The following is a 134,580-nucleotide window of genomic DNA, read 5'->3' on the forward strand; positions in this document are numbered from 1 at the left end:
TATAATAGTTGCAGGTTCATTTTGAAAATGGATGGTTTCACTACACGCACGTTATTCCCAAACGTGAGGCTACCTTACCTCCTCGTCTCAGGAGGGACAGACAGGTGCGGGCTGCTCACAACCTAATGTTTCCACAGAGACAGTCGGCGAGTAGGCCTCCTCCTCCTCCTCCTCCTCCTCCTCCTCCTCACGCGCTCTGCAGATTCATATTAACAAGTGATTTTGCCCAGCCACGCCTCGAGCTACGCTTGACAGAGCAGGTGTAATTACAGTGAGAAAAAAATAAAATAAGTGAGAGAGTGAATGGCTGAAGGGGAAGAGGAATAAAACAGATGAGCACGGGGGAGTTCTCTCTGTTCTCTGAGCACGACGGCGTCTTCTCCCGCTCGCTCGGTGGACCCCTTTGTGCTTGTTAGCACCGGTCTCCAAATGGCCTGGACGTCTAAATCGGCTGCTGTTGACTTATGGTGTCTGCCGCGGTCCACAGAGGATGCAGTGTGCGTCTCTGGCAGCTCCCTGCACTCGCTGTCTGCTAGGGTCGTCGCCTAAAGCTCATTTCTAGACAGGAGCTGGAGCAATGTTTGGTTAGTAAACGGAGGCTTTGTTGAAGATACTGTTGTACATAGTGAGCTGGGGCCTGACTATTTCACGGATTCCCACTTGTTGCCTCCAGCTGAACATCTGCTTTAGAGCAAAATCTATGTATATATGTGTAGACTGATCAGGGATAACATTATCATTATTAACATTGAAAATCTTGAGACAATACAGTGTTCTGCTTTGAAAATTTTAGCAATGACCCTCGTTGATCCAGGATGTAGCCTGACACAGAAACACACGCAAAATCAGTTTAGGAGCAACTAAAAGAAAAATATAAAATTCACTAGATCCCAAACTGATCAGGTATCTGCAGGATGATCCACAAAGGCCCCTCTCCTCAACCCAAAGGCCCCCACCAACAACAATCCGACACCACAGGACGCCCTCAGAAGGCCCATGTCCATTCTCCGATGAGTCACAACTGTTTTGGAGGCACAAGGGACCAGGCAGTTTGGTCATAATGTTTTGCCTGATCTCGTAACAGAGCATTTGCAGTTGATTAATTGTCATTTGCACGTAGGACGACAGCTCAGGGTTACCTCAGTCATATTCTATGCTCATAATTGTCCTGATCTATTGCTCAGCAGTGACAAGATACACAAGTCAGGGTTTTAGTTTTGCGAAGCTGCCTTCAATTTCTGTTCGCAAAAAGGAATTTCCAACCGACCGCCGGCGATCCTCATTTTACTTGACTAACTCCTGCTGAGGCCTCAGCTAAGCTCCAGAAAAACACATACCACAATTCATCTCACCAAGCGAAGTAAAGCTGCAGCCAATTATGTTAGTATCTGTCATGTAATCTGTGGCTTTGCCGCTCACAGGAGACTTTTGTTGCCTGACTTTAACCGTTAAGACAGTGCCTCCTCACAGATAACCGGCACTCCACCTGTGGGAGAAGCGCTGTCTTCAAGATAAACTTGACGAACAAAAGCCTTTGTTGCTCGTCAGCCCGCAAGCTTCACTCGGAGGCAGGTATGCGGTGGACGAGTGTGGTTAAAACACCGGTCACTAGCCAATTATGCATGTGAATTGAACGGACCAAAACACTTAAGAGGCGGTTTCCGCTTAAAGCAATTTCCATATGCTGCGTGGAAACCGTAACCTCCCTCAAAAATTTCTTACTTTGAAATATGTACCGCAAAAGGACTAATTTGAAACAATAACGACGGCCATTAATTATATTTTAAAGTCTGAAACTGGGCAGAGAACAGACAACAATCCCTCAAAACATAATATCAGTCCTCCTATCTCAGCATTTTGCGCACACACAGGTGCTGTTTTCTGTTCACAACCACGTTTATTGAGCCACATTTAATATGCCGGTGCACTTTCCTAGCGTTGAGAGACAGACTGTCAGGTTATCGGATCGCCAGAGTGCCGTAATTACATTCATTGCACAGCACTGGTCTGCTTCTCCACAAACACCTGTCAAGTTGCCCCAGTTACCCAACGTTCTGTAAAAAGAGAAAAGAAAAACTTTCACATGTGGTGTCTGGAGTTTATTATCCTTAGAAACTGAAGTGTGGCAATGGTCCGACTGCACTTGGAAGAGTCTTGCGCGAAACAATGTGGTAGGCAAGAAAGGAAACTGCATTTAAATTACTAGACTAAGTGCCACCATCTGTTTGGATTTGAGAGTCTGGAAAATCGATCTGGAGCAGATAACAACGCGCGGCGTTGAGTCATGGAAGCATGTTGTTCTCAATGTGTTTATACTGGCTCATAATCAGGTCCACTCAGCTCCGAGTTGCCATTGCTGGAGACAGATTACTTATCTTTCATTACTTTTACAATCAGCGAGGAGTTCTGCAGTTGCAGTGCTTCAATCAGCCGCAGTGTTAGGAAAATAAAGTGCGTATTATCAATGCGTCAGTTGTGTAAATGATCAAAGCACATCTGGTGCGCGGCTACGCATGTCTGGTAGGGTTCCAGTGTCGCTGCATTTAAAAATGGAACCCGGCAGCTACTTGAATCGCTCTTTCCTACGGTGTTTTAACTAAATAATGTAAAGTGGGATTTATTTTGACTTTATTCTGCCACTGACCTTTCCCTCAGAAAGAAACCACATAAATAGCGGTCCTGTGGCGCATTGCTCCGTAGATAACTTACAAAGCCACTTCAGCAGAGCTACAGTTGTGCCCGATCCTTACAGGATAAACAGCAGACATGTCAGGCCTTTGTGTGTGTGTGTGTGTGTGTGTGTGTTGGGGCACGAGCGCTTCACCCGCGGCCACTGTAGCCCCCTCCTCACGAGACGCCTCTTCCTTCTCTAATGTGGATTCATGATGCCGTACATGAGCGCGTTGCGGAAGCCCGCCTCCCGTTGGGCCCACGCCGGGCCCTAACGAACGAGCGGCGGCCTCCACAAACGAAGACGGATCTGAGCTGACAGCGCCGAGGCCTCCATCCCTCCACAGCCGCGTAGCATCTGCAGCGCGCGCTCCGGGGACAGGAGGCACGGGGAAAACGGCAGATACGGGTGAGATAAGGGGGCGAACGTAGCTAAGATATGAGCCGGCTTTGCATGCCGCACACGTATTAACACACACACGCAAAAAAAAGAGGGGGGAGAAAGAAAAAAAGGTGGAACTCAACATGATGCATGTAAAATGTCAAAAACCACACTGAGAATGACCTTTATAGGGAGATTTGCCTGCACTGAGGGTCACATGAGGTTTGGGTTTTTTACAGAACGTTGAGTAACCACACGATAGTTGAGCACGTAAAATGTTAATAATATTCTGACCTTTCCTGTGCGACCTTTCAGTCCTGGAACACTTTAGGAAATAGATTTAATAATCAAGATCAGCTTTAGTTTTCAACAAATCTGCCAGATTTCTCAAAGATAAACACAAACCTCTTGAATCCTGGTAGATCACACGCTGCGACGCGTGCCCTGATCATTTATCGTGGCTGCGGAGTTGAATAATAAAGCGCGTGGTAATTCAACTTTGACGCAATTCGAATAAAACGAGCAAACACAAACGGGCGAATGTGCTGTCGATCCAACCGAAAAGGACCTGGTTCAGTCCGAGCTCCATCATTCCTCGTGTCAGTTTAATGAATCCAGATGTCACGCTGCGTTTCGCGGCCCCCGACGTCTTCACTCAACATAATGAGCGCTGCATTTACAGACGGCAATCTGTCAGGCACACGCGGCCGATCCTCGCGTCGATTTCTCAGCGTTTGACGGCGCGGCTGATCAATCGGCCAGTCTCGCAAGGAGTCTGGAAGCTTTCCCTCGATGCATTGTCCGTGAACTCGGAACTTGAAAACGGTCGCGTCCAGCTCCTTGAGACAAGAGGCCGGCTTTCCCGGCTCCTTTTTTAAAACCATTAGAGGCTGATTTATATGCAGTCGTGTACATCGAAAGCCGTTTTCTCGACCATCAAGCGCTCCCCCATGGGCGCTCTCGAACACAAACCGAGATGTTTTTACGCTGATTTGTTTCTTAAATGAGGTGATGTCCTGACAGGCGGGCCGAAACGACGACCCAGTGCTTTCACTTTGCCATCGTTTGTCACAAATAGCCTTATGAGCAGCAGGTATGCAAACGTTCCCATGAGACAAACTACAAATAGAAATAAATAATAATGAGAGTCTCAAATGTGGCAAATATTGTTTATCATCCATAAAAACACAAAAAGGCAATAATCTACATTTGGAACAATGAAGCAGAAAAGGAACAAAACTATATTTAAATTACCAGATAAAGTACCACCATGTTTTTTTGATACGTAATTTTTTTTTCTTTCTTTCTTTTTTTTTTAACAACACTCAAGTCTTTGGAAGCATTTTGCTCTCAGTGTGTTTATACTGGCCCATAATCAAGTCAAGTAAACTTCAGTTAACCATAGTCTCAGCAAATAAAGTGTATTATCAAGGCATTAGCCGTAGAAATGATGAAAGCACAGCATTGTGCTTTGATCGTTGCAGCTATGCATGTGCAGCTATGCATGTCTTCTATTGTATTTAAAGTTGTGATTTGGCAGCTACTTTAATCTTCCCTGTAATATCCTGTTTATTTTGACTTGAAAGTGAAATGTGTAAAGATTAAATCTGATCTGGCACCGACTTTTCTGGACTGATGTGCCATTATTTACCCTTTGAAGTAGTTTTTTTTATTTCTTTTAATCCATGTTAAACATTTGTAATGTGTTTTAGTCGTTTTTATTCATTGTTTCTCCCTCATTACAAAGTCCGTTGAAGCTTTCAGTGCCGTCACTTGGTCTTATTGAGCAGAGTGGGTCATACCTTTTTTTTTATATATATCTTTTCACTTCTCAGCTCTTTTCTGTTCTATAAGTTTCAGTCACAATCATTAGCCATAACATTGTGACCACTTTTAGGTGAAGCCTAGTCTTCAAAGCTGATGTGTTTGTCTGAAGCAGGACCAGATTTTGACAACTGGGTCAGAGCTTCTGCAAAACTTCAACTCTTGTCACTTCTTGTGTTGCATTCCCCGTCTGCAGGGGTCGGTACCTACCAGAAGCGGTCTGAGGAAGGAACCAGCAACAGGATCATAGGCGACCAAGGCTCACTGAGGAATGCAAAGAGCAAAAGGCTGCCCTCGGTGGTCCGATCCAACAGAAGAGTTACTGTAGGTCAAACTGATGAAAAAGTTCATGCTGGTTATGATAGAGAGGTGTTCAGAGCACATTGCAGCGCAATTGCAGTTTACGTGAATGGGCCTGGGTAGGATGCCCACATCCACTGCCAGAAGTATCTACAATGACCCCATCACAACTGGACCACGAAGCAATGGACAAAGGTCTCATGTATCATGTTTTACCATGTACCACATGGCCGCCCGGGTGCTTCGCTCACCTGGAGAACAGATGGCACTCTGGGAAGAAGGCAGTAGGTCGCTTTGGGCAATGTTCTTCGGGACATAATGCACCCTTCCAAGGTGTTGATTTGGTCTCGGGATTCCTCAGATCTCAGTCCACCTATGCTGCATAAAGAAGTTCAATCCATGGAAGCCCTGACCTTGTAACTTGCAGGGGTAAAAGGATTTTTTAGTAACATTTTGATGCAATATATCACACCCTTCTAGAGGAGTCCATGGCTGATAAGTTTTTTTGCCCTTGGAAACAGCAACTGGGAAAAAATAACCCACTTAAATCTCAATGTAGTGCGCTATAGTTCATATCACACCATCAACTTCTAGGCCAGACTAGTCAAGAAGTCTTAGAAAAGCACTCAGAAAACAATATGGACGCCTGCAGTTCCATAATACTGCTACAAACTCAATCTGGCGATGATGGGGTGATATGACTAAAAGGCACTAGAGCAGCTTCTAACTAGATGTTGTTTTCTACAGCATCCTCTTCATTAAGGAGGAAAAGCCTTAGAACAACACTCAACATCAATGAGCACTGAAGTCAATTAAAAAGATCGAATTATTTAAAAATGTAAGGCATTGTGACAAATGTGCAACCACGAAAATGAGAGTGCAGTAAACACCACTTGTGGTGTTTGTGTACATTTCATCTCTACGGTATTTATTAAGAGGGCGCCTCTACCAAGAGCAACTCTTTTAACCCACATGTCAAACAGCTTAGTGCAACATTTTTACCAGCTTGCGAAGCCACTACCACAACAAACTGGTTCCGTGCTACGTAATTTGATGTATGTGGTATCTCAAAGAGAGAAATGAAAAATGGATCAGATTTGTAGAAGAGCAGAGGGACACAGTGGCCTCAAGCTGGGATGGCAAATCCTCCTCCTGTGTCTCTGCGTCTAGTTTCTTCAATTTCACCACGGGAAGTGTAAAGAAAAAAACGCCAGTAGAGGAAAAAAATGTATGATGTGTAACCCAGTAATTAGTTCTGGGGACTTCACATCTCAGGAGGTAACAAACGAAAAGATTTTATTTGCAAAATGTACCCATTTACTCAAAGTATTTCAAACCAGGTGATAAATAACCAATCAAGCAGAATGCCAACGCAAAGCTGAAAAGCGAAAATTAAAGTTTTGCAGAAAAAGCCCAGCAGCGAGAAAGGATTTGCTGAGGAAAGCACTTCACCAATCATGCTGATGCATTTAGCACAGCCTGCCTGGTAGCCCTCTTGGCGGCTGTTCTGCGAGGCCATGCGGTCAGCGGGGAACGATATGAAGCGTTTGGTAATATAATGTAGATCAGGAGTGGGTGTCACGCTGAGTAACGACCTCGGCAACGAAGCAGCGGTAGCGGAGGCGGCCAGGAGGAGCTCGATCAACGCCTGCAACGCTTTTACAAGGTCGTGTGGCGCAAAACCCGTGTTTAAAAACATGTTGTTGTTTTTCTGTATTAAATTACAATGCTCGGCAGGCCTTGAAGAAACGGTGTAACGAGGTCCACACTGAATATGAAAGCTGTGCTCCTGCCATTTATCTGCTGGTTCAACCTATATCTCCCCATTCTTTTTTTAAAGAAACAGACATGTTCTTCTTTTCATGACTGTTAACCCATGCTAAACTTGATATTTCCTGATATTCATACTTTATTATATCGGCCACAAGAAAGGCTATGGGAACTGTACACACAACATGGACTTGAAGGTGTCTGTGCACTTATAGGTGGTATTAGCTAGCCACTAATAAGCCAAGTTACCTTGTCAAAGTCAAGCCCTTAGTTAGATAGGGACACCAAAGCAGCATGCAGTTATGTAGACTGTTGTCACTACCATGTAAGTGTTGGATGCACAGATGCACAACTCAGCCCTGTCCTAGTGGTCACTCGAGGTATTGCAACAACAACAAAGCTAATTCCCTCAAGCCTAAATTCTGAAGTTTTCATCTTTGACCTCAGTTATTAAAAGAAGTGGATAAAACTGCTGACAAGTCACCCCCAGCATCAAATAAGGCCACCTTTTCTGTTTTGATATAATCCATGGATGGTTTATTTCTATGAATTGTTTCCAGAGGCTGAAGATGATATCATCGCGTTGGGGAGAGACCATATGAATATCCCACTGTTGTGGTATACACAACCTTGTGACCACTTTTTGTGATGCGTTTGCTGCCATTTCCAAAAATGGCAGTATGTTTATGTATTATTCTGTAATAATAATGTACATCATATAGTTTTATTCATCCTTTTATTATGCTTGTGCATTTTCTTCACCTCAAGTGCCTGGCACTTAAGGCAGCTTAACCGCTGCGGTATTCTCCCGACACATGCTTGATGTCACCATGAGTTTGTGTATTCAGCTTCCTGTGTTGTAACCACAACCTCACAAGTTTCACTTGAAGGCAGCAACAGACTTGGACACCCTCAGAAAGGGTTTGAGTAGTTGAAAAATGTGTTAGGAACCATAAGGATGGAATAACAACATTGTTTTTTCAGAACGTCACACTTTTGAGCAAGCATTTTTATTTTTGTTTAATTGCATGCGTATGTTTGGAACTGACCATATGTCATTGTTCCCCTGATTCATTTCCTTCACTGTCTTGCAAATACTCAAGTCGCAGCTATTGCTAACACCATTTTACATTTAGGTAACTTTGCAAAAAGTCACATAGTCAATGTGATCGCTCCACTGATGCATGGACAGACCACCACTGCATCCAGGATGTAACTGACATGGCCTTCTCATAATGACAAAAATAAGGTTTTGCAGAACCAATAGGATCAGTTTGTCTCTTTCTACAGATTTAAAATGTGTTTATTTTACTGCTCTCGATTGGTTTCAGCATTCCACGCCTTGTTAAAGTTCTGTACATGTGCGTAACACTCAAGGCCGCTCAAGACCTCGGATGGAGCTCTTTCTCCCCGGAGCCTCGGTGAACGTGGAAATACTTACATTCACATTTCTCCAGTTACAATCTCGGCCCCCCGGTTGTCAAGTGCGCCGTTCCGCCCCTTTGCACTCCATCTTGTCATTTTCTATTCTCCGAAATGAGACGTGTCTCCATGCCAGCGCTGCAGTCTGGCAGCAGCGCTGGAGAATAATGAACCAAGCTTCAGATACAGGCTCAGACAGCCCCCCCTGACAGATGACACGCAGTGCTTTTAAAGTGCCGTGTAACATGAGCTTCATATGTAGATATCAGATAGTACTTGACGATACCACCATTACCATCCACAAGCCAACGCTTTGGGCAATTAGGATCTCTCCGGTTACCCCTCGGCGCACGAGCCAATCCCGGGCGAGGGGGATAAAATCTCAATTAGCCTTTGTAAAGTGCTGGCCAGTACATACCAGCTCATGTATTCCGTACTTCTTTGTAGGTTCAAACACCAGGTTACTGCTCATTGTTACTAGTTGGCTTTTTTGGGGTTGAGAATCCAGCCTCTTCTGATAAAACCAAATTCTTGCAATTCACTGGAGTATACAAAAAGCAGAGCTCACCAAGGATTAATCTATCACGCTCTCCCTCAAATCCCTTCAACAATGTGGGGAGAAACACGAAGACAAAACTTGATCTGACAACCAGTCCTGCGGTTTAGACGTCCATGAGGGGGCAGTAAGAGGAGGTGTCAGTTCAATAACTGCAACCGTCTGCGGTGAAGTCGTTCCTGGGCCTCAGAGAGGATGAAATGAGACTAAATGGGCCATTTCTCCTTCTTTCTGCACATTATCTTTGTCTCAACTTATTATTTCTTTCTCCTAGCGTTTTGTCAGAGATTAAATTATTTAATTACGAATCCTTGTAAATGAGAAACATTATAGCAGCCAAGGTGGCAAAGCTGATCTCTGAAATTTGATTTGACTGTGCTTGAATCATAAGAAACGAAGCGATGTCTGTATTTATGTTCGCTTGTTTCTGCATTTTAATCCATCCAGGATTTTTATTTTTTTCCCAGTTTCAGTTCAGTGGACCCTGCTTGACCCACAGTCATCTGATTAAGATCTCATGACTGCATTAAATCACATTTTGTTTTTTTGGTTTTTAGATTTGGCAGCACATTAAGAGACGTACTTTACGCCACGCCAGAAAAATAATGTCTTCACTTAATCAACAAGCTGAGTGAATTTTTACTTTTGTGCAGTTTAACACACACAATATACAAAACATCTATTGTACCTGCTAGAAAACCAACATTCACTCAATTATATATCCAAAACATTAACTAATGTGTTACATAGGAATATACCTTTAACATTGAATATATAATAAGAACCACTTAACTGGAAAAATTATAATTAATATTATAAATTTCATTATTAGAATTTTATTATGAAAAAATCAGACCAGACCAGGCACCCCCACCCCATAGCAGCGACAATCCTTGATGGCAGCAGCCATCCCCAGCAGGATGCAGCCTGACACAGGCACACACACAAAAATGTACACAAGAACAACACAAAAAACTTGAAGAACAGCACAAGGTGTTGACCTCAGATGTACTGGAACAAGCCTGATCCACAGAGGCCTTTCAGCTCCTCTGGGCTGGGCCCAGGGGGCAACCTGAGAGGATCTGTGGAAGAAAATGAATTTGGGGCAGGAGTTTCATTTGCTTTGTAAATTTATAAATGTGTAATTTATAAATCTGAATATAATCTCCCACCAATGCAAAGCAGTGACATCGTTACACGATCCTCATTTTATAGTCTGGTAATCTGAGATTTTTTTTTTTTACATCTAAACAGATGCAAGATCTGTCGCGTCTTTGGTCTTCTAAGATCCTAAGGCTACCACATGTAATTTGTGTTGTACGTGCTTTGTATAATAAGATCATGATTGCGTTTCAGTACAACTGTACTGAATATGCCTCGCGAACAAACTTTTTGAAAGTCAAGTGCCGCAGCTCGCGAGCTAATTTACCTCCCCAGACATCAATGAAACTCAAACTTTAATTAGTGACGAGAGACTACAAAGGTGTGGATGTGTGTGCGCGTACGTGTGTTGGGGTGTACAAAGTCAAACAGACAGCTGGCGTGCGAAAATGAAACGCTTCCTCGCCGGCGTTCCCATTAAGTGCGTTTTCAAAAACGCTCCTCTCATCAGCAGTGATCTTGAACGAGGCTGGCAGGGTTGCAAGAGGGCCAAGGCCCGAGGCAGCGCCGCCGCGTTACACTGATGTTACAAAGAGGAGTGTAAAATGTTAATGACAACAGATCGGCCGTGCATGCGCACACACTGTAATCACACATGGTCCCCACGGGCCAGTTAGTCACCCTCCTCTAGTAGGAGCTGCGTTTTTCACCACAAGCGTTGATGAAGTGTACGTACTGTGCCTCGTACGCTCTGCAAACCATGTGACACACAACAACAGTAGTGACACCGGCCCGGTCTTCATGGCCTGCTGCTCTCCTCTGCGGTACTGAGCTGTTCAAGTGACAAAGCAGCGGTTGGATAACAAGCTGATATGGTGGAGGATCAGAGGGAAAGGGGCTGCTGTAATAGCATCCTCTGATTGAGACGCTGACAGCCCTGAGAGGCATCATTTAGTCGTATGAAAACAACAGAGAGATGTATGGCCCGCAGACAAAAGCTGCACATTAGGCTCGATTTCAGCCCACTCTCCTGAAATGTTTTGTTGAATTAAACTCCGAAAAAATGGCTCGTTATGGGTTGAACTCAACTTTCCTTCGCAAGGAAAATATTTATGCCATGTGCAGTCGGCAATTAAACGGAGACAAATGCGACCACAAGTGGCAATTACGTGTTGAGTGATGACTGTGAAATGCTCTACAAAGGTTGTCTGTGAAAAGTCTAAGTCACCCGGGGTACAGTGCATCGATCAGCCGCAACATTAAAACCACCGGCAGGAGAAGTGGATGACACTGATCATCTTGCGACGATGGCTACACCGGCTGAATGGGGCTCTCCTCAACTGGCCCTTTAAAGCTGAGAAAGCGTTCGGCCAAAATAATGAAATACGACGAAACAATTGCTGTTTTCTGCTTCTTGTAGGTGGGAAATCACATCCCACCCCCGTCTCTAGAGGTGGTGCGTGGTACTATTTGTTCTGGAATTCTAATTTTATGAATATGTGCATGACACCATTAAAGGTGACAGTCAAAACTGCCGTATGAAAGACATCACCGGTGAAAACGTCTCTGGTAACTCCTGCAGACAATAAAGTGTGCTGCAATAAAAAAAAAATCTCCCTCTTACCTTTAAAAAAAATGCCTGCATATCGTGACCATGATTCATTCTCCACGTACAGCAGAGCACAGTACAACGGTATCCCTGAGCAAATTGAAGTGAATCGTGTCTTAACTTTGTTACAGAGGCTATTTAAGTCTACACGGTGCCTTTCTCCAGATCTGCACCTCGAGGTATGGGGGGGCCCTCTTATACGTAGATGAGAAGCAGTGGAGCCAAACTCCTTAACACCTGAATATCACGGAAATGTTTCCAGACCTTTTTTGAGAAATAACACAAATCTCATAATTGAGGAGTGTCTGGAAGCATATTGAAACTACAAGAACTGATTTTCGTCTGCGATGACTGAAAACTTCCTTTCTCAAGCATTACTGAAGCCTTTCTATGTGTTTATAATGCCCCATTAGCTGCGTTTCCATAATGTTTTTTAGCCAAATAAAAGCGATATTTCTGAGATTTCGATAAAGCACAATTGCGCTTTGTAAGCGTTTCCATTGAAAAGTGTTTTACAAATGAGCTGAGAGTCTCATAAAGTCTTGTGTCGCGATATCCCACAATTCTCTTATGTGATAATTCTCTTCTCATCATGTGAGACAGTTTGAGGACATGGACGTCGGATGAATTGGTCTCAAAAACCACCTCATGAGAGCTTAAAAGTGGGGGTAGGGGGAACGCAGCAAATGAGACCTCCCACCAACTCTAGACGAGTAAAACATGCAAATAATCCAAATAATGAGTTGTAGGAAGATGTTTCAAAAAAGGATGGGACATTTTGGCAAGAAGATGCTCTCAACTCGTCTAAACGTCTTCCCTCTCCACCTGCCGCCTCTGCGGGATAGCGAGGGTCTTTGTTCTGTCACGGCAATAAACTCTCCACTGAACAAAGGTTTCTGGCTCATGTTCGGCTCAGTTGCTCAGTTGTGCATAGAGGGAACCATGATTCGGCAAAAGGTCCAAGAAACGGGGCCCTCGGTACCTCAAAACATCAGTGCCTCAGGGGATTCATAATGTGCACAGTCCTGGAACCATTCAGAAAACGGCAGTCAGCACGCTGAATGCGGTCTAAAGATAGACTCATGGAAATATATTGGAACAGACAAAAGGCCTCTCTTTGGCAAGAGGCAATGGGTAACACACAGACGGGCATCAGTGCACACACGGTAGCTGTGGAGACCGTCCCGGGTTCGCCAGTGGGAATGTGTCTCTGCCTATTACTCGCTTTGGTCCCAGGTTTCCACTTTTCTTGGGTTTATCATGTGAAGGATATGTTGCCGTGGGGTTCCAGAGGTCCGGTCTGCTACACAAACAGAATCAGCTCAAACTCCCAGAGAAAGAGAGGGGGAGGACAGCAGAGAAATGTGCTGAGCGATATTGCAATTTGCGGTGTGCAATATTCTTTTCCTCTCTCTCTCTCTGGCTATAAATTTTTCTTTTGTCCTAGAAATGCTGGGATGGTGAACAAGTCCTTAATGTCTCCTATTTTTTTTTTTAAACAAATAAATTAACCATATGTCACAGTGTGTTTACACATGCTCCAGTACATCTTATATGGCTATACACCGATCAGGCATAACATTATGACCACCATCCAAATATTGTGTCCGTCTCGCTTGTTTCACTAAAACAGCTGTGACTCATCAGAGAATGGACATGGGCCTTCTGAGGGTGTCCTGCGGTATCTGGTAACAGGATGTTGTTAGTGGAGGTCTTTGAGTTCCTATGGGTTGAGGGGAGGGGCCTCTGTGGATCATCCCACAGATACTTGATCAGTTTGGGATCTAGTGAATGTGGAGACCTGGTCAACACCTTGTGCTGTTTTTCATGTTGTTTATGTTTAACCGATTTTTAAGAGATACCCCTATCTAGAGATTTCTGTCCTGAATCTTCCTCACACGTGAACTAATCTTGTTGCACATGCAATGAGAGGATGTGCCGGAATTATTTATTTATTTTTAACCCAGTAGCATTTATCTCAAGACGCCAGTATACAGTCCCATAACCACAGCTGTGGGACCTATTTTCAGGAAGAATGAGACTAAGGGTGAGCTGCCATGCAAATCTGTAGGCTTAAAAATGAAAAATACCAAGAGAATTGAGGCTTGTGGCTGTCTGAAACAGTGAGTTAATCTCTGTAGACCTCCATGTTAAAATGCCCAACCTTACAGCAGAAATAAACACATTCAGAGCCAGGTACAAAAATGTTTTTGTCTCGTCAGCTAATCTTCACATTCATAACCACCACAAATGCTATGCAAAAATAAGGTTGTGTGGTTCAAAACTGCTGTTGACGAATCCATTGGGTTATGTCACAGTGTCAATAGCAAACACACACACACAAGTGCACCTTCATATGTTCAGTGTGTCCGTGTCATGTTGATTTATAACTTGAATTATCACAGTTGTCAATACATTTTCTTTTCTGGGGAGAACTGCAAGCAACAGTTTGGCAAAATTTACATGAATGAGTTTGAACTTTGGTTTGCTTCCCGTTTTGGCTTTAAACTTCTTACAGTATTCCACTGTGAAGCCCTGAAACACAAGGCCTGTGTGTTGTGTGGTATTATCACAAGACCGCATCGGATCCTGTTTCAATAACCCCGTCTTTATATGAAGGTGCAAAACAGCAAGGAGACACCACCACGACTGCAGTAACTACACCCATGAGGGATGCGGAGAAGACTTGAGTCTGCGTAGATTGGACCATTTGTCTTAGCCATGAGTGCTGACAGATCGCCCTGTCGTTAACTTCCCTCCTCTCCATCTCTTCCTGTTCCCAATTCTGTCCATCCCTCATTTAGATCCGCCCTGCAGCGGCGGTACAGCAGTCCATATAGCTGTCAACTCAGTCATGGGAGCGAGCTGCACGATCAATCTTTGATAAATACTTAAAAGATCTAAATTTTGGGACAAACGTCTGTCCTGCCAGATGTGCAATGCTGAATCCACAGCCACTGATTAGTAATATTTCTTGATTTTCATCAAATCGCCACGTTGTTTATTTTGAATCACACATTATAGAACACTACTCATCTTCCCCAGGAGTGTGGATTAGCAGCAACAGGAAGCGTACCTGCTCATTTGTCCTTAACACATCCTAACATAACCCGCTGATAAGCTTTTTGGCCCCCTATCAGTGAGCCAAAAGTTCTTCTGTCTCTAGACCTACAAGCAGCAGCAGCAGCCGATTCATCTTCCCTCGGGCTGGAGGAGATATAAAGCTGCAGCAGCGGCAGAAACAGCTTCCTAACACACCACTTCCAGCAGGGCTTCCATCTCCTCTGTCAGCTGTCAGCTCAAAATGCATCCCGCCTGTCAGACCGGGGCTTTCAACTCAGCCCGTGTCCACCTACCACCACACACTTTCTTTCCAAAGTTAGAAACAAGGTTTTACATCGTGACTAGAAATCAGTAGCTGACGTGTGTCCTGGCACCTAAACAACAGAAATATTGCTGATGCATTTGACAAGTTCACTCTCACTACTGTATTCTTACATTGGATGAGCCACTCGTGACAGTGAGCAGTTTTCCGTCTGTCATTGCACTGACACAAGCATTATAAGTCCCCGAAGTGCTTTGTGGATGCCTGTTTTTTTTATTTTTTGCCTCAGCAGTGTCATTCTTCCCCAGGAGCAAGTTGACTTTGTGGCCTGCGCCTGCTTGAAGGCTCGGAGAGGGTGTGCTCCAAGGTTGCGACTGTGACTTGTTGAGACCAGTGGACAAGCTAATGAGCCCCTGCAGGCTTCATGGATATGCCCAATGGTCTTGTTAGAAAGCCAGGAAGGGGGAGTTGCAGAGGGAGAGGTATGGGTACAGGGCGTCGGGTGGTTGTTAAAGTTGGGAGGAAATGGGGGTGAGCTGCAGGGAAAGACAGAATGTCTTTGGGATTAAGATGAAAGTAGACGACCACGCTAGTGGCTCTTTGAAGTCATTACTCTGGCTCTGCAGCATTTTAAGCTAAATGCTATTACCAGCATAATAGCTGACAGTGACAGATAGCTTTCAGTTGATAAATACCCACTCTTTGCTTGTCACTATGGGTTGTACATATTTCTTTTTAAGTCATGCATAAACGCCATTTAACAAAGGTAATAATAACGCATAATAATTCATCTTCTGTGGACCATGAAAATAAACTGAATACAAAAATCAATGACAACACATCCAATCATTCAACCATGTATTTTTCAAACAAAAAAATACTCTGCATTTGTAAAAGCAATCATTGCAAGGCACTTTGGTTTGTGTGATTCCTGTTGCCACTATAACAGTTGCTAATTAGGGGGTCCCTACTTAATCTCCCCATCAGTTTGGGGGTCGTTAAAAACCCCCGCTGCACATTAAAACCGAAGACCTTGAGACTATGAAGGAACTCATTATGGGATTATGTAGTAAACCAAAAAGTGATAAACCAGATTATTCATTCATTAATTCTCTGCAACTGCTTGTCCCCTGGAGGGTTGCGGGGGCGCTGGAGTCTAAGATTACTCAAAGTAGTCTCCTCTTGCACACGCTTGATTTTCTCTGAATCAGCTTCATGATGTCGGCACATGGTAGGTTTCACAATAGTTTTGAAGGAGTTCCCAGAAGTGCTTAGCATTCTTTGGCTGGCTTTGGCTTAACTCTGCGGTCCAACTCTTCCTGAACCATCTCAGCTTGGTTTATACCAGATGATTGTCATCAGGCCAGGTCATCTGTCTTCTTGGTCATATAGCTCTTACGTAGTTTGGGGGTGTGTGTTTGGGGTTATTGTCCGGTTGAAAAACCAATCACGGTCCCAGATGGGATGGCATGTCGCTGCAGAATGTTGTGGTGGCTATGCTGGTGCAGTGTGTTTTGAATTTGGAATGAATGGATTTCCTCTGGTCCATTCCTTGTGTTTCTTGGCCCAATCAACTCCCTTCTTCTTGGCATTCTTCTCTGCAGCACTTTAACCATGAGAGCAGTTGATGCCACCCGATCTCTATGCAGCATTTATGTGGACTTGAATCTGAGGGGCTGTTAATTTGCTTTAATGAGTTAATCTTCTTCATGTATCTTTTTCCTTCCTTTCCTAGGGTGGTCCTCATGAGAGACAGTTTCATCATAACGTTTGAAGGTTCTCATGACTTAAGGATACATTCAAAGCTCCCCAGACCATCTGACCTTCATGTCTTAAAGTATTAATGTATGGGTGCTTTTTTTACTTTAGGGCTATTAACTGTAGAGAATCGTGTACCGACCGTACCTCTGCATACCAAAACTCATTAAGAAAGGAAGAAGTTCCACAGTTCGCTCTTGACAGGCACACCTGTTAATGGAAGTTCAACTCAGGTCACTACCTATTGCAGCTGACTGGGTGAATGCCAAGAGTGTGCCAAGCTGTGATTAAATCAAAAGGTGACTACTCAGAAGAATCTAAATTATAAAAGATATTCCGTTTACCCTGTAGAAAGAAGTAATTTCATCGTCCGTGTACAATGAACGTCCAAAGAAAATGCCAACCCACCCTATAAAGAGTTTTCAGTTATACATTATCCCAACAAAAGAGCTTTTTGGCTTTTTGGCTTGTACATTTTTGGGAACTCATTCCACTATTGCTGTGTTTATGGGAAGTAGTGAACAGAAATTAAATTTCTCTCTTGGAATTCTCTAATCCATGAACTGACATGCAGTGAACATGACTAACAGTTTATGATCAGTTCTTGGATCAGAAAATTCCAACCCTATGAAAACTATAAACAGAATAAATGTTGACAATATCATTTTTTCTTTATTTTTCTCCCTTTGAAGTAACTCAGGGAAAAAAAGAAGAAAAAAAGAAGGAGCAAATATACCGCCATGCTTCTTCCACAGAACAACTCTCTGATTCTTAGGATAGATGACCCATTAGGTGTGGGTGACTTAAACGGGAACTCAATCTAATGCCTCATTTCCTCTCAGAGATGAAACGGGATTCATGGCTTGACCTCTTCCAAAAGTATCTCTTTCTTTTGGCAGTGGCCACGGTGTAATCTCACACATCGTTGTCTCGCTTAATCCCAAAATAATATCAAGCACATTAGCAAAGGCAAAGGCCTGGAAAATCCAATTTGTGATTCATGCTGTGGCGTTCGTAAGATCATTCCATATGTGTGGTGTCACGGGTGGTTTTAGTAGACATTTGTCTCAGATGGGAGCAAAGTCATAGAGGGATTAGTTCTGGGTGAAGAAATGTACGGAGTTGTATTGTTTAGTACCAGTATAGTTACGGGAGGATAGAACTGCTGCTTTCAAATGCTAGTTAACATATAAAACAGTAACAAATAAGTGGTCTTTCCTTTTAAGAACTTAGAGAAACTGATTACTTCTTGACAACATGTGTCATTTTTCCATGTAAGGCTGTTTGGCTGCAGGGTTCACACTGTCTGACACTGTCCAGATTGAAATGTCTCAACTCCCACTGGATTTCTTCAGATTTCGTAGAGACATTTGTGGTGACAGAGAATACAAGTCTACCTTCTTTCTTCTTTCTCCTGGCATCTCTTCTACTGCCACCAAATGTTAGCTGGCAGTTGCCAACGCATTTAATGCACAGATCTGTTGTTCCCGGAGGATGGATCTCAAATCCTCTGGGGGTTCCCTGACTCATCTAGTGTTGTGCCAACATCAAGTCAAACTTTTTCTTTTTGCCTGTCCGGCAACTATTAACATCTACTAGAAGTGGGGCTGCAAAATTTGGGACATTCATAAATCTGAGAGGAGGAATCAGGCTGGACTTCTTGTCTATCACCACCATGCTGTTGACTTTGAGAGATATACCCTTGTGTGCTGCCTTCCAAGTATTTCTGAGTCTTGCCTTTTTAAGGCCTTAAAAAATAATTCAGCTGAAGTTTAATTTGGATCCTCAGATTGAATTGCTGATACAGGAAGTGACCAAAATTCAATATTTACTTATTTGAGGATCATAACGTTTAGACCCGTTATTGCAATACCAAGATCAGGGATAAGAGCAGGATAGAATGTGCAGAGAAAGGTGTCCGGTGTGTTGTATGAAGGGTGACAGCAAGAAAGAAAGGTTTAAAGAATGGTTCAGAGAAGAGCGGCTTTGGCGAAAAGACAAGAGGAAGGGCTGGACGTAGCTGAGCTAAAGATGATGGGGATTTCTCTGGGCGCGACCAGGATGAAAAGGATCAGGAATGAGTACATTAGAGGGACAGCTCACCTGAGATGCTTCTGAGATAAGGTTAAAGAGGCCAATTTGATACGGTTTGGACATGTTCAGAGGAAGGATAGTGAAAATATTGGTCGAAGGTTAGGGTAAGGATTAGCGTTAGAGTTACTGGGCAGGAGATCTAGAGGAGTATTATGGATGTAGTGAAGGTAGCCGGTATTAGAGAAGAGGGTAAGATGGAAGCAGATGAATCACATTGGCAACCCCTGAAGGGAACCACATAATGACTTAATGAATAACTTACAGTATATCTATGCCATTCATGCTAATCTCCCCTTTTTCACTTAAATCTTTCACACATTGGCACCGCAGGAAAAAATCGAACCAGTAAGTAATTATTTAGGGAGAATACGTAGAAGACCTTTGTTCAGACTGATATTATTTATGAGATAACTGTCTGAAAAGCTTCAGTGTCTACGGACAGCAGTGTCCTGGCCACAAACTTTTAATTTGTCACTTCTATTGTCTGTCATCATCAAGACAGACAGTGTCTGTAACTCCGCAAGGCCTCTGGGCGACCACGTCTGTCGGTGTGTGCAACACTGCTGCAGAAGCCGGTAATGTATTTAGAGCCTACTTCATTTGCACTTGTGGGGAAAGGGCAGAGAGGAAATGAGAACCCCTTGACGGTTCAGCATTGGATGTATTTAATTAGCCAATTCACCCTCTGCTTTGCCGCCTCAGCGGGCACAATACTTCTTTGTATTTTTAAAAGTAATTGTCACTTGCCGCATCAGCATCCAGCAGATCCAGGCATGCAGTCAGGAGCAGAAAATAAATGTCTCCTTGTTCCTACCAACAGCTTGTAAAAATAGACACGCAGACAGACATTATGCTGCACTGCTGGACAGAAATAACATTCGATGTCGCTGTGCTCGTGAGGCATGAATTAGAGGCGTGGACATAATAAACTCCACTGGTAATTTGAAAGACATCACTCTGCTTTACTCAGCTGGCTGGGCTCTGCAGGCAGCTTTGCAGGTAAACTGAAAAATGGTCTCAGCTTAATTTATGTTACGAAACGTTTAATCTTCAAAATCTGCGAATGTGTACACCGATCAGCCACAATATTAAAACCACCAGGAGAAGTAAATAACATTGATCATCTTGTGACGATTCAATGTTCTGCTGGGAAGCTTTTGGATGGGGATGTTACTTAGACATGTACCACCCACCTAGACCAGACCAGGGACCCGCATACCATAAGAATGGCACTCCTTGATGGCAGCAGGATGCAGCCTGACACAGTCACACACAGACAGTGGGTTTAGGAACAACTCAAAAAACATGAATCAGCACAAGGAGAGGGAATCAGGAAGGTGGTCATAATGTTATGTAAGACTAGTGTACGTGTGTAAGTATATAGGTTTACACTGGAGGTCTTAAATCATGCCAGCATCTTAGAGAGGCTACACTGCACTGTACTACTTTGAGTTAAATGTCAGCAGCATGCTAACACGCTCACATTGACATTATAAACATAATGATGTTCATCAGATCAGATGCTAACATGCGAACTTTTGCTAATTAGAATTTAACAAAAAAGGCAACCAAGATGGTAATCTTGGTTGCATGGTAATCCACAAATTTCATGGTAATCCACGAATAAATTTAGTCAAAACCCAAAATATCAACGTCATGAGATGCTACAGAAAAAAAATCAAGGAATCACAAATTCTCCTCTGCAGCAAGAATGTCTGTTGATATATTTCAGTCTTAAATGGTGGACTGACTAAAAGCCAGAACAGTCGAGTATTCCTAATTTAATAAAAATGTGACTTGACAAGTCCATATCATGAAGAACTTAAGCATACATTTGACTTTTGCTGGCACTTCAATACCTTCAAACACTGGCACACATTTAAATAATCTGACAACTATATATATATAAAAAAACAGCTCCACAAGCTGTAATTTCTCTCAAGTGGTGAAGGATGTGCTGCCGCACCCTGGGGCTGAAGTGCCTCTATAATAAGCTTTCATAAAGAGCCAACACAAGAACAATGCTCCACTTATGAACCTGCACTTATCTCCAGGAGACATGAACAAAGAAGAAAGGATTCTTTCAAAAACAGTTTAATTGTTTCTGTTGTTGAACATGGTAAAAAAGTTGTCGGACATAAATTGTACATACACTTTTTTCCCCCCGAAACCTTATGATACATTTTAATTACAGCTTAAATAGATGTGACAAACAGCGACTCAGATGTTCTTCCAGGTTTGCATTTACTGCACATGTGTTAATATGTCTGGGAACGGGCAGGATCCTGTTACAAGACAAATATGCTTGCGGGTGATGACACGCCACCAAACATTTTAACAGATGCAACCAGAAACTACTGCACGACAGACTCAACAAGCTGTTGCACGCCTGCTGGATTTTGCTCTGCAGTGGGAAAACTTACAGAAATACAGAACCTATTCACATGAGTTGGGTCTCTCAGTTGTCCCAGCAGCTTTTGAATTCTCTCCTGAAGTGATGCGAGTCGTCATGACCAACTGGCTTCTTGGTTGTGATCTCATAGTCTTAGGTAGGCCACCTAGGAGCAAAGACAAAAAGTTCATAAAGTGCAAATGTATGCAGAAAACCACAGCATAGTAACAAGTAAAATACAATTAACTTAACTTGAGCATTTAAAAAAAAACAAAAAAAAACCAATTTGCACACTTTGTCCCAAAGCACAGATGCACTTGATCGCTACGGTCTGCTGATCAGAACAGTAACACATTATCTCCAATTACTGTCTTCACATGACAAAAACGCCCACAGGTGGTAGAGATTTAATCAACTTCGAAAACACACATTCAGATAAACAGAGCCCAGAAAGGAAAACTGCCAAGCCCCCGCGTCCCAACTCTCCCTCCCTTCCTCCATCTGCTGTTCCTGGGTGTTTGCCTGCTGCAGACAACGGTTACGCTCCACCGAGGGCTCTATATCGGGATGATGGATGAGGGCATTTGCCTCACTCAAGGCCCTGTCTTCTCCATCCCCATGCCAATGTCTGCGCACCACTCGAGCGCATCAGTGGTAATTCATACAAATGATAAGAAACGTCAACCTGAGGTGGGCTGCTGCGAACACCAAGTCCCAGCACCAGTGCAACGGGAGTCTAGACAGAGCAGGGAGGCGGACTTGGGACTGGGGCCTGAATAAATCCTAAATAGAGACAATAGGGCGATCAATAAGATATTGAAAGGCTCCCTGTTCAATATTCGGTCGGTCTCCCTCGCGCATCCAAAACAGTTGTGACTCATCAGAGGATGGGCCTTCTGAGTGTGTCCTGTGGTGTCTGGCAATAGGATGTTATCAGTGGGGACCTTTGGGTCCTACGGGCTGAGGTGAGGGGCCTCTGTGGATCAGGTTTGTTCCAGCGCATCCCACAGATACTTGATCAGTTTGGGATCTAGTGAATTTGGAGGCCAGGTCAACTTTTATTTTAAGCTAAAGTGTTTTTTTGTGTGTGCCTGTCAGTCTTGAACTTTAAGAAACCATTACCATTTTCCAACAAATTAATAAATGATTAATTGTGAAACTAGTCAACAGACTGACAGATAATCTCACTAGTTGCTGCACTTCTCTCAATGTCAAACTGATGAAAATGGAGGAAAGTCTTGCATTACTCTGTCAGAGGGATCCCAAGTATCATTAGGACCCTGCTTGACATTCTTGAAATGTTCAGTCTGCAGAAAGGAACCAAATCCAGCACAGCTGTCAAAATTCAGTCATGACGAGTCACCTGGTTTTCAGCAGTAATCGCCCACTCGCAGGACCAAAGGTAAGCTGCCAGCATGGTCCAGCTCTGGACTTAATGTGGTCGCTCCTCTGCAACTTGAAATTGGAGCTGCGTACCAGCTTGGAGGTTGAAGGCCCTACTCAAAAGACCAAGACACTAGCGCACATTCTGGACCTGTTCCTGGGGAGAAGATCGACCTCGTCTTTTTACATTATTTATAATCTATGAGAAGATGAACCGAACTGGTTCTCAGATAGTTTGTATTTATCAGAGGTAATATTCTATGAAGGCCTTTGGAGATCCTTGACGATAAAATGCTTATGGGTGTTCTTTGATCTCATTGTAATTCACAGAAAGATAAAATATCACTGCAAAGCCTTAGGAGTAATGCAGTAATGCATCTAGCTGGAGCAACACATTACCTTTACTAGTTCTGCTTTCCTGTTCTACACAGCAGTACTTTTCTTTCTTTTTTTTAAAAAAAAAAACAACTGTGGGTAATGTCTGGGTGTTAAAAAGGTGTTGAGATGGTGACAAGAGGCTGGTATGTGGAAGTCCTTTGAGAAAGCAAACAGTCTTTGGTGCTCGGTGCCAGAGCCTGTTATCATAACACTTCAAACTTGGCAAGCAGCACGGAGAATACTTCTTCACACATGAAGAAACAGACTGGAAGAGGTGCGGATAAGTAGAGCATGATTGAAATTTTTTTTATAAAAAACAAAAAAAACCAAACAACAACATGTGAAGCATCTCAGTTAGAAAGATAACGAGCGACGGCAAAATGAACTGGATAATGACGCAAAGGCATTATCATCTTTGGGTGTGCCTCCGTCCCACCATGAGCGCATGAACAAACAGCGGCTTATTCCAAATTAGGGACACATGGACTGCCTTTAAGACGCTGAGAACTCATTATATCTGCTACTGCTTCACTTTATCTCAGGTGGTTAAGCTATTATTAGCAGCACTTTCTCAGAAGATAAACACCAACGTTTTAATGTGGTTCGTTAGAAGAGGAATTGGGGTTAACTACATTTACTGCCTCATAGTTGTTTGCCTCCATCACATCAACATGTCAAGCTGCAGTGGACGTCTATGTATATGAGACGCTATAAGTAGTGAAAAAAAAAAAAAACTGTTAACTTTGTTAAACTGCGTTGTTCATGTTCTGCTGTGTGTCTGCCATGTAAGATTGTAAGTTCATTAACAGGAACAAAAAAGAAATAAAGAAGCTGCCAAGTTGACCTTTGAAGTTTTGGGTTTTAAATGTCATCATATATATATTTTTTAATCCTATTAGACATTTGCGTGACACTTTGGCAAAGAATTTTTGAACTAAGGCCACAAAAGCATTTTTGTGAGGCCACAGTTTTGATGTTGGACCACCTAATAAGTTCAAGTGAACACTGGAACCTGAAGTAGGCACTTAATAGGTGGTTTAGTGCTCGGTGTTAAAAAAGACGCTAGCACCGTAGCTGACGCACATCTCCCCAGAAATGGGAACCTGAGAGAGTCGGCGTATATTCTATGGCCTCGTGATTGGATTCATATCAATGTGTATTTAAAGAAATTTAAATTTGTGGGGGAAAACGGAAAAAATATATATAAAATGTCTAATCAACCAAAGATTTTGTGATCCCCTGTAGTACCTCTGCAGACTCCTTGTTGAAGACCTATACTATAAAATAATTGATGAATAGTTGAAATAGTTTGATAAAAACAATACACAAATAGTGAAATATTTAGCTGTATATACTGATGTGCAGCTGAACTGATCATCCAAGAGGCATGTATAAACAGCAATGTTATCAGTGAATGGGCACTTGTCAATAAAATGCCGCCAGAGTATTCGTACATTCACGGTCACTGACGATGTAATTCAACAAACTGCACCACTACACCAGAGGTAAACAACGCTGACTTGTCTTATTTTCCTTACGAAGTACAATATCTGCCTCATTTATCTCATCACGTTGAGATAATGGCCCAATCTCCAAATAAACATTGATGCGGCGCAGCATCACCGACCTCCTGCTCTGTTGATAAATTCCTCTCCTCGCGCACTGGCCCATGCGCAATGAATCGAGACGTGCACAATTCGGGGGAAGTAATTTATTTTGACAAAAACGCAGCAGCTCCCGGTGCGACGTTGCGTGGAACTGCACAAAGTCGGAGGCGACGCAGGGTCGATGCGTCTCCCCACGTCTTCGTCGCCAAGCGCAGAATTGGCTTTTGGTCTTTTTTTTTTTTTTTTTGCGAGACTGAGGGGGAGATTAATGAAGTAGTGAGGGGAGAATGGAGGTGTTGTTTGTGTTGAAGAGTGACACTCGAACCTCACTCTGCTTTACACCCCATTACACTGGCGGGCACCGGGGACGGAGGGCGGGGGAACACAGCTGCCCAGACATTCCACACGCCGCATAATAACAGGCTGGGTTATGGTGCAGACTTTGATCTACTCACAGGGACTGAATTAAACAAAGACACACTGTACAGGCAGACAACAAGCTCAGCACAGCTACCTGCAAACAATGTCACAGTGCTGTGACAGACTCTCTGGATTGGCGCTCCTCCTACGTGCTGATAGAAAAAGTGCATTAGGCCACCGTGTGAAATGCACATTTAATGTAGTTCTGTGTATAAGATGAAGTTTGGTTACATACTAAACATAAAGCCACTTATTCCCCAAATGGGAGAATGTCTTCTGAGCTTGTAGCCTGCATTGCTCTTCTTTTTATATGTTTTTCACGGCAGACTTTCTGACATCAAGGTAGATAAACATGAGGTGCAATTAACAACAGTAATGGCTGCATTCCTTTCAGTGAGTCAAGTCCAAATCCCATCTTCAGGCCCTGTTTTTATTTTTTTTAACACAGCAGACGTTCTGACTTGTCATAACAGGAAACGTGATGTTGCTGATCATGTTAAAAACATCTCAGTTCTATTCAAGTGTTCCAGTAAAGTCCTGTCCACATCTGAAGCCGTTAGCTCACCCTTGTAGCCGACATCTGGTCGGAAGCAGACGTTGCATGGTACCAAGGATACCTTTTATTTCCCCGCAGCAAATGTTGAATGTGAATGAAACAAACAGAAAATAAAAATACCGCTACAACCTTAATACCACCACCAGACTCTATTTGAAAAGTAAACACCATCAACGCCAATGATCTCGCTAAAAGCATGGAGACCTAGGTGTTCGAAAGCAAAGGCAAACCAAACCAAACATGCACAATGAGTTAATACTGGGAGCCTAAAACCACAGCAGCTAAATGGAAGTGGGCAATTATTATGTTTACTACTGTGACATGTCAAAGTCTTTTGAGGCCTTCTGCGTGTTAAGAACTGTGGCCTCTCACGGGACCGCAGTCGAGGTTTTGCCAAGAAAATAATTCGTTCTCACAATTTCTGTCAAAATGTCGGCATGAAAAATGGAATTGCACTTGTGGGTTAAACTTGCTGTAGAGGCAGAGTCAGATGCTTTCACATCTGCCAAGAAAGTATTTACATGCAACAGACTCCTTTATAAAGTTGGAACATGCTGCCACTGTATCTGTCCATTCATATCCAGATGTTTCTAAAGAGCTTAGCTTTGTTTTTTACACAACAGTTACATTAGATCCAGTATTTTTTACCTGCGAGTCAGGTCTCTTTATCTGTGGGACAGCTCACTCTAATATATAAACTTCTGCTCTTAGCACAGTGATGTGCAAAGAAGCATTTAAAATTTTTCTGGACTGGAACATTTTAGTGCTATTTTAAAAGGTAACAACAATGCCTTCTATAACATACATTCCCAGTGACCTGGTTCATTTACTGCAGAAAGGGGACTTGCCTCTTATCTTTACAAATAAACCAGAGACTGTCAAATCTCATCCTTTGACACGACTACATTGTAAACAACAATGCAAATGTGTTTCGATGTAACTCATGTACATTTTTACTTTTCAGTAACTTTGCAACAGCTGTGCTGTCTGGTTCGTTTTTGTTTGTTAATGAGAAATCAATATCATACTATTGAAAAAAAAAAAGAAAAATGAAATTGCAACAAGTAACATTAATAAAGGCTCCTTTATAGAGCAAGAACGTACTATCCTGTAATATCCTTATCCTTAGGTTATGAGTGTGCAGCCTGTGCCTGTACAGCTGTCAAAATGTCTGCTGCACAGATCTCACACAATTGTCAGCATGGCCTGAGCAGAGAATAAGTAAAAATACCAGTGTCTGTGTCCAAAGAGGTGATTTAGATTTACTTTTCTTTACTTTGTCTGACCACTTGCTGCTTTCCTTAGCAAAGCTTCAATGTAAATCTATGAAAGATTAATGGCGTCTGCGTTGTGAATTTTTTTTTATCAAAGTCTACAGAATAATGAACCAAATGCATGAAAAATATCTAACATTTCCTTAAGTAAAAGCAAAGTGTTTCAAATTCCATTTGTTCTCCTTGCAAGGCTTTTACTGTCTTGATCTTTCAAAGAGCAACACCAGGGACACAATGGGTGGAGCTCAGAGCAGCGTTCTATTCTGGCTCCTCCTTCAGCAGATGCAACTCTTAAGGCGATCCTAAGCTCTGAGGCTGCTCTCACACCGCATGCTGGTCCTCCCCCCTCCCCAGCGGCGTGTTTTCCAAGCAGTGTTTAAAACAAGGACTCTCAGAGCATCTGCGGTAACTCTAGATGACCCTATGATCACATTACCTTTGCGTCCTTTGCCACCTGGAGCACGACGGGCTTCTGCTATCAGGAAGTGTTGGACTGTGTCAGTTTATCACACTGTTTTTTACTCCACCACCAGACAGATACTGTGTCCCGTGTCTGGGTTGCCCTATCTGTAGCCTTCTCTATTTCAGCATAGCCTTATCGGCAGAACCTCTTCCCAGGAAACAACGATAGAGTTCATTACTGCAGTAACACGTCCCTTTAATTCAAAAACATGAAGCAAACTTTCATAATGGCATAAAAAAAACTGAAAGCAATTCCGTTAACTGGTTTGGATTGAATAAACTAGGGTGCGTAGTCTGGTCAGACGGTGACCGTATACGTGCATAGTTATGGTTACGCAAGGCTGCAATAAAAAGAGCAGCAGAATGGAAAGAGAGCTTCAGAAATCTCATTTTCATGTTTCATGACGTCTGGGGGAGATGACAAAGGAATGGTTATAATGCAAGCAGCAAGGAACTACTTCTACAGCTGACACAGCACTAGTTCAAAATGATAAAAACAGCAGACAGCCCACTCAAGAATTTAAGTAGTATTTTTAACAATTGGTACTTCAGACAAAGGCAAGACACATTTTTCAGCGCTACTATTAATTCTGACGACTATAAGCCGAGATGGCAACGTTCCCCGTCAAGACTTTTATCACCTGTAGCAGGGTATAATTAACAGCAGCAGTGGGGGCAGTGGGGGCATGAAGCTGTTGTTAATTATTGCAGTCACGTCTTTTGCTGCTCTCGAAAGGGATCTTGTGAACTTGTCGTTTACGACACTGAGAAGTTGTGACTTCACGTGTTGATCGACTGTAGGTCGGGAAAAGACCGCTGGCAGGCGACTGCTGCAGCCTCGAAGCCACTCGGACTTCGACCGGGTGACTTAAATGCAGAAAATGCAAAGGCGTGAGAAGACGAGGCCTTTGGGGATATAAGTATAGAATAACCTACAATATGTTAACTCACGATTCACTTTTGCAATAAATACCACTAGCAGAAACCATTTTCATTTGGACTATGGCAACTGGCAAATATAATTATGAATTTAGAGAAGGAACTTTGCAGTATTGTTGTTTACTGGGCTTTTTTAAACTTTATACACTACCGGTCAAAAGTTTCAGAACACTCCAATATTACTTTCTTTTCTTTACTGAATTGTATGCAGTTTAATGTCTCATTTTACTCTGACTTGAAAGCATAGAGCAAATAAACAACTGAAGTTAAAAAAGAAATCTCTATATAACCCAAAATATCTCATCTCATCTCATCTTCCATACCGCTTACTCCTGCACTAGGGTCGAGGGGGTTGCTTGAGCCTATCCCAGCTGGCATCGGGCGAGAGGCGGGGTACACGCTGGACAGGTCGCCAGCCTATCGCAGGGCTAACACATAGACATACAACCATTCACACTCACAATCACACATAGGATCAATTTAGAGTCACCAATCAGCCTAACGAGCACGTCTTTGGAGGTGGGAGGAAGCCAGAGTACCCGGAGGGAACCCACGCGAACACAGGGAGAACAAGCAAACTCCAACCAGAAAGGCTGGAGCTGGACTCGAACTTGGACCTTCTTGCTGGGCTAACCACCGAGCCACTATGCCGCCCAACCCAAAATATATTCTCTATATATTCTAAACTTTTGACTCATCAAAGTAACCATCTTTGGCTGATTTAACACGTGAGCACACTTGTGACATTCTTTCTTTCTAAAATGGAAATCAAATATTTTTCAGACAGATCTTCCCAATTTTGTTGCACTTGTAGGGTACATTGCTTTGCTTTTACTCTTCTGTCCAGTTCATCACAAACCAGTTCCATGGGGTTAAAGTCCAGAGACTGGGCTGTGGTCCACTTCATGTTTTCATGGTTTCCATCTTGTTTTTATCCTGAGGTAGTTCTGGTAGAGCTCGGACTAAAGTTTTGGATCATTATCTTGCTGTAGGATGAAGCCCTGACCAACTATACCAGAGGATACTACGTGCTGTTCTAAAACTTTTGACCGGTAGTGTAATGTGTCCCTGACTACATTTGGCTTAATTAAAAAGAGTGGGGAAATGTAGCTAGTTGTTTACAAGGCTCTTCTTTCAAAACTTTATCAGTAAAGTTAACTCCACAAACATATGTATAGTGGTAATGTAGGTACTGAGCTACCTACATAAGAAACGCAAAACTTTTCTACTGTTTTTGCTGTTGTGTTTTTGTTTTGGGAAAAACCAAAGGTAGGACCACACCAAACCGGCAATCAAGGCTGACTTCAACGTCACCCGTGGACGTGAATGTCTGTTCTCTTTCAGTACTCAGCATTCAATAAGTTATTAATGCATCGTTACGCAAAAACAAATACATACCTGGATATATTATTTATTCGCTGCAAGTGAAGTGTTCCTTTGTCAGTGCCGATAGCAGCTCAAACCCAGCGCTTGTATTTTTTAGCAGATGGAAAACTTTAAATGGAGTCCGTTGCCAAACTTTCTGAGCAGATAGTGAAGGATAATGGCGCTAATTACCCCTGCCACTATGTTTAAAACGGCTGGGAGAATAGAGATGTCAGCAAAGTTAACACCTCCTATTTTCTAGTCAAAGGCAGCTCGGGCTAAATATACACATATTGCACAATTACAGGTGCACAGAAGCAGGAATAAGGCTGACAAAAGTAAAACCCTACATCTGACCCACATAATCCCCTAAGCGAGGCTGTTAACTGAAAGCTCTGAATCATGAAATTCATTAAGGTGGGATAAAAACACTCTCAAGCGCTACTGAATAATGGAAAAACAAGGTGCCGTAAGTAAACAGTGAGTGAAGTGAAGTGACTGCTCTCAGCTAAAACAGGTCACGCTGGACTGCAAATACAGCTTTTTTTTTTTATATACATACAAAAGATGAAGATGAATAAGAAGATCTTCGGCATCTCTTTGCTTCTACTACACAATATCAGCATTTTCTAAACTAATGCGACTGTGCCAAACAGCCACATGTCTGAGTCATCCTGTGCAGGTACAAGCGGCTCACCTCGTAGGACCTCATGCGACGCATCGACGCAGGAAGCGCCGAGTTGCTGTCATCTATCACTTGCAGCAGCTCCTCGCACACCTTCAGCGGCAGCACCACGGGATGTCCAATGACATTGGCCTCCCAACTAGTTACGACCCTGAAAACACACACAGTAGGAGTGATGTATTGTGGCAGCTCCAGCTAAGAACGGGTTCTGTAAATTTCTAGTTGAGGCGTTTGCGCTGCCGTTTTCGTGTCTTAAACTGAAACAGAAAACAAGAGATAAGCGCGAGTGTGTGAAGGGGGAGACAAAAGAAAGAAGAAGGGACCGAAAGGAGAAGAGGAAGAGTAATAGAGTGACAGAAGAAAGATTGATGCACCGTCAGGGGTGCGGCGCTGATCTAGTTTGTTCGGGTGACATTTAGCCATCTGTGCAGTTCCTGAGAGAATAAAGTCTTCTCAAAGTTTTGGGAGTTGTACTTAAGATGTCACAAAGCAACTACTGTTTCATTAATGGTTATGCCCATCCTACAAGAGCATTTCCTAAAAGCCTTTTTAAAGATCAGTGTCCCAGTCAGCTTAATCTGTTTATAGCATATTTAGTTATCAAGTCTGCACTGACCCAAAAAACAGATAGTAGCGTAGCACTTTGTGCTTGGAAATGCTAATGGAATCCACCATCGGATTTGGTTTCTCATGTATCAGAATGAAGTCTATGGAAAAACAACTGCCTCTCCGCCATCCGTAAAAAACAACTCTTCCGCTGTACTTGGCTGTGACAGTTCCCGCGGCTTTCACTCAACTCGTAATCAAGTCACTGCCATTAGTGACAAGCGTAATCCACTTAGGCGCTGGCTCACTGATTCTCCAGCCAATTATTGGCAGTTTTAACACCACACACCAGAACCCCTGGCTGTAGTCGACTGTAACCGACTGTATCCAGAGTGAGAGGGCCGCCGCCCTGAGAATTGTGCTCCCCAGGCGCAACATTTAATTTAAAAATGTCAGAGAAGAGTGATGAAGGATGAATGGCAGATTATGTTGGGGGAAATGGAAGCGTGAGTAACACCGGCGTTCAGTTTGCCAGGCTTGGAAAAAAATGGCGTAAATGGGTGAAATTCCAAAAGGCGGGAGCCTATTTCGTGCCCGATTGTGGGGTTAGAACAGAAAATGAGAACAGCGGCCCTTGTTCAGACTTTGATTTATCATCTGTCTGTTGCAAATGGCACCGAGGACGAATGTGAGTTTTCCGATCTCAGGCCACTTTCGGAGATGGTCTGGAATACATTCCTTTGGAAGAGCCCTGAACTCTGGGTCATCCTGGGTTTAAAAAAAATAAGAAATCATCATCAAAGACTGAACACATCCACATCATGGATAGTTCTCTCTGCTGGACTCTGGCAGGAGGTCCAGCAGCCTGAGTCTAAACACTGCAAAATGGTTGTAATCTGTCATGTGCAATGATCCAAGCAGTGTTCTTATTCCAACGCACTCACCACTTTACCACTGTTTATGTTTATACTTTTTCTACTGCTTTGTTGTTTTTAGACACTTTTATGTAAATCTCTCTAAGTATTTGTGCCTCAAGCGTCGCTATTCGAGCCTTTGCAATGAAAGTTCGCTCATGTGTGCACCTGTGGTGTGTATTTCGAATGACAATGACTATATCTTGAAGACCTCCTACACAGTGGAGTTTCACGTAAGCAACGTTTTGCCTTATACCTTCAAAAATAAAACATAAAACCGATGCCATAAATGATCAACAGAAAAGGAAAAGCACCGTAAGTGAGGTCTGTTCATGAGTAATGAGAACCTTTTATAATATTCTGTCCTTGTGGATGTTAACTAACTAAATAATAAATAAATCTAAACAAGAACAACAAGAACTAAGAAGCAAAACCACTTCGTAACGGTGAGACTACACAGCTTGTTTCAGAATATTTATCATTAATTCTGCCTATCATCAAACATCTGTTTGTGATTCCGATAGAGTGGTAGATAGCAGTACATTAGATGTGACAGCTGTTAGAATATTCTCCTGCGCACCAAATGTTGTCAGTGTTTATTAGCATACAAAGCGTGAAAGTGAGATCCAGTCTCTGGTGCTGGCTGGGGACACACCTGGAGACGCATTTTAAAATCAGGTGTGACCACAGGTACTGCACTTGTGATTGAATTGCCCAGATTGGATGTTAATGCAAGGTCAGAACGTGGCCAGAGAGGAAATTATGAACTGGATCTGATGGAGAGATTAAGTAAGGCCTACTATATATGCCCACCTACTATATGTCTTCTATATTAAACTCAGCCTAGTGCTTATAATATACATCATTATCATTTTGCATTCAATATTAAGCTATTCAGATAATACACAGGTGCAACTAAACATAAACATACCTGACATAAACATACCTATATGTACCGTGGACTGTTAGCTTCTCTTATGCTAATATTGCAGCGTGCTTTTGGGATTTCACATAGGGAGTGAATAGGCTTTCAGTTGATTGCAGAGAACCTGACAGAGTCAGTGTGTGAAATGCGGCCTCGTGATTGGCTCAGCACAAACAGGGGTGGGGCCTACTGTGTACAGGAGGCTTAGATTGACAGGTCTCAGCTAGTGCAGCGCTTTGTGTGAAACAGTGCGCTGTCGAGGCAGCTTCTGTATCGCTGAACGAGTGAAGTGCTGACTGAAAGATAACGTCTTCTGCCACCATTTATTCCTTTACTAAAATAAGTTGAATTCGTGTTAATGTGTAGTTAAAGAAATTTAAATTTGTGGGGGGAAATCTAAAAAAAATCTAAAAACAATGTCTAATCAACCAAAGACTTTGCGACCACCCCCTGCAGTACCTCCCTGGACCCCCTAGGGGTCGCGAACCCCCTGTTGAAGAGCTATAGAGCCTGGCTCCTGTTCAGGAGAGCAGCGGTGAAACACTAGATTAATGATGATGAAAGGATGCAATACAGACCCATTAAAATGTGGCCAGATGTCCACCAATTGTGGAGATAATTTGGGACATGAAAACACTAATATTAACCAATATATCATTAGTGGGATTTTGTTTACGCTCAAATACTCAGCATTCACATCAATCTGAAAACAACTAATATCAGTCCAGCTCTGGTAACGCCGACAGAATTTCATGCAGCAGACGTTATAACTTCATTTCTGGCTCTGCAGTATGAACTCCAATAGCTGGAAAGCTAGAATTCATACAAATACAAAAGCAAAAGTACTCCAGTCATAGTCTGCAGTCGCTGTCATAGCGTGCTCTACTAGGAGATCTGTCCTGGTACACGGCATGAGCCTATCGTGACAGAGTTTAGCTCATCACATCATTCATCTCCACTGTCCCCGCGTTGACTGAAAAGAGTCGCCTTCATTCTGCCTTAGTGCGACTTTTGTCTCTAATTAGCCTCTCTCCGTCAGTCAGCCTGGTGGGCTCGTCAAAATTTTAGAAACAACAAAACCTCTCTGTTCTGCCTTCACTCCTCTCGGCTGCAGGGAAGAGGAGGAGGGGGGGGGGGGGGGGGGTAAAAAAAAAAAAAAAAAAGAAAGAAAAAAAAGCTGAGTGCTGATTCAGTTGAAAATAATGAGGGTGGAAGGCTCTTCCAGTGGGGCGCCGCTGTACTGAACACGGAGAACCACATGCAGCACATCCACCTACACCTCTCTAATGCACCGCAGCAAGGTACACAGACCCTCGCTCCAGTCATAACAACATCCCCTGTACGAGCTACAAAGCTTACGCAACAACTTTGAAGCTTTTGTTGCCGAGCTCACCTGCAAAAAAAAACCACACAATTATGACTCAGCAGTGACCCTCGGTGCAAACTGCTGAAATCTGTTGACCAACAATATAGTCTTTCATCCCTCACTGTGAGCTGAGACAGGAAAAAGTGAAAGAAAAAATATTAAAAGGAGAACAAAGATTGAAGAACGGGATGAGGAAATGATAATAGATGCCCTCTCTTACTCTCTCTGCTGGATGTCTGGGTCGGAGCAAGTGATGTAGAGGAGTTTCAGGGCTCTGGCAGCTCTGGGTGACGGGCTGTGAAGATCAGGGGAATGTGAAGGGCTGACGGACCCCTCACCGCCGACACATGTCTCAGAGACGGATGCTATGATGGAGTCGCTGTTCAGCAGCCAGAGCTGCAAGAGGAGCAGACAGGTCACTTAACACTTGAGGCACACATCGACGAGGAATCCAAGTCCAGCACATGAAGCCTGTGCAGCCACCCACGTGTATATACACACTGACAGTCCTTTGACTGTGGAAGTTTAAATTTCTTTTACCGTGCTTCACGATTTATCCTCATTAATTAGCTTGATTTATATAGTATGCGAATCTTTAATGTGCTGACTGTTGTTTTAAATAACCTGCAACCTGTATTTTCCTTACATTTAGGAAAATAGAAGGAACACATACTGTATATAGCAGAGGTGCATGGTCTTTTCTATTTTCAGTTAGTACCGAGGACTCAATACTTTCCTTCATACTTGGGGTGAAATGAGGTCAGGAGGAAGTAAATACTGGCAGAAAAGAAAAAGTTGATTATTGCAGTCATTATTTTTCCTGAGTCTGGTTCAGTTTGGTCCAATTTCACACAAGATTAATTATACTGTTATTGCTGTCCTGAGTTTCAGCGAAGAGATTTAATGTCTCTCAGTTTAAAGTCTGCCAAAACCACAATCACAACGCTGGAATACTTCTGGGACGTGCGCGCTGTGGAAACGGTCCGACTGAAAATTTAGTTAGTTTTTAATCAAATCAACCTATTAATAACAAACTGTATTTTGGGCAAGATGCTGAATTCCGAAGGGATCTCTAGGGAACTGATTATGCTGCAGCAATGATCTACCGCGACAAATTAATCGTTTGTGAATGACGGACATTAGGACACGTCAGCACGACACCTGGGCTATACATCATCACACAGCTTATTATTACTTAACCTATTATCTAGAAAAGATAGATACTTTATTTATTCCGGAGGAAATCCAGTGACAAGCAGCTCCATCACACAGAAACAGATTTTTTTTCTGTACTCAAATTTCCCACGGAGAGGGCCAACTTGCTGTTTAGCATCTTCCATATTTATTGGCTGATTCTGCTGCCTTCGCTACTGGATCAACTGCCCCTTTTCTGCATGTGTGACAGCAACTCTACTTGGACAAAGTGCCTGAAATGTGTCACCAGAGACGCTCGGAGTCATTCTGTGCTGCAGGTGGATTAATTGCGTTAAAATATTTAATCAGATGAATCACGGCGACGGATTAATCCGCATCAGCGTGCTCATTTTGAAACAGAGACAGCAGCCTGTCACTGAGCGAGCTCCTCTGCCTGGCTGTGGAGGCGCGTACGGGGCATTAGAGATCGACCAGTATGGATTATTTTTTAGCACCGATGGTCGATACGTGCTGCCGATTTCTCTGAGCCGATATTTGGAGCCAATACAGCTTTTTCTTTTTCTCCTTCCATTTACATGATAAAAATGGTAACAAATGTTATAAGTCTCATTTCTTGAACTCAAAGAATTTTAGGGTCAGAAAACTTTTTTTTTTAAACTCTTATTTGTAGTGGTGCTCGACACATTTATGAGTACATGCATTTTCTCTTCTAGTGCTCTGTTAGCAGGGGAGGGGGCAATGTATGGGCTGCAGGGGTCCTCAACGTCTCTAGTGGCACAGGGCTGCCTGTGGATGCGCCTGTCTGTAAATGTTGTGCAGGATACCGGTCATTTTGTTCAAGGTCCTTGCATCTGCCACTAATGTCAGAGACTCCGGCTCTGCCCCTACCCTACGAGCCCTACTTCCGTATCACTCTGTCCAGCTGTGAGGTGTTCTACTTCTTAGTGCTGCCTGCCCAGCACACCACAGCGCAGAAGAGGACCATCGCAGCGAGGAACATGTTCAGCAGCGTCCGGCAAATATTAAACGACCTCAGCCTCCTGAGGAAACGGAGACGGCTCTGACCTTTTTTTTTATATACCGGGTGAATGTTAGTCGACCAGTATCTCAACCTGAGCAATACTGTTTCTTTCACAATGTGCAAGGCACGTTCTTTAAAGTGACTCTTTACGCTTGTATTGTGTATAGAGCTATATTTTCTTCCTTCTTTTGTATTTGAGCACAGCTGCAGGTTGTACATTTGAATTTCACTGTCTCTGAATCTTAGAGAGTAAAAGAAATTTAGCCGCACACGTCATCCGAGCACAGAGGAGCTGAACCTGCGTGCGACTAAAAGGTTCTGGTTATAGTATCAAGTATCCAATAATGTGCATTAGCACTGGTTAAACCCCACCCCATGATGACATCCAAACAAAGTGTCATTCTCATGTTCTGGTAAGAATCGCGTCTGGCTAAACCACGCCACTAAGACTCTGCTCTCCAGCCACAAAACGTAAACACTGAAACCTCTTTCAGTATCAGCGACCTGTTACCACCTATAACAGCCCAACTGATTTCAAAGATGTTCAACAACCCTTAAATTACAGTCAATCAGTCTCATCAGTCTCTCATATGTCTTTAAGAGCCCACCGTTTCAATCATTTTCCATTTCTCAAACATCAGAGTGCTCTATTTTTACCGTGAGGTCATTTATTCCTCTCATCACGCAAGGTGATTCTCACCAGTAAGAACGCTTTTCCATCAGGAGTCTGGACCGTGAAGTGGAAGGAGCTCAGCGAGTTGGACAGGTGCAGCAGCCTGGCCGCTACCGTCCTCTCCAGGAACAGAGATCTGTCCAAAGGAGATTGCAGTCGTTCATTAAGCGTGTCTACTCCCACAGGAGCAGAGCAGAAAAGAGCGTAGGACGTTAATAAACAAAGTCTAATAAAGCAGACGATCATGGGAATATCGGAAGATGGGAAGAGTGCAATTATAGCAGCTTTAAAATGTTTTATGAGATCGTCTGTAAAAATAAAAAAAAAAACAAAAACAATAAAACAGTGAGACATAGACGCTCATGCGCACATTTTTAAATTATTCAGAATTCATACAGAGGGAAATGCGGTTACTACCAAAATTCAGACACACACTTGGTAATTGTTTGCGAGAAAGCGCGACGCCGCTACGCCTCGTTCCCCCAAGCTCCAGCGAAATCGGCGGGGAGTATCAGATATTTGAGACGAACATACAAATGGACCTGAACTGATTTATAGTGTCTGCGCCGATTTTATTGTGACGGTCTAAAAATACACGACGAGAGCGGTGGAGCAATGATTAGAAATGAGCGGAAACACCGTGAAGTGTTTGTTTCTTCCTCCTCGCCACTCGCAAAGTAACAGCCTCTTTTTATTTACTTCCATTTTAAAGAGTGTAATTTCACAGTTTCCTAATTATCAGCGCCTGAAGCTCGGGTTAAAAAAACAAAAAACAAAAAAACCTGCCTGTTAACAGAAGCTTCTGGTTTTCTGTCTCCCACGGCGGGTTCCACCAACACCTGCGTGATGTACAGCTTTATGGTATCTGTAAAATACGAAGGAGAGAGGCTCATGAATCATACATTCTGCTGAAAATTAAAATGCCTAGGTTTATGAAGACGGCGCATACCTGGCGCGACAGCCTCTCCCAGCACTGATGAACAGCTCGCACAAGAGATGACTGCGTGTCTGCGGCAGGGTTTCTGTACACAACACAAGCAAAGACCAGACAGCTCGATGCAGCACCTGTCTGTAACTGTAACTGTTTTAAAACTGAAAACGACAGCTTCCATCACCAGAGGAGGACAGCAGAGGGAGAAACAATGTGAAGCTCAATCCTCATCTGCACAATCTGAAGAGAAGTGTCTGTGTGGGTGAGTATACCGCCCTTCATTTCGTAGGAATTCCACAAACTCTGCCAACCACACCACCACTGTGATTAAAGTTTTTGTACTTCTTTACCTTCGGGTCTTGGCCGTCGTCCGCTCCGACCGGACTCACTTCCTGGGTGAGAGTGTGTTCGCAGCCGCCGTCTCGGGCCACCAGGATGAAGCTGTCGCCCAGCAGACAATCCTCGGCCCGGGGCAGCAGCTTCCTGTTCGCGAAGGGGTCCGGGTGGCAACACCAGTCGTCCACGATGGCGTTCCAGTTGCCGTTGGGCAGGGGAAGGACGCGCTTGAACGTTCTGGAAGAAAAGCGATGGCAGGGTTTCTCTCTGTTAACGTTTAATCACCCGCCTCTCATGCTTGAAACTAACTTTTTGAGTCACTTGCCTCCATTAGGCCAAAAGCCTCACGGCACAAGAACGCTTACTTCCCCATCTTAGACTCAACAACTCCATCACACACACACACGGAGTCTTATTATCCATCTCTACATGTCGCCATTTGTTAAATCAAGTCATTAATTGAGTTAATGTGTTAACACACAATTCCTGATTAATTTGTACAGTTCCTTTTCTATTTGTTCTTTATTTAAATCCATTTTTTTTTGTTATATTTTATATATTCCCTTTTCTCATGTTGCTCTTCCTTCTGACTTAGATTTACACCAATGAGCCAGAACATTAAAACCACTGACAGGCGAAGTAAATAACTCTGACCATCTTGTAACAACTCAATGTTCTGTTGGGAAACTTTCGAACCTCGTGTTCGTGTGAATGTTACCGCAATGTTTTAGGCAGTGAAATTATAATATTTGCTGCGCCTTTGTTTATTTTCACCATCCTCTGAAGGAAATATTCTGTCTCTATAGCAGCTAAAGGCCCTTCTGTGTTCATCACTCACTATAGATGCTTTCTTGGCCTACTACTTGGACAGTTAGAGCCATAACACCACAACACAATGAGCTAAAAGATGCTAAAACGCTGACTGGATGTTGAACGGTAAACGGGGTGCGTGATGATTTTCTGGGTCTTCTGGCTAGTCTCCGCATTTTCACATAAACATAAGAATCTGATCCAGTTATATAATAAAAAAAAAAAAAATTGTGCGTGCAGCTTTAATGCAATACTTGCAGTCATTTTAGCCCAGCAGAGGACTCACTATGCACTATGTGCAAATTAGTCTTTGAGAGGCCACTTTGTGACGCCTGCAGTCAGCACAACCATTAATACCTCAGAGCAGCCGTATAAAATGAGTGCTTTTGTTACAAAGCGTAAAGTTTTTTTGGGGTTTTTTTTTTTTACCGTGCTTTGAGCAATTATCCAGATGTTTCTATTTCTCGTAGACCTCGTTGAAAGCAAAGAAAAATGTTTTTTTTTTTTGTAAACTTTTAGCGGCTGGCAAACATGGCCAGAGGGCAAGGGTCTCCATAATGCAGCTACTGCAATTTTCAGCGTGTCACACTGCTGACCAGAAAAAGCTACAAGGCAATAAGAACAATACCGCTGTCCGCCCGAACCACCTCAGGGCGAGAAACACAATTGTTTTTTAATGGGCAGCGCAGACCTTTACGTCACAGGCTCTATAACTCTAACCCAGTCAGGCCTGATAACCGCGGAACTCCGCTGAGGCTCCATCCATCAATTCTTTTCTTTGGCAGACTATCGCTTCCACAGCTGGGTCACACCATCAGCAAACAGAGGCTCCTCTTTCGGTGAAGGACGTCGTGTTTACAAAAAAAAAAAAAAAAAAAAAAAAAAACTACTGATGCTCTTCCTTGTCTCCTCACCTGTCCTCCAGCAGCCTGGTCTCGCAGCTCTGGCAGTGGAAGCAATAAGTCTCTTCAGCCCGGAGTGTCTCCATCACTCTGTCAGGCGCCTCTGCGGAGGGGGCCAAAAGCAAGGAAACAAACAAATGAGGCAGATTTGGCGAAAGGGCGGCGACTTCCTACTACCGAGCACAAAAATCAATAAAACACGGGTACGGCGAAAGGTGGGAGCGGGCGATCAATCAGCTTTTTATTGGGCTGTCACTGACCGTCCTTGGCTGCAACTTTCTGTTACGTTGGCAGTGTCACGAACATTCTCAGGAAATGCCAGAAGCTGGAGTTAGGGGATGTTACGCAATGACCCCGGGGTACAGTTCAGATGATATCACTTCAACCCACTTAAAGGGAGCTTTCTGGTGAGTGATAACTGGTTACATGTGGCCTGCCGAACACCCGTAGCTGTCTCTGGTGACTAACTGACTCACTCCAGTTAATTCAGAACAGCTCTTAAGACTTTGTTCTCGTCTTTCCACAGAGGAGTGGATTGACGCAGAGGGAGGTTTCACATATCTCGATGCGTTTCCACGCAGCTGCCGTCTCGCACATCCTCCTTACCTTTGCTTCGTGAGACGCCGATTCGCATCCTGAAATGCAGCTCCTCCCCTCCGCAGGAATCTCCGGCCGGCGTCGGGACGCAGGATCCCGGCTCGAAGGCGACTCCTGCAGGTAAAGTCACGCTCAGCTCGCCCCGAGGAGTGCGGACGTGGAGGGAGCGCTCTCCGCCCGTCACGGCCACGTCCGCAGGACTCCTGCCCACGTCCTTCCTGGAGAGCAGATGGAGCAGACACTTTACGCCCACGAGTTTTAAAAAGCAGCGCGTACGAAATGAGCACGCTGGCCGTTACAGGGCGCCACCGTCCCTTCCCACACACAGGCTCAATTAATTTGCACATTTAGCAATGTTTAATTAGACGTGATGAATGTGCGTTTTTCTCCAAGTTACTATGTCAAACAGGACTTTGTGTTTTTTTATTTTTTTCTCCCCTAAACACAGGTGAGTAAATTGGTATCTTAGGGTTTTGGCTATTCGCATGCATTAGTGCCAGCACTGGCCAAATTATTGTGAACATTTTTACACTACTTTCTGACATTTTTGGAACAGTACAGGACATCTTTCCTGCCACAATCCCTCCGTGGATCCGTGTGCGACAGATGACACTCTGGATTGTTTCTGGCACATTTTACACGAGGTTTTCTTTTTGGCCAGTGCAGTTTATCTTAATTTCATCGCAGCTCCGTTTCATTTTAATGAATTCGTCTCTACGGGTTGTTCAAATCGACGACACGTACTTCACTGCAGATCACTCAACACTGCTTATTTCATTTTATCTTGAGATGCCAAAAGGGCAGTGAAAAGTTAAAAGTCTGGTGTTTCGACTTGAGTGAAAGAGTGAAATGATTTGCCGATCATCAAAACGGGAATCTTCTGTGAGCCTTTAGTTCTAATCGTTAAACCGAGCAAAGATGAATTTCTTTTTTTGGGGACCGCACAAAGAACAGCGTATTAACCAATCAGGCAATTTCCCCCAGACTTCAAACCATGCATTTGTTCCAAATTCTTTGTAGATTTAGGAGAATCTTAATCAGTCAGAGCCACATGCAGCACAATGATCAATGAGCCAGCCTTGGTTGCAGAACAAGAATCTGATGTTTTATAAGTCTTGTACTTTGAGTAGAGACGTATAAATATTAAATAATACAGCCAAGCCAAATATTATAGCCTAGAATCTGATGGAGAAACAAACTGGATCCGGACTGAACAGTTCCTCTGGTTTTAGGAATTTCCGTTTACACACGTTGTATTATTTTCTTGCAGTATACTGCTCTGTGCTGAGTGGTCACAGGATCGTACAGTACGATATGTGGCTGGTAACAGGGTACAGAGCCGCCTCTCCACTGACATGTTCTGTGCTCATTTTGCTCATTTTTTTTTCCATCTCATTAACGCCACCTAGTGAAGTTGCATATGTACAACCTGCCCTGTGAGTAGACAAAGCTCTGGTCCCACATTTATCAACTAGTAAAAGTGAACATTTTGGACATTATGGGAACACAGTCGTAAAAATCGCTCATTTTTATTCACTATGTTCTGTGATTTACAGTGCAAAGAAAAAAAAAAGTGAGAATAAATCTGCAACTGATTTCATAAGCAGTGACGAAATGCAGGTTTGCAAGTAACCAGAAGTGCAGTAAGTAGGCTACATGTAGCATTAATAGTATGGTATATAAACGGCGTGGTACAGGCTGTTTTTTTATAGCATATGGACAATATTTACAGATGAAAACCTATGTACAGGTGAGGCCACATGCACAGGTGAGTGACCAACATACACAATGACTGACTGAGGTACTGAACATGGAAGTATATCTGAAGTGAAGTTGAAGTGTATTTTATCCATTGGGGCCCATTGCCGTGTGACCTGTGGTCCTTCTCACACAGTAGTTCAGTATTTCACTGAAACAACGGATAACCTACGATCTGTCCAAGATGTGGAGAATCAATAGCATCACTACATGGGGTTAGCGGCTAAGCTACCACTCGGAGCTACAGGCTAGAACTGCACCGTAAACTAAACAACCAAGACTAAATAAGACACTGCTAATATAGTGGCACTGATGTTATGTGCAGTAGGAATGTAGTGGATATTTACCCGACAATGAGTAGTCCACCCTGAAGCCTTGTTCTCAGCTCTAAGAAGACTCCAACTCCATGCGTCTTCATACCCGGCATCTCATCTGCCATTCGGGAGGCGGAATGTTTATAATAATATAATAATAATAATACCTACAATAACGAAACAGTGTGCAAATCAAACGTGGATATGGCTGGCTTTTGACTGCATTACAGCATCCAAAGTACAATCAACATGAAGTCATGCCTGTCTGAGTTAGCTAGTTGAATCGAGGGGGGTGGCCCTGTCTGCAGCGTGACAACCGTCAGCGTAAAGTGCGTCATAGTAAACACGAAGCATCCGGTTAGATATTTTGAAATAAAGTTTTTTTTTTTACAGGCTGGGGTAAAACATTAGGTTATCACAAATATCTAAGGCATTAGTTAGTATACAAACAAAGAGTGAACTACATCTATATGCGAGGCTGAAAGGATCTTTCAGGTTCACGTATTTTCAGTATCATGAGGAGAAATGTTCGGAAGCATTTATGACATCACAAGTAGACTATTGTGACACCTGGATCAACTCTTAAAGAAGCTTCAGGATCGTCCAACTTCACTGAGATCAATGGAGTTAACAGGATTTCAGATCAATTTATAATGTATACATTTAAAAAAAAAAAACAAACAAAAAAGTGAAATAATTTGTAATCCTGTATAGATATTGCAACGAAGATAAATGTACAGAAGGAATTTGAGTCTCAGTCTTTTAAAACAATACAGAGATGCTGTAGGGATGTTGATGATGGAGGAGATGCATAGTGGCAGGGGCAGGTGTTTTTACAGCAGAAGGCACAAACAATGCAGTAAATTATAATTAAAACCAAAGTACATCAATTCCATTTAAAATTCATTTCATGACAGCTCTGAGAATGTATACACAAGAGTTGGAAATTATGGACAGAGTAGGTAGACTATACAAAATATAATACAATACTATTACATATATTAAAACGTGGCCATTGTGAAACTGGCCATGATTGACTATTTAAAAACGTAGCCAATTTCTATTGTTTTTCTATGCACCTTGTTTTTATTTCTTTTTTATTACTGTATTTTTATGGATTTATTTATTCACTTTTTATATTTGTATTACCCTACTACCTCTGCCATAATATGAAAATATATAATAACAAAAAATTCTGTTTACACTTACACTTTAGTCACTTTAGTTTCGTAAAACATGTTCGCAAAGGGGATTTTGTAAAGCGTCTTGAGACACTTTCAGATTTTATTTTGAAAACGAAAACATCTCTTCCGGCATGCGTAACGGCAAATCACTTCACGTCGCGCATGCGCAGACGCTGAAGTCGTACATGCGGAAGTCCGACAGGACGTTCGCCTCCTGATCTGCAGTGCAGTCTGGGAACTGTCAATCCATTCGCTTTGTATCACTGGCGCTGGGAGGGAGCCACTGATGCGCTGGCCGCTGTTTATTTACTCACAGCGGGACATTACCAATAGATATAAGAATATGTAGAGTATAAGTACCTTGCATCTACCTCCGAAGCCCTCTTGTAAGGGGAACCGATTTGGACGCACTGGTGACATCAGAGCCGGGCCCATCAATTAAACAACATTAGCCAGCCTGCTAGTCACATATTGACGCTCTCAGCCGTTTTGACCCATCGAGTCCAATACATGGTTGAATGACAGCTGCCGTTCTATGACCCACAACGGTAAGCTTTTTCTTTTATTCAAAAACATGTTGATATCCGGTGTTTAAAAGGTGTCGTGTAACCTGCGTTAGCTGAAATATCCTCACCTAGCTAGTGGCAGGATGGCTGCTAGCCGGGACGTTATTGTACCAGTTGTTTCATAAACGGTAATGACAGTAACGAATGAACAGTGTCTCTATTCTGGGGGTGTTTCTCGCACACAGACGAATTTATGTTTGACTTAAGTAGCGAAGCCGTAACATACTGTAAGTGCGCGGCCGTAGTACAGGAGACGGGGGTCGAACCTGCTCCACCTTTTTCTGTATTGTTGACAGTTTTGCTTAAAGTTTGTGTTGCTCCGAGCAAAACTGCCAGACGCGACAAGGCAACACGTTACACTTGTACCTGTACTTCGCCTCAGTCTATTTGGAGCCAGGTCAGCCTGTCAAGTTTTGGATAAACAGAGGCTTCTTTAAGTGTTTGTTTACGGCAGACGTGTTGGCTTGACGGCAGGAGAAGCTCAGGTGTGATCAATGACGTCAGTGGCTGCTCACTGACCCTGCTTCCTGGACCACTGTGGTACTGAGTCACATTATTTAATCATATTAGCGACAGGCAGACAGAAAGTCTGTGGGTGAAACCTACCACTCACACAATCACTTTACAGCCCATTAGTGAAAACAGGTGCATTTCAGTGTAACAGCCCTGCACTAAATCTCCTAATGTTCAGCTAAGGTTAAGAAGGCATGCGAGCGAAAACATCTGTGCTGTGCTGAGTTAGCTGCTGGAGCAAAACAGTGAGGCTGGAACACAGAAGTCTGCCCAGTGGAGGTTGAGTGCAGAGGGCAACATCTACCACCAAACTGCTGAGAGACCTGGGAGTCTCAGAACTGCCATCAAAACTGCATCAGAGGCAGCAGAGAAAGCAGCCAAGCGGCTCTTTATGAAGCGTAAGGATCCCTGCTGGGCCCCCAAGCAGCAGACAAAAAGGTATGCGGTCAGGCTTGACTCATAACAAGAAGGCGACTCGAACATGAACAATTGGGCATGGGATGAAGGCCCAGGAGTGATCATCCTGTAGCCGGCCGCCTCTGATGAGGATGTATAGTGTGAAAGGCCGAAACGTCCCATGAACCGGAGGAGCGCTACTGATGAGGCGTCCCAAAACTCAGCCAAACCCACAAGCTTCTTCACCTATTCACCAATGAACTCTTGTGCATATTTGCAAAAAGGAACTCAACATCTAAGCCTGTGTTTTGGAATCGGATCCAGTTTATTTTGAAGCTGTGTCAGCCTGTACAGCCCAAACCTGGACAGGTAGGCTGCAAGACCATTTAAACATTTAAAAAACAATTAATAAAAGTTTAAACTGTATTCTTAAAAAAAATGTTATTTAGCTTAGCCCACTGACTACAAGGGGGCTGTTAAAATAACATGTGTCAGTGACTCAAGTTAATAGTCCTATGAAACACAGACAAAGCTAGTTTAAACAAATTCTGAACACCATAAACTTTATGAAGCTAAGATTTAGTGCAGGACTGTTTTGCTAGCATACCTAATGACATGTCAGATTAGTGTATATATGTATGTGTATATGTGTAATGTGATTGAGCCCCACTTAAGTTAGATATCAATATAATACAAATGGCTTATAATATGACATTTCATTGATCCAATATCCTAATCTTCCCCTTAAAGCAGCCAATTACAGTATATTCAATAAGCAAGAGAAGGCTGTGTTGGCAAACATAAATGTGATGTCAAGCAGAAGATTTCAATATTTGTATCAGAGCGGAACTGATAAGTGGGCCGGCCTTTTAAATATGTGCCAATATCGACTTTTCGCCTCGTTATTGCCAGTGTTGTATACTGTATATCGATCCGTACATAGCAGGATATTTGGAGTAATTTGGCAACAGAGTGGGTGTTAAGTGTTAAGTGTTCACAGCAAGGATTGTGCAAGTTCATGTCCCTCTACAAAATGTCTGAGCCAGTCCACATCTGGAGTTGTGTCTCCAAAAGAACAAACACAACAGAGTGTAGTTAGCAGAAACTCAATATCCCAGATTTTAATATTGGCCTACAAAAGTCACTTAGAAACTAAAACTTTTAAGTTGAAGTAGCAGTTGATAAGAAATGATAAATATTACCTGGTCTATTAGGTCTAACATTGGCTCATTAAAGGTTATGTTACATGTACGTACATGCGCTTAAACTATATGTAAAATGCCATATAAAAAGAAAGGAAACATAGGCAGTCACACCGTTTTTTTTTTAATGGCCTTTGTCAGCCTGGATCATACTGTTCAGTCACAGGGAGCAGAGGTGACATAGCTCCTTGTCATCTGTGTGGACTGAGCAACGCAGCCACACGTGCCGTCAACAAGGGCCCATTTTATGGCGAGGCTGTAATTTATTTCACTGCCTTGTGATGTGAAGTGCCAGACGACTCGTTCCTCTCCTGCTCACCAGCTGCAGAAATCTGTCTCTTGAAATGCCATTCCTTTAAAAAATAATTTCCTCGAAGATTGCATTGTGGCGGCCGCTGCGTATTGGTCAAGCGGAGGACTCGTCGTCTTCTACGAATTTTGCAGAGGTCATTTTGTGAGTAATTCCCGAACGCAATAAATGTGGCTACTCACTTCAGACTTTGGACTTTTTTTTTTTTTAGAGCTGTTGATTTATGCGTCTCGCGCTGTTAATTCGTCTGAAGGTCCACCAAGTGTTTTATTGATAATTTGAAGCTCTTTGAGTGGTGGACTTGTGTGCAAATGACTTAAGTTTAACTCCAGATATCTTTGTTTTTAGTCTCCTTTGTCTCATCCCAACTTGTTTACTTTGTTGCAGGTGTGATGCACGTATGTGTGGCTGGTGTCGTACATTAGCGTAACAACCACCCAGAAGAATGAATGCAGAGGAAGTGGAGCTGCTCAGTGACTCCAAGTACAGGAACTATGTGGCAGCTGTGGACAAAGCCCTCAAGAACTTTGAGTACTCCAGTGAGTGGGCAGACCTCATCTCTGCACTGGGAAAACTCAACAAGGTAAGAGTGTGACAGGCCTTAGCTTGTATTTTACAATTACAAAAAATCCATCAAGTTTCAATCATAATGCTTCAGTGAATTATAGACATTCTAGCTGTCGCACTCGATGTCTGTAAGTCTCGCCAATCGTTTTCTTTTCAGGTTTTGCAGAACAATGCAAAATACCAAGTGGTGCCCAAGAAGCTGACAATAGGCAAACGGCTGGCCCAGTGCCTCCACCCTGCGCTGCCCAGCGGGGTCCACCGCAAGGCTTTGGAGACCTATGAGATCATCTTCAAGATCATTGGATCCAAGAGGCTGGCCAAAGACCTCTTTCTGTACAGGTAATGCCGCACCACCGAGTGTAAGGGCCAACGAAGTAAGCTGGTATCAGATCTTAACATCAGCCGTGTCTTTTTTATCGCTCCAGCTCTGGGCTCTTCCCTTTACTCTCCAACGCTGCTATGTCTGTGAAGCCTGTGCTGCTGGGGCTCTATGAGACCTACTACCTGCCCCTGGGCAAGACCCTGAAACCGGGCCTGCAGGGGCTTCTGACTGGGGTCCTGCCGGGTCTGGAGGAGGGTTCGGAGTACTATGACCGGTAAGTGGAGTAGAAATGGAAACACTTGGCGTGATGGTGATGTGCGCATCTGACCAAAAGGATGGGCCATTAGGAGAAATGGATAAAGTGGAAAGGAATTAACTGCAGTTTCTATGAATGATACATGAGATACATGAGTCACTGCGAGATGAATATATTTCGAAGTGAAAACACAGTGAGACTTCTGTCTCGGGTTGGTCTACTCAGCCCAGCTCTGTTCTTCCGAGGATCAGTAATGCTTTCCCATTTAATGAAATGGGAGGTTGTTTTTCTGACCTGGGGGTGTTTGTATAGGGTACGACAAGACATTACTGGACTTCTTTATAGTGAACAGCTTCTCTTGTTTTGTCAGAACAGCTCAAGTCTTTCCTTACAATTCAAAAACGCCTTCATTTAACTAAATTGTAGTTAAATAATTATTATATACATAAAATAAATAAGCATATGAAAAGACGAGAAGCACAAACATGAGATAAAAGAAACGGCAGACAGTCCTCACCTTCCGGGTGCCGATTGTGGTTTATAGCCCAGATCCTTCAAAACCTCTCTGATTTGTGATTAAGGCCATGAGTCAACTTCTCGAGAGGAATGAGAGCAGATATCTGTAATATCCACATGTTGACTGTAGGGAGTTGGCCTCCTTGAGATGAATAAGAGCAAATATCTGTGATATCCACATGTTGACTGTAGGGAGTTGACCGCGGCAGCAAGATACATTTTTAAGAATTATTAACAGGTATATATTGGAAAAGAGGCTTCTTCAAACCGTGGTAGCGTGTACCTTTTGCCTTCAGTCACCTTCTCCATGGGATATGCTGCTTAGTCATAAAAGATGCTACTTTAAACTTAATTTTTTACATCTCTTCACTTGCCACTGTGGCTGCAAGTAAATGACAGCGTGTGCTAGATGAGGCTGGTCAACATGTCCTGTGTGTTTGTTTCCCACAGAACCAACACCTTATTGGAGAAGGTAGCAGCAGCCGTGGAGCAGTCGGCCTTCTACAGTGCCTTGTGGGGCAGCATCTTGACCAGCCCCGCTGTGCGTCTCCCCGGGGTTTCCTTCGTACTGCTGCACCTCAACCGCAAGCTGTCCATGGAGGACCAGCTCTATATCATAGGCAGTGACATTGAACTCATGGTACGCGGTAGAAAACACTCGATTGAATCGAAGTCCAGCATCTTGGTTTATGTGGAAAAAAGAAGGAGTTGTGTGCGGTGTGTGTGGAGGTGCAGAGGTGTAGGCCACTGCAAGATGAATCGGTTGTCAAAATAAATGAACCACACACCCACTCCAGAGAAGTATACTGTAAATCTTTTACTGAACAGTGCATTCAGCTCAAAACCTCTTCAGGTGAAGGTTTATTTAGCCAATAAGATGTTTGATACATCTTAAATCCTTAAATCAGATCGACTACCTGCACAGGTTTACTTGGATCGGTCTGAATGTGTTAGTGCAGTGTAATGTTGTATAATGGCTTATAATCCGTTTCTCTTCTCACCAGGTGGAGGCAGTAAGTACCTCAGTCCAGGACTCCAGTGTCTTGGTGCAGCGGAGCACCCTGGACCTGATCCTTTTCTGCTTCCCCTTCCACATGAGCCAGGTAGAGCAAACTGTGTCTTTGAGGACAGTGTGAAACTCCACGGTTGTGTGTTTTTGGCCATGATAAGGATGTACAGTATATATACCAAAATGTCTGCTATAGATATTTCATCATCATTTGTTATTATGGTGATTCAAGTGTCTCTGCGTCTCTGCATTTGCCTGCGTGTGATCGTGACGAGGCCTCTCGGGGCAGCCACTTTAGTGACTCAGACTGGCTGCTCGTTAAATCCTTCCCCTCATAACGTTTCCGGGCCTGTCAGTGCCGGAGCACAGCTCTAATCTGACGTGTGCAGTCCTCACAATCGCTCTGCATCTCTGTGTGTGTTTTTTTTTTTTTTTGTACGTACGTATAGTGTATATATGTGTGAAACGGAGTCACAAATGTTCCGGTCTGTTGTGTTGTGTTCAGGCAACCCGCCCTGACATGATCCGGATCCTGTCAGCAGCTTTGCATGTGGTGTTGAGGAGAGACATGTCCCTGAACCGCAGACTCTACGCCTGGCTGCTGGGTGCGAAAACACACACACACGGACACGATACAGACACTCTGATGTAGTGGAGTTCCTGCTCATCATCGCCATCATTTCAAGAGTATCACAATCAGAGAGGCACTTTCCAAACTTTCTTAGAGGGGATTGAAAGATAATTAGCATGTGGGGAAATGCAAGGCTGTCAGCAATTGGATCTTTTACTCATTTATTAACCTGCTCTCTCTCAACACTCTACTTATAAGTCACAGAATCCTAAGAATCAAACCTTTTTTCTGAGAGACACGTGTGCGCTTTGTTGCTGTTTTGCATTTGTGCTGTTCCATTGAGCAACTCACTGTGAGCTTGTTTCTGCTTTGGTCCTTGTCTTAATTCATTTTTTTTCTTGTTTGCAACTCACTGTGGTCAAACACGCTGGTGAGTATCAGCATGGCTACAATATGGGCTCTGAATGTACTAAGCTTTCACAAAAAGTATCTTACAATCATTGTTATCTAATAATATGTCGATTTTTATTTTATTTTTTTACTGAATGTGATGTAATGTATCACCTTGTGGTTTGAATGGGTGCTGGAGTGCTTGTTTAAATGTTCATCCAATCTAATCTTGCGAGAGATAGAAAGATAACCAAAGATAGACTTCCCTGCACTGTGGCTGAACTCTTATTAATGCTGACAACATCCTTCAAGAGCGTATAAAGTGGAATTCACTGCGAAGGGAATCTCATGCAGCACACAGATAGTTTATCAATCTCAGTCTGTTCCTCTCTAGATAAGTGCTTTGCTTCTCTCCTCGTGCTTGAACGTACTAGATGTTTCACACCGTGTGTGTATATGTTTGTTCTTTGAAGGCTTTGACAACAATGGGGTGATGACAGGCCCCCGCAGCACTCGACAGAGCAACCCGGAGGAGCACGCCAGCCACTACTTCAACACCTTCTCCAAGGACATGCTGGTCCAGGTGAGGTTTCAAGCTAATTTTAATTTCTAGGTCGCCAGTCAAAATGTAGATTTTATGCATGAAATCTACCAGAAACTTTCCCCAAATTACAGGAGCTAGAACTGAATATTAACCTATCGGAGAGTTTTTGGCAAAACTTCACCAGCTCTGAAAGATGGAGGGACTTTGGATGGGAGAATTGAATTTGCTGAAATCCCACCACACATCAAAAGTAAACAAATAGGTGAACAGCAGCACTGCTGGAGACAGTGTTGGCAGATGAGCCAATCACACGCATGTTTTTTGGTCATTGGTAAAATTGCAGGGGTTCTGGGGCGGAAGTGGTTCAGACTCTGTAAGAAATTAGTTCCTATAGGATACCCAGGGACCCCCGAGCAATGTACTTGGGGTTGACCCCAGAAGACACAATTCAAAATAAGGACCTGTATCTTTTCAAAATATCTTGAAATCTTGGCATTTAAAAATGCCATAACCAGAAACTGGCTAAAAAAGTGAACCTCCAGGTCCAGGACAGTGGCTGGATGTGGTTAAGGAGATTTACTCGATGGAAAAACTGACACTTGCGGGGACTGTAGACTAACTGTATGAAAAAAGACAGTCATTTATTATTTTTTATAATTTTATTTTATTTTACATTATCTTTCACCTCCTGAAGTTAAAATTTTGGAAACTTGCGTTGTTGTGCAGTTGATTTTTTTTCCTATTTAAAAAAAAACAAAAAACAACTAATTAAATAAAAAGTTTAAAAGAAAAATTCCCCTCTTATGCCTCTTGGGATTGAGCATTTATACATGTGTCTGTCTGTCTGTGTCTGTGTGGGTGTGCGTTAGTTGAGGTTCGTCCAAAATTTGGCAGATTTTTATCTCTTTTGTGCGCTTTCCCTTTTAAACCTTCTCCCACACCTCCTCTCTGGGGCTTGTGTATCCTGCATGTCCTGCTCTTATTCCCAGCAGCATGCGCTTTGAAGACCGGCCTCAGTTCTCGTGTAATGTGCCCTGTCATGCTCAAAAACAACTCCAGGGGTTGGAACACTGGGCTCAGCGAGCGGCCAGGAGCGGAAGTTCTGCTTTTGAAAGTATTTTTTGTTTGTTTGTTTCTCTTCCTTTTTCTTTTTTTCTTTTTTTTTTTTTTTCGCCATCTGCTCGGAGATAGTCATTGGAGCTCCATCCATGGGGAGAGGGTTTGGTACTACAGGGACCGTCTGTTCCATGCTTCAGTTGTGTGGCAGACGAAGCATGAAACACACACACAAAGAAAGAGAAAGGCATCAGTGCAGATAGAAAAATTGGTCGTGCCAATTATTATAAACACCCAAAACAAGATCAGAACCAAAGGAATGTCCCTTTGCTCTGTGTCAAAAGTGTCTCTGGAGTTAACAAATCTTTTCTGATCTCTACTGTAATAGCGGTGTGTGTGTGTGTGTGTGTCTTTGTGTTGTCAGGCTATGGTGGGGATCTTGCAGGGCAAAGCCCGAGGCGGAGAAGAGGAGAGCATTCTCATGCATGACCTTAAGCCATTCCGCATCCTGATCAGCCTGCTGGACAAACCAGAGCTAGGTAACAAGTTCGTCAACATGTCGGCAGCAGTAGTGTAGACATGTGTTTATTCATCCTTTGTGAATATATATATGTCTTACATCCTCTACTGGTCTGTTCCGCAGGGCCAGCCATCCTAGAGGATGTTCTGATCGAGGTGTTTCGGACTCTTCACACACAGTGCAGAACAGAGTTGGACCTCCAAAACCAGAGTCCATTCAGTAAAGATCATACACAACTCAGCAGGTCAGTCCCGGTGCTAATAAGATAAAAATGACACGAATGTGGCCGTTCATAAGCATTTATGAACGCGCTGTGTTATTCTGCATCTTTAGATACTTTATACATTATAATGAATTAATAGAAATATGGACTTACATACTAACTGAGTAGGATAAACCAATGTCTTCTTGGTAGTTATTTCTCAACTGAGATTTAGCAAATGTTGACAAATGTGTCCAACAATAACTTTTAAAAAAGAAAGTTAATTAAAGATTCAATATTAATCTCTCACTCTGTCAATTTTCTGCCTAAATCATTTATTTCTTATGGAAACGCAGGCATTGGCATACTGCACGTTTGTGGAGGAACATGAATAGCCTGATGCCAGTTTTGTCTTTTCTCTTAGTAAACTACGAGAGAACAAGAAGACAGCCGAGCTGATTAAAACGGCCAATCTGCTCTTCAACTCGTTTGAGCCATACTACATGTGGGACTACATCGCTCGCTGGTTTGAGGAGTGCTGCAGGTGTGTACGCTGACAAAAACAAAATGTGTATATACGAGGTTAAGTCACCGGCTTCTGTCCTAAATATTTGCAGAAAAGTTGCTGCATGGTTTTGAAATGTTTTCAAATGAAATATTTGCTAAGCATATTTTTTGTTGCAGGAGGACGGTGAACGGCAGCACACGTGCAGCACGGCATGCTGGGAGCTCAGATCCCCCTGAGCTCTCTTTGGTGGAGTTCTGTCAGCTGGTTGATTTTCTGCTGGATATTGTTTCCTTGGTGAGTCTTTCTGTCTTCCTTTCAGTCTTTCTATCCTTTTTCTTTCTCTCTTTCTGTTTTTCTCACACATATTTGTATGTGTTCATCGTTAACTCTTTCTTTTGTTCTCTTGCTGTCTTTTCTTTTCCATTATGGCTTTCTTTTTCTCTTACACTCTATCAAACACTTATTTCTAGTGTTCATTTTCTGTTCATGCTGCTCTTTTTTTCTCTTCTCTCTCTCTCTATTTTTTTTTCATTCGTCTATTTTTTTTCTATTTGTGCACTAGGGATGTCACAACTTCATAAATGAGCAGCCTCTTGCTCATGTTATGAGTGGTGGCCTCACAGAATATACATATTTGAACAAAATGATAAAAATCAAAAACGGAGGCATGAATTCTCAGTGCTCCAGTATCTCCAGTGTCTGCTTCACATTTTCAGGATTTTGGCATCAATTTGGTGACAAAGTGTTAGTTATTGTGACATCCCCACTATGTACTCTGTCCTTTCCTCCTATGCGTTCACGTGTTTACGTTTTGTCTGTGTCTTATATCTGTACCAAATGATTTCTCGTCCTTCTCCTGCAGTCCTTCGCCCCCCCCTTCCCCCCGTGCTTTGGCTTTGACTCTCAGTCTCACACCCTCTTGGCTCACACATGTCCTTCTCAGAACCATTTCTTTTTTTCTCATTTGATGTTTCCGACTAGTATCCTTCCCAAACATTCACAATTTGGCATCTGTGTTTTTAAATTTGTCATTCGAGCCCATTTCTGAGTCCAATCTTGGGATGTTACAGCCACCATTAGGGGGTGTGTGTGTGTGTTCTGTGCGTTATACGTGTGCGGTCCCTACACTCTTTCAAAAAAGCCTGTGTGTTCCCTGCCAGAAATATTGTTTGCATCTTAGAAATGTGCTCGTCTAAACTGTATTTCCAATCTGAACAGTTTGGAAATCCCTCTCTTTTATGACCCTGTTTAAATGCTAGTGAGAGTGTGCGTGCGTCTGTGTGTGTTTGTTTTGAGGGGAGCGTGTATCTCTGCAAACAAAGTGCTGTGTGGCCTGTGCTCTGCTTGCTCCTGTCTGTTCAAACTATTTGCTCTTTCTCCTTGAAGCCTACTAGAAGCATGAGGGTAATCTGCCAGGTAAAGTACTGCTCTTTCCTGCTTTTTTCACCTCACTTTGCTTCACTGAGGCTACGATAACATTTCTGCAACGTCCTGCCAACATCCCTCAAGCCGTCTTTGTTCCTTCCCCGCTTTAAGTGCCCATTGCAGAATGACTGACTTGTCGTCATATTCTAATGCCATGAGATCCAAAGGGATTATAACAGTCATTACATGTGGTGAAAACTTACCCTGGCTGCTTGGTGTGGATCTTGTGAAAATGAAATCTCTGCCCAGTGTGTATTTTTTATTTTTTATTGTTGTTAAGCATGCATGCAGTTATATGCTACTGCAGTGCTCACATATGTGTAAGAAATGTGAGTATTTTACTTTACTCCACATTTTTTTTTTTTCTTCCATAAAAATCTGTTTTGCTTGTTGAGTACTTTATAATCCACACAGATCTGCAGATCAGTGGACCCAATAATGTAAACAATCTTTTGGACTTCTCTGAAAAACACTTAAATTTAAAAAAAAAAAAAAAAAAAAACGTGGCGTACACAAACAAAATAGGGAATGTGACCGATGTTTTCGGACGAATGGCGTCACGTAGCACCTCGTGCTTTTTAAATATTGACATTGTTTGTCTTTACTGTTACGGTCGTGGATATACATTTGTGCTGTTAACACTTCCCGGTCAGTTCTGTGGTTACGCTGCCAGAAACTGGTCTAAAAGCGTGACGTGGAAATTCAAATAGATTACGTGTGTAAAATAGGTACTGTATAAAAAGACATTTGACACCCAGAAGAAGATGAGACAAGATGCTAATTCTAGATTTGAATATGTATTTATCCCTATTTGCACAGGATTAGTTTTACCTGGGGTGGTTTAGGAATTACGCCCCCGTGTCTGTGTTTCTTGTGGCACAGTCGCACGGCATGTGCAAACTCTGCGTTCTACTCGAATATTACTATCCATGGTCACTGTCTGCTTCACTCACCTACAGGTCAGAGTTAATACAAAACCTCTACACGTTTTGACGTTTAGCTACTTTGCAAATACGTGTTAATAATAAAAAAAACATTGCTTTAAAATAAAACATTATGTGATGGGAGTATTGATCCCATGAGCACATTATTGCAACGCTAAACGAAATCCAACTCATCGAAATCTGCTGCCACGCTTGTCATACATCTCGTCATACATCCTGTGCGATTTCGTTCGTCTGGCGGTTTTGAGCTTGCTTTTTTTCCTGTGAATGGGTCAGCGACCTCTCCACTTTGCACCCTAACAGCTGTCTATACGTTGACCCTCTTTATTAGGAGATATAGGGTAGGCAATTTGCAGTGTAAAAACATAGTCGATTCGCACCGGATTAAGATCACAAACGACAAACTAGTCCCGTGTGAAGAGGGCTTCTAACACTAAATCAAGCTAATATGTTGAACACAGTATGCTGACCCTTGGCTTCCTGCCTTAATAACATCATATCGAGTCAACTACCCCTTAAATACCCTTTCTAATCCTACTTTCTTCGGCTCACTTCCGTTTTATCCCACCTTTAGGAGACGTACATAGAAATCCAGACAGAGCACCTCCCTCAGCTGCTGTTGCGGATGGTTGCGGCCCTGACCTGTCACCTGCAAGCGCTGGGCCTCGGGGAGCTCACCCACTGCCTTCGCCTGTGCTCCAAGATCCTCAGCAAAGTGCAGCCTCCTCTCGTGTCGCCCCTGGCCCTGCCCCCGGGCCCCCAGGCTCAGGGCCTCTCCAACTCCACCGGAAACTCCTCAAAGTCGGCCAAGGACAAAAGCAGAGACACGGAGGACAAACGGGTGAGGAAAATAGGTTTAGGGTACCATATGAGTATTTGATCAAAGGCTGATATCAATTCTGAAGTGTTGGTATTAATATCACATTTTCCTGCCACTTAAATAACTATACTGCCACCAGGGGTCGCCACATCCTCCTCTGCTATCCCCTGACTCTGAAAAGCATTTCCGTCTGACACTTCTGTCTCTGATCCTTTAAAGTATTCTAGTAAAAAAAACAACACCGGCACTGCTGCTGCCATAGTGCCATCAAATCATAGTACGACCCACTTCCCCGACAAGTCCTTGCCCAAAAACCCATCAGTTTAGGCTCTGATGGTGTGTCCTGGTCCCTGAGCAGGGCCTCTTGGTGCCTCGTGGCCTCTACTGCAGTTGGCTGGGTGGCCCAACCGTCCCACGCTCCCTCGACACAAGGCATTTGAAGACTTGTTCGGAACGGACGCTTCGTCTGGCCGCCCTGGTCCTCCTGGTCCCCGTCCAAAGACCTGGTTGGCCGAGTGAAAGATATCAGTGAGGCGTGATTAAAAGTTCACTCAGTCCAGTGCCCAGAGATGGATGCGGGCAGAATGGGTCGACGCAGACCCGTGAGGGGCAGAAGAAAGAGGGAAGACGGTTAGCCAACAGCTGAGCCTGGATTGCCTTATTTCTCAGAGGAGGCAGGAGAGTAACTGGCCTGAGATGCCTCCGGGGTGTGTCCATCAGAGTGGAAAACGTCCTACGTATATCCGCTGAATACTATGATGCCCCCTCCCCCGCCCCGAGGGACACGTTTCAGCTAACGTGCCATCTGAGTCCAGTCACCAGAATGTGTACGCTGCCCCCCGATCAAAATGTATCGCGGCAATCCTGCAGGGGATGTCTGTGATAAAGGAATATAAGACCGTACATCTGTCAGTGTGTCTGTAGCAGGATGCTACTCTGGTGTACAGTTACATGTTATTAATATTGATGTTTTGTGTTTGTATTACACGTGTTTAGCTCATGTTAGTAAATTATTAATAATATACTCTAGATTAAAGCTTTTACTCTTTTCTCTTTTAACTTTGAGGTACTGACTTAGACTAGAAAAGGTCTTGTTCATACAATAACTAGCAAAAGAATGTCTTATCCAAAGCATCATAGTTGTAAATAAGTCTAATCTTTGTGCTCGCTCGTTGTTTTTTCCCCCCTTTGCCACTGTGCTTGATAGACTCCTGAAGTACCTGGGAATGGGGAAGTATTCGAAGAAGGGGAAAATCCTCCCAGCGGCCGTTCTTCTGAAAGTGGCTTCACAGACTTCGTCCAGTACCAGGAAGACGGCCCCGAGGAGACGGAGCGAGTCCCTCACCCCCACCACGCGCTCAAAACAGGCCGTCGCTCGTCGGGCCCTGGCCAGACCAAGCCTTTGGACAAACCGGTCATGCAGTGCTGCCTGGAGCACTTCCAGCAGTTTCTGTCTCGCCTCATCACCTTGTACATTGTCCCGGGGAATTTAGACAAGGCTCAGGGTCAAAGAGGGGAGGTCGTGCACGCGGGGTTGCTCGTTTCCGAAGGTCCCCAGCACAGTGATCATGCGGAGTCGTGCACAGAATCTGGAATAGTCCAGAGAGAGTGTGTTGCCGCTTTCACTGCGGCCTGCCAGCTCTTCCTGGAATGCTCCAGTTTCCCCGTCTACATCGCGGAGGGCAACCTCAAGTCCTCACCCGCACAGGAAGAGCAGTCTGGTAAGTGGCAAAGACTCTCTTGCATACTAATGCTGTGTTTACCTGGGATAACATAAGAGCATCCGGAGATAAGAGGAGTAGACGTGCATGTACGTGTTTAGACAATAAAGATGTACTTTATTCTGCTAAGAGAATAAAGACTGCTAACCACAGTCTTTATTCTGCATCCTCACAGGCAGCGAGCTGGTCCGGCTGCCAGTGTGGCTGCAGACACTGATGGACGCCTGTTGCCTGGCCTGCGACTTCAGCCTCCAGGGCGTGGCCATCTCCCTGGTCATGGACCTCGTGGGACTCGCCCAGTCCGTTGCCATGGTGACGGCCGAGAGCGTGGCCTCCGGCGGCGGCTCTGAGTCCGCCCAGCCCATGAGCCCCAGCCAGGGTCGAGTGGCTGTAGTCATCAGGCCACCACTTACTCAGGGAATCCTAAAATACATTGCTGACAAGACAGACTTCTTCAAGGTAGAGATCTCAGTTTTTGGCTGCACTGAAATATTACTCGGCTTGTTTTGACAGTTTTGGCCCTGTTTAATCTCTGCTGTTTCGCTCAGAGCGTGGCTTTGATTTTGTGGGACCAGCTGAGTGAAAGAACACCTCAGCACCATCAGCGCAGCGTGGAGCTCTTCTACCAGCTCCACAACCTGGTTCCTTCCTCCAGCATCTGTGAGGATGTCATCAGCCAGCAACTCATGCACAGGGACAAGGTCAGCACAGTGGACACGAGCCAAAAGCACACAGCTTTTTTTTTTTTCTAACACGTACAAATTCTCCGAATACATTCTAATGCTCCTTTTTCTTTCAGAGAATTCATCTGGAGGCCCATGTAAAGTTCTCTGTGCTGTGGCATTTAACACGTGATCTGAACATCACCAAGTCTTCTCCTTTCACTCGCACATTTGATCGGTGGGTTTCTCTGAAGACGTTTGCATCACTTGCCTTTTCTTTGACTCCTTTTAATTCTCCGTCTGCTATATCCCCCTCTCCTCCCTGCTCCTCACCTTGTCCTCCAGATCTCTTTTCATCATGCTGGACAGCCTCAGTTATTGGGACCCGTGTACCAGCGCAGTCGGTCGGGCTTGGCTGAATCAGGTCCTCCAAAGACATGACATCGCGCGTGTCCTCGAGCCTCTCCTCCTCCTTCTGCTTCACCCCAAGACCCACCGAGTATCTATTCAGAGGGTACAAGCGCAGCGCCACTGGGCCCAGGCCTTTCCTGACCCGTCTGAGCAGGAGCCATCAGAACCCATGTACACCAGAGACTCCGGCTTCTCAGACAGTGAGCTGTGGTTTATAGTTTTCAGTTTTGTAGGAACAACACTTAATGGTAAGAACATATTTTTCGACAGTTTGGCACGTTATGTGATCCTCTTCTCTTTTTTTTTTTCGTTAGACTACAGTCTGATCCAAGGTGAAAGGGTTGGACAAGGGGAGCTCCGAGGCCTAGCAGTGGGCGAAATGGAGCCGTTCTGTCTGACTGTCAACCCCTTGAGTGACAGCCTGTCTATTCTGAGCCTGAGCAGCGAGAACTTGCAGCTGGCCGGCGAATATCAGCCTGCTGACGACCAACAGGTTGAGCCCCAGAGCTCAGAGTCCAGTGGTTCCCATTCATCTACAGTGGAAAACGGCAGCTTTGAGGAAACCGAGGGTGTCAACAGCACTGTGAACAGCTCAGACAGACCGCCTGGCTACTCAGACGACACATCTGAGGACTCTGTGGAGGAAGTCGTGTCCTGTGTTATGAAAGAGCTCGTAGACAGAGTTCTGACTTTAGTCGATGAGGCGTCACTTGAAGTCTCATCTCCACCTGAAAATTGGGCGGACACCGACAGCACTTCCTCAGACACGTCCACCGGCCCTCGTCTGGACCCTGACCCTCCTCCCAGCTCTAACCACCAGACCCTGCCAGAGATGTTAGCCGGAGGCACACTGGAGTTCTTCTCTGTCACCCCGGCTGACATGTCGGCCGACGAGCAGCACAAAGACGGCATCACTCGGCACAGTTCGTCGCCTTCCATCGTCACTTTGCCGGACAGCTCCGATCCAGCCACCCCGGACCACAACCTGCAAGTGGACGACTCTCAGGCCCGCAAACGTAGCCATAGCAGCACCCAGCTCAGCCTTAAAGGGAAGATCATGGAGAGGCTGGCGGACAAATCTCCGGGGGCAAAGCCCAAGACCAAGAAGGCGAAAAGGAAACAGGAGGAGAGGCAGAGAAAGGCTGCAATTCAAGCCGACAAACTGCGTCCACCCAGTATTTTCTTTGGGGACAGTCTGGATCTGGAGAACTGGTACAGCTGTGGAGAAGGTGAGGTGTCGGAGATTGAGAGTGACGTTGGCTCGCCCGTCGGGGGCTCCGGCGGGGCCGTCGGGGGTGTCGGCGTTACAGGACGCAGGTTGTCGTCTGCCCCTCCCCGTTTCAACATCCATCCCCTCTACCAGCACGTCCTGCTCTACCTCCAACTGTATGACTCCTCCCGGGCCCTCCACGCCCTGTCAGCCATTGCAGCAATGCTAAGAGCCACTCCCTCAGGGTTTGTAAGTGCTATCTCCACCACCAGCATCAACAACACCTACACTCCACAGCTGTCTCTGCTCCAAAACCTCCTAGCCCGCCACAGGGTCTCCGTCATGGGCAAAGACTTTTACTGCCCGATTCCCCAGGACTCCCACTCGCATTCATTCCGCAGCGCCATGTACCTAGAGATCATCATCTCGCTCTGTCTCTACTTCCTCAGAAGTTATTACTCTTCACACGTGTCGGCGGGCTCTCAAGACTTGGCAGGGAACCGGGCCATGCAGCTCACCAGTGTCGAAGTCCTCACCCTCCTTTTCACTGAGCTGGCCAAAGTCACGGGGGGCTCAGCTAAGGGCTTTGCAAGCTTCATCAGCGACGTTCTGTCTAAGTGCAAAGTTCAGAAGGTGGTTCTCCACTGTCTCCTCTCCTCCATATTCAGCGCCCAGAAATGGCACGAGCAGCGGGTGGCGGGGGTCAACGTGGCCGCGGTGGAGGAAGGACTCTCAGAGGACAGCGTCATCGACCTGTCGGAGGACCAGATAGACAGCTGCAGCGCCGTTCAGTCTCAGCTGCTCAGGCTGCTGCAGAGTCTGGTTGTGCTCGAGCATAGAGTCCTGGTGCCAGCTGAGGAAGGAGTGGAAGGAGGACCCGTGGGAGGAGCGGCAGGGGGCGGAGGGACGGGAGGCGGCACCGGAGCCGGGTTTGAGATCCTGGGTGCAGAAGTGGAGCACGTCAACCCTCAGCAGCCAATGACGTCGCTGCAGTACCTCCACGGGCAGCCCATCACAGCGCAGGGTATGTTCCTGTGTGCAGTGATCAGGGCCCTGCATCAGCACCACGCCTGTAAGATGCATCCCCAGTGGATAGGACTCATCACGAGCACCCTGCCTTACATGGGGAGAGTGCTGAGGAGGGTGGTGGCCTCCGTCACTCTGCAGTTGTGCAGGAACCTGGATAATCTTCTCCAGCAGTACCGCTATGAGATCGGGATGACTGACACCAGGTATTAATACCTAAATGCATCATATCGCCTGCATAACATACCTGAAACACAATGCAATAAAATTACACAGCATGGCCACCAGATGGCACTGTTCACCATTAAATGAAGCAACTTACTTAAGCATTCTTTATTCTGAAGGCACAGGCATGTATACTGTGCAAAATCAGAATTCTTGTGTTGACATTTTGAAAAGTATATGTTCTCCCTCCATCTCCTAGACCCCAGTGGATGGCTCTCTGCATCCCTCCTGACCTGATTTTGACTGTGCTAGAGGGTGTGACAGCCATCATCCATTACTGCCTGCTGGATCCCACTTCCCAGTATCACCAGGTGAGGGCGACATGCACCAAATTATTGAAGCTGAGAGTTCAATTACCACCATTTACATGTCGTTATTTAAATGAGACACTTTTGGAGGTTGGACATTGTGCCTTTATCTGATACATCAGCACATATATGAGTTTTTAAGAAACGTTTAGTTGTTTTCATTTTTACTGCACACTACTTCCTACTATACCGGTACTGAGAGTATATAGTGACGAATATATTCTTCTGTTCAGTTACAAGTCAGTGTTGACCAGAAGCACCTTGCTGAGGCTCGTTCAGGAATCCTCTCCATCCTCCACACCATCATGTCTTCAGTCACCCTGCTGTGGAGCGTCCTCCACCAGGCTGACAACTCTGACCGGCCAGCTGCTGCCTCCGCTGCCTCCACTTCCAACATCAACCTGGGCTCCACTAAGGTACATAAGGCAGTCATGTATTCATGTCAACTTCTGTATCGTTAATCAAAATTAACCAGTCTTTCCGCTTAACAACACCGCTCAAATAATTAATTTTTTTGAAGATTTGTTTGGATTTTCAAGTTAAATTTTAAAATCCAGATCTAGACTAAGAGCCTGTGGAACAGAGTAGATTACTTGCTTGTCTACTGAATCGAATCCTCTATAAAACTATCTGTTGCTCTTATTATTGAGAGAAACGTTGCCTTCCTCTGAACATTGGATTCATTACGGGACCTACATCCCTGGCGAAAGAATAATATAGTTATATAAAGTAAGACCAACTAATTTTGTATTGTCAACTTTATTTCTGTCAGCATACTTGAAACAGGCAGCGTGCCTACAACTTTAGAGCAGTCCAATATTGCTAAAAAGTAGTTTGATAGTTTAATCACTTAATGTGATGGATGTGAAAATGAAATGTCTCCTCAGAAGATTTAGAAAATGAAACAGTTTGATTTGTTTCCTGCACAACACACCCCACTCCAAAGATTAGTGTGGATTAAAGGTTTAAAATGCATGATTATTTATGACTTGTTTATTTACTAATCTGATTTCATGCTTACGTCGGTCCTACAGAACCTCCGTCAGCAGATCCTGGAGCTCCTGGGTCCCATCTCTATGAACCACGGTGCTCATTTTATGGCAGCAATAGCTTACGTTTGGAATGAAAGGAAACAGGTCAAGACTCCAGTCAGAAATAAGGTAAATCTGTTTTACCTGTTATTTATTTATGCCAATACAGGCATCCGGATAATATTCACTTTTGGTTTGTAGTCATAAGTGTAGTAATTTCTTCAAGTATTCTGAAGTGAAATGTTTTAAGAGTACATCACGGTAGCAGTTCAGCATTCATAAAGATTATCTTTCAGGTGATTCCCGTAGCCAGTGAGGAGCAGCTGCTGCTGGTTGAGCTGGTTCGCTCGGTGAGCGCCATGCGCACTGAGACTGTTATACAGACGGTGAAAGAGGTCCTGAAGCAGCCGCCAGCCATCGCGAAAGACAAGGTTGGTGTTTAAGTGTCTGCTGCTGGAGTTCATTAGTTTAAATGGTGTGATCTTTATATTTTCCCTCAGAATAAGGGAATAATAGAACTGAAACAAACTAATGAACATCGTGTTTTTCTGCATTTTTTTTAATTCATCCGTTTGTTCTCCAGAAGCACCTTTCTTTGGAGGTCTGCATGCTCCAGTTCTTCTACGCCTACGTCCAGAGGTGAGGACACTGCTACCCAGCACCAGTATATATTTAGATTTAGAATACATGGCTATTACTATTGGAAGGTCCAATGTGAAGGGTTTCGAGAGATCTATTTGCAGAAATGTAATGTGTCAGCACAGAACAGATAAACCAAACAATGGCAGAGAGCGTCTTGGGTGTTTTTTTTAATGTTTTTATGGGTCACTGCTTAGAAAGGACGGCTGAATGCTATTATTGTTTAGTGTTAAGGTCCCATTTGTGCTATATCTATCAAAACATTTTTATACTCATGATTGTGCTTGATTTTTGTCCTAGGATCCCTGTGTCCAGCTTAGTTGATAGCTGGCCTTCTCTGCTGGCTCTGCTGAAGGACTCTGTACCGTTAGGCCTCCCCGCCCCGGGACAGTTTCTCATACTGGGGTTGGTTCCTCTTCCTTCTCCCCTTCGCATTGTCATACAATAGTCTGTTTATCCCCACGACATCTTGTAAAAATCATTCATTAATTCGTCTATTTGTGGATATTAGTGGGTTTCCATTTCCACTATGTATTCTTTAACTTATTTAAGATTGTTCTGCTTTTGTTGTTCTTTGTTTCTAGAGTTCTGAATGAGTTTATTCTGAAGAACCCGAACCTGGAGAGTAAGAAGGACCAGCGAGAGCTGCAGGTTGTTAATCTAGACACCTTGACACCTTTTAACCTATTTTATTAGATTATTAGATTATATGTGTTTTCCTTTCTGTCAGTCATTGACTAAATTTGTCATCTCAGCTACAAGTAGACATTAAATCCAAACTCTACACTTACACACAATAATAAGATTAAAAGATACACGCGAAATCCAGCTGAATTAGTATTGTCTGTGTATTCAGGATGTGACCCATAAAGTGGTGGAGGCCATCGGGACCATTGCAGGCTCATCATTGGAGCAAACCACATGGCTGAGGAGAAACCTCGAGGTGAAGCCTTCTCCTCAGATAGTGGTGGATGGTACCAACCTGGAAACTGATGTAGAAGGTGTGCTACTTACAAACACTCACTGCTTCAATATATTAATCACTGCTTGAATGTACTAATATAGTAATCACTGCTGAAATATGCTAATCTAATATACTTTTAATTGAATAAAAGTGAGAAAAGCTGCCAGTAAAGGCTATTAGCTGAGTTACTGGACTATGATGATGTATATTTCTGCATCACACATAATATGTGTAATTAATTAAATTAAGGTCTTTCACACTTCTGTTCTCATGTGCAAGCGATTTTAAGAAAACAAACGTGTAATCTGAATTGATTTTGGCGCTTCGTCATCCCTGTGTCATAACCTGCTATGTAGCTGCAGCTAATGTTAATGTTTGTGTGTTTTGTAGATTTGATGCTCACAGTGATGGAAGCCTCCAGCTTCACTCCATCAGTGTACAGCGTTCACGCCCTCACCCTGCTGGCCGAGGTAAAAGACCTGTGGTCTGTCCGTCTTTAGCTCTGCTCCTCATGTCCATCGTTCATCTTTATTATGTCTCAAGCTGCTCTCGCTCGCATGTACCGGCAAGGTTTAGCCTTGCTGCTTTCAGAAACAACCCCGCAGTACACTAACACGCTCCTGCTGAGCTCTTCCGAGCTGATTTACGACCACCTCACCGCCTCTTTAGTCATTATCAGCGAAGCGATAACTCCGTCTGTTAGTGCTGGGCTCTGGAGGAAGTGGACAATTGAAGTCAGGGGCCCCCTTCTTCCATCTTGGCTGTTTTTATCTCACTGTGGAGCTAATTATGCAGATGTTGCCGGTGTTGCACTGAGGTTGCAGCTCTCAGATTAATAGATTAGTTCAAGGCAGTATAGCAGTATATGCTGCAGTGCATTTTATTGATGCTGGAGTGTTGCCCCGTGTATATAGTTTCAGCCAAAGAATCAAAATAGAGTAATATTTAAAGAGACTTTATTAGAGACTGACCTAATGAAAACTGGTTTTATTTGTCAGGTGCTGGCCCATCTCTTGGACATGGTGTTCTACAGTGATGAGAAGGAGAAGGTCATCCCACTGCTGGTTAATATCATGCACTATGTAGTGCCCTACCTCCGCAACCACAGGTGTGAATGAGTCTCTTTGTTCTTACTACGATATATCCAAACTCTGGAAAGGTTTGGATATAAATGATCTAAATGATGCTATGTATCTTCTAAGCTAACCCTCAATATGAACAAAGAATGTGAAGCTGAATAAAATATCAATAAAGAAACCACATCTTTTGAATTTAGAAATGTTGCTAAATGATGTAAATTGCAAAGTATGAAAATGATTTGCAGCTGATCCTATGCTTGTGCACTGTTTCCTGTTTGATCTGGTAGTGCTCATAACGCCCCCAGCTACCGGGCTTGTATTCAACTATTAAGCAGTCTAAGTGGGTACCAGTACACCCGGCGCGCATGGAAGAAGGAGGCCTTTGACCTCTTCATGGACCACACCTTCTTCCAGATGGACTCCTCCTGCGTCAGCCAGTGAGTAGGAGAAGAAACTGGTTGGAAGATCACTTTTCTAGCTGTAGCTGAAATAGAAATGAGATAAAAATGTGACGATAAGAGTCTAGCACTCAGACAGTTTCAGAGCTGAAAATAGAAACATAATCATTTGCAAAAGTTGTTTAAAATGCAGTCATTTTCTTTTCAACAAATTGAACTCCATGACTCTGATGATGATGTTGTGTGACTACGTCCCTGTTCTTCTGTCCATTATCACATGAAGCTCACGCATACAGTTTGACTGGCCCTAGGAGATCTAATCAGTTTCCAATAGGGCGACCCTAGACCTGCTTTCTACTGTAATGATTTTGGGGGTCAGAAAAGGAACTTCATGGACATCAGAGATACATTAAATAGTGAAAATATAAATATAGCACAGTGCACTGTCATCGGTATTTTATTTCTTTATTAGGGACTGTGGGTGCTAATTAGCAGCTTGGCTATAATCCTGTACATTTACAACAGTATTCTGCGATATTTTTTTCATCAGTGCATTCCCGGATAAAGGTGGGCTGTTTGTATTAATTTGTGTCTCTTTATATTTATGGAATAATATTCTTATATCACTTTTCTCACTTTGTAGCTGGAGAGCGATCATTGACCACCTGATGACTCACGATAAGACCACATTCAGAGACCTCATGAGTAAGCTTTATGTTTCATTTAAGACATAAGACATTGTGTATTTATCCCACGTATGGGACATTTCCTTGTCACAGTAGCTGGAATTAGACAAGAATATATACAAAAAATAATATCACATTTGAAATAATATACTAAATATACACATGAGATTATAAAAGGTAGACAGTGAGGTGGTTTGTGAAAGATAAGGCAGTGCAACCAAAAAAAATATGTATCTGTGTAGATATTTTACCAGTGAGTACCATTTTTTTTTCACCCTTTCATATCTAATCTCACCAAGATTTAAACCTGCGTCCAGTATAATCTTTTAACGATTGTGGATTTACAGCCAACACACCCAACTGCAAACTCCTAACGTGATTTGTCTGTTAAAAGGTAAAAGACTGTGACGGACTAATCATGACCCTCCGTGTTTCCCTTTAGCCCGGGTGGCCGTAGCCCAGAGCAGCTCTCTGAGTCTGTTCACCAACAGAGATGCTGAGCTGGAACAGAGAGCCATGCTGCTGAAACGCCTCGCCTTTACCATCTACAGCAGCGAAGTCGACCAGTACCAGAAATACCTGCCAGACATACAAGGTAAACGCTCACATCTGCCAGAATGTTATACACAACAATGCAGCACAAGAGCATCTGTATCCAAAACGACTGAACAAACTCTGTATTCACCACTATAGTAAATTGAATCTCATTTTTAGGTAAGGTTGAGAATAGCTTTTATCAGCACCGTTATAATGCATCATTAAAATAGTACACGTACACACTGATGGCTGAATGATGCAGAAAGCCTGTGCAAACTGCTTCAGCCCAAAGATGAACCCTGGCTTCAGGCTATTCTTTTCTGTCTGGGACACCGGACGAATAATAATCACTGAAATGGTGCTAAAGCCCAGTCTGTAACAAGCTGTTCTTTCTACAAACATCTTGTAGCTAGTAAGTGTGATAATGTGGCACATATAAAACCAGCTCTGCATCAGCCCACAGATGTGAAAACCATGAATTTAGACTTAAGTCAACACCATTAGATTTGGGAGATCATGTAATACAAAGCTACATAATGGAGGCTGTGCTTAGTCGTGTTTTAACCAAGTTAATCCAGCAGGTGCTTATGCTGTGTGTGTTTAGAGCGTCTGGTGGAGAGCCTGCGTCTGCCTCAGGTGCCCATCCTTCATGCTCAGGTGTTCCTGTTCTTCAGAGTGCTGCTGCTGCGCATGTCACCTCAACACCTCACCTCACTGTGGCCCACCATGATCACTGAGTTGGTGAGTTCTAGACACTAGACAAAAAAAAACGTTTCTTTGCCTTCATCTGTTTCTTTTAGCCTGCACTGTAATTGCTACACTGACTCCATGTCTCTTTCCCTGTAGGTTCAAGTGTTTCTACTGATGGAGCAGGAGCTAACAGCAGATGAGGACATATCCAGGTATATCATCTTTGAAATCGCAAACTACGTCGTAGCGGTAAATGAACAGCATATACGGCTCTCGCCCGTTTTTCTTCAGTGATTTAACCTCCCTGCTCATGTCTAGGACGTCGGGGCCATCTGTGGCTGGGTTGGAGACAACCTACTCTGGAGGGAACGGTTTCTCCACCTCCTACAACAGCCAGCGCTGGCTCAACCTCTATCTATCCGCCTGCAAGCTCCTGGATCTGGCCTTGGCCCTGCCTCCTGAGAGTCTGCCTCAGTTCCAGATGTGAGTAGAGGCAAACTTGGTCGGCTTCGCATGTTTTAGGATGGAACCGTGAATCAGCGATTGATGAATATAACTCTTTGATAAAGGCTGATATGTGTGCTGTGTGTCCTTAGTGGGGATGGACTGCTACAAAGTGATTATCTGTTACTATTTTAAAATGAGTTTCTTAATCTCAGTGTGGAGAGTGCGTATAAATAGAAATGTGAATGGTGTATTTGTACAACCTCATTCTTTTAAGCTTTGGTGACTCCTAAAATAAATCAAAGGGGCCGTTTCTGAGTGAGGTCTGGCTCATTGCAGGTACCGCTGGGCCTTCATCCCAGAGGCTTCAGATGATTCAGGGATGGAAGTGAGACGTCAGGGGACTCATCAGAGAGAGTTTAAGCCCTACGTTGTTCGACTGGTCAAACTGCTGAGGAAACGAGCCAAGGTATCTGATCCTCTTACTGTTTACATGAGGTTATTAAATGATTGAAAGAGTAGATTTAGGAAAATGTTCATGAGAGGACCTCTTTCTTTTGTTGGAAATTGTTTAATTTCCTGCCTGTCGGATACATTTTCTGTCTGAGTAAATTATTATTTGTTTACCTCTTCTCATAGAAAAACCCAGAGGAGGACTGCTCCACCCGAACCCTGTCCTGGGAGCCAGGCCACCTCATGCTGACCCTCTACGTTATCCGCAGCATGGAGCAGCTGCTTCCCTTCTTCAACCTGCTCAGCCAGGTGTTCAACAGCAAGGCCAGCAGCCGCTCAGGTCCGGCCTTCAGCCACAACCCCGCCGACGGCTCGTTCCCCAGCCACAAGGAGGGCCACAAGCTGGAGAGCCAAAAGGTCTTTTGGAGTCGAGCACGACAGAACATCGAGGAGATGGTGGAAAAGGACTTTCTAGAGGGTCTTATCAAGACGTGAGAACACAGCTGGGGGGAGGGAACGGGGGATTAACACACGACTGATCAACACTAGTGAAAAACCTCAACCTGTACATTGAAGAACAATACTGGGGAAATAGTTTGTACATTTTGTATTTATAATGATTATTTTACTTTTCACAAGCTACTGTATTTAATTTTAATTATTTGTATATATGGAGCAGCTTTGATGACTTTTAACATTTCATGTGAAGATGCTGTGCCATTCCATATCGATGTGACTTAATAAATAAACATTTTTAATGGGAGACTTACACTGCTTTATTTGCTCTCATGACATTTACTCTGTCTTTGCAGCATTTAATTCTAACAGAGACATCTGTCACTTCTTCGAAACTGCAAGACTTTAAAGGAGGTGTGTGAATTATCACTAGAACTATTCAGTATTGAGTCACAACTTTTTTGGAGACAAAAGGGACACCTAGACAATATTAGGTGGTCATAATGTAACCTTATTAATATATAGCTACTTCAAGAAAAAAAAAATCCACATTCTTGTTATTTAATGTGGAAATAAATTATATTTCGTGTGACGATCTGAACTCAGAAATCTGAAATGTAGCAAAGGTAAAAAATATTACGTTAGCTTACAATGGAAATGGTACATGATGCTGAGGAAGATTGCAGATCAGCACCATGGACAGAGACACGCGCTGATGAAACACTCCCCCGCGTCCTGATTGGCTGTTGTTTTGAGTCTAGTGATGATGGAGATCGGTGTTCCCTGCAGCTGCACGCTTCGTATGACCTTCATAGTATATAGAAGCAGCACGGCGAGCGTCAAGCTTGGCTGTAGAGTAGCGTTGTTCGCCCCTTTACGTCCACACGCGTCGTTTTTTTTCTCGTCCCATTCTGAGCTCTCGCGATGGTAGGCGATGCGTCGGGGTTGGCAAACGCTGCGTCACCTGACTCCGGAGAGGGAGGGGGGCAGGGCGTGTTGAAAAAAATATAAATAATTAATAATTAAATAAACACGCAGGACGTAAATCCGCCGAAAACGCCGCCATCCGACGACCCGGTTCGAAGCGCACATCTCCGGGGCAAAGACGCCGGGGCTCAGCAGAGAGGAATCAGTGGCGGAGGAGGAGAGAGTAACCGCTGCGCTGGATGGTGGGGATGATGATGATGATGATGATGATGCCAGCAAAGGCTTGATGTTCGCCTACACGCCCCGCTGATAACACACGGACTGTCGGAGCTGGTGGCAGTTGTGGTGGTGGTGAGGATTATCCAGGAGGCTGCAGAGAAGGAGGGGGGAGGCAGCAACGAGCATCATCCGGAGAGGACGGTTTTTTAAGGGCGGCTAGGCGACGATAAAACAGTGACAAATTTTTCGGAAATATAAGCAAAAGCCGGTAATATATATACACACACGTAAAAATCTCGACAAGGACTTTCCCGTTGGGGGGCTGCGCTTATTTAGCCTGTAACTATCAAAAGATAGTGGCCTACTGGGAAGAAAGTCAGCTCATGATTGTTCCAGAAACACATGCACGTCCAGCGGTGCTGAATCAGACACTTCCAGCTGTTATGCAACTCCAATCAATTGCCATTCTTTAGGAAGTGTGCCACCGTTTCTCTCCGGCGCTGTGCGGCCGTGGTGGTCTTCGAGGGTTCGGCTGGGATTACTGAGGCTGCTCGCTCATTTCAGTGAGTGTGAGTGTGTGTGTGTGCGTGTTGGGGGGGTAGGACCATATCGGACGCTTGGTAATCGAGCTCGGAGGACAGAAGATGTCGGGGCAGACGCTAACGGACCGCATCGCCGCGGCTCAGTACACCCTGACGGGGTCCGAGGTGTCCCGAGCTGTGTGTAAAGCCACCACACATGAGCAGACAGCTCCAAAGAAAAAGCACCTGGAATGTGAGTACATCTATCTATCTATCTATCTATCTATCTATCTATCTATCTATCTATCTATCTATCTATCTGTGTCTTTGTGACCCTCCATCCATCCTCCTGCTCGTGCATATAGGCCATGCACCACAGCCATGATGCCAGTCCACTCCCCTCTCCATCCTCTCCTCCTGTGTAATGCACTTGGAGGCATCCATCCAGCCACACTATGTGCTCTTGTGTATGCACGCACTCATACATACACTGCTCAAGTCCCCGCCGCCACTTTCATTTTAGCCTTAATTGAACAAACCACACTTATTGCCTATTTACAGCAGGGCTTCTTTCCCCATCGTGGTGGGTAGATGAGCCAGAGGCAAACCACCAAGCCATGTACCAGGTACTTAAATCCCCTTGACTGGAGACCGTCCTATTCCATGCTGCCTTTCATGCTAGTGAATGCATAATTGAAAATGTTAAAAGTGGAGTTGTTGCTGCTAAACAGAATTTCTCAGTGCTGGAGCAAAAAAAAAAAAAAAAAATGTGTGACACACCCAGCTATATCAGTGTTTTTTTTTTGTCTCTCTCTCTGTGCAATTAGTTGATTTATTGCTTTGTCCTTAGGAGGAAGTGGGAGGATGGAGGAGGGGTGCCAATTCAATTTCAAAAGAGAGAGAGAGAAGGGCTATAAACTATTCGGAAAGGGTTTAATAGGCCCCTGTTTACTCATAGGCAGGATGTCTATACATGATGTTGACTAAAATGAATGCACACATTATATAACAGTGAACGTCAGTTCATCGAAGGCTTGAAGGATTTCTTCTGCACATGGAAGCAGCATCACCCAGAACCTCATTGGGGGTTTTCAAAACACCTTCTAGCCTAGGCTACTTTTGTGTCTACCTGAACATATTGGTTATGTCCTCAGGTTTACAGACTGACTCTGTGAAACTCCTCCTATAGATATGTGAAAATGAGTCCAAAAGAAGCTAATACTCGTAAGCTGGTGGTCACGGCATGTGAAGTTGTGAATGTGAAATGGCCTTCAAGTGGTAACAAGATCTGTAAGCCGTGAGAACACAGCTGCTGGGCAACCGCTGACAACTAGAACCCACGGAGGCTAACAGTTTAGCAAGCTCACGAGCAAAATGCAAAGGCATGATGACAAGACGAGGCAGCTGAGGATATAAACATTTCCGTAAAATGTAGGCTATTATAAAAAGAAAAAAAATAGTTACACATAAATGTATTAACACACCATCAACCAGAGAAGAAAGTCACATGCCCTCCGCCATTGCTGAAAATGTCAGCAAGGGGGTCACTCGTGTTGATCTCATGAACGTGGTGACGTGACTCCAGGCGGCAGAGAAGAGGAAAATGATAAAGCAGAATGTCAGTTTACATAACTGCCTCCTCTAGTTCCCTTGCTAAGTGGCACAAAAGGTCTTAAAACAATACTGAACACACAAAAATACATTCACTTGTAATAAAATACAGGCAGAAGCAGGACGTCCACTGACAGCAAACACTTCAATTCGTGCACCAGTGGAATACGGCTAGCAGTTTAGCATATATTCATGGTTGCATTAGCTATTCAAATAATTTTTAGATTTTTTAAAAAAATGTGAACTCATATTTGACAGTGAACTAATATAGCAGAACATTCATAGCAATGAAACTGCGCCCGTGCCCAGCCCTTAGCAACTTAGCAGCAACCCCTTGTTAGCTTAGTTGCTAGAAACAAGGGTGTTTTTAAGCTAGCAGTGCTAAGCTGTTAAAGTAACTTTTAGGCAGTGTAATAAAGAAAAGAAGAAGTAGAAGAAAAGAAAACAAACACAGTAAAACACATTTGTTTTGTTACAAATAGTACAGGGTGACATCTGTGTACTGCAGAGAAACCTCCTTTACTTGAAGCTAGCATCGTTCATGCTCAATGCTAAAACTTTCTATCAACATTGCAATTCCAGGAGCATACTACATGAACTGTGACAAAGCATTAGGATGCATTAGCAACAAAATGAGATAAATCGAATTGTGGCAAGAGCAGAGAAGAAGAAGTGATGAAGGAAGTGAGTCTTTGGACTTCGGAGGTCAGGGTTTGGTCACAGAGGGAAAGGAAGTTTACAAGTTTGTAAAGTCAAACTCAGAAGGAGAAATCAGCCCAGTTGACCCATTTGCTGAACACCTTGTCAGTGTTAATGTTTTAGTGGTAACTGTTACATCTAACTGACACAGTGTTGGATTATCACATTTATGATGCTGTTCATGCTGGAACTGCCTCCATTCTCGCATCAGCGTTGCTTTAATGGACAACGTACAAAGCAAGTAACATGCCCTTCTTTTTATTAAGGAAATTCATGAGAATCACAGAATCCTTGTTGGAATCGTTTAGATTAATTCAGACGAATGATGGTAGGAAAATGATCAATTGCTATATTGCTATCTTGGATTCAAGGCTGCTAATACTAGATAATTGACCAAAAACTGTAAAACTGGTAGGTGTCATTGTCTTTGATTAGCTCTTAAAGTTTATTTTATCCAGTGTAACATTTTATGTCAAAACTAACATCACAGCTAATGTTAAATCTTACTTTCCTGCCTCGCTCATTAGCTTATTGGCTGAAAACCACAAGCATCATGTTGCTGGTTAATTTTGCTTTCATTGTTGGTTAACCGCGGAACTTTTAGAAATTAATTGAAAATATAAGAAAAAGCTAATTATTAAAAATTTGGCAAGGTCTTTCCTGTTCCATGATTCTGTCTGTTTAGCTCATAACTGTCAAAGGATACTGAAACTGTTTTATGCGTTGATTGACAGAAGAGAAGAAGACAGAAATAGCGGCATAGTCATAAATGCTTGCTTGAAACACGACTCATAATCCAATCCAAATAAACCAGACTTAAATTCTGTTAACAGTTTGATGGCCACATTTTATATTATTATTGAGTATAGATCCAACAGGGTGTCTTTATTTGCTAGGCATGGACAGGCTTGTGCAGAGGAGGAGGTGCAGCTACTGTATATTGTGTACACTCTATCAACCACACATACATCTAGTATATTTTGAGTCATTTGCGTATTTCCATGATATTAAGATGCTGGAAAGAGATTCACTTAATTCTCTGGCGTATCAAAGTCTTTAAGGGCTTGTGAGTCTTAATCCAAAGAGCTGCTCTTCAGTTCGCCTGCAACAGACCAATTAAAATAACTGAAAGATATCTCTTATCTTGGTTTTACCTCACTGTCCACCAGTCAGTTAAAAACCTCAATTAGATAATGTAGTCCGTCTGTCTGTTATCAAAGCTCCACCCTGCGCAAAACACTGTATTTGACTTCACTGTGTCAAATAAAGATTTTCTTTTAAAAAAGGCAAACTAGTTGAATTGTGAAAGGGATTCTTGTTGGTAGCTGTGGTCTAAAAATATCTCTCATGGATTGTTCCAGTGATGGACAAATGTGTGTTGGTCTGGTTCAAGAGACATCCAGGCCAGTAACCGCCTCACGCTGCGATCCTAAAGCTCCAGATAGAAACACCACCCTGAGGCTCATATCCCTTATTTCATACCTTAGAAGCAACCTAATAACTGAGACCGAACGGCTTGTGTCTTTACTCCATAAACTGATGACTTTATAGAAGCTAGATAATATAAATAATAGTGTCACAGTTAATGTGTGTCCCTGTAGGTTTAGCAAGAACCTTTAGATGCTAGTGGCGTTTATTTTGAGTGTCTGACAGATGACTGTGATACAGATCGGACATCTTCTAAACTCTTAAAGGATTAGAGCTCAGGCAGCAGCACAGATTGCCCGACACCCCACATGCTCAGTGTTTTTTTATTTATTTATTTTTTTTTTTACAGGAAAATCTTGATATCTTTCACTGGCTGCGTGGATGTTTATGCTTGCGCGTGCACGTTCACAAAAAGGTGCTTGTAAAGCCTCTGGCAGCATCCCAGTAAAAAAGGACTTGAGTGTGGATCCAATGGGGCGTCTTTGTTTGCTGGGCACTGGCAGGGTTCTGCTGAGGAGGAGGTGCAGCTGTGAGTCAAGTGACTCAATGGGCTAAGGTTCTGAAGGCGTTAGATTATTACTGTGAACAATGGAGACCATCTTTAAGAAGATTGGTTGTTCAATTTGTTTGCTACATGAAATCCAAAAGCTTATGTGTAGTATTAACATTATATTTTGTGCCATATGGTAAAGGGAACATCTGCAGTGTAAATTAAAGACACTGAATGAAATGCACATCTAGATATCCAAGTGCAGGCTGGTGTACCAGTGAAGAAGAAGACTCGAAAAACAATGAGTTCTACTCTGCAGTGTCTAGTGTGTAGTATGATTCCAGCAATATTCGCTGTAATTATGTTATAGCATACAAGTAAGAAAAAATAATCACATCAAACACCTTTATATTTGGGTTGTTCGGTGTTCGAGTATCTTCCTTTGAATTATCTTGGTGCGGCATCGTCACCATCTGTCATGCTGGCAGACACACACTCGACTCAGGGGTTCACGGTGGAGTGTGGCATGCCATGTCCACGACACTCGTGTGACACAGTGAGGCGAGAGCCAGACACAACTGTTACTGAAATACTATGATTAGAAATTGGTGATTGAAAGGGGAAATGATACCGTATTTCACTCTGGTGTTTAAGATGCTGTGGCGGTTCTGTCATGCTAGATTGATTGAATATCATTTATTTTTCATGCTTCAATTCTGCTGTGTCTGCAGGCCAATCTTTGTTCGGCTTTCTTCCTAAGCTAAAGCAACAGTTACCGAATGATTACTTCATTTCTTTTTTTCTTCGTCAGTGTTTAGGCTTCGTGAGTAGTCGTCATGTTTCTGGTTTGCCTGGGTAACAAGTGAGGCCTTTCTCAAAGAGCTAGCGCACGGATCAGAGGACTTTCAGGGTATCTGTGGTCCAGAGGGAAACAGCTAAGCGACTAGCGTAACAGGATTTGAATGTCTGCCAAATGAAGATGGCTCTGTTTCCGTAGACAGGCTCCACTACTCCTGCTTCTTCTAATAGCCTCCATTTTTATCTGCTGCTCCTCGTATTGCCCTAACCTCTCAATATCCTCCCACTGAGAGTTCAGCAGAGAGTTTGGACAGCTTTATTGCTTGAAGGTTATGTTTTAGAAAATCTACGGCACCCCTTTACGTCCGCGCATTGTTGAAATGTTGTTGAAAAGCGTCACGGCTCAGTTTCTTGCGTCTGCCGCCGTAATTAACACCAGCTCTGCTGCCACTCTAAATCTAGTCTCTCCAATTAACAGTTTTTTTTTTAACACAGAGATGCGATTATGCTCAGCTCGGAGCGAACCCAGGATAATATAACCTGCTATGTGCGTGTGTGTGCTGACGAGTGTCTGTGTGTGTGTTGACATAGGGGAGAAAGCAGGAGGGTCCGCGGCGAGAAACATAAACAGCGTGCTGAGTCCCCTTTGGCTGCTATGGTGCTGTTACCACAACATGAGTCACCGTCAATGTGTTACCACATTTGAGAATCAGGCGGAAAGGAAGGCGGAATGGGGGTGGGGCTCCGGGGGCCTTCGTGATGGTCTTTTAGACTCACCTGTGTTAATTTACATGCTAAGAATTCAATTTGACTCACCCCAGTGCCAAATAAAATCGCTTTTTTTTTCATTACACACCTTTGAATACAGCCTGGAGGAGCACAATCTGTACTTCAAAGTAGTGAGTGAGGTTGATCTTTTGAAATCTTTTTACAAGATGTACTTGAAAATTATGTAGCTCTGCATGGAAAAAAATAGCAGCCTTATTAATCCTCTTGTTGCATTTCACACTGTTTAAATGAGGACTGTATTATCTGCTCAGTAAACATGATGGTGGGTGCAGCAAGGTTAGCTTAGCAGGTTAGCTTAGTACAGCTAGGTTGCTTAGCATAAAAGCTAGCCTCTGTCACAAGGACAAACATGTCCCCTTCCAGCCCTTCTAAGGCTCATTATCTAAGATGTTATATTTCATGTACACAGTCACATGAGCTAGAATAGTTGCTTCAGCTCACAAACTGAAGCTAAAACTGTTATGTTCTTTAAAGTTGGATCACAAGGGATTAGTTAAGTTTAAACTGCTGGAAAACCACACCTCTGTTAGCATTTGTTAGCATCATTTGTTTTAAGTTTTTGCTTCATGTATTAACTTACCGGATGTGTACAATGGCTCAGAGTTAGGAGTTGAGCCTTTTAATGGGTAGTAACGATGACAGGCTTCCGTTGTCAGAATTCAGTAAATTGAATGTTGATGCTGGTGGGGGCAGATACAGTGTAAATATACTCTAAGAAGGTTATGAACCATGGTAGAATAAAAAGTTCAGTTTGATAATTAGGTTCGTTTTTTTCGTAGCATTATCTTCATGTTTAGCACAGCATTTAAATGGTGTCTTTGTTCCAGTTTTTACAGTTTTCAAAAAGTAAAAATGCAGTTGTCTCAGTAGCAGCAGAGGTACTGCCGTGCTGGTTACATTCATCCCGTCGCTTCCATCTGCAGTGATATCATCCATAAATGCCAGTGTGCCAGCAGCGTACGAGCCTTGATGCCAGTCTGCCGGGACTCATGAGCTGTTGTTCCTTTCAGTTTTTTCACTTCACTTTTGTTCCGTCGTTCTGATATATTGTCATTTTATTCTCTAGAACTTTATTCTACAGCTCCACCGGTGTGTTTTTTTGTGTCTGGTTGTGAATCGTCTGAGGCTGTCTTCGTGAAGTCTTCTTGATCACTGACAACATAAGCATCTAGAGAACATTCTTGAATCGCTCTGCAGTGATACTGAGGCTTATCCTCACCACGCAGATTATTTTCCTCTCATCAAACCTCCATGGTCCACCAGCTTGTTTTTGATTTACCAGTTTTCCTGTTTTAGAAAGAACAACACAAATAGGTTTGCTTTCGCATCAACCGTCATTATTGTCCTCTTCACCCTGATCCTCTTGTGAGCCCTTTTGCGTATTTGTCTTTTGATGTCATCGTCCACATCGCTCTGTCTTTCGCCATTAATCTCTGAATCTTTGACACAGCAGAAAACACATCGTATGCCAAAGAATCAGAGGAGCTCACTTTTCTGGTTAACTCCTTAAACAGTACAGACAGGTATCATACAGCGTCTTTTCCAGAGGTCCTACATCCTTAAAGCTCTACGTAAGTCTGTATTATCATGCGATATGCTACTAACACAAAGTACTCTCTGTTTTGCTGAGTCAACCCATCTTGCTGAAGTCTTACAGGCTTGTTGAGCTGCGTCCGAATGTTTTTTAGGTGGGAGCATGCTTATATGCTTCATCTGAAACACCTCTCTGAGCCTGCTAACCGCTCCCTACCTGCGAGGCCGTGAAGTGGTATTTGTATTGAAGTTGCCTTACAAATGCAACTATGAGAGCATGAGCGTAGTGCCGATACCCGATACTAGTACAGATATCGATTCATACCTGGAAATAACACTGACATACTACAGTGGGGCAAAAAAATTTAGTTGTAAGGTCTCCGGTTACCACTTGTGCTGCGTTAAAAGGTCTGCATCATCCACACAAGTGTTTATAAATTGATGTACTTTTTAGATACTTAGGGTGCATACTTTGTTTAGCCCGTTCTTTATTGCAAGTATATATATATATATATATATATAAAAAAAGATGATAGGGAGGTCGTTGAGAAGACTTGGCATGCACTGCAGTGCTCTCACAGCGGGTGCCTCAGAAAGCCCCAGAATGTTGCTCTGATGTTAAACAGTGTGTGGGAGGTGGACTGTGTGTGCAGATTAATGACCTGGGTCAAGGATCCCCCACACGGCTGCTATCAAACCATTATCTAGTCTAAATCTGAGCAGTTGATTCAAATTGATTCCCTTTTCCTTTCTTAGTACCTCCCACTGCATGAGTGACTAACATGAGTGTCCCCCAGTCCTCTTTCTTACACCCACTGTATGTTTTATGGATGTCACAATGCCCTTGAGCCTGGAGGCCTGAGGATAAATACATTAATATTTCATCCAGTTCTACGCGTGCTGCAATTTATGGTATTTAAACGGGCTGAATGCTCCCAGAGCAGGATGCAGGTAAACAGCCCTTTGTGCTCATATCCAGGTAAACAGCAGAAGCCTTTCCAGCAGCTCAAACGCTAAAGGGGCATGTGTATACTCCGACTGCAAATCAATAATGCAGGGAGGCTAGGGTTTCCTGCTGTTTTATTACTCTCTCTGACTGCTGAGTTTGGCCTCAGGACCCGACTTTGCAATAAAAAAGCAAAGCGTCACAAGAAAGTGTTCCCCCCTCTGAGTGAGTCACCAAATAGAAAAGGGTCCCGTGGGAAGTTTTTGGTATACGCTTTGGATGTTTTATGTCTTACGTTTTATATTTATGTCTTTCCATAAAGTCTCCTGGGCAATCTGCATGAGGTCCCGAACAAATCTACCTCCTTCATTCAGAAGATCATTGATGAATTTAGAGAATTACCCCAGTCTCAGTCAAATCCGTCCTGGCGTGTATTTTATACAGTGACGGTGGCAGATTTACTGAAGAACATTTGTAGGAACATCAGGGTTTTTGGTTTCAGACAGAGGTAGCGTATCCATGTCACTTTTAGATGAATCTTTGTAAATTGTCATCATCATGAACATGGCCCTAGGCAGATTTTGTAATGCTGCTGACACTCAATATAATATAAAGAATGAACAAAACTGGTTGAAGGCAAACTCTCACCAAATAGTCTTCCATTTTGCCCTGGTAATAGATCCCTCCAGCTAAAACTGTGACTAGGCTGATGTAGCTTGAGGACGTATTGCATATTGGTTTTAGCATTTCACTTTTATGTTTCAGAATTGGCCTTCATCTGAATGTCAAGGAACCATGCAGGTTCTTTCTGACAAAACTGAGATACATACTTTTCCCGTTTACTTTTCCCATATGTTAGTCACAAACAGCAGCTGTTGCCCAGCAGAGATTGTTGCAGGTCCTGACCTGAATTTAATTTTCTTGGTTGCTTTTTGGGGGGGGGTTGATAACTCATGCAGTAACTGGAGAGACACTCTTAGGAGTATTCACTTCATGCAGGATAGACATCTATTCTGAATGAAGTGAATACTCCTAAGAGTGTCTCTCCAGCTGTAAAGATGTTATTTAACAACATGCACAATGGAGTGTTAGTCTTAGACTCAATAGAGATTTTGTGGTAGTAAGTAAGGCCATGATTTGCAAACAAACCCACTTGTGGGTCTACACACTGATGGTGGTGAAGAGATGTAGAGAATGTTGGAGGTCTGCATGGGATGAGGAACGCTCTCACAGGTGTAATCTAACAACGCTAACATAATCCATACGCGGATATCTTATCTTAGATACTCAAATCAGTCAAAGCTGATCAGATTTCAATTGGGCAGAGCTGGTCCAGATCAGTCTAAGCTTGTCAAAACACAAGCAGAGCTTTAATCTCACACAGATATGTCAAGAAAATAAATCCAGCAATCCAGTCGAAAAAAAAAAAGAGAGTATTTGATTCAGCCTTGCTCTGTCTGTCCTGTGAATCTCTCTTGGAGCAGAATAATCCACAATACTCAGGCTATGGATTTTCTTTAGGGAAGACTGAGGTGGACAGAATAAGAGAATAAGTATAATGGAAGTTTATGTTTTGTTTTTTAGTCTTTGTATTTTGTTTTTGCTTTTTGTCTTTCTTGCATCGGTAGTTTTTAAGCACATGTTGTGGCCAGACAGACAATTACTAATAGAATTAGAAAGTACAATTAGAGCAGTTAGAAGATGATTAAATCAGTGATAATAGTTCACAAGAGCATCTCAGTGTTTACAAAAAGTCTGTTTGGATGATTATTTGATGAGCCAAGATGAACAGTGTTATGGCAATGGATAAAGCTGTATTTGGTACTGTGGAGTCTGTTAACTACAGACAAAAAACTAAACAAAAACAAAGCTGAAATAGGGCAAGATGAAGCTATTACAAGATATTCTACTACTCACGCAAGAAGTTTCAATTCTAAAAGACGATGTTGCCTTCAGAAACTCACTAAGTATCTGGTCTAAAGAGCAGCACCCACAGGTGTTCCTACTTAAACTCGACTCACCTCTGCTCTCTTAGAATTGATGAAGCCACTTGGATGAGTGGTGAACTGCATTTATGAGACCCTGCAAGTCCAGTTGCCCCTTGTTTCAGCTTCTTTGGACAATGACCGGACACTTATCTATTGGTGGAGGTATCTGTTTTGATTCTGTTTTATTACCCAAATGGGGTAAGATATTGGGAATGGTTGGCTTCAAAAAACCTTGCCTTTGGTTTAAATAATGTTTTTGTGGGCATACCATGACCTGGACACTGAGAACACAGACACATTGCACAGGTTCATTTTCAAACATTTGTCTCATGCCTCCTGATTACATGCCGTGATGTGAACGTCTAGATTACCAGTCAGGTACATGCTAACTCACGCCACATTTTTTCTAAACATGCTAAAGCTTTTCGCCAATTACTTAAACTAGAAACACCAGCCTCCCTCTTCAAACTTTTTTTGCTGCTTTATACGGTGACAGGCGTCAGGATTTTCATTTAAATTACAACTACACCTATGTAGTAGTGTAGCAGTACTTTCAACAGCAGCTATTGTGCTTTCATATCTAGCAGTGCTTGAAGGTGTGTGGCATTATTCACAGTATTAGGTTCACAACTTGACTGCATTGTTCTTGGGTATTTTGTTGCATAAAACCTACCAAATCAAACAACTCTCTCTAACACATTATTGAGGAAGGAAAAAAGTGTTATGGGTAATCAGGAAACAGGGTGATGTTGGGATTTTCTTTCGTTTTTTAACTCACGGGCAGTGTGGAAGCCAACCAGACCAAACCACCACCCACAACCCACGAGTTAAATGTCATCGTATGAATACAACGCAGCGCTGCTATCTGTATCCACCAGCAGTTGTGGCAGCTCCGTGTGGGTCGGCAGTTTCTCCCTCAGATGTCACATCCAGCCTCCACCGTATCTGGATCCCGGTGGCTCACTCTTTGTTTGGCTGCCACACCGCATTGGTGCCGTGCTTACGACGGGGTACAGTGCATTCTGGGTATTTTTTTTTTTCTTCTCCTCTCCCTTCCCCCGTGTGTTGCTCGAGGGGTGAGCGGAGCTATAAATAAGCTGCGTTCTTTCATGGTCCATTCATTTGTAGCTCAACAAGACGCTCTCGTGCAGCATGGCTCGTATCACGCTCTGCACTGTTACACTGACACTGAGATTTTACTGAATCAACCCGTCCTCGTGTTTGTCGTTCAAATATGGATTTCCCGTCCACCAAATATGACAACAGGCGGAAAACACCTTAAAAGCTCGTCATGGAGGTTATATGGTGGATAATGGCGTGTCTTTGTACGAGTCCAGGCTGTGACTCATGACACACATCTGGCTCTGGCTAGATGGCCGCTGTCATGATGATTTCTGATGATTTCCCATCTTCACACAGCAGAATTTTACTCCTCGCTGCCGCTGCAAATATGGTAGCCTGTTGCCTAGGAAACCACCTTGGCCGGTCCCCAAATGGTGCGTGTACATTTGTAAAAATTAATCTATAAAGAGGAAGAGGCGGGTGTTCCGTGTGTGCGCTGTGATGCATGGCGGTTTGCCTTCGGACGTACTGACACACACAATGCGTTTCATGCCACTTATTCGGTATTGATCACCAGACGATATATTTTTGGTGTGGATTTTCAGTGCGTATTTGTGCACCTTGTTCGTGATCTCCTTGTTTTGTCACCACATGCAGAGACTGTGTATGAACGTGAACGTGTGAGACCGGTGGTTCTCTTCCCTTTTGCACCTCAGGTGCTCTGGTTGTGAAAGATATCAGAACAGGCTGTGTCTTTGTGGACGTTGGTTAGAGTGCATGTGTGTCCTACTGTTTGAAATGTGTGGAGTTGTGCAGAGGCTATTGTAAACCTCTCGTCACGATTAACCTTGACTAGCAGCACAATATTCCCCAGGCTTTAAAAGAAGGACACGAGCTTTGTGATGAAATGTTGTGCTGGGGTCACGGTGAAATAGACAATCAGCCTCATCTTTGGCTTTAACAACTTTTTTGGAACTTTGCGACATTCATATCTGATGGAAAAACAGATTTATGCACTCACACGTAACTGGTCAACACTAGTGCTGCAGACCTCTGTAAGTGTAAGTCCAGATGTCACAATTGCTGTAATCACAGCTTATGTAGCTGGATGGACTCACTCTGCAATTACTCTCAGTGGTTCAGCGTCGACACTTTTCCAGTGGCAGCTCATTCTGTTCCGACATTCCCGCCAGGCATTTTGTTGAGGCCCGGCGTCACATGGCTTCTTCAGCTCTGGTTGCTCTGATGTCAGTACTTGCATCTGCTTTGATCTTATCTTATGCTCTGTGAGCGATTTTCCCATTACATACCGTGGACTGGAATGACTTCATTAACAGATCTGCCGTTGCACGTGTAACCACAACCTAGACATACTCGAGTAATACAAATACAATGTGAAAAGCAGTTCGTTTCTATTTTGTTATATTGGGATGTCCACAGATCAGCCACAACATCATGACCACTGACAGGAGAAATAAATAATGTTAACCATCTTGTGACAATATAGTGTTCTACTGGGAAACATTTGGACCTGGCATTTGTGTGGATGTTACTCAGACATGTGCCACCCACTTAGACCAGAACAACCAGTGACACTCCATGATGGCATTAGCCATCCCCAGCAGGATGCAGCCTCCCACAAGGTGTTGACCTGGCCTCCAAATCCATTACATCCCAAACTGATCAAGTATCTGTGGGAAGCCTGATCCGTAGAGGCCCCACAGGACACTCTCAGGAAACCCATATCCATTCTCTGATAAGTCAGAACTGTTTTGGAGGCACGAGGGAGAGATACACAATATTAGAAATGCTATCCCTGATGGGCGTATACCCTGTGGCATGCTGCATAGTTTCACTGGACAGTATCTCAGAATTAAGACACCGATGGTGGCATTGTAAATGCTGACATGATGTAAGCATGCCAGTGGTTAATGGTAGTAATCAGTGCCCGTGGCTCAAATCCCAAATATGGGATCTGTGTCGCAAACCCACAAATAGAAATATTATCTGGGAGTTTGGTATTAGAAAACACACAAACAGTAACTGAAAGCTGCTGAGTTATTTGCTTTCTGGTTTTATAGTCGTTGCTCAACCTAAATAGTGAAAACCAGCTCCAGGGTACTATTTTATAATCTGTCCGTCTTGTCAAGTGCAGCCGTTGCCTGTTTTAACATGCATCAGAAGTACTAGCAACTGTGCAATGGATCGAACCGTGCTAATGACAGTCAGAATGATAGTCAGGTTCTCAGCATGTGCTGGCGTTCGGCTACATCCACGGTAGGTTTCTCTGCGCCTTTCCGTCTTAGTCACACTCACGCATATGAATAATTGAGAAGGAAGGTGGGGGGAGCCGGTGAGTCGAGAGTTCCTGCTGAATTGTTGCCCAGCATCTCAATCAGAACAACGTTTCCCTCTCGCTGCATGATTAGGATTCGCTTCTGCTGCTGCTGCGCACCTGAATATTTCCTAACACATTTTCAAATCAACTTATCTCGGTTCCTCGTTGGAGGCCGTTTGTCAGATCTTGAAAATCATGCCACGGTTATGTCATACAGGAGATATGAGACAGGGGTTTTTTTAATTCGTAGTAGCTTTTTATTACTTTTTACAGTAACACAGACCCTGACAAAAGGAAATGCAGAGAGACAGGCAGAGAAACAGACAGACAGAGTGATGAAGAGCGTAGGATGATGCAGGCTGCTGACTCATCAGACCTGTAGGGGCTGTGTATTTGTGCATCTGTGTGCTCGCTGCTTTACTACTGGAGAGGAGGACATGAACAGCGGAAGGAAGCGAGAGGAGACCAGGAGACCGTCAAAAGGCAAAACGACCTTGAAATTCAAATTTGAATTCAAATTCAAAAATAAATCATTGCCTCGAGCTCAGTTATTAGATGTCTCCACGAGAACAAGACAATTCTTTCATTTCAAAGATGTTCAATAGATCTCAGTAAAGAGACTCTGTGAGCTGAGTTTCCTTTAAACCTGCAACACATAAATCATTCAGAATGGGGATTATTTTGTTGTAAAGTTCTCTTTGCTTCACAAAATCTGCAACAAAGATAAGACAAATAAGCTTTTTTTGTCAGTTAGTCAACCACATACTGTACGTCATATCCTTCTTTGTCAGATTGTCATGTTATTAGCCCGACCCAATTAGAATGAGTCCGGTGTAATACACCATTTAGATTTCATTATGTGGGACGTTTCAACCTTTATAGAGAAAAATATATCTCTGCACACAATTAGATAGAACGACAACCACTCAGAGCTGTTTTGTTGTAAATTTATTCGACTCTGTGGTGCTCAGATGACGTGTCTGACTACCTGACTGTTATTCCATCCCACTTCCCGCATGACGTGACTGCCCCTGCACATCTTTACCGGGGGCATAATCAGGTCCGACAACAGACCAACTTGCCTCCACAAATATTTCGTATGTGATTTCCAGCCTGCCCCCCCCAGGCTATCTTGATGCAGTTTCATTTTGTTAGACTTATCATCTCATAGCCACGAGACAAGGTCAAAATAGACTAATGCGGTCTAAACTGTCTTGTAAACAGTGTCGATGCCACAAAGAGGAATGTGTCATGCGTAACACAGATGAGCAGGACGTGGCACATAGAGTGAGACCTGTCAGCGGAGCCGCCTTTGCTGTGAGCACCTTCCTCTAAGAAGCAAATCTGTAAAAATACCTCACAAATATATACTTTATATTATATGGCCAGCTAGGTTTCTGATAGCTTAATGTTTCACCGAGTACTATATTTCTGGGGAACTATATTCAGTCGCTTAGTAACACACGTTTAGTCACTCCGTTGAGCATGTCCAGGTCACAGGGAAGTCACTGCCCTCAGTGAAAAAGTACAACGTCACAAAAGTCCTCCTTCATACCTATCGCTCGTTCCCCATGTCATTATTGGTGCTGGCCCCGCATGTGACGTGCACTTCATATGAGGCGTACTGCCGTATATAAATATATCTACATAACGCCAGGGAGGAAAATTCAATTGACACCTCTCAACTGCCTCTCAGTCTGCTGTCGGTAAGTGTGCAGACCTGGATATGACACTTTTAATAAATCACAGGCTTCAACCCTCACAATCGTTCCGCAAAAATCAAGGCTTTCAAACTGACGCCGGTCATGTTTCCCATTCTTTCTGTCCGTCCATCCCTTTGCATACCCACCTACTTATTTCCTCACGCTGTCTCTGGAGATAGGATCCAAGGTTTGCCATTGCAGTCAGCTCTCCTATCAGCCAGTGAACACATGTCCTTCACAGAGGACCGTTACCTCTCAGATGCTGATAAACGGCAGGAAGGGAACGTTGTAGTAGAGTGGTCTCAATTAATTGGGTATAAGAAAGCTTTTAGTCCACTTTCCTTTAATTAGTGCTACAATAACACGGGGCTTACAGCAGTTAGCTGGAATTCTTGTAATGATGAATATCTGTTTTCATGATATGCCCTGAACAAGCCGCATTAATTAATTTTCAGGCCATTAAAGGGGCATAAGAACATGCTGTGTAACCTAATCATGCAATTAGCAAACATGTAGGAACAACAACACTGATTTGGACCGGCGTTGCTATTCCATATCTGCTTTTCTATTAGCTTTGTTTTGGTTTCTACCAAGTCCTAGAGGAAATGTGTGGTTCTTGAGCTGGTAAATACTCGACTACAGTACGTTCTGGATCTGGATCGGCAGCTTGTAACTACCTCATCAGAACTTTTTTTTATGGGAACCAGATTGATTATGGCTGTGAACACTGAGGCATTAAAAGATTCTGCAGAGCTGAGGGGAACCAGAGAGTCGGGAAATAACTTTTAGATTTTTCATTATTTTCTCACTCACATTATCCGTAGCCAATTTGGTCCATTGCTAAAATATTCATTGATTCACCTGTGATTTACATAATATGGTCCTGGCACTCGGATGTACCACCCACCTAGACCAGGTCTCCAAATTCACTAGATCCCAAACTCATCAAGTATCCGTGGGATTCACTGGAAGACGCCCGATCCACAGAGACCCCCTCCCTTCAACCCAGACACCACATGACTATTCTCATGTCCATTCATTGAGTTACAACTGTTTTGGAGGCTCAAGGGAGACCTACAGTAGACCACGGTTTTAAGAAGGAATAGGAGGTGGTCATAATGTCATGCCTGATTGGTGTAACTCTATAGATAACATGCACCTCTTGCCATCCTGTTTTTTCTCTCTGCGTCTCTCTGCTGTGGAATATTGAACTCCCTCTCTTCCTGCCTGTGCTGCTATTACTGACTGCCTGCAGAAGCGAAACAAAGCAGCAGCCAGTGTGACTCATACCAGGCAATTGTGGCATAATGTGAAACCCTCATCTAAATCCATTTCAAGCAGCTCCTTTCTCTTGGGCAGATACCACTTACTAAATGGACGTTTTACATTAGACAGATGTCGGGCCACGGAACACCTGTCATATCTCATAATACTTGTAATTAGTTTGGTAAAATGACCCAAGAAGGTGGTGTTGAAAGGAAAAATTTGGTTAATGGGTGACACAGTTTCCTTCATAAAAGTGACAGTATTTTGAAATTAATCTGAGCGGGTCTGAGTCTGAAGCACTTCTCATTCCATTTCCAGGTGTTTTGCATATTTAAAGAAACACTATTAAGGGGACTGCATAGGGTTAATTAAAAAATGTGAAATTTAGCAAGGCCTAGATGCTGAATCATCCCATATATTTTCTCACACGTTTTTCATCTGTCCATCTTTCTCCTCTGTCCCTGCAGCCGTTTTACTCATCGTTACTTGAAGTAACTTGCTGCAAACCCCTTCCTCATATCTAACACCTGACCTCCTGTTCCTCTTCTCCTCTTTGCTCCTCAGACCTGATCCAGGCCACACAGGACACCAATGTGAACGTCCCCCAGATGGCCGACACGCTGATGGAGAGGGCCGGCAACGCAAGCTGGGTGGTGGTTTTTAAAGCCCTGATCACCACACACCACATGATGGTGCATGGGAATGAGGTGAGGCCATGTATTTGAACAATGCATTTTACCATACCACTGTTTGTAGTTCCAGCAGAGAGTATGCACATTACGTTTTTGCCCTCGAATGAGCTGTGAGTGCGATTGGGGTCTTTGGAGAATGCATTGACGAGCTGCTCTCCATTTGGTGTAAGTGGTATACGAACAAAGATTGTGGCTAATGTTTCCTTGTGGTTGCCGTCGTACTGTGTACGATGTTCTCTGGTCACACCACTGCTAGTTTTGAGTCACTCATCTGTCACCTTGACAACAAATGAAAGTTGGATAGAGGGGATTTCAAGAGAAAACTCAATTTCAATATTTGAAACTTTTGTTGGCTTTGGATGTTTATCACAAAAAGAAAATAAGGGAAGAAAATCAAACACAATCTCACAAACTTTGCCTCAAAGGGAGTCATGGAAATAGCTAAGGGACTGACTTGGTCCTGACCCCCTGACCCGTTTGTGTGTCCTGACAGCTGAAAAAAGGCTCAGGCTCTGGATGGACAACGAGAGATAACTGTGAGGGATAAATGGCTGCTTCCTTTACCGACCCCCAAGCTGCTACTGAATTGCAGACGAGACAAAAGAAAAGGAATAAATGTGTGCCTGTTGTATTTCTACTTGCCTACTTTTTCCATTTGTTTATTTTCTATTTATTATTATGGAGTGGGGAGGGATTAGCAACCTCAGCATGCGCTGACAGAAAGCATAAGAGATTAGGCAACAGGAAGATAACAGCATTAACCTTTGTAGGCAACACAGCAGGTGTCAGGGAGAAAGGGTAAGTGTTGCCATAAGCCACAATGGGATGCAATAACCCTTGAGCACACACATTTCACAAATGGTCTCTTTGATGTCTGTGCTATAACTTGTGTTATCTGGGCACTAGATCTAAGGGGTTGAATATGCATGCGTGTCACTGGAATCTATTAGTTTTATACTCTTTGTCGCGGTCCCCTCCATTTGTCCTGTGTGTATTCACATCCTCCCACTCATGGAGGCGCCACTGTTTTTTTAGTTTGTTTCAGTCGCCTATAAAAATGATACCATTATAGAATCACGCCCGAATTGTTTGTAGAGTCTTGTAGAGTGCTGAATGGCTCCTCTGAGATATTGGAGGAAATAATGCTGTGTATTTGTTCTCTCCTACAGAGATTCCTCCAGTTCCTGGCATCTAGAAACACCTTGTTCAACCTCAGCAATTTCCTGGACAAAACTGGCTCCCACGGTGTGTAGTGTTTCCTTGGTTCCAGTTTGTGGTCAAAACCAGCCCTCCATATTTTACAACGCTGAAGTATCCCTTTTTTTCTGTGCTCTGTATCCATTATTTTTTCACTCTCTAAGACTTGGACATGTATTGAAGCTGTTGAGACAACAGCGGAACAAGCATGCGTTTTTACACCAGCATCAGTTACAGCTCTTCTAATCTCCGCTCCCCTCAATTAAACTCGTTTCCATGGAAATTAACGCAGTCTCCCATGGTGATAAACACCGGCTCCGCAGCCTGTTGTCATGGACATTTCTGCCGGGTTAACTGTAGCGGTTAGGAAACCAAATAGCGCGCTTCAGAAACATTTCGTTTTAAATTGTACATTAGACTTAGAATGAGAAATGCTTAAGTCTCTCAGAATGAAAATACAAGTCCTTATTAAAGTCATTCCTTTATTGGTGTTTTTTTGGAAATGCTTTTTTACTATTGCTTGGCACTAATTTAAAAGATTTACCCAACTTTTTTTCCAACGACTGTAAAATGTTAGATGTTTGTCCAGAATACGTAATTTCCCACCTCTTGTCTTAAACCAGGCTAGGCTAAGGTAAACTACGCTATATGGCTATACAGCCAGGTAATTTGTTTAGTGTCCTAGTTAAGCATAATTGAAAGCATACATTTTTTTTTTATTATTATCTTAACACCATTAGTATTTTTTAATCTTTAGAAAGGGTTATGCTATTCCACATGTTTCCTGTTTTTATTCTAATGTCTCATAGCTAAACTATATTATGTAGCTTAGCTTAATTGGAAGCATGAACAGCTAGCCTAGCCTTTTTCTTACTTTACTACCATTAGTATTATTTAATCTTTGCAAATGGTCATGCTATTTCACATTTCTACCGTCTTTATGCTAACTTCTCATGTTTAGGTTAATATATTAGCTTAGTTGTTTAGCTCTGCATAATTGTACACACTAAAAACAGCTAGTCTGGCTTTTTAACAAAATAAAAATTTCTCTTTATGGTTTTAGCAATATATATACATATTTAGAATACATATATGAGTGTCAGAAGAAGATTGATATCAGCTACAGCCATGTAGTTAACTTAATTTAGCATAACTGGAAGCATGGGAGAACGCTAGCTTTGCCTTGTAAAACGGCAACCTATTATTATTTCAGTTATGATTATTATCATTATCATTATTTACAGTAGAAACTTTCAGTCCAATTTTGATGAGAAACTAATCCTACTTCTCTTAACCACATATTTAGCATACAAACAATGAGACGTTAGATTTATATGTATGTCACAAGTGGAACATGCAAGCTTTGTAACATATTGATTTTACATCTTGTGTTTTTGTAACAGTCTGCTGATGTGTTTCAACCCATATATGTCCTCAGGCTACGACATGTCCACATTTATCAGACGCTACAGCCGCTATCTCAACGAGAAAGCCTTTGCCTACAGACAGATGTCCTTCGACTTTGGCAGAGTAAAGAAAGGGTATAATTTCTTCCTTTATCCGAATGAAATAAATAATTATTCCAGTGTAATTATTGATTGATTTTTGACATTTTTTTATGCCTAATTAGTTTAGCCAGGACCAGAAAACATGGTTCACATCCGTCAGAATAACGCAGGGCTCTCATTCATGCATTAGTTAACCACCCTTAGGCCAAAAGCCTGGTTTTGCTTGTGTGTACTGAATGCGGAGATGAATACAGAGAGGATTATTACTCATGCTCACAGTGAACATCTCTTTGTAGCTGGCAGGCACAAGGTCCCGCTGGCAACATAATCTGACAAAAAACAGAGACTATAGAATAAGGAATAAGGACAGAATAGAGATGGTGGTGGATACTATGTGTGTGTGACAGGTGCAGAGGCTGGATCCATTACAGTGGTTAGTAGACCATCCGATTCACAGTCATTAATTCCCCCATGTTTTAAATGTCTGAGAGCACTTCTGCTGCTCATTTCTTGCAATTTCAATTTCGTTCTGTATCGCTGCGTCTCAGAGCTGAGGGAGTGATGAGGACCATGTCAGTGGAGAAGCTGCTGAAAGGAATGCCCATCCTGCAGAGCCAGATCGACGCACTGCTGGATTTTGAGGTGAGTGACACCCGCTAATCGGCAACAGTGTCTTGTTGCAAGGTTACTGAATTCGCTGCGGGACACTCTCAGTCAATAGAAGAGCTTATTGGATTTGACTAAACTTTATCTTCAATGAAGACATGTTGTGGTGATGACATAACATGTCACAGCCACTTTCGTCATAACTGTAAGACCATACTCAGAGGACTGAGGTTAGTGATGGGCAGCCATGTATACATTTGCATATTATTCCACTCTGCTGAGTGTGAAAGGGTTTGCTCATAAAAGGCTAGATTTTCTCTTAAAACACTGAAGAGTTGACTGATGTAATCAAAAATGTGCAACATTATTAAGTCACTATCTAATATTAAATGCTTCACTAGAATAATGTATAAAAAGGGAAATACAATTCTGTCTGAATATGCAAGAATAAACATATATGTCAATGTATGTATATGTTTTATGGCAATAAGAACACCCTTATAGTCAAACATGAAGATAGGACCATCCAGTTGTGAGGGTGTTTTGCTCCTGTGTCGTAATTCTTTTTATTTGAGGAATCCAAAACTTGTCCTTCAGCATCTTTGACCCATTCAAAATGTTTGTGTCCTCAGGTGCATCCACAGGAGCTGAACAATGGAGTGATTAATGCCTGCTTCCTCCTGCTCTTCAAAGATCTGATAAAGTTATATGCCTGCTACAATGATGGTATCATCAACCTGCTAGGTAAAAAAAATAAAATAAAAATAAATCTCTCCTTTTATCAGGATCGGTCCCAGTATTTAATGTACCTTTAATGGATACAGCAGATGTTACTATTTAAATCTTCCATTGTGATAAATGGATATCATGACAAAAAAAATCCAGCAAGTATCTCCCTAAGTGTCTATAAATCATTTTGTTCCTGCTGTGGAAAGGAACTTTTAAAATTATATCACGAGAAATAGGTTATACTAGGTTATAGCTTCATGGGCAATATTTGTAAGTGGGATCACATAGAAGGTAAGTCGCTCTTTATCGGCAAAAACATTATATGCTAGGTAAGAGTTATTGTTTGACTGTCACAACTTCTTGTGTCCAGAAAAATTTTTCCAGATGAAGAGGAGCCAGTGTAAAGATGGGCTCGAGATCTACAAGAGATTTCTTACACGAATGACTCGGGTCTCTGAGTTCTTCAAAATTGCTGAGGTAACATGCACAGTGGCCCTGTTCTGACCTGGTGAACTGCTCCAGCTCCATGTACTTGTGTTGACACCTGGCACTAAAATGTGTCTCAGACGTGAGGATATGATAGAAATTAAGAACCTTGATTAAGCTGTAAAGTTGGTCTCACTCGCTAAAAGTACATGTTTTTATTTCTTTATCTTCAACTCAATATTAGTGAAGAGACCAGCACAACGCTGCAGTTATAACTTGAACACCTTCCCTATGCAGAGTATCAGCTGCCCCTACTGCGCAGTTAACATTAGTAAAAGATAAATCTTGGTTCATAAATGTAAATAAAGATGACAGACATTATTAAGGAAATAGATAATTTAGCTCCATGTGGCTACTTCTCATAAATAAACGTTTTTCATGACTTAATTACACGTAGCCTACTGATATTTTCAAGTTATTGCTTAGTTATTGCTTAGCCCACTTGTCATCAGATCCCTCAGGACGCATTTTAAAAACTGGTCTGGACAGGACTGGTGTTGCAAATTAGCCGCTAACTAGCTAACTTGTAACTGTTATCTAACTTGTCACTCCTTTTCTTTTTACAGCAAGTGGGAATAGACAAAAATGACATACCAGAGCTCACTCAGGTAAGAATGCTGCAGATTCCACGTCTCTATTCTTTTTCAAATGATTTTTATTGGATTTGTTATATTTTTAAGCTACATACTAACATAGCATGTCAGCGGTGTTTTCTTTCTGATAGTTTTGCATGTAGTATGAATGTTTAAAGCGACCCTATAATTTTTGTCCTGCTGTGTCCACCGGAATCGTTGGATGTCTGATTACGATCAGACATTCTCAGAGAGGTCCTCCACGCAACAAATGACCGGTGGTTCTTTGGCGATTGACAGTCCCTGTGCCCCCCTTTTTCTTTTCACTTCCAGAGATGCAGATTGATCATTCAGGCTGAGAGTGTGAGTAGTGAGTAGTGCACAGAGCTAGCTTTTTTGGAAGCAAGCAGCTTAGGGAAGGTCAACTCTTTTTGAGTGCACTGAATTGAAGCACACTGCACAGTGAGTGCACACCCAGCGGAAAGACACCAGACGCTCTGATGAACTGGGATGAAGTGACTAGAAGAACCGAAAGCTGTGACATGCCGAGCATTGCTGCAAACCGGGCGGCTGATTTTCTGCTGCTAAGACTCTGAGCTAAACACTGTTTTAGTTCAACAACTGGATGAAGGCACAGTAGATTGTCAGATTGTGCTGCGGAGTTTCCATGACAGCCACAGAGTCACACAACGTTTTGGGAAACTATTCTGATTCCTGATTTATAGTTCACTGACCAACATATCTGATTCCCATAATGAGAAATATTTCATGTTGGTTCCTGAATCAGTCACAGGGTTTTAAACTCTGTTATGTTGTGGAAACTTTAGCTAAGGTCCTTTCAGACTTGGCAACATGGATGACTTGCATGACAAAGCATGCTGTAACGTGTGATTAAATGGAAGCTTGTTAGGTTGCTGTAGAGCTAGTAGCCAAAAACAATATGCACAACATGGCAAGTGTACAACTTCTGAAGATAGAGGTTTGATGTTGAGGTTTTGAGACTTCTGGTCAAATTCATAAATCCACAGGACAGTTGCTTGTGTCAGCCCTTTTTTTTTCCAATGGTTTGTCGAACCTTTATATTTCAAAGAGGTATGAACAGTTAAATATCCAAAAGCTGATTTTGTACCAGGCTGAAAACATCTTAACATGGAGGAATACTGGGATTGGCTCACTTTTGGAGCCAGCCTCCTGGGGCTATTTGAGGAACCACAGTTTTTAACACTTGATTTATTTTTAGCAGCTTGATTTAAAGCTAAGAATGAAGATAATAAACAGAAGGAAGCAGCTATATAGCACTGTTTGGTCCAAGAATCACATATTCTGTAACATATCTTAAGCTGTGGAAGAGGAAGAGTGTAATGTAAATGTAAATGAGCATTTAGGGGCATTGCAATTTGGGTTTGCGTTATATAACCATGTGAAACAGAGCCTCTGGAATTATATTGGAAAGATAAACATCTCCTTTTATTTTGCATAAAACATGGAAATCATAAAAAAATACATATTTTTCTGTATATTTTAACTCTTCCCCACTCAGGATTTAAATGCAATGCTGCACAAACACATCACCACGTACAACAGGTTGACCGTTGTCACGTAACTGAGAAATGTTAAGTATTAAGTATATTTTTGACACCTTCCTAGTGTTTATATGCTAATGCTAATTCTTGGAATCTTGTTACATCTCTTATACCAGGTTTTACACAGACTTGCAGACAATAAAAGGAGACACACATTGCTTCATAGATTGCTTCCTGGCTCCCGTGGGTGTGATACACAGGGCGTTTAAACTTACTGCACTCAGTTGGGAGTTTCAGTGCTCATTTTTACATGAAAGATATATAAGATTACAACAGAGAATCAAATGGCTTCTTGAAGCTTCAACTGTCTTGCAGCGACATTACATCCTGGCGTTCTGTAATCTTTGCTTCCGTTGTGACACAAGAAAAACAAGTGAATGATCCTGGGTTACAGAGCTCATAAAAATGCACTCTCTCCAGTGGCCTTTAGTTCGTACCGCAACAATTTCTGATTTGGTTTCCGTGAAAAAGTGTTGAAAATTCTCAAAATGAGTCATATAAAATGAATCATAAACCGTACGTGAATAGAAGATCAATGACTCTACTTGAAATATGTCCCTATTTTCCTCACCAGTCAGTGTGCAGCAGTGTTTAGACAACAATAACTCTGGGATAAATTGCTGTAACGATTCATCTTCACGAGCCAACCCTCAGATTTATCAAGCTCCCGTCTTTAAATATGAGATACGTTAAGGCTGATAAAATTTTATTAGCATCTACAGGAGATGAAACTCTATCCGTTTCCTAGATGTCTTAAGCCAGAGTGCATTGCCAATTTCTGCTCTCATCCCTTCCACAAGAAATTACAGGAGAGCAAACAAGACAGACTAATTTTACCACTGAACTGATTTTGCAGCTCTGCAGTAATGTCATCACTCTTCGACACATGCGTGGTGTTTCTTAGAAGCGTGTAGATGCAGAAATAACTGGCAGCGATGACAGTTTTGGTTCTTTGCCTGCAGAACAGCCCTCTTTGTACTTCTTGACCCTCTTTGTACTCCGCCCTCTTTGGTGAGGACAGATGCTTTGGTGTCCCAGAATGATTAATGGTCCATTCATCCCTCCCAATGGGGAGACAAATTGTTATCAGCCCAACTGCTTTGTCAGTCTTAAGTATTAAGGATAATAGAAAAGGCAGCTTTAAATGGATGGATATAAGAAATTGAGCAGAGAATTAAGCAAAGTTAATTAGCAACTTCGCTGAATTAGCTTTGGCTTCTGTTGGGAAAGCCTGCTGAATCTCGCTTTATTGCATGTTGGGAAGTGATCTGGTTGAGCATGCTGCTTTGCAACGTTGCCGCCTAGAACGGTTTTCTCTGAATTAGCATGAAAATGAAACTTGTTTTTTTTTTTTTTTTTGTTGCTTCTGTATCCTGACTTATTCCCTTGATGGTTTCCTTTTTCTTTCACTGGACATAAAGTTAAGGCATGGTCAGTGTAAACCAACCGTAACAACAACCGAAGCCCTTTTATTGAATTTCATCTTCGGGCCTATTTCTGGATCAACTTGTTTCACAAAACAAGAACAGAAAAGAAACTCCTGTGCAGATTTTAGACTTTGTTGTATTGTGTTGAAATTAATATGAAATAATTCACAAGATGTGGCAAAAGTCGGGGCTGGAGGTAATTTTCACTCCGTAATGTGTATTTCTCTCAGTCTCAAAAGATTTAATGAAGAGTTGGGATGACAGTACCTCAGGGGTTCTAATTCCAATCATAATTTAAGCAATGAGTCAGACTGAAGTTAACTTTGTAACAGTGCATGCAGAGATGAATAACAAAAAAACGAGAACAGAGTGAGACTTCCAAGCATCAGTGCTGATTAGATGGCTGAGAAAAAAATATATACTTGCACAATGAAGACAGTTAGGTATCAGAGCATCATGTAGGGAAATAGGGAAATAAACTGGCCTTTCCATTACAGCACCATGAACTGTGTGTGGTTACTGTACAAAGTCTAAAGTCACTCAACCTAAATGCAAAGCAGTCGGATAAATCTGTCATTTCTTTTTTCTGCTTCACAGTGTTCTTTACACATTGTCTCTGACTGTATGAGCTGGGGTTGTAGTAGCATCTTTGTTTTCTTTATCTTTTACTTCAGGCCCCGGAAAGTCTTCTGGAGTCCCTGGAGACCCACCTCAACACTCTGGAGGGGAAGAAGCCGTAAGTGATGTGTTTCTTAATGGTTTAATAGCATTATTATTATCATTATTATTATTATTTTAAACATAGGTTTACTTCTCATTCTGGGACTTATATGAGCACTGACATCTTGTATAATCCTGTCATCCTACCCTAACATGTCATTTTCTCTTGTCTTTACACAACTCAGGGAGGATAAGTGAGTATTCTCTGGCAATGAGAATGGGCCTTGTAAATGTTGTGTTACCATTTTTTTATTTCATTTTTTCTAATTTAGGTTAAAGTTCTCACTTATTCTATAGAACTGCATTTAAACCATCCCTGACATGTGTTTTGTGTAGAATAGTTCTGTTTAAAATGCAGTTCTGAATAATCATTTTCACCCAGAATAATTTTAACTAACTTTCCTTTGCAACGCACAAAACCGACTGGCGCCCTTCTTCTAGTGTCGGGCCATCAAAGAGCTGGCGTTAGTCGTACCCCTATTAGCGACTTTTTGACCCTGTCAGTGCATTGATGATCTGTGACTGGCTGCTTAGTGTGAGAAAAGAAAGTAAATGAAACGACACACAAAGTTCATATTGTGGTTTGTCTGAGATTTCCAATTTGCAAATATTTTCATGATCATCGGCAGACCAACTGATTTGCAACACGTCAGCTCTCTATGACAGTAGCTCATAGCCTCCAAGCTAATAGTCCCACTCCTTTTTGAATGACACATACAGACTTCCACCACTAGCGGCCCTATGCTGCCCTGGAGTTTATTTCTGTCGGTTTGGTGCGTCGGCCCTTTGGCTCACATCTCATCGTATTATCACCCCGCTGTACGGCCAGCCCTGTATTTTACAAAGCTTTAAATGCCTAACATTCAGAAACATTTAGCACTCAGCTTCTGTCTGCAATGTTGACAAGAAGAGAAAAGAAAAAAGGCTTTGTTGATTGGGAGCTGGTGCCAAGATATGCTTACTCAGCAGCGCGGCCTGGATCCATTAATTGTGATTGATATTTACGTGATGGAAGTACTTTAAAATGCTGCGTGGTTGAAAACGTAAAGTGATACTTCCTCACTTTGCCTCCCATCTCATTTGAAGACATTAAGTGTCATATTGCCATTTACCTCTCTAACTCGTGTTCTGTCATTATTTTTGCAGGTCACCAACTAAGGTAAGCCTTGTTTCGTGATAATCATAATTTCATGGTAATAACAGTAGCCTTTATTTCTATGTGTTCATACTGGAAAAATATCGTCGGTGGCTCATCCTTAACAGTCACTACTGCAGGGAGATAGTGATTCACTGATTTCTGTTAAATCACATCAGCTTACATAACTTACATCTACAAGTCGCCTTCTCTCTATGACAGGAGGCAACAGCCAACAACACCACGGCGGCTCCAGCTCCGGCTGCTGCTGCTGCTGCTGCGCCCCCCAAGCCCACTGCCCCCGCTCGTCCGGGGCCTCCTGCCAAACCCCCTCCACCTTCTGTCACCCCCACCGCACCAGCGCCCGCCGCTGCCAGCAAGTAAGAGAGAGTCACTCCACAGTATTGCCAAGCCTTTGAAAAGTGCTGCGTCAGTGTTTGAAATACTCTGTCGACACACCCTCTCTCTCTCTGCTCACGTTCTGCGCTCAGTGCCCTTGATGACGGGTTCCTGTTGGATCTAGACCCCATGTCCTCTTCATCAGCAGGGGGCGCTGCAGCTACTTCCTCCATCACTGGATGGGGAGGTGAGTGCTTTTGGTGGCTCGAAGCCTCTCGTGCTTTTATTTCTCATGCTGCACATGTACAGTGTGCAGTGATAATAGTGGCAGATCCTTCTTTTTAATTACAGTTACAGCCTCTGGTAAATTTTTATAGTGGTAGCTACTTTTTTTTTTATTATTTTGAACAAATTTTAAAATACACATGAAATGTTACAAAAAAAATAATGAAACAGTGCAGGGAGAAGCAAAAAATCACGCTCTGCTTATTTGAAGACTCCACCTTATAATATTAGTATAATATCTTAATATTACAATGTCATATTGTTGTAAAACACAAATCAGAATATATGACTACATAAAAATTAATGGTGACTAATAACGACTATAATTTGTTTTGAATGTTTCCAGCTTGCTCATACTTTTATAAAAATGGCCTTAAGTAAAAAGTTAATGAATTGTTGCACATATTACACATATAATATCATGCAAAATGTTTTACACATACATCTAATCTATCCGCAGTCCCTCAACTCGTGAGCTCTACTCTTACAACTTAGGCCTTATGGGAAACACTTTAGTAGAGACATATACTCATACTTTCATATTCAAATAGTTTTTACTCTATTTATTAGTCAGTATAAATTACCTATTTCTTCAGAAAGACTACAGAGCAGATGTTCTAGTCATGAATATGAAGTGATTATGTGTTCTGCATTAACCTTTAACCCTAGTTAGTTAATAATATTCTTCTCTTCTTCTGAAGTAACACATAGTCAGGACTGTAAGCTAATTAGCTGGACATGCAGCTTATGTTAGACAGAGCCTCCAAAGATTTTAAATACAGACTCTCTCACGGCCTGATGTACACCTCTTTTGCGTAAGGAAAAACCCAAAAGCCGACAGACTCGCTGCCCCAATTTATGGCTGCTCAGCCGTGACGGACCAATCAGTGCGCTGGGCTTATGTGAACGGTCAATTTGCACTGATGCCAAAAAGAGATACTGAATGACCTTAACTTAATGTACTGGCACAAAATAAAAAGACAGTGACATTCCATCAAATTCAAGTGGGCCAGCCTAGGGCAGAGACTGCGATTTGTTTCCGACACCGCAGTGAAATGAATGAAAAGCTCAGTAAGAGTTGGTAGCTTCTGCTCTTACAGTTCAAAGCTGCTCAGCTGTCTTTCCACCGTCATCTCTGATAACTTGAACAGGTTTAACTGGAGCCTTTTCAAAGTCTCAATTACATTAAGGACCCTTTGACTCTGTCTGCTTTAAGACTGGTCCATCACTTCTACTCTGGCTCGTTCTGTGAGATGTTGGCAGCGTTCAGATGAAGTCATTCATTGCCTCTGACCTCGCTTTTTTTCTGTTGTTTTTTTTTTTTTTTTTGCAGATCTCTTAGCTGAAGGTGAGTACTCCCCTGACAGCAATAACTGTCCAACTTTGTTTCCCAGCTGAAGTTCTCTGTCTGTCACCCTTTGGTTGTACAGATCTTCTTTTACCTCCCTGCTAATTTCTTGCCTCACACCAAGCCTGAACCTTTTCACTTTCAGTCACTTCAACACTACCGTCTCGCTCCTATTCACTTTTTTTTTCTCTCCTACTATCTCTTCCGGGGGGACTTGACTGGGTCGTGGTGTGTGGTTCACGGGGTTCATCCGCATAGCAACTCCAGCTGCTACCGATGGAGCCTCTGAAGCTCTCCTGGCAGACGGAGAGTCTGTCGATGCTGACGCTGCATCCACTGCCACCGCCGCTGCCGCCGCTGCTGCCCCCGTGGCTGCCGCGCCGACGCCTGCCGCCGCTGCCCCCGCTGCAGCTCCGGCACCCACCTCGCTGCCCATCTCTGCTCCCGCCACCACCTCAGCCGCAGAAATCGACCTTTTCGGAGGTCAGTCTGAGCGGAGGGTTGGATGCAGACCGGAGTACGCAGCATGGCGGCACGCCTGCTTGTCTGCAACAGGCCTCATTGTCATTTCGTCATGTACTGATAGAATTTTATAAAGTTTATGGATAGATTTCACTGTTGCACCCACTATTATATAAAATAATAATGCTATAATCTCATAATATATAGGCTTTGGTCCTATCAGATTACATGTAAATATATGTCTAAAGATTTAAAATAATGTGATCCCAGTCCTGCATTTTTTATGCTACGTGGAAACGTATTAAAGAACCTGAATAACATTACTAATTTAAGAAGATACCATAAACCCAGGGGCCTCTAATTCATAAGCACCACATTTGAGTCACAGAGCTAAACATCTGATTAAAAAAAAATAATAATAAAACAAACATTTTCATTTGGTTAGACATATATCGATAATGGAAATAGCGGCTCTAAGAGCTGTTGGAAGTCAGGTGCTTATTGCTGTGACTCAGAATGTTTTTATTCCTGCTTCGTACCTGATGTGAACACCAATGTGCTGACATAATAACCAGCCTTCACACCACGCCGTGTTTTTTCATCGGGCACAGGTTCACAGCGTTTATCGTTTGTGGCACATCCCAAAAATATGATGCAGCGCAGTGCGGTACTCGCTTTTCACCGGATTTGTCCAAGGCTGCGCATTCCTCGTGGGCCCCGGCATGAATGCGTTTTAAACATTCATCAGTGCGCCGTGGTGGTTTAATAACAGGTGCACCTCAGTGGCCCCACTGGAATGTAATCAGTCTGCTATTGTGACACGTATTTTTTGGGATTTGTTGCTTTCCGCTTGTCTGTTTATCACCCGTTAGCGATTTTGTTTCTAATCGCTTACTAACAGTTTCATAAATATGTCAAGATGACAAATAGCTGAATCTGGCGTTTTAATACTAACATGAGCCGTAACATTTCAGTGTCTACAGAAATTAAGGTTGCCCATCCTTGACCCTGACACCCCCCCACCCCCTCCCCTCCCCCCTCTTGTCACAGAGTACAAGTAACTTGTGACAACTTGCCTCATTTCACAAGCCTACACAGGTAGTGCACTCTCCGAATGCAGCATTATGCAGCCCCGCAAAAAAAAAACTTCTACTGTGACCAATGACACTGATGATGCAATTAGTCATTAATCAGTAACCGGGCTGCATATTTCTTGTATTCTCTGCTTTTTCCTAATGCTGACCTCTCATCTTTGTTTCCTGTCCGTTTTTCATCTTTTCATTCATCTTCTGTTCCGTACATCCATGTGTCTGTCGGTGTGTCGGCCCGGGTGTTATGTTTTGCGTTTGCGTTCCCGCTGTTTTCGTCTGCAATACCCTAGATGCCTTTGCACCTTCCCCAGGAGACGGTCCTGCCGCCGTGGCCGCGGGCCCTGCCGCTGATGCGTTTGGTGGATCTGGTGGGTGACAAAAAAAAACTGCTTTTCGTGCAACTGCGTGCGTGGATGTACGATTGTGCGTGAGTGCGAGGGCCGTTGCTTTTATTGTATTACAGCTGCTTCTGCTTCCATAGACAGTAGAACAAACACGCCCTCGGGGGCCTACTGTCTCATCCCAAATCCCGCTCTAATGCCCCAGTCATGGACCCTCTCCTCCTTCATTTTACTACTCTTATCCTTCTAATATTCACCCAGAAAGTCCTGTAGTAAAAAGCAATTCAGCTGATACACTGTGACACCAGAAATGTATACCATTTATTTTGATGCGACAAACCTGGATAATACCAGGTTGTGATAATTATACTTATCAAGTTTTTTTTTAATTTTTTTATTTAATTTTGTTCGTTAACTCCATTCAGTTGTCTGGGCTGAAATTGTCCACATAGCAGAACAATAGTTTATCACAAATGTTTGTGCAGATCAAATGAACCCTAACCCTGCACATTTTGTGTACATATTGTGTACTAACCACAGCAGTAACAGAAACAGTTGCATGTTTGCATTCATTTAAAGGGCTTTCACATTAACTTTATCCTGTGCCACACTTTGCCTTCTAACTTAACAATGTCAAAAGGAATCACTAGGTTTTTAAAGATTTTCACACTGTTTTGTTTTTTTTGTTTTTTTCCCAGCAGCTGACATTTAGGTGCTTAAATTATACATGTGTCTCCCGGAGTACATCCCCAATCCTTCACCAGAAGTTGATTCATACTGAGTTTGGTGACTTTCTTCCATCGTTGGGTTAAAAATATTTTGTTTTGCAGTCACATGCCTACATAACTTAGAACATCCTGCAACTTAACTTGTTCTTTGTATTTTTGGATGATTCGCTAGTATTAGCATGCTAACAGGCTAAAGCAAGATGGTGAATTTGGTAACATCCACACATGCCACGCCACACATCAAGCTAATGTAAAGCTAAATATGAGGAGCCTGTTAGCATGCAGACCTCAGCATTCAGTATAACCTCCCAGTCTCAAGTTTAGTTACTCAAAAAGGTTTACACACTATATGTAATTTTTTTATTGAATAAAATATTTCATATATTTCTAATTAGCTCAGACCGCTTTTTAACAAGTCACCCAACGATAAAGTAATGTTTGTTTACCGCATTATTTGACATGCCTGATGAAAACTCAAAGGCAAAACTTAAAGTTTGAATTGTTAAGTGATTTTCTGCTCCCTAAGGGAAAGATGTGTCTCTTAGGACTCATTATGAGGCCGGTAGAGTTAAAAAGAAGCCATTTAATCTCTTTCATTAGGTACAAGCTCCTTGTTCATAACATGTCACTGCTTTTTTCTTAATTGTTACACAGCGTTTCGGGGACACATGGATGATTTGGGTTCTCTTGTAAAACAAATTATTGAACTGTAGTGATTACTTAATGAATAAATGAAGGATTGTTTTCCATTGTCTGTTGCACCTTGTGGATGCAGTGCTGAGGTTAATGAGTGACTGTGTGCTTGATTGACTTTCACTGAACCTAACCCTGACTTGGAGCTTAGAGACACACAAAAAAAATGCTTTTTACAGTGTTTGTTGTTTTAACAAACCCTTACCAACCTCCCCCTCCCCAATTCATCCACCACCCCTCCCTTCCCCTTTTCTCTAATCATACCCCCCCTCTAACCCTTCAACACCACCCTCATGCTGCTCTTCCTGAAGACCCCTTTGCCACAACTGAGGGGAGCGCGGACATTGCTCCAGGGCTGGACCTCTTTGCAATGAGGCCCACCGACACGGGGGCCGCCGCCACCGCAGTCACCCCTCCAACCTCTAGCGAGGCGCCGACCATCATCGCCCCCATCGCTGCCCCCGCTGCCCCAACCCCTTCTTCCACCACCACCACTACTACCACAACCACCACCGACACCACCACCACAGAGTCTGCAGCTGCTCCGACTCTAGATATCTTTGGTGGTAAAGTCCTCTCGCTCTCATTATACCTCTCACTGCATTGGCCTGCATTATGACAATGATGATGATGATGATGATGATGAATGCTCTGATATAGATGATGACTGTGTTGCTCCTGCTACTGATAGTGATGATAGTGACAACGATAGTAACTTGCCCAGCCCCTACATTACAGATTTGTTTTTGTTTTTTATTTTCCACCTTTCCTTCAATTACGGATCACTTACAATTAATCAAGCATTTTGGCCTACTCTGTCATTTGTAATCGTTACATTTTAGGCACACAGTAAAGGCCAATGTTAAATTCAATCCACTAATTACTAGTTGTCTGGGCACCAAAATCCATCGATATCGAGGGACATAAACGGATGTTTCTCTCTTTTTATCAGCAGAGTTGGCTCAAATTGTTTTGATTATCAACCTAATACTAACAGTCTGCCAAACTTGGAGGGAAGAAACTTGGTTTTCTTCTCCTGCTTGTGACCAGTGTTTTAGATACTGGCAGCTGAGAATGCTTTATTTTAGCTTACGCACTTGAGTTAAAAGGGAATGTTGCTATAATGCAGTTTCCTCTTGCATGAACTCCTGTAGGTGGATTTCAATAATTTATATAAAGAAAATAAAATGCACAGTTTGTCAGTGGTTGGTCAGTCCAAAATGTTGTGATGAACTAGACTGATATTTGTGATGCTCAGAGGATGTTGACCATTGGATAGCCGAGGAATTTGGTTCAGATAGTTATCAGTTCATCCAGTACTTACTGGACAACCCGACAACATGGCCCTTACCTATTATTCTGTGTTCTATATTAAACTTGGCCTAGTGCTATTTATAAATACTCATTATTATTATAATTTGGATTAAATATTAAACTATCCCTTATCCCTTCACTAAAATATGTTGGATTCATGTTAATGTGTATTTAAAGAAATTTAAATTTGCGGGGGGAAATTAAAAAATGTACAAAAAATGTCTAATCAACCAAAGATTTTGTGAGTCCCCCTGCAGTACCTCCACGAACCCCATAGGGATCACTGACCCCTGTTGAAGACCCTATGCTGTAAATCACTTATGAACTCAGTATTAAGAGAAAAAAACCTATACCATTTACATTATTCTTCATCCTCAGTTTCTTTCCTGTGTTGAGCTCTGTGAGAAGTTTATACCATGTGTCAAAACCTTTAGTTTAGCTTTAGTTTTATTTTAAGTAAAGAGAACTCTTAAATTCTAGTATTATTAACTTAGTACATTGAAGCACATCCACATGCTTCAATTTCACATGGCGGATTTGACAACTAGAAATTTTTAGAAATACGTCATTTTATCCTCATGCGGAAACGTAGCAATGTTCCCCTTTAACTTTTGCACCGTCTGATATTGCATTGCACTGAATAGAGACTTACCCATTTAATGATCGAAATATCTGCTCTCTCTATTCTTCCCCCTCATCTCTCTACTGAACTCATCCTTCTGTTTGCACTGGACTTGAAATCTGAATGTACATATGATTGTGTGTCCTTGTTCTTAGATATGTTTGATTCTATGCCTGAGCAAAGCCCTACCACAGAATCCAAAGCTGCTACCACTCCTAGCGTAGACCTTTTTGGTGCAGGTACAGGAGTCGATATCCATTTCTCTTGTGTGTGGCTCCTCTTTATCTCCTCTGGTTTCCATGTGTCCACTCCTCTGTCGTCTGTGTTTTTTTCTACACATCTTGGTTTGTCCCCCATAGTGGTATGAGAACTGTGCATGCAACACTCACTCGTCAAGTACTGGACCGTAGTTGTGGCTGCTTTCTATCTAGGCTTTGTTTTTCCACCTGCCACGCTAATGCTTTTTTTTTTTTTTTTTTTTTTTTTTTGCTCCCCACCTCCACGCTTTTTCTTCTTTCTCGTATTCTGCCTCTGGCTTGCGTTTGGTAAATTAGACCTTCCTGCTGTCTCGCGCGGGCCCTCTCCTTTGCCCGAGCCTGCTCCGGTTGGAGACATCGTTACAGGTGAGTTAAGCTGCTTTACCTTTTAACTGCATCACTGTTTCCCTTGCTTTTTTTTTTATGAGGGGTGCGGCCAGGCAAGTTTCTGCATGGTACTGCGGCCTGCGTGCACTTTGGTTGCAGGGCAGACTTCCGCTTCCAAATGGCGCACACTTCAAGGAGGTGGACGCGCAGTTAAGATGCAGGGATGCTTGCTTCCTCTTCCTGCTCTCTCCTCTGCATGTCTGCTTTAGCTCTTTAGCGCAGACAGTATAATAAGTAGAGCACTCTCTCCTTGGAAATGAAGCGGTCACTGAGAAAAGAAGGTTCTATAATTAAATCTCCTTCTGGTCTTTGTGTTTGTTACCCAGATTCGTATTCGACTCCGGCTCCCGCTCCAGCTCCTGCTCTTGCACCAGAAGCCTCGTCTCCACCTAAAGCAGAGCCAGAGCCGGTCATTGACCTGTTGGGTACTGTACCTCAAAGCACTCAAACACACATGTAATAGGGATTCATCGGAGCTGTGAGGCCAAGCACACTTCAGCCCAGTTTTCTCACCTCACAGATTGTGACATTGTGTTTACGCACGCATCCCTCACCTGTTAACACGTCTTCATAACAGCACCATCATATCCTGTTAACACAGAGTAACTATCAACCTACCACCCGCTCTGAAAACAAACCTTTCTTCTTTAGCTAACCGTACGTTATTGAAGCTGCTTTCATTGGTATCATAGCTAAAGGTTCTCATGACTAACTTGGTTGTCATTTGTCTTAATATTCCAACATTGTCTCATCTCTTGCCGGTTACTGTCAACGTCGTCCTTTTGTGCACCGTATAATTAAATGTTCGTTTGTTTTCATCATTCCTCCGTTTTCACAGTAAGTTCACATATGAATGTTTGTATTAGAACAGTTTGTTAGATTTTAGGCGTGAGTGCAAAAATAACTTCTAGCAGTTTAACAGAAGTTAGAGAGGTACTAGATAGATGAGACTGTACTTAGCACTGATACACTGAAATGGTCAGTAATTAGTTAATCTGAAATCCTCCTTTCCCCTTTTCACTTACACGAGTGTCATTTTCCGTGTAGCTGTAAAATTATTTGACTCTTAATTTGCCCTCTTAAGTCATACTTTTGTATTTAATTAGACAAACGTGTCTCCTACCCTCACCACGTCTCAGTGTGTGGCTGACCTCTTACTTCTTTCTGCCCTCCACGCTGCCTTGTGGGAAACTGTAGACTCCTTCAGTGCTCCTGTGGAGGAAAAACCAAGCTCTGCTCCTGGAGGACCCGGAGACGATCTGCTGGGAGGTAAGACTCCTCTGGCTGTCTTCTGTGTTTTATTTAAGTAACAGTCAAATTAGAACATCTGAATATCTGTAACTGTCTGGCAAAGACTTTTTACCTTGGTGAATGGCTGATGGAAATATGCAGTAAGTAAGGATAAAAGTGCATTTGTCAGATTAATAATTACACAAACTTGGCCGGACTGGTTGAATTAATTACACAGCAGGGCCAAAGCAGCTCAGGACTCATTAAAAAATGCCTGTCCACTACAATCTCTTGATGATGTCATACCCATCTCATTTCTGTTTCCGCTGAATAGCTGATGAAGTTTGTTTGCAATAGCGCATAAATAACACTGAAGCCATTTTGAGATGAACTGTAGATAGACTTAGGCTTAGAGTTAGACTAACTTTATTGTCATTTTGTATGCACAGGGTGTATACAGAACGAAATTTCGTTGCATACGGCTCACGACAATGTAATAAAATTACAATGAAATAAGATAAAGATTAGGCCTGGTGTTGCCAGTCAGATTTGAAAGACTGAAAACTAATTATATTATTGTTGATTCTGGTAAACTATGTGGTGTCTATCATATGTTCCACTGCTGTATGCCCCAGTACGGATGTCTGTAATAATGTCAAATTATTTGTAATAACATCTAGTGTTGAAACTGGTTGTGTAATTTTCCCTATTATACTCACTTACAGTTCTCTATGTTTCTAATGTTTGGTGATGCCCAGGAGGAGGAGTAACCAAAATATAAAACTGCTTTTGACCTGTCCTCTCGTGACATCTGCTCATTTTTCACTGATGTTTTTCTACGACGTGAGACTATTATTTACAGTCCTGTCTGTCATTTCCACCAGGCCTGATGTCACCCACCCTTACTCCTGCCGTAGCCCCTGCTCTGGCTCCAGCCTTGGCTCCAGCTTCTCTGCAGAACGACCTCTTGGAGTCGGGCCTTGATGCTCTGGCCTCGCTTCCTTCCCCAACACCACCGGTACCAGCTGCAGTGGCAGCAGCCCCATTAGTACCAGCTACAGCACCAGAATCTACCACACTGGCGCCCTCTGGTGGCTTTGATGCTTCAAGTGAGTGGTTCTTAACGTTTTCACTTCCTTGAAGTTATGTTTCACTGTCGTGTTTTGTGAAATGTGAGGCTTTTATAAAGTACTGTGGCCATATTGACATAGGTCCTGTGCTTGCAGTGCATTAATCTGGTCTGCTTTATTAAAACATGCTATCTCAGCCATGGTTATCGTTTCCTGCTGACAGCTTGACTGCTGCATGAATGAGACACTGACATGTGCTGCGCTCACCGTCCACCAGACATGAAACTGTCGTTCCTGCTGACCGCTCTCCACCTAAGCACTGCCGCTTCTATTGCAATGATTTTTATTCTCTTTCTCACTGTCTTCTTCTTTATTTCTTGCATTTTCACAATTGCTGTGCTTTCTTCACCTCCTGCTCACATCACCCCCGCCCTGTGTGAAACATCTTTCTTTCTTTCTTTCTTTCTTTCTTTCTTTCTTTCTTTCTTTCTTTCTACACCATTTCTCTTCGGCTTCCTCCCCTCCCACCATCCCCCTCGCTCTTCCACTCTGCTGGGTCATTGCTTGCTTCTTCTAATCTGTAATTGGTGAGTTCAACCCCGCAAGTAGATTGCAGCATGTGCAGTTTGGACGACTCTCCCCCTCTGCGTCTTCAAAGGACATTCCTAATTCGCATGTTGCAAAAATATCCCTGCGCGCCGCCTGCATGGGACCTGACGTTCACACAGCGCATCTCTATTTGCCCTTGATCCTTTAGAACCACATGCCATCAAGGCCTAAAGGCACTTATTTCAATGACTTCCTGCAGTTGTGTGGGAAGACAGCAGAACAGTGCATCTAGCTGACAAAAAAAGCTGAAATAATACTGAAAATAGTGTATTGTGCACTGAAAAGTAGCAAAAAACTGGATGTAAAGTGTAAGTATGTTAGCCAAAGGTAAGGTCAGTATAGCTGGCAGCTGAAATAGCTGGTTGTATGGATCTGTTGGTTGGTGTAGTAAATCGAAGAGGCTGAAATATTTTGCAAAAAGTGCTGGAGACATAGAAAGAAAGAAAAAAGTCCAACTACTACAAAGTCCAACTACTGCCAGTACCGATCCCAATATTAGAGTTTACATAATTATTATTGTGTAGGCACTGACTTGCACAAGCATTCAGCAACATAGGAAATGAAAAGGGGGTAAACCTTTGGTCTTGATGACACCTGGTTCAAAAGCTGTGTCTAGTCTCAGACAGGTTTTTATTTCCTGCGATGTGACGCTGTAAACCAACTGCTGAAGTGAGCGCAGTTGCTGTAGTTACGTCCCTTTGAATGCTCCACTACACCCCCGGTACAGTGTGACGTTGAGCATGCGATGCACAGCTGACTCCCGTTGCTGTCACAGCTGGATTGCCCCCCCTCACCAAACCGTCTGCTCTCACATCTGTCCTCTGTCTGTCAGTGGGATTAGGAATTTACAGGTTTGTAATCCATGTTGTTTTTTTCTGATGTCCCGCCACTGCCACTCCATCCCAAAAGTGTTTGGTGGATTAGGCGACTTGTTGATGCCTGCCGTAACGCCCCAGAGCACCGGGGGCAGCACTGCTGGAAGCACAGCTGGAAGCATGGGCACTCCTGTCGCACCGGGAGGCATTGCAGGCGCTCTGCCTGCCACCCCCCCTCCCGCCAAAACCATCGGAGGAGATCTGGACTCATCGCTGGCCAACCTGATTGGAGGTAGCTGATTTGGAGCTCTATCTATTTTTAATTTTTTTTTCATTTAAGTATAACCGCTTAAGTAGTTAAGATAAAGTTCACTTATTCTTTTTTGTTTCTCCTTTTCAGACCTTGGAGTAAAGAAAAAGTAAGTGTGTGTTGAAATGAATCCTGTGAACGTGTGATGCTTGTGTGGGTTTAGACTAATATATAAAACTATGACAAAATGTTATTCAATTCTTGAGGGAGTGATCTAGTTATTTGGTTTTCTGGTTTCACAAAGCTTGGTCATTCGGGCCGTTTGTTACTTGTAACCACTGAAGACCTCTAACTTAAACAGAGCGAGACCAGACTGACCTTATCTGAACAGAGCTAGAGCTGTATCCTGTGTTTGACCTCCTCTAGGGACCCGCAGAGTGAAAAGAAGTTGACTGGAGGGGCCAACTGGATGCCACAGGTCGCCCCCACAAGCTGGGGTACGCCAGCCCCCATGGTAAGAATAACACAAACTCAATCTTGAGATCACACTCTGGCCTCTGGTTCTGTCTGCAGAAGTCTCATTTCTCGATGTGTCATGTGTGAACAAACCTTATAGTTGTGCTGGTGACTTTACTTCTTTTTGTCTGCTTAGGCCGGTGCTGCCCCTGGAGCTCCAGGAGCACCAGTAGCAGGTCCACCTGGTGCAGCCATGGTGCCACCAATGAGTGCACAGCCTGGATTTGGCATGGTGAGCCTTCTTTCATTCAACATTACATATTTACTAAGGAACTATGAATCTCATAGCAGTCGCCAATGGGTTTCACACAGCTTGCATTTCTACTTTTTATATCTTTTGTGACTAACTGATTATCCTGACGTCTGATTTATTTTCTCTTCCCAGCCACCTGCAGGCGCTCCTATGATGCAACCCCTGATCGGACAGCCTATGATGGGGCAGCCCATGATGAGACCTCCCTTCACTGGGGTGGTAGGAGCTGCACCCGGAGCCGCTGCCCCAGGAGCCCCGGTAAAAACACCACACACACATACAAGACGATATAATTTCTACTATTACTGAATTATGAAATATATATATATATATATACTGTATATATGGTCAATTTATGAAGGTCTGTGGTTCCTGTTTTCTTAGATCTCTCCAGGACCTGCAAGCCAGAGCCCCAAGAAGCCTAAGGACCCTCTGGCAGATCTCGACCTCAAGGACTTCTTATAACGCCCCAGGTCTGTGCTCAGATCAAACACAGCTACTTTGTTGTAAATAACAGAGAATTCCAATAGAGTGAGTAACAATAACAGATAATCTAAGCATAGTCTACATCTTCTTTGATGCCACATACATCTGGTAACTAGCTCCTATTTCAGTGATGCAAAAGTTTAAATTTCATTGGGTATTGGAAAGGAATTGTAAAAACTTAAACCTGTTGGGGCATGAACAAAGTGGTTGAGCTTCTCATTTACCTTCGTCACCACTCTGCCTGACCAGTATTCATTGAAAACGAGTAAAACATACTCACCGTTTGCCAGCCTTAAGCTCTCCTACAAGAGCATTGCTCCTCTGCTGAAACGCTCTTCATTCCCTGTCTTGCAGCTGCTTTCCTCTCTGGATCAGAGCCCTCTCACTTTTTACCTGGCGCCTGTCAACATCTCAGGACGCCGGCGACATTCAGCTACCTTACAAGAGCCTCTTTTCTCCGCCCCGCCCTCCACGCCCTGCCCCTTTTCCCGCGTGACGTCGTAGCACAAACTGTGAAAGTGAACCATAGCGGATTATATCGAAAATTAAAAATGGAAAAAAAAAAAAGATATGAATAAATACAAGCGTGTGCTTTTGTCGATGTACTTATCTTTTGTTTAAACAAAATCACACACACAAAAAAAAGTCCAGAATAGTAGGTGAGAAAATGAAGGCGTATGTGTTTAGATTTCTTTCTTGTTCTGAGTTGAATGATGGCTGTGCTTTGGTGTCCTAAGCTCCACCCACCACCCATGTTTGTCTCCGCCTCCTCGCAAAGGGGGAGGGGCTCTTCTTTGTGCCACTCCGATTGGGCAGGAGTGATAAATAAATCCCCTCCCTCCTCCTCCTCCTCCTCCTCTAAAGTTTTTGGAGAAACATGTTGCGTGTTGTTTACAAAAAAAAGGTCCTCTCTGATGTACATAGATTTCTCTGGCGAGGATTACGTCTCTATTCTGTATGTCTGTGGAAGAGAAATATAAATGTGAACCAGACATGAAATTGTACGAAGTCGTGTGAGTATCCTTCTATTTCCCGTCATGATTTGAAAGTATTTGGAAACAATATGACTGTGGCTATATGATTAATATACTGTATATTAGGAACAACTTCTATGGGCCTCTGAGTCAGTCCAGACCAGCAAGTGGTGAGCCTTTTTTTGTTCTTGTTTTTTTTGTTTTTTTTTTAACTTGTGGCTTACTTTTCTATGTTGTCTTTTTGTTCTATGTTATTTACAGTATGTGTTCTGTTTGTTTTAGAAGAATCCTCAGACTGCTGTCGATGCGTGCTGGCATTGCTAGTAAAATAACATATCTTACAACGTCCTTCCACAGAAAACAAACAAAAAAAAGGTGAATTTAAGCTTTCCTTCAGTATAACAGTTGATGATTCTGTGCTTTCATTTTAACTGTGACCAGGTCCGAATAGTTATTGTGTGTTTGATAAGACTGCCATACCAAACTCTATGTTCAGACAAGTCAAATTAAAACGATCTTATGTCTGGTTTAAATCCTGTTTGGAATTAAACCTTTAAGACTTAAAGAACGCTTCTTTTCATTTTTCATCGTGACTTAAAAAATCCAGTCTTTGAAGGCAGAGTTGTGAACAGATTAAAGGTACACTGTGAAGTAAAAAAAAAAAGCCTGTTTACAGTCAATATTACTTACCAAAGAGCGCGGTATGACACTGACACCTACCCAATGCTATAAATGCTTAAAATGATCTATCAAAACCTGCATTGTTTACAAAGGATATAAAATGATTGCTCCTTAGCGCTACTACCTGTAGAAAAACTCCACAGAGTACCTTTAACGCACATACTACAGTTTATGACTACGTTTCCGCTGCTGTTGCACAAACGCTAATCTAAAGAGACGGATTGTGACATTTAACAAGATCCAGATCTGATTTCTGTCTGAACATGGTGCTTGACTTCGTTTGATCATTGCCGACCAACGGCCAATTGTTAGTGGAACATCTGTATAGATGTATGTGGCCACACGGGAGCCGAACCTCCTGGCCATGAACTTGTCCCCCCTCCCCCTCCCCGACACGCCTCTTTACACAAAGCACTTCTGCTCCTGCTGACATGCAGTGGAATCGGTGTGATCTAAGTGTTGACATGGATTTGGAGAGTCTAACGCCGGCCCCCTCTCCAGTGCTAAAGCTTACTCGGTGTGTGTTGTCATTTTAGTGGATTGGTTGAGAGAAAAATCACATCTGACTCTGAGAAAATAATGGGAGATTATTAACATTTTCCATGACTGAATTATTAAAATTGTATTTTTCTTTAGTTGTAAATTTATTTTATTTACGATGGCCCTCCCCAGTGCATGTAAGCCCTTTTGAGATGCAATAAATTCAATGACGGATTATACTGCCCTTCTTTTCTTCAAAACGGCCGACACGTCTGCTTTAACTTCTGTTCCACTTCATAAAGAGTACACAATATTTCCACTGCTAAGCAATTAATCTTAACATCTGGAGCACAATGAACAATCCAGGTTGTGAAATTCTTGCCTTGTGCTCTGGCCCCTGTCTTGTAGAGGATCTCTTTATAGAAATCTGCATTAGTCGATTAGTTGTGACTCTAAATAATCAGAAACGAGACGGTGCTGTGTCCACTGGGTGTAAGGCTCAGCGTCTAGTAAATTAAGTAGAAACAAGCTCAACACTGACATATTGTGACCTTTTAAATTTAGTCAACAGTTGCTCATCACCGGCATTAAAAGGGTACAAATGTGTTAAACTTGATCAGCGCACCCAAATAAAGTTAACCTTTTTTCAAGTATTTATTTGATTAAAATATTAATAGTTGTGTCGCTATGCACCACTACTGGCCTTGCAGTGATTGTGCAAGTGTCTTTGGCTCGTGCTTAATCACCTTAACCAGCCACACCTGACAAGACTGAATATAAAGGGCCTCGTTGAAGACGACCACTCAGCTGCAGAGTCTCACCTATTGGCTTTTTGTCTCTTTTTTAATGAAATAAATGCTTGTTTTTTTTAAAAAAAATACATATATATTGGAAAAAGCAAGTACACCTTTGGCATGTGATGCTAGCACTGCCCCTTAGCAGAAAGAACTTCTCGTAGGTGTTGTCCATTGTCGCTTCCATGCAGAAGTCATGTCTGCTGTTTTCTCGGTGGATTTGCTTGTGTGCTTAGACCACTGTCCTACTGAGACCTCACATCATCCACTGGCACTGTTAATAGCTGTAGGTTTTCAGAAGTATGCAAATAAACCCCGAACTTAAGTATATATCCAACCTACCTGAAAAGAGTTGGGATGATAATCTCACCGGTCTTATTTGGTTATTTTGTCCAAATAACTCTCTTTTTAAATTCATCTGTTGGTGCATGCAGGGTAGGTACTGCAGGTGGGGGGGTGGGGGTCGCAAAATCTTTGGGTGATTAAACATTTTTTCATATATATATTTTTTTAATTTCTTTAAACGCACATTAACATGAATCCAACATATTTTTGCATTAGGCTGAGCTTAATATAATTCAATTAAATTCAGTTCAGTTTTATTGATATAACGTCAATAACAACACAAAAGGTACCTGCAGATCCTCGGGGTCTTCTTTTCCTATAAGACGCTCTGCTATTCGGCTAAATTCTTATTTTGTGGATTTAAAGATGTGAAAATATAGGGTTGGGGCTTGGTCATATTGGTTAAATATTGAAAGTATTAGTAAGTAAAGAAGTATGCAGTTTTGCTGGAATATTGCTACATTTCCTTACAGATTACTCCAGTGTAGAGGTTTGATGAATTACTGTTGACTTGCTGAGCTAAAGCTATTTAAAGTGGTACAGCAACTACCAGCGGTTGTCAAATCTGCATCATCACACACACACACAAACACGCACACAAGTAGTTATCTTGGTTTAATGGTTGGTAGTCTTCAATCTGTGTCATAAATTCTGCATATTTGGTATTCAAATGGACACTCATAACTTTTTGGACTATAAGCAACAAGAAAAGTAAAAAAAAAAAAAAAAAAAAATAGAAATTACACATCAAATTTAAATTTGTTACTCTATAACAATATTGTGGCTTTTGTATTCTCACCTATCCTTTAGAATTAGAGAAATATAAACAGCTCAAGTAAAGTGTTGAATGGTTCAGTCCTGTCTTAACACAACCCAGATATTTAGCCTCACATTAAATACGCAGTTACAGTACTAGGCTATCAAAATATATTCTGAGAAGTAGCCCCTCCCCCCAGCAAAAAAAAAAAAAAAAAAAAAAAAGTTTACAGTTTCATAAATTAGCACCACGTCTTCCGGAAGAAGCACCGATATAATTATGTGCACAACAATGAAACCACATTTCACTGCTTTGCAAGAACAAAGAAAAGGACCATGAGACTCAAAACTCAGAAAAGGAAAATCTATCAGGATCCATAAGGAGCCTTTCTCTAGTTAGACAGAAATACTCTTATTTAAAAAAGGTAGTTGTAAAAAAACAAACAAAGTTCTAGATATACATAATGCAAAATGCCAGCTTGATCAATTAAAATGTTTTTCAAAAGAGTTTTTTCAAAACCTCTGCATGGTTCATTTGCAAACAAAAGTTACATCAATTTCCAGGGTCTTTTGCCGAAGCCAATGCATTCTTGTTTTTGTTTTTTTGTTTTTTTTTCAGAGGTGGAGAACACTTGTCTGTCCACACTAAGTCACTAACAGACCGGGTCTTATAAATGCACGCTGTTCAACGTTGTATCGGGTCAAATGTTAGTTGTTTTTGAAGAGTCAAAAGAGAGACTGAAGATTGGAATCAAAAATACATACATTTTACATGTTTTTCCTCTGTTTTTTTTTTTTTCTTTTTTTAGCAAATAAATTAGAAAAAGGTGAAGAGCCATAGTTCTCTTGATGTGTCGACCAGTGCCTGGCGTTATCAACGCTGAGTCTGCACGGCTGCGTGTGAACTGTGCATTTGTGTTGATAAGTGTGGCAGGAATCACTGGGAGGCAAAGCAGGAAGAGGAGAGGCAGTCGTCGGCCCCCTGGCCTGGTTTGTAAGAGTAGACTGGGAGTCTTTTTGACAGAGGGTGGTCTGAGGGATAGTGGGTCCGGTGTTGTGTGGCGTTGTCTTAGGTTTTGTGGCACTCACTCGAGTCCCCGTGGACCCAGAAGCAGATCTGAGCATATTTGGCAGGTGTTATCCTGACCGCCACGTTGTAATCCTGCTGCATCCCATCCCCATTTACATCCACCCACTGGTGACCAGAGAAGATCCCAATGATCTTCCTCTTCCACTTCTTCTTGCCGGGCTCTTTGAGCCGGATGTAGACCCCAGAGCCGCTTGAGCCGGGTTTGGCATCGCAGTATTGGTACAGCAAATCATTGGATTCCTCAGACACGGAGCAGAAACGGTACACCAGGTTGCCAGGTCGGTCGTCGTCAAAGCCAGAGAAGTGGATCCTACCGGCAGGGAGCTTCTTGACAGAGGGGATGACGCCCAGATCCATGTACTTTACTTTTGGGGCCTTCTTCAGCTCCAGAACAGCGTAGTCATAATCGGCAGCCAGTCCCTCCGACACGCCTTTGAACCAACCCTTAGGAACCTGCGTCTGTTTGACTCTGGTCCACCTAAATGAAGGTTTCTCAGGTTCCGCACTTCGGCGACTCCGGCTCTTCCTACTTTTCCCTTTTCCTCTGCGATTCCCTTTCCCGCCAGTCTCCTCCTCCTCTTCCTGTTCTTCTTCTTGCTTACCTCTGTCTCCCTTTCTCCTTTTGCCCTTCCCTCGCCCTCCTCTTCCTTTGCCTCCTTTGCCTCTTCTGGACTTCTCCTTCAAAATGCCAACACGTAGCTTCTGAACTCCGTCTAGGTAATCCTTTCCGTCGTGGATGCAGTGCGCAGCGGTCAGCACGTGTTTGGGTGACACCAAAACCCCGGAGCATCCCGTGGAGATCTTCACAGAGGTGGAGAAGGGATATTTGGTCGAGAACTGCTTATCTGCGATGGTGAAGCGCGTATCTGTGCCGTACACCTCTCGTTTGTGGCGGGAGCTGGACGTGGTGTTTCTGGACCAGGTGGTCACTTCGTTGAGGCCCTGCACGGAAACTGAGGTATACGTGCGCGTGCCATTCTCGTAGACTGTCTCGTAGGACAGGAACTTCTCCAGGTCACCCAGAGAAGGGGAAGGGAGGCGGCGCTGACATTCGATCCCACAGGTCCCGTTCAGCTCTGGTTGAGGATGAGCTGAGAAGTTAGGGCTGCTTAGAGGCACAGTGCGTCTTTTCCTTACCAGAGGCACCTTCCACTGCGGCCAGGTGTACTCATCGTCCAACGTGTTCTGCTCACCGGAGACAGCCACCACCGCAAGCACCGTCATCGGGAGCAGCACACACAGGGGTATGGGGCCCATTGTTAAGTTGGGCCTGACTCTGAAATGTAAAGAACACAAGTAGAAATGATTCACCACTGATTTCAAACTCACAGTTATGACAGTGCAGTTTGTTTGCAACTGAATTGGTCACTTCCTGACTCTACTTCTCTTGCCTGGGAGCACCACCAAAAGGCTAACTTTCTCTGAGTTTAACAGCTATTCGATGAATTCCTGTTTCATAGTCCCTTTGGTACTTCTCTGACCCTGACTTTTCCTCTACTGCTTGGTAGCACCTACTATTGTATGGTTTCCTGTAAAAACAGAAACAGATATCCAGGGTGCCCAGCGGTTGAATCAGGAGGAACATTGGTCGGATCATCACGTTTCCCTCAGGATATATTTTAATCACCTAAACATTAAACTGCTATGGGCATCTATGCATCGTCATTATGAGCATAATATTGACAATAGCACTTCACTACACAGGAACTAGCATGGCTGTAGGCTCTTACTCTTTACTCTTTTGTAGGCTCTTACCAATTATATTGACAGTCAAGAGAATCAGTTAAAAATGTCCCTTTTACTTTTGTTTGTTCAGTTACTCTTGTTTTCCCGGTTCTCAAGATTCACTTCTATAAGTTATAAAACTAAGCATTTTACTATGATTCTTTTAAGTTAAAAAAAGTTGTATTCTGTATTGTGTTAGAGAGTGCTGTGATCTCTTTATACTTTAGGTGTGACCAGTGTGTGGGATGACTCTTATTTCACTGACATGTGAAGGTCCTGTTGAGGAAATATGCGCAGTCCCATTTATAGCCACAAAGAGGCAGTATAGTCCAGATTACTTGAGATATTTAACAGACCTCAGCAGAGTTTTTTTTTTCTCTCTTGGTGCACAACTCCTTCAAATACTTGCCAGACTGTTTGGTACCATGATTTCTTTTTGCAGTGGCAGCCTAAAATATTCTGAGCTCTTCAAACATGGCTCTCCAGCTGATACATTAGCTGTGTGGTTCTGAGGAGATTTATGTCCTCTGAGTCGTGCTGGAGGCTGCGGGCAGCAAGGAGGAGAAGATGAACCCTGATCCTCTGAATGAGCTGAGACGTTGGCTTGGAGGTTTGCCACAATGGTTAACCTTCTCCTCCAGTAATGACCATATCTGGTTTCCTTAGCTCCACTAGACTGCTTGCATGCACACGAATGGCATCAAACACAGAGGCTGTGCAGACTGCAGACAGTCTGCTGCTTCATGCTTCTACTGTACGACTGTGTGGCTGCCAATAATCCTGATAGCCCCGTAAAGAAAATTACAATCTGGGTGCATTCTAATAGATTCAACAGACCATCATTTAATGCAGAGGAGAGTTTAATTTCGTCAGCACGGCTGTGGTCACGAGAAAATAATTTGGATGCACTGCAGCTTGAGCGCAAATCCAGCAGTTAATTTTAAACAGGAGTCAGGAGTAAAATGCCACAATGATTGCACAGATACGGTCTGTTTCAGGAGGGTTAAATGGAGTGAGACATGCACAGCTGGAGGTCAAACCTTCAGGAGGACGGCGTTTGCCAGGGGCGTCCACACGGAGACACATTCCCTTTCAATTAGATGCAAGTGCAGTGTGAAAATGAGACACTGAGTGGTTTGGCAAAGGTCCCAGGAGACTCAGCTGAGAGGGAGTTACCTCATTGTATATATAGCATCAGCTGGGGACCATATCAGCCAAGCATCCTCCTAAACTCCACTTTGGGGCTGAAAGATTACCTGTTTTGGTTTGACTTTGTTGGTCAGTAAATGCACTGTCATCCATTTGAGCCTGACTTTTTGGCTTAAGTCAACGTCACGGCGTCCAATAAAATAAACCCAGCGGCCAACATCTAACAGCCTGCGACAGACGGCAATAAAGTACAAGCCCGCAAGAGCTGTAAAACAGTCTCAATAAATGAGAATACAAAAATGACCCGTCGTTCTCTGTGCAGCTTCACACTCCCACCTCCCAGGCTCCAGACATAACACAAATCCATGAGGAGACCCTGCAATTATTCAGCATAGAGTGGAAACTGATAGGCTGCCACGGTGGCTCTGGGTCTTAGGAGGCGCTCATTTCGATTATTTTCCGCTGCAGTCAGCTAAAGGAGAAGCTGTGCCCTCTTCATCCCTCACTGGAGATAGTCACAGGAGGGTGCTGGAGGCGCCTCGGGGCATAAAGTGACCAATGGGTGGCGCTATAGCGCAGTCATCAATGCCCAACGCTCGGTCTTTTGTCTAGTTCAACGGCATGTTTATTGAAAAGGGAGGATTTCAGTTATTTTCACCTATTTTCTCAACTTTAAACTTTATAACTTTAGCCTCTGAAGGCGGAATGAGCAGTGTGTGCTCCACAGTCAGTGTAAAAACATTGCAAGAACATTTAGAAAACATAACAGTGTCTTAGTATAGGGAAACTATTTTTAACAATTAACACAAGGAAAATAAAAAAAATTCCACAGATTTAAATATTCAGCAAAATGTGGAAAAAACATCTGTGATGCCACATCTGCGCCAGCTGTAGGCGGAAACAGAAGAGACGATGTGTAAGTTGATTCTAAACTATATTCAAAATCTGTGTGTGCAGTTAGATGACAGCGTCCAGTGATGATCATGATAATGAAAACGATTAAAAACTAATGTGTAAAAATAAGGATTTTTTTTTGCACAGTTGAAGCCACTTAAAGAAAATCATTAACAAAACTAAAGGAAAATCAAACGAGAAACAGATTAAATAAACTGTTAACAAGAAACAAAGGAGTGGAATAAAAATAAAACGTTTTCTCCTCATGTTTCCGTCTCGTAATAACAGAATGACAAAGGCTTCCTACCTGCTCGCATCCGATTGATGGATATGCCAAAATATCCGCAGCGTATTGTTTGTTTTCCCTGGAAATGTACAAATATGATCCCCCCCTAGAAAGCAAAGTGCATCCCAGAGCTCCTGGTATCAGCAGGGAGACGGCAGCCTTCTCCTCATTGCTTCTTCAAAGAGGCTGAGAGAAAGTCGCAGCCGGGACGCTCCGCTCGGGGTGCACTTGATGCTGAGGAGGGAGGGAGGGAGGACTGAGGGGGGAGGAAAAAAAAAATCTGTGAAGGACTTTTTTTTTCCACTTGTGACAAAAGCTGTTCACATATGGGTGGGACCAGACCAAGCGACTGAAGTCAGTGGTCTATTCAGCGGCGGTGGTATGAATCCCGCTGCAGGAGCAGGAGGAGGAGAAGGAGGAGGAGGAGGAGGAGGAGGAGGAGAAGCGGGGGAAATGAAACGCACCTCAGTCAGTGGGACTTTCAGCGGACTGTGAAGGAATTAGTTCCACCGGTCCCTACAATAGTTTCTGAGGCGTTTCCATTGAGGACCATGTGAGCCTCAACATCTGCAGCACTTTATTCTATAGGTCCGGTGACGGTGGGAAAACAAAACAAAACAAAACAAAACAAAACAAAACAAAACAATAAACTTGATTCTGTCTCTCAGTGACAGAAGAATCAGAAGAAATAGTCTATTTGTCAAAAATGACAAGTTTAAAATGACCTTTAGGGTTTTCCTCTTTACCACTGGGGTATGCTTTTATTTCAAGACAAAATATGTCTGATTGTTGATATATTTCTATCATTCTGTGCATCAAACCACTGTAACATGGCAACATTACATAGCTGCACCATAAGCTATATCTACATCAGCTAGTTGCCATAACACACATTTGTGCTGCCCGGAGATGCGGTGCGTCATAGTGACTTTGACTTTCCTTCTACTGCCCGGTAACCGCCACAAGTTTGACAGCTATACTGGATGGGTCACACTTGCCATGGATGCCCAAAGTCCCTGGAGGTTGAATCATAATGACCCTGGTGACCCATGTCGCCTACAACAGGCAGGTCTTCCTACAAAATGGACTAGCACAATGTTTGAACATCAGTGGTGTGCACATGATGAATCTTGAGTCGGAAGCTAAAATCTCCTGAGAACTACGGGTTGGATTGTCATCAAATTTGGGTCTTGTTCGCCATTTTGTTGGCAGATTTTCTTCAAGTGTCCAAAAAACAAAAACAAAAAAAGAACGAGGTACTGACCTGAACCCAAAATCCCGCCCTAACCTTCAGAAAGGCCCATGTCTATTCTCTGATAAGTCTTGAATTGTTTTGGAGGCACAAGGGTAGACCTACACAATGTTAGGAAGGTGCTTTTCATGTTATACCTGATTGTACATACATTAATATATATGTAGTATAATGTATATACATTACATTAGGTGTATATACTCTCTTCAATAGATTTGATGCCGACAGTCACTCTTCTGGCTGATGGACAGTGATGGGCCAACATCTGGAAGATGGACCTGCTGCCCCAGCTAAGCAGCAGCCTGCTCAGATAATGTTCTTTGTGTAAAGGGAGGAAAAAAAGGGGGGGGGGGGGGCTCTGGCTGATGAAGGAAGAATGCCACGGTAACTAGTTGAAGTATCAATGAGCCAAGAAAAGACATGGAAAATATGTCTGTAATGATGGAGAGAGGGAACGAGGGAGCGGGGGGAAGCGAGGGAGTGTGACAAAACACATCTGGCTCAAGAGGGAATGAGGAGTACTGCCTCATTTGGAAAAGAAACTAATATTTGAGCAATCTCCTCTGTCACTCACTTTGATGCAAAGCAGCCTCTACTGCAGTTTTACTGCTTCCAAGAGGCCGGTTGAAAAATTGCACCTGTTGCTCCTGAGCCCAGGTTAATAATCCAGACTGATGCTCATCCGTGTAGGTGGTAATGTGTCGCGTGCAGTCCCAGGTTCTCCTTCGGGCAAAGTGCGAAACACTGAAGCACACCTGCATTAAGAGATTAATAAGATTAAGCCACTGACCAATGAAAACATATTTCAAGGACTGAAAACTCATGGGAGGGCAGATCTGTTTTCAGTTTTAAGCATGCTCAGAGTATTAAACCAGAAAGAAGCCCACACACTGTGGAAAAACAGCGACAACACCCATTGCTTTTTGATGAGACTTTTTGAATTTTAAGATGGATTTCGGGTTGGCCACAATTGCTCCTCGACTGACAGAGGCCACTGCATCTAAACTATTTAGGTAATGGGCCGGGAGCAGCAGTGGTGTGATGAACGCTTTGTAATCATAGCAGGAAATCCTTTTCCCATCAAGTTAAAGAGCCTGCGATGAGACAACGAGGAACTGTGGAGCACACAGATGAATACTAAAATAATTAGAGACAAACAAATGATTTTCCCACTGAATTCAACTGCCAATTTTTATGTAACAAACCAATTTAATCTGTATCCAGAAAACGTTACAAATAATTGAGAGTTATTATTAAGATGCAAAATGCATGTTTTAACTAGCTTCAGCTGGGTTTGTTCAGTGAGAGGTTAGAAATGAAGCACGATAGTTAATATTCATAGGAACATGAAGTTTTAGGTGCGGCATGAGAGATGGGATTTCAGACTTTAGACACGTAGTTAAACGTTGGATCATGGGAATGCTTAAAGTCTAAAAACAACTGACCAAAATGTTTTACTTCTATTAAGACAACCGAACATGTCGATCAAAAGTGAACCTGATTATAAAGTGAAAATGCCACATGGAGTCTCACAGTGGCTGATGGCAGCTTTGCAGCTAACTGGTAAATTTGACATCAATCATGACTTAGTAAATAGTATGAGGTAAAGGCGGGGACACGGCTGTAAAATGTACACACTGGCATTAAATATTTGCTCAGCTAAAACATTCTTTGAGGCCAGGTGTTGGAACAGGTGTAAATGATACAAGCAAAGAAAAAAAACATGTCTGGTCTCTGTCAGGTTCACCAAACATGAATGAGTTTCGCTTACTAACATAACCACTGCGAGTTCAATTTATTGAGGAGACGTGAACTTGGCCGTGCAAGGTAATAGTTTGCTGGTTAGAATCTAAGGTGAATCTCATATGATGAAGGGAGACGGCGACAGGATCCCACATCAGGAGTCTAGACGCCAGTGATGGTGGAGAAGAACTAGTCCCTTAATGAACTTATGTTTAAGATTCATCAAAATGTTAATACATTGATCAGCCACAACATTATAACCACTAACATCTTGTGACAGTTTCTGCTGGGAAACCTTTGGACCTGGCATTCATGTGGATGTTACTTAGACATGTGGTACTCAGCTAGATCAAATCAAAAAAACATGAAAAACATCACAAGGTTTTGACCTGGCCTCAAAATTCACTAGATCCCAAACTGATCAGAAGCTCCATGTCCATTCTCTGACGAGTCACAGACCTATACAATATTAGGAAGGTGGTCATAATGTTATGCCCGATCATTGTTAGGCTCCCTGATCTGCTTTTGGAAAGTTTTGTTTGCAGAAATGTCCCAATCTTGAAGAGTATTACATCACAGTGTGGAGCGTAAATCGGCAACAACTGGTAATTTTAGACAAATTTAAATTAGATTAGAAATTGTTAACATCTGTCTATGAGCAGCACAACTCCCCGACAGAAAGACTCTGGTTACTGAAGCAAACGTGCACAAGCACTATACATAAGTACAGCTAAAGAAATTTGTTGAAGGCGTACAAAGAGTGATCAATGTTTTATAGACAGTAAATAGTAATACTTTTACATATTTTTGGAATGTTTTGCTGATAATACATTTGACCAGAGTTGTTGAGGTTATGATCGCAAGATGAAGCAAGCATATCACCAATTATATTACTTTACCCCAGCTGTCCCCTGGGTCCACTTTTGACCCATTTGAGTTTGTGCTTTAGAGAAACTTTATACAAATCTGTTTTTATGACTGCTTCCTGCATAACTATTCCTGTGTATCTGGCAACTTTCCCTGGAATCCACTCAACACCATAACAGGCTTTGACCAACTGGTATCATGATCCTGCCACGGAGCGTGGTAGCAAATGGTCCTGTTTTCAATTAAGTTCAAGGTCAGGGGTCACGAACGAGAAGCGAAACAACACCGACGGAGGGAGAGAGACCTGTGCTCCCGGGGCCCGTGCCTTCCAAATAGAAAAGCACTGAGTGATATTTCTGGTCGGGGCTGCGGGGTGTGTATAGAGGGGCTTTTGTGCCGGGCGTCACACCCTCATGAGAAGTGCTCCCTTTTGCGCCCTGCTCCAGCAGATGGATGCCTATTGGTGGAAGCTTGCTTTAAGGAATTTCATTAGTTGTGTTTTGGTGCACTGGATGAGACCTTAAAAACATTCGCAGCAGTAAAGCAGCAAAGGAGTACATAAAGGTTTGGGGAAATGGGCCCTCTGGGAAAATTTGATGGCACGTCCCTGTTCTGTTCTAAGTGATTTACTGATGAGAAGAGACACTTAAGATGGCAAAAAGCTTAATTTCCTACTGAAGCGCTTTCTCAAGTGACCTGCTGGCTCTTTATTGATGGAGTGTACTTTAAACTTAGCCTACTTCTCTGTACAGACCACACTAATAAACCAACTCAGAGGGCCGCGCTGACCCACAGTTCACTTCCACAGGTTTTATTTTGACAACTGAATGGTCTTTTAGCGCTGCTGCGCGCTAAACAGACCACCATTGATCTGATTGGATTCTCTGCCTCGCCGCCACTGCCTCACACACAAACATTAATACAGTGTGGATAGTAAAGATACATAAACAGTAATGGGACAGTTAGTTAAAGGTCTTGCTTAGATCCACATTCGGTTTATGAACTTTTTTTTTTTTTTAATGGCAAATATTTGGGTAAATGGTTAGCATGCCAGCTTTTAGAGAAGAGACTGTACATGATGAAAGGCTGACTGGGGTCACATGTGTTCCTTTGAATCTCATGTGGAAATGAACAGGCAGCCACAGTCCTGGACTTGAGAAAGGCAGGTCACAGAGGTGCCACCGCTGGAAGACGGGGCAACTTTTTCATACTGTTTTCATGCTGCATTTGAAGGTAAGAAAGAATGAGACATCGGAAAGCACGTCAACTGTACTGGATCTGTTTAGTCTACCTGCCAGCTCTCACCAGTCGTTGTGAACTGAGGGCAATGGGTCAAACTACTGGGTTTGCGATATATAGACAAACTGACAGACCAAAAAGCACAGAAGTCATTTTACTAATGAAAATTATGAATTACAATGAAGTTTATTGGTAGACAGGACATGAAAGAAATTGATGGAAAGATGAGGAGGGCCGGAGGAGATGGGATGAAAAGGGTGGAGGGGATGGGATGGAAAGGGTCGAGGAGAGGGTATGAAAAGGGTTGAAGGGACGGCATGAGAAGGAAATGGAAATCTTGGTCTGGGTATGCAGATTTGCAGTTGAAGACTGAGCTCGTCCTTTCAAACAGATCAGCATCTATGCCTTCCACACCATCTGTGAGTCTTTCTGTGTGTGTGGCCTCTTGTTTACACTGACTGCCCATAATGTCTTCCTGCAATAAAAACACAAAAATCACACCACATCACACACCGGCATCCACTCTCCGGTGGAAAAAAAAAAAAGGAGCAACAACTGGCCCGCAGGTAAGAAACAGAGCACTTTTTGCTTAGCTGTGGATAGTATTTGGACATTTGAGGTTTCACGCCATGATTGATGAGCTTGTAATTTGTCCTCTTGTACAGTAGTAGTTAGTTTAGCAGCCCCAAAGCGCATGAAGGAAAAGGCATTTAGGATCCAAGACTCCTTTGAAAAGGAGATCTAAAAATAGGAATGCTCTTTCACTGACCTCTGACACATCCAGAGATTTCCATCTCCAGCTACTGTGGTGTTTCACTATCTCTTAGATTCTCTCAGAAGATTTCAAGTGCACTCAAAACAACTTCAAGTAACAGCACTTTGCATTTTCCTCATCTGTCCCACTAGTGTCAAAGCACTGACTGGGAAATACGGGCTTGAAAAGAGGAACGCAAACCTCGCAAGCCCATCTCTTATCATGATGGTGCCGTGTACACACCAGGCAGTGTTGTGATTTATGCAGAGGTTTGCACAAGGCGTTTGCTGACATGAAATCCGATTCCTCCACTGTGCAATAATTTCAACACCCAACATATATTTTGTAGATTATACAGTAGATGGCCCATCAGCCGGGATCATCTGGCAACACTGGAGTAAGTGGAACTGACAATTCATGGTTGTCACTGAGCTGAGGGAAACAGTGTGTCTGCACTGAGGCTGAAGCTGTTTAGACGTGCTGAGACAAACAAGACGAAATGTGAAATTTATCCCTGACAGACCTCTTGTTTATAGTGGAGATTTGGGCAGAGGAGGTGTTTTCATTTCAAAGCAGACTGCCAGGACTGGAGACATCTGAGAGGAGGGAGGATTTGGGGAGAAAAGGTGGCTGCAGATGGAGCCTCTAGTAAGAAGAATAAGTCTCGTCAAACGTCACTATCTTGCTAGAGACACACAATATAAATATGCAAACAAATGCTCAAGTCTGGTATGATTTCATACAATAAGAATGAAGTGAGGAGGGCAGAAAAGGGCCTGTGTGTTTGCTTGTTGAAAGACAGAGAGACTCACATATTCTGCAGGGTCGGAAAGGTTACACAAACACACTGTGCGACTAGGTTAACACTCTAATCTGTGTCCTCTTTCCTGCAGAAGAAAGGGGGTTTTGTTGAAGTGCAATGATGACGCCTCTTTGGCTCATTCTGCCAAGAGGCATTTGGTGTGAGTGGAGAAGCTCTCCACTTTGGCTGGATCTTCCCTCGCTCACGTTCAATGCCATGTTCAGTTCTGTTTGGCAAACATCGACTTGCCTGTTGAGTTGCTTTTCTTTGGACTGCAGTCACGCTGAGTTCAGCGGCACACCTTTCTTTGTAAGTACAGTCATGATTAAAAAGGTCAAAACACAGTCACATGTTCATGCCTGCAAATAGAAACACAAACAGACTCTAGGCCAGAAAAGACAGATTTAGTTTATTTTACTTTAGTTTAGTTTATTATTTTTAATTAACATTATTAAAACCTGACTGAATGAAATATGAATAGATATAAATAGCTCTGTATGACCTAAGAAGCCTTGCTATTTACAATCTGCACAGTCTGGCTGAAGAAGCTAGGCTAGGCTAACTATCCTAGTTAGTTGCTAGCTTCTATTTGTGGAAGCTATAGCTAGAAATGCCAAAAATGGAAGGTAATACTGTAACAAGCCTACTTAGCTTTTGTACATGCAACAATTAACATGTGGAACTTTACACAGTTGTGTAAGAACATTCAACGCATGTTCCCAGTATGACTAAATTTATGTTCAATTAGGTGCTGATTTGTTTCACCTTCTGAAGCAAGTTAGCCAGGAGCTCTTCTGTGGAAGCTAGCTGGACAATGGTTCCATGCATGGCAGCTAGCAAGTAGGCTATGTACCTTCCTTGCCAGCCAGAAATGTTACCACAAAGACATAGCACTTTACGTTGCTAAGAATCTTAAGACATTTGTAGATAAATAAGCAAGCAAGAAGCAGAAGATTGCAAGCAGGTTGTCAAGAATGTCCTTGTGGAAGCTTTTTTAGCTGGATGCCACAAAAACGTAAGCTAGTAAATAGATCACCTACTGGCAAGCAGAGAAAAGTGAATTAGTACGAAGTTGAAATAATGAACTCTTACAAACTCGGAATCTAAAACTTCTGTGGTGTCATCATCCATACAGTATTTCTACTGCAGTATGGCCGGCTGCTTTTATGGAGTTGACAGGACAGCTCTTTCTATCCTCTTGTCATTCGTCCAATGTTTGGTTTTCACAGGCATTCACACATTATACATTTACACTAGATTTTAACTTAAAAGCTCAGTAGTACCCGCGCCAGGATGTGTTCAAGGCTTCCTTGACTCCGCCAGGCCTATTTTGATCAAGCTCCTTCTTGAAGTACCAGCTTTGTCAACCCAGATTTCTTTAATCATGTAACATAGAAAAGCTGTTGCTTAAAGTCCTCTCTTTTTCCACCTTCCCGTGGACTCCCAACAGTAGGTCATTATGAGGAATGATCAGTGAAAGAGCCCATTGATTTTAGGGACTGGGGGAAGGTCATGTATGTACTCATAGGAGGGAATGCAAAGGAGTGAGGGCAGTCATGTATGCATGCATGCATCCATGTATGGCAGCAGACTTGGAAATGCAGCGTCCCTCAGGAACACCTCCAAAACATCCACCCATTTCCTCCACTGGTACTGAAGGTTCACAGCAAGCTTAACGCCTTTGGGTTTGCTCTATTTGGAGTCCAAAAAAACACAACAGTTTTGGCCTAATAAAAGTAAGGAGGAAATCTGTTTCTTGTTCAAATTTTCCGCCTCCAAAAGAGAAGGATCCAACCTGGCTGCTTCCAGTTATTGAAACTGGACTGACTTTTGAAAACCTTCGGGAGTTGTGGAATGGCTAACTATGGGAAAGGGTGTTCTTCACCTCTGAAGAAACAAGCCACATAGTGTTCATTGTAGGGAGACTTTAATGGCTCGTGGTAGTGATTATTAAAGAGGCTGAAAGATCAAAATGCCTTAGAGGGTGAGGCAGGTGAGCACACTGACGTACACGCGAGGAACTGTTTCACCTGAAGCTCCCATGTTGCCTTGCACTTTGATCTTTGTGCTCGAACAATTTGTCATATTCACAATCCACATGCATGCCATATTGTCATGTCTTAGGCCTTTCTACCACAAACTAACGTACATGTCAAATTACAAATGTCACAGTGTTCACAATTTTATGTTGCAGAAGTTGCCTGACGAACAAAAACTCCTCATTTGAAAGGCCCCTACCCTCAACCCCCAGGACCTAAAGGCCCCCACTAACAAGATCCTGTTACCAGACACCACAGGGCACCCTCAGAAGACCCATGTCCATTCTCTGATGAGTCACAACTGTTTTGGAGGCACAAGGGAGACCTACACAGTATCAGGCAGGTGGTCATAATGTTATGCCTGATCAGTGTAAACTTAAGATAGTAGTAGTAGTTGCAGCCGTCTACCTTAAAGTGCTAACTCACCAGTTCAGTCTTATCTCTAAATCCCTCAAACCTTGAACTGAAGACTCTTCCACTATAGTTTATACATACAATACAGGTATCAGTGCAATCAGGAGGTATGATTTCCCCACTCCTTAAAGTCTGGCCGTAATTAAATTTAATGACAATCCTTTACCATCGGCTACAGGGCAGGAAGCACAGCCAGGTGCTGCTGTCACTGTGCAGCAGAATAAATGGAGGCAAGAGATAAAACCATGTGTTTGTGGGAGATTTGATTCTCAGTAATTGTATTTGTCTTTGTCTGCTGCCTCCTCCTCTTCCTGACCAGAAAAGCCCCACAGGGATAAACAAGAGTCAAATCACACACAAGAAGAAAAGGGGCTGCTGTGCGTGAAGCATGGTCTGAGAATGTATATAAAGTCAGTCTCTTCGTGTGTATCTGTTATTAAGATGGCCTAAAACATCTGGTTCAGCAGGGTCATGAAGAGTTGATGAGGGGAGGTGATGCAACAGATAGCAAAGGTGAACTTAATGATGCAGCACTTGCTTGTGGTTTATTACTCAATCACCAGTTGTTCTGTCAATAATATAGCAATTTATGGCCGGGTAGGATTTCATTTTATGTCATCGCAAGTAATTAGATTTGTTTTATGTTGTTTTTCATCAGCTTGACACCGATCCAGAGATCAAGGTGTCGACTTGTCTCTCACCTTCCATCCATGACATGCAACATTTAAGCCTGTTATCAATAGTTTTTGTTTTGGCGGCTTGACTTGTCAGTACACCACTTTCAGCGCTGTCATTTCCAGACTACAATATTTCAACAGCTATTCAATGAGTTTGCGTAATTCCTGAGGGTGTAGCTGATTTTCATTATGTCCAAAATAGAATAATCATGGAAACTGCACACAGCTGACATCCCGTCTCCTTCTTGAGATCATTCTCCCTTTGACAAGTTAATGTAGGTCTCACGTGGCCCCAGAATTTGTCTTTGGAGTCTCAGCTGACAGGACTGCACACATCATTAACGGTATTGTGCTTGTGTGCCCCGTGACTTTAGTCCTTTCCCAAATTGACTGGTTCATTGTCTGTAGCTTTAAATGCAAACGAGCTTCCACCATTCTGGCCACTGCCGTGGATACCCCAGTGACAATGTGGCAGAGGAACCTATCTGGCTCCAACCACCAAAAGTTGAACCAGATGGGGGCAGGTGTTATCCTGTTAGGATGTTTTACTCATGCAGACAGACTGTTTTTGATCCATGGAGACAGGAAGAATTTTGCTCATTGTCCTAACTTGTATCCTGTGGGTCTCTAGACCCATTGGGGATATGTAATTATGTTTAATTCAGTGCGAAAAAGTGAATTTTGCATATGATATCCACTTTAGCGTGCACATCTCACATTTTCAACAAGCTTCAAGTTTCTTTGTGGTGAAAGGGAAGTTTATGTGGAGGCTGAAATCACTTTTATTCACTAAATCTATTCTCAAGTTTCATGTTGCCTGATGCATGAACCTTGAAAGTGGAAATTAACACTTCACTTCCCATTTCACAAGTTGTTACTGGTGGTAAATTAATATACTGCAATTTAGTCAGAGTTTTCACAATTTTATAAAATATCTGAGGAAATACTTATTTTCCACAGAGTAATAGAATTAAAAAATTGATAGCATGCTAACCTGTTCTTAAATGCTTGTTAGCTAGATTGCTAGATTCCAGCAGTTTCCTATCAGCCACCTTGTATTCTTCTTGACTCACAGCTGATGTTGAATCTTTGTTTGTAGAGCTTACACATTGCTCTTGTGACACAGGGCCCCGTCTCATGCAAGTCTACAATATATGCTTGCCTTTCTGAACACCTGTTGCTCCATCGTCCTGCCCCGAGGCAAAGGAAGTCAGGGTCATTACTTTTGCGACACCGGTGGTAGCACTTTAACTGAAATGAACACAAGTAGTTGTATTTTCAAATGATCTGCCCGAACGTTTCTCTTTTAGTTCATTCATAAACACATCGCAACCAGGTGGACGACTTCCTTGACAACATCCGACTATTCCGGTGCTGGGATCACTTGCAGTGGGTGGGCTGATGGTGCTTCCCAAACACTCACGCATTCCTCATGCCCCCTCACTGCTGACTGGCATCCTGCCTAGACCTCAAAAATAACTCCCAGCTCCTGATAGAGAAACAGGCGGCAGACATTTGTCACCTGGATTAGTTGTTCAAACGTAGATTGAAAGCCACATAAACATGGTAATTATGAGGTGCTCAGTTTTTTTGTGCTGTACATAGACCCATTATTATTATGGTTTCTCCATAAGTGTCTTACATGAGTGGTGGGATTAACACGCTTTTCTCATCAAATTGAATAAAGTTGGCAATATATAATTACACTTAAACAAATTAATTTAGACAGGCATGGGGAAGCTCTGGGTGTTAATGTCTTTATAAATAACCCTTAAAGATGTCTTTTCTTCCAAACATTATATTTGACTGTTTTTTGATTTACTTCATCACTAATATTTAATATTAGAGCGAAAATAAAAATGAGTCACAGTCTGGTCAGTCTGGTCAAGCCATTTGGCAGCAGCAGTAGATTAATGTTGACTCTGAGCCTCGGGGAAGAAATAGTTTGTCACTGAAACTGTTGCCAAAGGGAACTGTGCAGAACAAACTTGATGTGACCCCATATGAACCTCAGCCACCTGTTGGAGCAGTTTCACATCTGCAGATAGGTAACCATGGTAAAGCTCTGAAAAAGGTGCAGTTTATATTGTTTTGCAGAAATGTATATGTAACTTACATTGATTTTAAATTGTTAAAACTGAATAAAACACAAGTCTTTTCTCATCTGATTTGTTACAGGCCTGAAGCTCATCAAGCTGTATTGTTAGATCCCCAGAATGCATTCATGATTAAGTTTAAAACTATTTACATCTGGATTCACTTGCAAACCTTGATTATCAATTAAATATAACACAGAGATTTGAATTTCTTTAGCTTTGAGTAAATTAAGTCTGTGAAAGTAAAATAGTGACTTGCTCAAACCTGAGGTATTTTTTGGGTAATTTTTTGCAATTATTTTTCTTGAGATAAGGAACCAGGAGTGGATTCTTTCCCTAAATAATGTTCCATACTTTCACTTTCTGGACAGGGGAGAGAAAACTTAATCACTCTGACCATCTTTACACCCTCAGCATGGGGGATGATTTTTTATTTATTTTTTTTAATATAACTCATCTGTTTATTTTTTATATATGTTTAAAGTTCTGCATAATTAAGTTGCGTTACCGCTTTGAGTGACAGGTGACAGTTAAGAGGTGTCAGAGTTCGTTAGCCACTGGCAGTGGTCTCCCTACTAATCCTCACCTGGAGCTAATGACATCGTCACAGCTCACAGAGTTTTTGAATGATTTTGTATGCAAATAACACCTGACTGATTTGCTGCATTTCCTAACATGTAGTTAACATGAGATGTAATTAATTTATGTTAGTTAGCCTAGAAGACCACATCCACATATTGTGAACTTTCATTTTGCTTAAATATAAGTGTGACTGTCACGGCTAATTTTTTTAATTTTTTTTAATTTTTTTTTTTTTAAATGAATTAAGGTGGTTAATAAAACATCTGTTTCTGTAACATGTTGCAACTCCAGCCTTCCTTATTCCTAAAATCCCACCCTTTTTCATCTGCAGTCACTTGACTACATGTTTACTTTTACATTTTATAGGCTTAATTCTAGATGCATGTGTTTGGATTTGAGATTCTTTTACATCTTAGAGTTGTACAACAAGTCAGTGGCCACACGGCAATATGTTTATTTATTTATTTATTCCAACCGTATATGCTTTATATTAAAATGTCACTGTCAACTGAACATACAAGTAAATCATATTATATACTATTATGTTTTATATTCATATTATTATAAACCATGTTTCAGAAAAAAAGGAAAAAGGCCTCCAGCATCATGAAGGACGACGCCCGCCCTGCACACACACTGTTTGCACCCCTCCCCTCAGGTGGAGGAGCGTCAGGAGCAGAACCACCAGACTCAGAAACAGTCATTTTGATGTTTTGTCTTTGCTAACACAGCCGTAGCCTTGCTCGAAGCCTAGCCTAAAGCTAATTTGTTAGCTGGCTAAATAGCTTGTTAACCACTGCAGCTATCTGGCCAGCTATGTTGGGCTCCAACACCAAACATATAAATTAAAAAAAAAATCCTATTAATTATCTGTTCTTGCAGCAAAGCAGCCAGGTATCATTTGTGTTCAAAGCGAAAAAGCAAAACCTCAAACATAGTGTTGTCATTAGCTCCAGGCGAGGATTAGACAACAGCTACCGGCTAATGATCCCTGGCAGCTTCCAACCGTCACTGCTCAGTCAAATTGAAATTAATTAGGCAGAATTGCAAGACCTAATAATAAATAAATGGATGAGTTGAGTCGATGAATAAGTAAAAAAAAACACACAAACACACAGTTGCCATGAATTGTTTAATATTGTAAAGTTGGACATTTAAACATTTAAATGGGTGTCTGTGGATTTCACTACCACATGGGAAACACATGCAATATTACCAAATCACGGGTGGAATATATTGGTCTTGACAAATCAGCCGGTTCTGAATAAATACTTCTTCGAATCTGTTGCAGTCACCCCATCAACATGAGACGCATGGCCTGAGGGTCGGACAACCTTCCTCAGGGCTGCCAGGGTAGCCTTCCTACCCTGATGTCACCGTTGCCAAATGTTGCATAACCCCCTGTTGTGAGCGTGCGAAGGTTGACCTTGGCCTCAAATATCTGTCCTGTCATGGTCCTCGGCTATATGTTTGTAACAGAATCCAGGACTCATTAGAAACGTGGGGGTGATATACAATTAAAGTTATTTTACACATTTACTCTACTTCCTGGTAATGCTGCTAGCTCTGTGTAACAAGTACACAGCTTGAG

General features: G+C 42.9%; 4 protein-coding genes across 18 annotated transcripts; 2 read left to right on the forward strand and 2 right to left on the reverse strand.

Moving 5' to 3' along the window:
• Window positions 1-20,892: 20,892 nt before the first annotated feature.
• Window positions 20,893-42,832, reverse strand: ube3d (ubiquitin protein ligase E3D). The gene is made up of 10 exons (XM_047599848.1): window positions 42,554-42,832; window positions 40,458-40,666; window positions 39,864-39,954; window positions 38,154-38,376; window positions 37,822-37,894; window positions 37,659-37,737; window positions 36,900-37,008; window positions 34,244-34,419; window positions 30,285-30,423; window positions 20,893-21,369 (listed from the first exon to the last, which is right to left on the reverse strand). Exons 1-10 carry the CDS (start codon window positions 42,643-42,645, stop codon window positions 21,349-21,351), a joined length of 1,212 nt encoding a protein of 403 aa, XP_047455804.1. The 5' UTR covers window positions 42,646-42,832; the 3' UTR covers window positions 20,893-21,348.
• Window positions 42,833-43,916: 1,084 nt separating this feature from the next.
• dop1a (DOP1 leucine zipper like protein A) lies at window positions 43,917-69,594 on the forward strand. 4 transcript variants are annotated; one of them, XM_047599487.1, is made up of 38 exons: window positions 43,917-44,252; window positions 47,079-47,274; window positions 47,416-47,597; window positions 47,684-47,854; window positions 48,803-48,992; window positions 49,357-49,455; window positions 49,867-49,966; window positions 50,796-50,905; window positions 52,347-52,461; window positions 52,566-52,686; window positions 53,069-53,188; window positions 53,329-53,446; window positions 54,539-54,568; window positions 56,096-56,362; window positions 57,549-58,062; window positions 58,238-58,521; window positions 58,611-58,763; window positions 58,862-58,962; window positions 59,070-59,335; window positions 59,450-61,577; window positions 61,796-61,907; window positions 62,138-62,320; window positions 62,939-63,064; window positions 63,232-63,366; window positions 63,519-63,574; window positions 63,875-63,979; window positions 64,159-64,225; window positions 64,431-64,575; window positions 64,929-65,008; window positions 65,537-65,646; window positions 65,905-66,054; window positions 66,659-66,720; window positions 67,144-67,296; window positions 67,843-67,979; window positions 68,085-68,140; window positions 68,247-68,411; window positions 68,712-68,841; window positions 69,012-69,594. In XM_047599487.1, exons 2-38 carry the CDS (start codon window positions 47,137-47,139, stop codon window positions 69,318-69,320), a joined length of 7,488 nt encoding a protein of 2,495 aa, XP_047455443.1. In that variant the 5' UTR covers window positions 43,917-44,252; window positions 47,079-47,136; the 3' UTR covers window positions 69,321-69,594. The 4 variants fall into 4 exon arrangements, with proteins under 4 accessions (XP_047455443.1, XP_047455444.1, XP_047455445.1 ...); XM_047599488.1 differs by having other exon boundaries at window positions 50,823-50,905; XM_047599489.1 differs by lacking the exon at window positions 54,539-54,568.
• Window positions 69,595-70,321: 727 nt separating this feature from the next.
• snap91a (synaptosome associated protein 91a) lies at window positions 70,322-113,722 on the forward strand. 12 transcript variants are annotated; one of them, XM_047599495.1, is made up of 29 exons: window positions 70,322-71,201; window positions 88,164-88,306; window positions 89,461-89,536; window positions 90,927-91,029; window positions 91,545-91,638; window positions 92,235-92,346; window positions 92,702-92,808; window positions 93,384-93,425; window positions 97,074-97,135; window positions 97,305-97,313; window positions 98,266-98,278; window positions 98,477-98,634; window positions 98,746-98,840; window positions 100,212-100,226; window positions 100,485-100,709; window positions 102,070-102,147; window positions 103,853-104,107; window positions 105,633-105,716; window positions 106,032-106,100; window positions 106,448-106,546; window positions 107,319-107,390; window positions 108,236-108,460; window positions 109,955-110,137; window positions 110,246-110,264; window positions 110,522-110,609; window positions 110,748-110,843; window positions 110,997-111,122; window positions 111,249-111,337; window positions 111,705-113,722. In XM_047599495.1, exons 1-28 carry the CDS (start codon window positions 71,072-71,074, stop codon window positions 111,327-111,329), a joined length of 2,859 nt encoding a protein of 952 aa, XP_047455451.1. In that variant the 5' UTR covers window positions 70,322-71,071; the 3' UTR covers window positions 111,330-111,337; window positions 111,705-113,722. The 12 variants fall into 12 exon arrangements, with proteins under 12 accessions (XP_047455451.1, XP_047455453.1, XP_047455449.1 ...); XM_047599491.1 differs by having other exon boundaries at window positions 70,323-71,201; window positions 109,940-110,137; XM_047599492.1 differs by having other exon boundaries at window positions 70,323-71,201; window positions 103,853-104,104; window positions 109,940-110,137.
• Window positions 113,723-115,221: 1,499 nt separating this feature from the next.
• On the reverse strand, window positions 115,222-120,791 carry prss35 (serine protease 35). Its single transcript, XM_047599504.1, has 2 exons — window positions 120,546-120,791; window positions 115,222-117,746 (listed from the first exon to the last, which is right to left on the reverse strand). The coding sequence occupies exon 2, from the start codon at window positions 117,725-117,727 to the stop codon at window positions 116,450-116,452; it is 1,278 nt and encodes a 425-aa protein (XP_047455460.1). The 5' UTR covers window positions 117,728-117,746; window positions 120,546-120,791; the 3' UTR covers window positions 115,222-116,449.
• Between the last annotated feature and the right edge of the window lie 13,789 nt (window positions 120,792-134,580).

Source organism: Mugil cephalus, chromosome 11 (assembly GCF_022458985.1).
Source record: "Mugil cephalus isolate CIBA_MC_2020 chromosome 11, CIBA_Mcephalus_1.1, whole genome shotgun sequence".
NCBI lineage: Eukaryota > Metazoa > Chordata > Actinopteri > Mugiliformes > Mugilidae > Mugil > Mugil cephalus.

Excerpts from the sequence above, each read along its gene's own strand:
- ube3d (XM_047599848.1), bottom strand. The coding sequence starts at position 42,645 with ATGGCAGATGAGATGCCGGGTATGAAGACGCATGGAGTTGGAGTCTTC. Across the intron at positions 39,955-40,457 it reads CGGCGTCTCACGAAGCAAAG|AGGCGCCTGACAGAGTGATG; the intron begins GTAAGGAGGATG and ends CCCCCTCCGCAG. Across the intron at positions 37,009-37,658 it reads CCAGAAGCTTCTGTTAACAG|ATCTCTGTTCCTGGAGAGGA; the intron begins GCAGGTTTTTTT and ends TCCTTTGGACAG.
- dop1a (XM_047599487.1), top strand. The coding sequence starts at position 47,137 with ATGAATGCAGAGGAAGTGGAGCTGCTCAGTGACTCCAAGTACAGGAAC. Across the intron at positions 50,906-52,346 it reads CCAAGGACATGCTGGTCCAG|GCTATGGTGGGGATCTTGCA; the intron begins GTGAGGTTTCAA and ends TTGTGTTGTCAG. Across the intron at positions 63,575-63,874 it reads TTCTACGCCTACGTCCAGAG|GATCCCTGTGTCCAGCTTAG; the intron begins GTGAGGACACTG and ends TTTTTGTCCTAG.
- snap91a (XM_047599491.1), top strand. The coding sequence starts at position 71,072 with ATGTCGGGGCAGACGCTAACGGACCGCATCGCCGCGGCTCAGTACACC. Across the intron at positions 71,202-88,163 it reads AAAGAAAAAGCACCTGGAAT|ACCTGATCCAGGCCACACAG; the intron begins GTGAGTACATCT and ends TTTGCTCCTCAG. Across the intron at positions 105,717-106,031 it reads CGTAGACCTTTTTGGTGCAG|ACCTTCCTGCTGTCTCGCGC; the intron begins GTACAGGAGTCG and ends TTGGTAAATTAG.
- prss35 (XM_047599504.1), bottom strand. The coding sequence starts at position 117,727 with ATGGGCCCCATACCCCTGTGTGTGCTGCTCCCGATGACGGTGCTTGCG.